Consider the following 144179-nt stretch of genomic DNA (forward strand, 5'->3'; position numbering starts at 1 on the left):
TTTTTAGAAATTGGTAGTAAAAACATGATTCTGATATTGGCTTTTGGGGCTTTGCATGCATAGGGGCTTTAAGGTTTGGCTTTTGAATGGGTATGGTCCCAATCTCTACTTTCCTAAGGCATTTGAGCAAAGTGCCAAATTTCTACGACGAAAATCTAGCCACAAGTCACCTTACTTTTGGGGTGGAAATTAGGCATCTCTTACCTTAGGTGACACGGATTGTGACAATCACATTGGAAAGGGGTAAACAAGTATATATATATACATACATCATGCACAATACGAGCACACAAAGCAGCAAAGTAAATGTCTGCATCCCTAGAGCATGGCCCAAAATATAGGTGCAGGAAAGTAAACATGGGTCGCCATACTCTAGAGATGAGGACAAATGGTACATAACATGATATACCTAATACAAACCATCTAGGGGAGAAAGGGAGGAGGAAGGAAGGGGTTTAGAAGAGTACATAACCAAAGGGAAAAGCTAAACCCTAAGCCTACTGACTGTAGCTGCTTGGCTCAAATCCACATGCCTGCATCCTTGCCCCTTTTGCTTGCGCCTGAGAAACCATGCCCTAGCTCCATGTGTGTACATGTAAAGGCAAAGACAATAAACCAGCTGACAAGCAATGGAAAGAAAAAGGTGCAAAGAGCATATGGAAAAGGCATAAAGTAGACAAATGTGACAGACATGGCAAGCATAGGAACAAGGATGCAAGAAAACAAGCGAGAAGGCAAACAAGCTAGAAAACAAACAAGCGAGAAGGCAAACAAGCTAGAAAACAAACAAGCGAAAGGGCAAACAAGAAAGAAAGCAAACAAAAGGTGGTGTCCACAAGGGACAAATGTAGGTTTGGATCGGGTGTCCATAACTTCATTGTGTTGATATATGAATGACACACTAGCAAGCAAGACTCATGTATGGACATATAAGTAAATGTGTAAAGATGCACATAAAGCCAACGAATGGCACAAACAAGCATATCATTGCACGGAGCGAAAAATGAAAGGGCACGCAAGGAGCAACCCTACATCCGGAGATGCCTCCTAAATGGTTACATCCGAACAAGGCCTCATGGGCGTCGGGTGTAGCCAAACAAGATCAAGCCCGCGGAGGGCGTCAAGCACGACAAAGCCTAGAATTAGAGAGGCTAACACAAACATAAAGCATAGAAGCAAGCAAGCAAGCATAGACATGCAAATAGGGGTGATCCAAACCCTTTGATATGGGCCAAGGTGTATAGACGATGACAAAGACCTTAGGGTCTAGATCAGGTCCAAATCGATAGGCCAAAACACAAGAAGATGTGACAAAAGGAACAAAAGAGCTACAATAGCACATGGCATGACAAACATAACCTAGGTCTAGGCACACGAACATGGCATGGAGCACACAAGCACATGGAAAATCGCATAAAACATGTAAAGAATATAGAAGCTAGGAAACAAGCATGTAGGTCTAAGTATGTGGATGTAAGCATAAAAGCATGGAAGATCACAAATCCAAGCATACAAGCATATGAAGGCATAGACATAGACATAGGCATAGGAGCATAGAACATGCATACAAACATGTAGATCTAAGTAAGGCATAACCATAGACATGATATCAAGTATGTGATCATGTAGATCTAAGCATAGATGAGGTAAGAAGCATGGAAGCAAGCATGTGAGTATGTAAACCTAGACATGACATGCAAACATCACACAAGGTGCAAATCAATTATTCTAAATGAAGGTAAGCAAAAAGTGTGGATTTAAAGATAATTAAAAGACCTTGGAAGTTGTTTGAATGCCTTCAAACAACTTCCAAAGGGTTCAGGAGCCTCTTTGTGATTTTTGAAATGATTGAGGGTTTTATTGCAATTTTGAAAAGACTTGGGGTCAAGATGTAATTTTATGGAAAAACCGGGGTCAAAATATGAATATTGAAAAGTTCCGGGTCAAAAAGCAATTTTTGAGGAAGACTGGGGTCAAAACATGATTTTTGGGAATTTTGGTATTAAAATATGATTTTGGGAATTTATGAATTAATATGCAAATATGGGAAAAAACAAATTAGATGCAAACAAGATGAAATGAATTAAAATGCAAACATAGCGAAAATATGTGAATATGTAAATATGGGAAAAGGGATTAAAAAGAATGTAACAAAAATACATAATAGCAAATAAAGAAAAGATGGCATTTTATTTAAAAGGTGGGCTGAATATGTTTAAAACAAGATATTGGTTTAAAACCAAAGTGGGCTGAAAGTTTGATGTGCATGTGGGTTCAAAATTAAAGTGTGGAGGCCTGGGTCGAATTGGGGTTTAACTTTAGTGAAAGAGCTATGAACCCAATTAGAATAAAAGGGCTGAAGCCTTAAACCTGGTCCAAGAGACCAAACCCGTGGTTAAGCTTGAAGCTTCCCCACGGCAGCGAGCTCCTCCTCACCAAACCCGAGCCCTCTCTATCTTCGATCTCTGCTCTCCCTAATCACTGAAACCCTTAGGCCGAGCCTCCATCGGACCTTCATGGCCGACCCTTCAAGCTCCCACTTTGAACATCAATGCCACCGCAATAAATCTCACCGAGCCCTCTCTCTCACTCTAAACACGAGCTCTGTCTTTAACCTCTGAAGCTCCCATGGCTGAAGCCCAAGCTTCCACTATCTCTGATCCTCATCACCACCACAGACGGTGGTTCCACATCTCGATCCCTTTAAATCCGAGCCAAAACAACACCTATCTCTAATTTTCTACTCTCTTACTCTCAACCTCAAAACCCACTTCTGAATTACCACCTATGATGGCACTAGACGGCGCGTGACTTAGCAAAACAAGAGTGTAGAGGCTAAGGTAGTCTTGGGTCAACCAAACACTGAGGCAATGGTGGCGCGTGGGCTCTGTGGCCTGTGATGTCTCTAGATTCTGCTAAAAACTTATATACTGTCGGATGAAAAAATACCGGTTTCAGTTGCTTTGATATCTGATCATCAAAAACAACTCTGACTTCTTTAATTGCACACATTGGCTCACTTCCACTGTTATAGATGCAAATATAACAATTAGCAAATTAACAAAATAGAAAAAATGCTACTCTTGCTACACTATTCTTGAGTTTTTACTTCATCACATTGCTGCTGAGTTTATTTTCATGTCCATCATGTGGACCACTCACACCGGGTACACTTCATGTGTCTAATACTGATTGCAAAGCAGTTGTTCATCAATCTTCTTTTCTTTATCTGGAGACATGGTTTCATTTATATTTTATTTTATTTTTTAACATTTGTAATAACACCTTGGCTTTTTTACCCTGTAGACATACTAAACGCACCATACCATCTGGCACATGTATGCAGTTACCATAATAAAATTAGGCTTATCTGTGGAAAAAAAAAAAAAAAAAACCAATCAAGGAACTTTTAGTCTATACGACAATATGCAATACTAAAACTTTCCCCCAGATAATCCAAACATTTATTGTAACTTCATTACCTTAAATCCAAGGTATACAAGCCCCAAAGTCACCCTTCCTCTGTTCTTGTGTTGGGCAAGGCAGAAGGGCTAGTAGGAGAACCTGGAGGAAGGGGCTGACAATAACAGTGACTCTTTCCATCTTCTAGCTTTCCAATTGGAGACTTCAGGCTCAAGCCATAATGTGGGAGAAGAGCTGATGTGGGACTTGTGGGCCACCTCAACCCTGGACCAGAGCGTCTTGATCACATGTTGAACATGGTATCACCATGTCCTCTGCCAACACCAGTTACTATTCACAGAAGCATTAAAGAAGCATAATTAGAATTATCCATTAACGTCTTTTTTTGGCTTTTTAGATAGACAATAGAATAATTGATCTTACGGTATCTATTAAACAATTCCATTTCATTGGTTGAAGTTGAAATACTTTTGAATCTCAGTTCCTGGTATTTTAATTGAACAATTCCAATATCCTCCTAGTTCTCAATACTGCTTGCATTTAGCAAATACAAGAAATTTAAGTAACATGAATTTGGGGAAAGTAACAAATATTGTTTCTTTATAACTTAAATGAGAGAGAGAGATCACCTGATTCAATAATGTGCTTGTTGTTTTTGGATCCAACCCTACGCAATTCCTTGCATCCACCATTCCCATTAATTGTGGAAGCCTTGGAATTTCTCGATGCTGCTTGCAGTTGTCAATGTCAAGAAGTTCTAATCTAGGGGAGCTACTAATGCTTTCTGGGAGAGTAACAATATTGGAGTTAACTAGAAACGGAAATTCCAATACAGGGAAGTTATCGGGCTTCATGAATGCAATTATATTATTATCACAGCCAACGAGTTCCAGACTAATCACACTGAGAAACCCATATCCCTAAAACTAACTAAAGGAACTGTGTGCTAATAGGGTCCAGTACTCATTAGCATCTTGTGACTTCGCTTGCTTCACCCATTGTTCCACTGTTGTTCCACTTGCTTCCAGTTTACACTTATCCCTGCAAATAAAAGTATGGAAGCGAAATCAGTCATGTCTCACAATTACAAAGCACGAATAATGATACAAAGGAAGGATGTTACCACCACGGGCTTTTAAAAGCTGTTGAATTGGGAACCACTAGCATTGTTGCATAAACTCTATCAATCGAAGTGATTTTTTTTTCTACTTGAATTTTGGATGGAGTTCCAAAAATGGGATTAGCTTAAGTGCCATTTTCACTGACTAATAAAAATTAACTGTGGATATAGATTTAAATCCCTCATATCTTATAGAAAAGAAAGTGAAACTAGATATTCAACCTTTGATATCATTAGTTTTCTAAAATGTCATCTGAATAGATGATTTTAATTCTTTTGCTGACAATTATCTAAGGTTTAAGACATTCTTTTTCATCTATATAATTGTAAGGACACGATTCGTAACGACCCGTAATAATGTTGGGTTCGCACGTAAAAAGGTCCAAACAATATCATTTATAGAGCGTGGGTTTGAAATGCTAGGCCTTGGTCACAAGACAGTGGGTTTTTGGTGGTGTTCATACATAATTAAATCGTGTTCGCCCTAGGAATCTTTCTCTTGGAGGCGAGCTGGGAGGCTCTGGATTTTGGCCATTTTTCCCAGCCTCTTCCTTTGGATCCTTACTTTTCCTTTTATACGGGCCTGTATCCTTTATCCAACGTCCACGTGTAGGATCAACCTTTCCAAAACTGATACTTGTCCCATTAACCCATACCTAGAGTGGTTGGGGGTGGTTGTAAAAGTTGAAGGGTATGGTTCTGTTAGGTGCAGAGTATTGAATGGCAGTAAGGGCAGCTTTCCCTTTGTCCTTGGTCGTTAAACTATCCAGCGTATCCTTCCCTATTGACATAGATATTTTTAGATTTTTTCCAAACTATTCCTATACCGTTTTTGTCCTTCCTTCCAGGGGGACCTCGGACATGCCGAGGACTGAATCGTCTTCGGCTGTCCCAAGACTATTTTGTACTTGTATTACCTATCCTGGGCTATAACCTTCCTCGGCTCGGGCCTTGGGTCCCAATGAATAAATGGGCTAGGGCCACAAATTATTGGGCCCTACAATAATAATAATAATAATAACAACAACAATAATAATAATAATAATTTTTATTATATATTTTTTTTTTTTTTAAAAAGGTGAACAGTAATAGGAAACTTGAAAGATGCGAAGGGGGAAAATGAGGAGAATACGCTTATTGCATGTCAATGAGAAGCAGAGAGGGAGTTGATGATTAACAGGGAGCATATACCTCAGGTGCCATTCTGTAAGGACTTCCCTTGAAAGAAAGCATGGAGGAAGAAACTCTTATCTGCTTCAGAATAACAAAAAATCAGAAATGCTTTTGATGATTAACAGGAATGTATATAAAAATAAATACAAAGAATACAAATACATACTATTCTCAATTTTCATAGGTCAAGTATTTTTATGGGCTCCCCAATATGTCAGGCACTCAAGCTAGCTTCATACTAGTAAATCATATGATATGCCCTTCATTCTAGTTGGCTTATAGAAAAATATGAGAGAGAGAGAGAGAGAGATAAAATCTTATGACTATTTGGGGTTCAAGTATATGGTAAAAGACAAAAATTAATTTCCATCACCAGTATTACGTAAACAGCATTTAATTCACTTTGTATTCTTGAGCACATTATTGTTCTAGAAAGTTGTATTCTTTTGAAATAAAAGTAAACTTCTATTTATGGGGTTAGATAAATGTACATGTTTAGCCATGTCGATGTCCCTGCTAGGAAAGCCACATTATTTAATAACCATAAAGAAATTAACAAAGTTGCAATTCCTGGAACAAACAACTAAGGAACCACAATTGATACCCAAATACCTGTGCACTGTATTCCTTTCATGTAACTATGACGGATCCAATATTTACATATTACATAGATTTGAACATGAGAAGTCCTTTGTTATCCCTCCCTTTGTCCCAATTATCTATATTACTATGTGTGTGCAGTTGTATGTGCATGTGCATATCCACTGGCCTTTATGAGATCAACTTTTACCAATTCATTTTCGTAGTGTCAAACAATATTTGCATGTGAAAGCTGACTAAGAAAATTTATTTCCTGTTAACAAGAAAAGATTCAGCTAAAAACTTATATACTGCTAGATGATGCAATGCAATTTGACAGTGATAATTCAACTATTCAAGTAACAAAAATATAAAAATTGAAGAGAATCTTATAAATAAAAATTACAAAGCCCAGCAACTTGATTTCTCTATAACTACTCATCCTATGAATGAGCCTATAAATTCAGAGAAAGAGAGTAACAAAGGCAGCCAAAGATGTTGATAAAGGAGGCATTCCTTGGCATCAAGGTTTTTTTCTTTTTTCTTTTTTCTTTTTTTTTTTCTTCTTTAGATGGAATCATATTTCTTCGAAGTTCAATCTTTTCTTCTTTGATCGTGGATACAGACTGGGGTTGGAATCATCATTGACACACGTCAATGTACCCAAAGTCATTTCCTTTGATAATCCGATATGTTGTGGCGGATGCATAGTTAGCAGACCTGGGTGGTCAACGTACTGCCACATGGATAAATGCATTGTACTCTAAAAAATAAAAATAAAAACCAAATGTTTTTAGTCCTCCCATGAAAAGTCTAATCGGCCTACAAATAGCATCACATTTTTACCTTCTCTCATTTAAATTGTCTAAAACAGACACACACAAAAGTCACACAGTGCAGAGCAAAAGCTAAATAGCTTTTTTTTCAATCATCATCCATGATGGAGAAGGGCTTCTCGATCTTTTTTTTTTTTTGGACAAATTCATATACAATCAGATACTTTTATCCTTGTGATTTTTATAGGTTTTTATTTATTTATTAAGTTATAACCTAGTATTTATTAAACATGCCTCGACCCTTTTGCTAGTAGTAAGTATTTTTCCTCCAAAAAATAACTCGGACGAAAAACAAAAAATCATACATATAATAAAATAACTTGTATAACCAAAAAAGAACCCTAACAAAGACTCAAAAGCAAAATAAAATCAAACATGTATAACAAAAAAATCATGTGTGTAATATGAAATATCCAACAACAAGACAATTTCTACAAAGCCGTGGTTAATTAGACTTACTAGGGCACTGATTGGCATAAAAAACCGTGACAGTGAAAGTGGAAAACAGAGACAAACCTGAGGATAAAACAATCTCAATTCCCACAAATAATGAATCATCAAGCTGCACAAAAAATTGCACAAAACCCACAAAAAATAAATAAAAACAAATTGGTATTTCGGGAAAAATGGAAGAAAGTGAAAACAAAGACAAACCTGGGGGTGGTGAGAGGAAATCCCATAGGAGTGGAGTGGTCTTTGTGGGCATGATGAGTTAAGAAATGATGCCTCTTTCTCTTTGAATTGAAAGAGAAAGGTCACATAGTACTTCTCAAAATAAAAAGGTCACAGTTGTTATTGCACACAATCTATACACACACTTCAAAAGATTTTGAATTGAAAGTTTCTAAAAGTATTTTCGACAAAAAATGCATTCATGTCAAAGACGACGACGATGCATTGAAAACATACTTCCTCCCCTCTAATACTCAAAGACGACGATGCATTCACGTCAAATATATACTAGGAAAAGGTTATCAGAATAACAACTTATCATAACCTAATACATTTGTTGCTCATACTACCCGATTTGATTTTGTACTCGTCAAGGTCAAACATGAACCCATCTTAGCTGACCAACAAGAGCATTAATTACTTGTGGAGCATTAATTTAACTGTTCTTCAACACGATTAGGTGAATCCAAATTTTTTGGTTTCATCTTAACAATGATAGCTTGACTTTTATAATAGAATTAAATCCATGACAGAGTTGACTAGCTAACATGGTCTTGAAATTATGTGCATGGTATCTGCTATGTGCCCTATCTTGTCAAGCATGATCATCAGATTACTTTTGTTATTGAAAATTAGGCAAACATAGCATTGTTATGTAATTTACACTGATATAGCTAAATCAACCATCCCTCTATTTTATGAGCTCAAGCTTTGAAGAAAAATATATTGATGAAGAATGGGAAACAAGTGAAAAATAATTTTATTATTTGTAGAAAATTATATTACATCTACAAATAAAGTTGGTAGTTAATTTTCCAAGCAATATCAATTGATTTATTACACTAATACAAGATTGTAGGAAATTATTTGAGCTACTCAGGCGTATAAAAGAAACATGTAGAAGACAATGTATATGAAACATGCTGAATACTTCTTCTTCAATGAATAACCATAAGCAAGCTTATCTAGAATGCCAGAAAATTCTTTCCATCCAATGTAACACTTTCAAGGAGCACAAGGCTTTTTGTACCTGCAAATAGTTAGTAGAAAACAACATTAAGAGAAAAGATCAAAATAAGTAAAAAACCTAATACCAACATTAAGATGGTGAGAAGTTTGATTTTTAACCTTCCATATAGCCAGGCATGTTGTGCTAAATCCTAGCACCAAGAATAATGTCCCTAACCATATGCAACTCAAAGATGGCCTTACTAATGTCCCACCGTTCTTGTGGCAACTCCATAGAGCATGCCACTCCAACCTTGACTATGGATATCAAACACTCCTTTATATTATTTGCAAGGCTACCATTGTGATTTCCAAGAACTTCATCAACATTATTTAAAAGTTTTGGATCCACAACTTCCATTACATCGTCAGGTAAGGCCATGCTAGCATAGTTGTGAATGTTTAGGCCTCCCTCAAACACACTATTTGTGGGTCTCTTTCTTGTTATCATCTCTAACAATAAGATTCCATAGCTGTACACATCTCCTTTGGTTGACACGTCACTTCCTAGACCGTATTCTGCCATTTGGGAGCTCAAAAATAATTATGGTAAATATGGGAAGCATATACTAACATTTTAAAAGACTAGTAAATTATTGTTACCTAGTGGAGTGTACCCTATTGTTCCCCTTATTCCAATTGAACTACTTTCTTTTGGATTTGTAAGTCTTAAAAGAAACTTCGCAAGCCCAAAATCTCCTACATGAGCAACCATTTCACAATCGAAAAGAATGTTGCTTGGCTTTAGATCACAGTGAATAACTGGCATTTGGAAATGGTGATGTAGGTAATCGAGTGCATAAGCAACATCAATGGCAATGTTTGTTCTTTGAAGAAGGTTCAAGTTTCATATCTCTTCCTACTCGTTATTTATTTCCAAATCCATATGCAACCAATTTTCTAGACTCCCATTTGGCAAGAACTCATAAACTAGAGCCTTAAAATCATTTCCACGAAAATCCACACTTGAGCAACAACTAATGATCTTCAAAAGATTTCGATGATGAATATTTTTCAAGACTTCACACTCAGAGATGAAGCTCCTGGAAGCTCCTTGACGTTGAATATTTAGTACCTTAATTGCAACAATTGATCTGTCTTCACCGAGTATGCCTTTATACACTGAACCAAAACTACAGACACCAACCAAATTTGGTAACAAAAATCCATTAGTTGCTTGAAGTAGCATTTGGTAAGACACTTTCATAAATGATTGCTTCAAGGAAGATTCTAAAGAGAGATTATTTCTTTTTCTTTTTTTACGCCAAACAAATAAGAAAAATGACACTATGGTTATTATCAAAATCACACATGCCATTGAGATTACCACTTTGAGTGCAAAATGCCACTTCATTTTCTTCTCCTCTTTTGTTAAGCACCTCGGGAACTTTAGTTCTGATATATATGCCCCCACACACCCTACAATTTCCAATGAGTGATATTGCGCTAGCATTTGCAAACACTCCTTTTGTTGGAACCTCTCCTTGAAAATCATTGAAGGATAAATTCAAATTCTTAAGGGAAAGTTTTGAGAAAGATTTAATAACAACAAATTTTGGCATTTTTTTATATTTGATGGGATAGTTCCTTGCAATTTGTTATTATCTAAGGACAATTCATTTAAGAATGATAGGTTTCCAAGGGTAATTGGTAACCTTCCCGAGAACCTGTTGTCATGTAAATATAATTGGTGTAATTTTTTAAGACTGCCAATATCATCTGGGATTGTCACTATAAATTTGTTACCATTCATCCATAAGATTGTCAAGTTGACCAAATTACCCATCCCCAAAGGGATCTCTCCAAAAATAAGATTTTCACTAATCGAAAAACCGATAAGATGGGTTGAAAGATTACCCAAAACTTTAGGTAACATACCTTTGAATTGATTCTCTGCAAGATCTATTCTCCGTAAACTGCTACAATTGACTAGAGATTGAAGGAAATTCATTTCATCATCATCTCCACTTCCTAAATTATTGCTACTAATTAATAATTCCTCCAAACGGTGTAAACCTCCAAAGTTGACAGAAAATTTTCCCGAAAAATTGTTCGCGTCAGCTTCAATGTATTGTAGCTTTGAAGCATTAGATAACGAGATTGGAAGAGATCCGGTAAGTTGGTTTTCATACATTACAAACCATTGGAGAAGCGGAAGGGTGAGGAATACATTTGTAGGAAGACTTCCACTGAGCTTATTTTGGGACAGTGAAAAAAAGGTAATAGACGAGAATATAAAGATGGAGGGATCAAACCAGAGAGTTTATTTCTACTAAATTCAAGATCCGTTAAGTTTCTTAATTGACCCAAGGTATCTGGAATATGTCCTCCCAGAACATTGTTGGATGCGAATAAAATTTGTAGAGAGCTAAGGTTCCCAATGAAAGTTGGAATTCCTCCCTTGAGATTGTTCGTGTCAACATAAAGAACCTCCATCTTCAACAAAAATGGAAGCTCCATTGGGATTGATCCTGAAAGGTTATTTCTACCTACATCAAAGAAGTAGAGGTTGAAGCAATGGGAAAGGTTTGCAGGTATTTCCCCATTGAAGGAGTTGTTATATAGCCTCAATACTCGCAACCTGAACAAACGACCGAATTCATAAAGGATTTTGCCTCCAATGGTGTTGTTTGAGAGCACAATTTCCCAAATGAAGCTAAGGTTGCCTATTAATGGAGACAAGGAACCCTCCAAACCTTTGGAATGAAGATCTAATACAGTGACTCTTTTATGCTTGTGGCCACACGTAACACCTTCCCACTCGCAGAAATGGATGGAATCATTCCACGAGCTGAAAATGTTTTGAGGGTCAAATCTTATATGTATCTTGAAGGCCAACAAAGCCTGATGATCTGTTTCATTCCCACCGAAATAACTAGAGGTGCCAGTACTTTTACTACCAGCAAAAACAGCAAGAATTGTTACATGCAGCAGAACAATGAAAAAGAGAAGGATGGCTTCAGTGGCTTGGGAGTGAATTGGGCACAATAGTCTCAGACTCATTGCTGCAAATGAAGATCCTCTTCCTTGCCGTATCATGTCCAATGAGCAAAATCTACGTTGTGCTTTTCTTGACAAAATAAGGCGTTTACACCACTGTTTTGAATACCGAAATTATAACACTCGAGAGAAGAAGAAAAAAAACTTGAAAAAGAGAGAGAAAGCATGAAAGAAAATCGGCAACTGATATGATGTTTGAGGTAAGTGGGGAAGAGGAAAAAGATAGAACTGAGAACCGAGAACCGATGAAGGAAGAAATGGAGTTAAGATGAGGAAAAAAAAAGTAGAGGATAAAATAAAGGGAGATGGTGGACCGGAAATGAGGCGAAACAAATTTTGAGAATTATTGTGATGTGTAATTTATTAGGTCTTTAGCATAATTTTGGCAGGTGAGAGAGAGAATAGAGACCAAAGACAAAAGACACTTCTATTTTCTCTTTTATATTTTGTTACGTAATAATAATATTATACTATCATTTTATATTTATATACCAAAAAAAAAAAGTTAGATAGACAGGTTTCTTTTTTCTTTTCTGAAAAATAAATAAATAAATAAAGATAGACATTTAAAAAAAAAAAAAAAAGGTTAGAAAGACAAACTAAAATTAGGGATTTTATCGAGGTTTATATATATTTGGTGCATAATTTTGAAATGATATACCGTACATACCGATATCGAAATATTTCGTTCCACTAATTAATCTGAAACGGCTTTTGAAATGGAATTCAAAATATTAGTTTACAGTTTACACAATGGAAATACCAATACATCTTTTGTGGTTGTGGTGATGCTGCCACGCAAATTGCTAAAATAGGCCCATGTGCCGTTGATTATTGGCCTTGATAGACTATTGAGGTAGTTGACTATAATCACAATTTTTATTAAAATTAGTCGCAGATTCATGTGATAATTTTTTTAGGGAGGTTCTCATTAAATTTATTTTTTTGCAAGTTAGACTAATATAATAAAAAGTAATATATTTCATAATCATATTTTCATTTATTATATTAACAATCACAAATTAATATATATATATATATATATAATATGTCGTACCAAAATGAAAACAATTCAATTTTTATCAGAAATTCAAAAGGTACGTTAGCGAAAATATTTTTTATTTAGTAAATTTATTTATAACATTTTGTGTATCATTAAAAAGTATATAGAGTTTGCAAATTATTCTTTTAGTTTTAAACAAACTTTTTTGAACCCAATTTTTTATACACTACAATCCAAAACATTGAAAAACGTACTTAAAAAATTAATAAAACTCAACAAAATTAGAATTTCAAAATAAAAAAAGAAAGGAAAAAATAGAACTCACATCAAAGTCAAACTTCTACTCCCAAATATGTAAAACATATCAACAGGCTAGCTCAATGTATTATGAGGCCTAATGTGGAAAATTTTACTGGGCTTTTTTAATTCTATTTTTTTTTTTTTGAATCAATTCTAAATATTAATTAAATACTATTATTTGACTTTTTATGTTATATACATTTTTTTGTATTAAAATTGCTCTTGTTTTCTAAGATGTAAAATTGCTAATTAAGTTTTTGTATTTACAATTTATTTAAATCTCTTTCACAAGTTTTTCGACACACTCATAATAATTTTTTTGGTGAAATAGTTTATAGTTTCAATTGAGTTGGATTTCAATTGGCCTAATATTTTGGGTGCCTTCTTGGAGGTGAGGGGAAAAATTGCAAACCACACCTATATTTTTTCTTTAAAAAAATTATCATTTTACAATATTAAGACATTTTAAGCAATTTTGGGGGCCTTTTTCTTATGCAATATTAAGACTTTTTTTTATTATTATTTTTTTTTTTACAAGTGAAGCCTTAAGCCTAGGCCTTGAGTCGGCCCTATATATGAAATGTGATGTGATCAAGCTAAATATCCATTGCATAATCAAATTCAAATTTTATAATAGGGCTTTGAAGTCATGGAAGAGCAACAGGTGGTTGATCCCAAGCAAAAGTGATGGTTTTAGCTTTATAAATGATGATTATAATCTAATCCAAGAGTATAATTCCAAAGAGGAAAAAAGTAGATGAAATTTTTTGAAAAAACGAAGAAGTATTGTGTAAATATGATGTCGTGAAAGCTACAAGAAAACAAACATGTTACTTTTTGAATGGAAAAAGAAACTAAACACGTTAGCTTCTAAACGAAAAACTTGAATCCACGAGGGGTCCCTTGAATCTACAAGGTAATAGGGTTTTGGAATCCACTAAAGAGAAATAGACAAAGTCTGTATTTTATAAATCTGAAAAACTGAATTGCCCTGACTACTATAATATGTTTAAGTAGTAAAAGAAACCTTAGGGCGGCTATGAAAACGCCAAAAAACCCTAATCCGCACTAATCACGTAATTATGTGGCAAAATAGCGATTTTTGCCAAAAATAGCAAAATTTAGATAATTACAGAAATTGAAAATACTATCTCTAAGAGACATCTCAAAATAGATAGGACCTTATTCTGACTTTTAAATTAAAAATTATTAAGGAAAAACAAATATTACTATAAATAGCAAAAACACTATTTTCGGAGCCTTAACGAAGGAATTTGCCTAAATTTCATGCAATTTCGACATTGTCCAATGCCGTTTTACATGAGTTTGGATCAAAATGTCATTTCCCTTCAACTTGCCAAATTTCATGCAACTCTAACATTGTCGCCCCGATGGCCTCTATTGGCACCCCCTTTTTATTTTGTATTATGACTTCTAGCGTTCCTACTGCTCCAAGAAGGCATGTGTTGTTTGTTCTACATCAAAATATTGTCATAATCTAATTCAAAATGTGAATACTGAATAGATAAATAAATAATTTTAAACACAAAATTGAATCTAATTTCTTAAAAATCTCAAAAAATACACTAATGAGATAAGGAACGTCATATAGCAAGGACATAACAATTTGTTGCTAATTTGTTAAATAAAACATTTACAAATAGTGAAAGGAAACTATACAAAGACAATCTTCTTCAACTGCTCAAGCTGTTCTTCATTATGTTGTTCAGACTATTTTGTTGTTTTCCAAATAAACTAAAGCATGAAAAGAATACAAAATATGACATATTATAATATGATTTTTTCCCTAAATCAGGTCAACAACAAATCTCATTCATTACTATGTTTTAATTTTTCATTGATTTATTATTTAGTTATAGTATCAAAATTATAATGGATGAATATGTAAAGTAAAAATTGCCTAAGATAAATTTGTAAATACAATATATTTATATATTTAATATTTTCAATAAAATTAAAGGTGAAAAATAAATAAGAAAAAGAATAATGACGTGGCGGATGAGTTGGTTCAACAAGAGTGTAGCAACAATAAATACTACGTTTTAGCTTCTAGATATATGTAGCTCATTCTAGTGATGTCACGGAAGCTAAATAAATACAAACACATTTTCAAAATGAAAAGAAACTAAATACGTTAGTTTCTTAATGAAAACCTCAAATCCACTAGGGGTTCCCTAAATTCAAAAGGTGATAGGTTTATGGAATCTGCGAAAGAGAAGCAATAGGCAAAGGTCTAGATTTTGGGCAACTAGAAAAACGTCTAAAAAAACCTAATTCGTGTGTTATCATGTAATTAGGTGGCAAAATAGTAATTTTTATCAAAAATAGAAAATTTGAGATAATTGCGGAAATTGAAACTAGTATCTGTAAGAGATGTCTCAGAATAAACAAGACCTTATTCTGACCATTGTTATGAATACCGTTTCGAAGCCCGTTTCAGTTTGCTCATTGGAATAGAATATTGCGGTACCGGTCAATTTCAGGTACCATTTCGGAAATCGTTTTGGAATTACTGCTAAAATATATATATTTATATATTATTATTACTATTCTATAAAATAATAAATTTAATATAGTTTTCTATTAAAAGAAGTGGGATTATTATTTAAAAAAAACATTTATTATGGTTTTAAAAAAATAAAATAAAACTCATATTTTGTGTAATTGTACACAAGTGAGCTTCCAAGAAGCTTCCTATTGACTATTTTTTCTGTTTCTCCCATTTCCCAACCCACCCACGTGACTAGTGTTGCTTCCTACTGATTTCTTTTTCAGTTTTTCCCATTTCCCAACCCACCCATGTGACTAGTGACAACACTATTAGCTGCTCAAATGCTACTTCTTTCATTATTGCTACTTTTTCTTCATCATTTCACCTTCTAAGCTATTTTCTCCTCTTCTCATCTTCTTCTTCTCCCTTTTTGTTTCGCAAGTCACACTTTTTTTTGCTTTTTCTTGCTCTTCAATTTTCTTTTCAACTTCTCTGTCATGGTTGGGAGGGTCAGATAGTGAGATATGATAGAGAGACAAGGAGCTACAAGTGTGAAAATGAGATATAGATGAGAGAATGAGGAGGATTTTTAGTGATCTAGCAAAAAAGATGCCGATCAAGTTTAAAAAGGGAAAATAAGAAGACAAAATTCATACCGGTCGGAAAATGAATTTCGGCCAAAATTGGCCGGAATTGACCGAAACGCCCGGAACAGGCCGAAATAGGGCGAAATTTAATCCGAGGTGGAAAGGAGGGTATTACCATTCCGTTTTACACACCGGTACGAGAAATTCTGGCCGTTTCGATCGGAACGGAACGGAATCCATAACAATGATTCTGACTTTTAAACTAAAAGTTATTAAGGAAAACAAATACTCCATCTGTCCCAGTTTGTTTGTCTTCTATTCTATTTTGGGATGTCCCAAAATATTGTCCTATTTCTAAAAATAAAAGTTATTAGTTTACTAATGTTCCTATTATACCCCTACTTTATTTTCAAAACTATTTGAAAAGAAAACTAACAAATATTTAAAAAATCAATCTAATTGGGCCACCTTTTTAGTTGCATCATTAAGAATAACTCTTTTTTTAAAAATTTAAAAAAAAAAAAAACTAATAAATTTATTTAAGGGTAGTTTTGTAAACTTATGGCACGTTTGGTAGACTGTAATAGACATTGTAATGTAATAGATATTTCTATGGTATAGCTATTCGGTTGTTTGGTTATGTTTTTATTACAATAAATAGTTATTCCTTACGAATAGCTATTCTTTAAAATGAGGAATAACTATTCATTATCAAAAGTACTGAATATCTATTCCTTCACCTTATGTAATAACTTTTTAAAAAAATTTCCTAAAAAGCCATTAGTTGTCACATCTTCAAAAGGAAAGAAAATAAATTTTCCTTGTTGTTAATTATTAGCTCTATTTTGAACACCCTTAAATAAGTGTATTTTAGGAAATTTGACTTAAAAATTATTTAATTACACATTCTTTTTATACTCTACTAAATTGTTGATACTTATTCGGGATTCTATTCTTAAATGGTCACCAAACTAATGAATAATAATACTTATTACATTCCAACTTAATGTATTCCTTATAATACTTATTCCTATTCCCATGTAGTAATCATTACAGTGTATCAAACGTGCTTTTATACATTTTTATAAGGCAGACAAGACAGTAAATGATGTTCCCTTAAAAAGTTTGACTTTTCAAACAAGACAAACAAATTGGAATGGAGGGAGTATTACTAAAAAAGACAAAATCACTATTTTTGGGCCTTAACAGAGGAATTTGCTAAAATTAGGGCGAATCTAGGGACGAACCTAATTTTTATTTACTTATTATATATATATATATATATATCATTTTTGTAGTTACCCCTTCCAAAACCTTAGGCCCTCCTTCAATTAGCAATTATCCAACCCAAAAACTTAACAAAAACAATAAAAACATTCACAATGGTGATTGTATTTTAGCAAAAAAAAAAAAAAAACTATATTACTACCAAAAAACCATGTGTTATTGGAGAAGTTAAAACTAAATTTTTTGCAACTACAGTAAATTGGTATAAATATTTGTTAACTGTAGCAAGTTGTTAAAAATAAAATACAATATTTTATTAAGATTATCTCTCTACCTTCAATTAAAAAACTTAAATTCTCTCTCCTCCTTTAGTATTTTAATGAGTTGTTTATATTATTTTAAATGAAGTGGTAAAAAAAATAAAACATTAGTTGTTAGGTATATTGTAAAGTGGGATGGTAAAATAGATAAATTAGTTTTTTGAGGTATTAAAAGTTAAAATTTTTAGCATCACTATTGTGAATGTTCTCTAACTTCAAAAAAAAAAAAAAAAAAAAAAAAAAAAAAAAAATCCTAGCTAGCCTAATATTAATTTTTTTTTTTTTTGGTAAATAATTGCATTTTAATGTATTAATAAATAACGATTTTATGTATTTATAATTTATTAATACTATATGAATGCCTATTTAGAATTTTTTTTTTTTTCCTTATATTCCAGGTCCCTTTAGCTTGAAATCCTAGTTCTATCATTGGATATCTAAGTCATAAGTGGAACTAACGTGCTGGGATTTCCAGGGGAATAGAAATGTTTCACTTTTTGTGCTTTCATAACATTTGAATTTGGAAAGTACAATTGCAAGCTACAGATTAAAAACTCATGGTTACAAAAAATATATATATAAAAAAAAAAAAAAAAAAATTTGGTCAGTGTCAAAGTAAGAGAAATAACTAGTTAAGCTTTTTCTTATATGAAAAGCGAAACAACTAATCATGTGAGTAGATAAAGGGTCATGCTAACGAATGTCTTCGATCAGGGAATGGTTAACAATTCATTTTAGAAAAGTTTTCACACCACTTTTATGGAAAACGAAAAAAACTTTCAAAGCATTTTTTTTTTCTTGTTCTATAAAAACTTTTTTTAAATAAATTAAGGGTATCTATTAGCATTTCCCAATGTTAAATACGTAATGTTATTTTCTGAAAATACTTGGTTATGACCTATGAGTGTCAAAAGGTGGCTTGAATTTTCCCACTAACATCAAATGCATGTCTTGATTTTTGGCAAGCATGACTTTGGTGGTTTGATTTTTTGCATGCCGAGCATGACTATTTGCATACAATTCTAAAAAGACATAGGCTTTTTTATTTTGTGTGGGTATGATAAATGCCTTACTTGTAACATGCAAGATAGCTAGTCTTGTTCTTGTGCCATTGATATTGATCGTGAAGTTAACTTTTGAGGCTGAATTGCAATTATTCTTTGTAGATAACCAATTAGTCATTTTTTCCCCTGAAGAGACAAAGACCTAGACTTTTTTCGTGGGTATTTGGCTGATGACTAACTTTGTGACCACATACAAGATAACATTAAATGTATGTCTTGATTTTTTGCATGCCTATCATGACTTATTTGCATACAATTTAATAGAGGTGTTGACTTGTTCTTCACCTCTATTAATGCATGACTCTGTTTCTCTACATGATGTGCACAGTTTCTCGATAGTGCCGACATGAATTACTCTTTCAAGTATCAATGAGAATGACCATTTCTAAAGGTATATATGGTTGCGTTGAAGTTGCCACGCAAATTGGTAAATAGGATACAAGACAAGATACTAGTGTTGCCCATGTGCCGTTGATTATTGACCTTGAAGTTGAAGGTAACTGTCGAGGTTGAACTGCAATGAGTTGAGCAATTACCATTTTTATTAAATTTTTCTACCGTTCTTAATTAGTAGCTAACCAGGTTTGTTGATGATAATTTTCTACCATTCATAAGAGGAATTCTTGGGGGGTGCACTGGGATTCCCATGGAAATATAACTAATTATGATTAGAGAAAACTTTGTCGGTTAAATATTACTGCTCCTTGTCATCAAACTTCTAAAAATGCACTTCCAACACAGTAACTCCGCAAATCTAGCTGCCTCTGGTAATTCTCTTTTTTCCTTTACAATTCTTACAGCGTAGGTACCACGCACACTTTATAAAATTTTCAAATTTTGGAATATTTTTCTACTGTTATTAACAAAAAGGCTAATATATTGATTTCCTCCAAAGTCCAAACTTCAAAGGAACTTTTTGTAATTTACCCTAATAAATTTCTATTATTTCACTTTTTTATTCCCTTCCGAACACGCAAAAGAAAAACAATAATCTTTTCTTTCCTCTTACTTTTTCATTCTTCATAAATTTCCATCCATCAATTTATTGCAAGTTTTACATGAAACAAAAACAGTTTAGAATATAAAGCAAATTTTATTTTAGGGTTGGTTCATAATCATTCTAGACTAATTTTACAATTTTTCGGGTACCCCTAATTAGTTGGACACCCCTTATGATTTCAAACATCTGAACTGTAACAAATTAATTGAATGAGGAGGATAACCTTTTCCTCTATTTAATATTTTTGGAACAAATCATTTTGTGAATTCCGGGTAGTTCAAGAATTAGGGTCCAAACTCCAAAGGTCATATAGAACCAATACACTCCAAAGTACAAGCAATATAGATTGATGGTCACAAAATTGTAATAAAAAAGAAAAAAGAGAGATTGATGTCACAAAATGCAGACTTTGAAAGTATTACATAAAGGACAATATACTTCAACTCATAAATTCTTAACCATACTATAAGGGATTTTTTTTCCCCAATACTCGTATACCAAGTTAGCATTGAAGTGAGACATTTCTATAGGAGTTAGGCATAAAGACTCATAGACACCTTCCAAATATACATGGAATCAGGTGAACTACATTAAACTTACTAATACATATAACACAGGTTTGTACATTTTCACAGGGAATGTACGTGTTTCACCCTCTAAATCACTAGCTTAACCTTGGCAAATGGTGTTTCATGCAAAATGGGAGGGTTATCATACTTAGACGCCAAACCCTGCTCCCCAAGAAAAGCACTGAATGAATCTGCCACTAAGTATGACAGACTCGAGATTGTATCCCCCTTCTAGGAAAAGCACACATCAGCCCCCGCATAGATCTTTGGCAAGTTGTTTAATATTGGACACTAGCGTGTAGTATGTTCTCCTCGTGAACTGTAAACTGGCTAATGGATCCAATACAAGACCATCATACCTAACAAATTCTTGAGAGAGAGAGTAAAAGCACCGGGCGCACTTAAGCACAAGGTCCTCCAAGAGCTTAGGCTCAAAGCACGCACTTGATTGAACTGAGATGCACTTTTTTTTTTTAAATGATTTGATAAATTTGAAAATAATTATCAATGGGCAATACAACAATCAAATGATAAAAAAACATATAAAAATTGAAATAAAATATTTTATAAAAATTCATATAACATTTATATAAGCCCGTCCTTTTGCAATTTTTTGGATCAACTAGATGAGTACTTCCATCAATATCCATTCTTGAATCTCCAGTAGCCATAATGTGCTATGACTAATTACTAATATTAGTTAATAATTATTAACTTAATAAGTATATGAAAATAAGAATTGGACTGTAGAGTGATTACGATCCCAAATAGTTCTTATAGAGGTGTGTAGCATTACACCATAAATTGCATTTTATACACCAAATTAATTTTTTAAATCAATAGTGTTAAGATTCTGTGATTGAAATTAAATTTTGGTTTTTTTTTTTTTTTTTTTTGAAAAATATAAAAATCACTAAAAACCACGTTCGAGCTTTTTGAAAAATCACAATAAAGCACACCTAAAGCACACTTCTTTGAATGCACCTCACTTTAGGCGCCAAAAGCGCCGGAGCTTTTGCACTTCGCACTTAAGCACACTTTTACCAACACACATAGAGAGACAGAGAGAGAGAGGCAAGCGGGCTAATGACCAGATTGACTATGATAATTTGTTATAAGCTACTTAAAGATGATGACAATCTAAACCAGCGGGTAGGGGATGGCGGGCAGAAGAATTGCCTTTAGAACCATAGAGGATGTCTTTATGCCATAATTTCATTTGATAGCAGAGGATGTTGCCCCTTCTGGTTGTTCAAATTTGGAAGCATTACCAAATATCTATCAGACGTTATAGGTTGAAAATCTCTCCAAAAAAAGGTGAAAGACTGAGGCTGAATATTAAAAAGATTCTTTACATTTTACGTGCAATAACTAATTGATTCAAATCCTGTGATAGATAAGTGTGTTTAATTTGATTAGTTGAAATTAAATTTCAATACTGGAGAAACTCTTAAATGTCTATCCATTTTGAATTCATGCCTTCATTTCTGCCACCCAAATAGAGCAAACCTAAAAAGAAAAGAACAGGAAAAAGAAAATTTATATTTTGAAAAATAAGCTAATTAGTGACAGATGCAATATTGTCATTGAAAGAAACACTAACAATTAAATTGCAGATGCAGCACAAGTGCACAACCATACAACTTGAAATTGGATGACCCCAAACAACTTTGTCGAAAGCCTTGTAAAATAACTTCCCAATAATTACATTATATTTCATCCTTTTTCATTAAAGGCCAACTAATATTTAAAAGTTTTATTTATTAAAAAAAATAAAAAATTCCTCTAACCTTGTCATATTTAGCATAGATAGTATTGTTACTATTTTATGTAATGGTAGTATTCCTAATATTTGCATCTATACATTGTTTAAATTAGAAGTTGGGCGATGATCTGTGGCTATTCACTTAAATCCCTCTCCCAACCCCAACCCCAACCCCACCATCCCCCCCTCCTCCCTCTTCCTGTAAAGATTTCTAGCTCCACCCATAGGAGCCTCAGTTTAGGATTTCTCCTAGTCCTATATACACCTAAATGAGTTTATTTTATAATCTATGAAATAATTAGGATATCCATAGACTTGCTTGACCTATATATATACAACTCTTCACCAGAGACACAAATAAATTGCACAGTGAAGCTGCTTAATAGAGCATAGATTGTTTTTCACCGGAAGTATGAATTGCTTTTTATTGAAATGGAATACTCACCCAGCAGAGACAAGAATTATATCTGCCTTAATCTTAAATCTTTGAGCACAGGGTACAATAATTTCATCAAGCACAGTTGTCATGGCAATATCATCTGACCCTCCAAGTATAGGCAAATTTAATTTCTGTTCCGTCACCATCTCCATGACCTTCCTTATCAACTTTACCAGTACCGGGTAGCTTCCATCCTATAACAAACAAGATGAAATAGAATTAGATTGGTTGCCGAGAAATGAACTTCTAAGATGTACATCCATTTAATGGATCAAAATCAATAATATGAAGGCCTTGAATATTAAGCAGGAGAAGCAGTTTGTGATTAAATTGCAGGGGAAAACATATAACACAGGCCTGGACCAAATTAATTCTTACTTGGTGAGTTGAAATGATAAATATATCTGGATCATCATAAAAAGCATCATTTGTCCCATTTCCATGGTGAGCATCAAAATCAATGATAAACACACCCTTAGCCCATGTGAAAGTTGGGCATAACGAGCTACAATGGCCACATTTCCTAAAACACAACCCCGTAGGCCCCTTTGGAATAGGACAATGTCCTGGAGGTATTATCAAAGCAAAGCCCAAAGGTGGATCCAGGCGGTTTCTAGATGCTAAAACCTGAAAGATGACACAGAAAATTTTAGAAAATAGATAGTGCAAACAAGAAGTGAACTCACTTACAGCATAGAATAACTTAAAACTAGAATCTACTTCTGCTAACTTCAGTGAAAATATGAACATTTGGGGGTGTCAAAAGAAAAAGAAAATGAAATCGTTCAAGGACTGCACATAAAATATAACAAATAAGAATTATCTCAAGAGACTGAATCAACTAACAAATATAACTTCAGTGATTCCTGCTCAGGCGCAACTAGTGACTCAAACCTGCATCAATATACCATGATAAGAAAGAGTGGAGTGTACAACATGCAGCTTGCAAATTAAAGCATCAAGATCCAAGTCAAACATCATTCATATCAAAAAATTTAAATTCAATAAACTAAGGACAAAAAAAATGAACGAAATGTCCCAGATATACATTCAGTGCAACTGGAAAACCTTTCTATCCCAGTCAATTCAACTAATATACATGACTTTACTAGATGAGGAAACATTGATGTTAAAGAAGCTCTCAATCAGACTGTAAGAACCAGAAAGAAAAAAAAAATTGTTTTGTGGGTCATATACAAACCCCTTTTTTGCAAATACATCAAGGTTTAACAATTTTTCTTCATATCCAATGTGCCTTTCTTTCCATCTGCTGAATAATTTATCCATCAGAATTAATAAAGTTTTAGCATCATGATATACAAAAAGGATAAAATTCTCAAGCCCACCAACAATAATTGTAGGAAAATATTTCCAAGCAAAAGTTTTATATACAGCACTGGTAATCCAAAGTACCCAATTTTCCGTGAAAGTTTCCATTCTTCCAAAAGAGGAAACATGATACACGACAATCAAATACTTTATAATAATCCCAAGTCCTCCAAGGAAACAAAACTAAAAATAAATAAAGCTGCATAGATCCTCTCATAAAAGATCAACCAACGCTACCATGTAATGGCATGCTAAACATTACACTTCCAAATGAAGGGTCATGGGTTGGCTTATGAAAGAAATCTAAAGCAAATCTTCATATCAGAATTGAGATGAAACTGAAATAATCTACACCGCCATCAAGCTAAAAATCAGCAAAGAAACTTGTTTGAACTGATAAAATCAGTTCTTTTACTTGCATTTTTTTTTCCTTCTCTTGATACCTGAAATATTGAAACATTAAAATGAAACACTCACATAGATCCCATTCAATAAGGCAGGGCCATCGTTGTCTTACTAATAAAAAATTGATCATATTCCTTTAAAATAATAAATGTGCAAAGGATATAGAAAGAGATAAATGGTCCATATAGCATTTGAAAGACAACATAAAAAGATCATCTAAAAGATGATGACAAAATCGGTCATTTATGGGGATCAATTACAATGTCCATAATCCAAACAAACATTAAGAAAAATTTTAGAGCAATTCAAATGCAATGTAAAAACACAATAACCTGAAATCCAAATTATAAAGCATGTGCTACTTACAATTATTGCACAATCAAATGCTAATTCTTGGTGTGTACTTTTGGTTTGCTTTTAAAGCAGTCACATATGCATCTTTATTAGCTAGCCTTAAGCACTGTATCTCAACGTAAGAACACCTGAGCCAGCCAAATTGATTGAACTAGTGGCTAGGAACCAACCCCTCATATGGGCATTCATTGAGTGTTTTATACAGCCAAAGGAATACTAGGATGTACAAAGCATTTAAACTGCAACCCCACCCCTACACCCTATATAATTACAAGAACATAATTATTCAAGAAAAACTTCTCTTTCTCAAAATCAGAAATAGTTTTAAACATATCTTCAAATGAATTGATTTAAAAGCATTCCTATTGAAATAATTTTAAAGAAGATACCCAAGGATCATTTAAGCAAGATAAATGTAATAGATGTGTCTTGACTTTTGAACCCTCTATCTATATATTTATTAAAGTTAAAAGATGGAAGCTTGCAATTAAATGATGCAAATTCTACTTTGACATAATTTTTTTTATTAAAAATCATGCAAAAATAACTACACAGTTCATGACAACAAATTTGATGAGCGCATATGCAAACCCATTCAGTCAAAGCACTTGCATGGTCTCAAAAAACTGCCCATTTTTCCCCAAATCACTAACTGAAGAAACTGCCCCCAACATATGAGTTTCCAATTACGAAATATCTGATGGAGTTAATCCCTTATCTTCTCATATTCATACACCTCATGTAATATATACAATTGAACAAAGCATCCAAAAAATAATTATATTTGCCAAATTCTCTAAAGGTTTTACACCATCATATGGACATATCATGAAAAGATAGAGAGATCCATACCTTCAATATCTGATCATGTGTTACACTGCCAAGAAATATGCTGAAAAGTACATCTGGTGGTTTAACTGGAGTGTCCACTTCCCATGTGTTTGCTGTGTCCCTACAAATACCAGAAAGGAAAGCACTATGACTTTGGACTTCAAAAGCTAGTATTAACGCTTACTGATTGTCTTGTTTTCCAATGGAAACAGCTTGACTTGAAACTACTCAAAAGAATTTAATTTAAAGCTTTAGAGAATGGTCCAACAAATGCAAACAGAGGATCCTATAGAATGGAAGGATCATTTTAAGCACAAAAACATAAAAACTTAAGGGATAAAGGAGTTTTATCATTAGCTAGTAGGTATAGTTGTTATCCCAACAATGATGAATTTGTGGTCTTTCCATCTTTACTAATTCAAATATTCCTAATTAACAAGGAAAGAAACAAGCAAATAAAAACATATGTTTTTATGTTATGATCATAGAAATATATTCTTCCAGAGATCCCAAACAAAGGCATTTAGGCGGCCCAACAACTTAATTTTTGGCCAGCATGTATGAAATTACCAGCTAACAGTAAATTTTCATAGGCTTGAAAGGTAAGATGCTAAAATACCAATCATTCACAAAACCCTGGTATTCAAGAGGTACCATAGTGTTCCAACACCTTTTATGGTGTCTGGTCATGATGGTTCAAACCTCACCAGCCCCACTCCCCCAATTTGCCTAGGGAAAACGGAAAAAGAAAGAAAAAGCCCATCTCAAACAATTTTGTACCTGGCTGTTGCAAGTTAAAAAGCACTGATTTTTCAAAAATTCCCCCCCACCCTCAACTTATTAAAAACACATCTTTGGATCCAGTTTTTAGAAAAAACACTTCTTTAACACCACATAATGCAACAAGAATGGACCATTGGTGCAAAAAAGCTTGCCCTGATCATACACACACACTTGGAAAATGTCGAAATGCATTATACACTGATTATGGAAATCAACATATCTAAATCTAACTGTATATCAACATCAAATAAATATGACCAGGAAACATACTGTAATACATATTAATGAATATCAAATAAACTAAATAAATGAATAAACCAATCTATGACTCCACATTCTAATTGAATAGTTTAAAATACATACAGAACATAAACTTGAATAATAATTTTAATGGTTTAGAACTTGGAACATCCAAATTTTTGAACAGACTCAGTAATCCCAATTATTCTCAACTGCAAATACCCTCCTTGGGAAGCTCCTCCCAAATTTGCAGCAATTTTAGAACCTCCAAAATTTTGTTTTGGTGTTTGAGTATTCTTATGAAAATTTTTATGCCCAACTCTTTTTTAGTGCAAATCACTCAGTATTAAACAAAACCAAAATCTCAGCAAACACCTTTCTGTGTTTTCCCATGAAAACTAACCAAAGATTGTCATTTAGATTAACAATCAATTTATTGTCTTATTTTGTGATCCAAAAACTCTATTAACTTTTTAGAACCTTAAGAGCAAGGTGCACTTTGAAAGATGCCTTTTTAAAAGTTTCTAATTGAATCACCTACCTTTTAGTTGTAGAAAAGTACATCTTGATGACCTTGACATAGGATCTTGTCCTTTAAAGGCTGCTCCACATTCCTAGACAAACAGGCAAACGAAAATTTAAAACAATTAATTTGTATAAAAAATAATTTAATCCCTAAATCATAAGTGATAGAAAGTACCATAGCAAAGGAATTTACTCTTTACCTCTCTTCCAATATGACTCCTTAGCTCTTGAAGTAGAATCTAGGAACCAAAACGGGGAAATAAATTATGTATTGTTAATTGTTATGCAATTGAATGAAAGGGGAAACTGGTATAAGAGATTTTCAAAGAAAAGAAGAGAGTTCAATACCAGTGAATTATTAAGAGAAGATTGCAATTTATCTCATCAACCATGTTTTGATCCTCCCATCCAAGAATATTCACCAAAACATCAATCACTAAAGATGGAGATCCACAAAATAAAAAAATTGGTATTAACTCAGGGGTTTGGAATTCCCGCTAACAATTCAAACCTAAAAGTAAAAAGAAGCAATAAAGCTAAACTTTTAGACTAATAGGACCTTTCAACATTTTACCACACAAAGCATTACGTGATTCAGCTTGCTTGGATAGATCTAAAGCATTTTGGTCTGTGAGAGTTGATCTTGAAACACCATCTGTTCATCATTAAATTTAATATCTTAACAATAAGATACATTAAAAAGAAAAAGAAGAAGAAAAGAAAGGCTACTATAGAAATTGACCCCCCCGCCCAAAAAAAAAAGGATTGCACAACACATATTTCTCAAATGTTGCATGTTCTCAACAACTAAACCAAAAAGAAAAAAGAAAAAAAGACAGTAAATGGAAAAATACAGTAACCATAGGAGCAATGCAATCAATACAAAAAGTTACTTAAAATTGAGGTTTGGCTGCAAGAGAATTCAGGTTTGCATCCACACCTTCTTTGATTTGTTTAGCAACGTAGAAAATATGTAACTGAAAAAGAAAAAGGCCAAGGTCCTCAAGGAAAATCATAGGTAACCATAAGTTTTTTTTTTGATGAAAAATTAAATTTATTAACGAAACAAACTATACAAACAGCAAACACCTAACAACAAAAACAAAGCAAGCAGGAAATTAAATAGAAGCTGCAATTAACGTGCAAAGAATCAAACTAAATCGATCAATTATGCTACCATCAAAATCATAGAAATGGACCTCCCCACTGCCCCCACCCCCTAAAAAACAAATTACAACATGACTCTATACAGTAACAAAAACTTTTCTCTTTACAAACTCATTGGCCTTAATGCTTCCTTAGACTTGACATTGCTGAAGAATACACAAGCATTTATGTTAAGCCAACCATAATAAACCATTGCAAACCTAGCAAGTTTGCTTATGGTGCTTCTAAAACTTCTGCCCTTCAACTTATTTTTACATCAGAGAACTACTTAGTACCAGTTATATACCTTGGATTTTATTACACAATATGACTTAACTTGCTGCAATAGCTTCTTTGAGAAAGGATAACCAAAGAACAAGTGGCCCATTTTGAAGCCATAGTTTAGTGCCAATTTGATTTTCACTTTTCTTGACAACAAGTTCAATGCATTCTTGTCCGGTTGTCATTTACCTTTCAATAAAATAATGAACAATCTAAGTAATATTATTCAGTGAATCAATTAAAGTAAAGAAACATCTATGACAATAAACAATATCAAAATTTAAAACACACAAGAAAAGAAGAAGTAATCAAACAAAATTATCTTTTGTAAAAATTAACAATCAAAACTTAACAATTGGTGCAATGAGTTGCATAGGTTAGAAACATCTTAGCAAGCAAGTTCAATATTCTGAAGAAGCATTTCGTCAAACAACTTGTGTGCTTGACTTAAATTTCAATTTAAAACAATCATCAAACATAGTCGTTATTTGGTAAAACTGTAACACAAATTTATTAGAAAGTTTCAAATTCAGAGTATTCTTACTATGTGAATCTTTCAATACCTTGATAAATGTACATGTTTAGCCTTGTCGATGTCCCTGCCAACAAAGCCACATTATTTAATAACCATAAAGAAATTAACAAAGCTGCAGAGCAATGATGGAGAAGGGCTTCTCGATCATTTTTACCTACAATTTCAATCATCATCAATGATGGAGAATGGCTTCTCATTCATTTTTTTTTTTTTGACAAATTCATATACAATCAGATACTTTTATCCTTGTGATTTTTATAGGTTTTATTTATTTATTATAGTTATAAGCTAGTATTTATTAAACTTGCCTTTGACCCTCTTGCTAATGGTAAGAATTTTTCCTCCAAAAAATAACTTGGACGAAAAACAGAAAATCATACATATAATAAAATCAAACCTGTATAACCAAAGAATCATACGTGTAATATGCAATATCCAACAATAAGACAATTTCTACAAAACCCAGATGAGCAAAATACAACACAAAGCCGTGATTAATTAGACTACCAAGGCACTGATTGACATCAAAAACCGTGACAGTGAAAGTAGAAAACAGAGAAAAACCTGAGGATAAAACAATCTCAATTCCTACAAATAATGAATCATCAAGCTGCACAAAACCCACAAAAATAAATAAATTAATTAAAACAAATGGGCATCTTTGGAAAAATGGAAGAAATGGAAAACAGAGACAAACCAACCTGAGGATAGTGGGAGGAAATCCCATAGGAGTGGAGTGGTGGTCTTTGTGGGCATGATGTGTTAAGGAATGATACCACTTTCTCTTTGAAGAAAGACTCCACTGAGAATCAAAAATCCTTTGAGCACATCTATTGGCTTTTTCTTGTCATTCACGTCAAATACCAGGTAAAGGCTATCAAAATAACAACTTATCTTAATCTAATACACTTGTTGCTCATACCCGATATGATTTTGTACTCATCAAGGTCAAACACGAACCCATCTTAGCTGACCAACAAGAGCATTAATTACTTGTGGAGCTTCTAAAAAAAGTCTTGTATAATTAATAAACTGTCTTTTTAATTTAACTGTTATTCAACACGATTAGGTGACTCCAAATTTTTTAGTTTCATCTTAACAATTATAGCTCGACTTTTATAATAGAATTAAATCCATAATAGAGTTGACTAGCCAAAAAGATCTTGAAATTATGTGTATGGTATCTACTGTGTGCCCTATCTTGTCAAGCATGATCATCAGATTACTTTTGTTATTGAAAATTAGGCAAACATAGCATGTTATGTAATTTACACTGATAAGCCAAATCGACCATCCCTCTATTTTATGAGCTCAAGCTTTGAAGAATGGAAATTAGCAAGGGAAAAATAATTCTTCTTATTTGTAGAAAATTATTTTACATCTACAAATAAAGTTGGTATTTAATTGTCCAAGCATAATATATAACAATAGATTTAATACACTAATACAAGATTGTAGGAAATTATTGGAGCTACTCAGGCGTATAAAAGAAACATATAGAAGACAAGGTATATGAAACATGCAAAATACTTCTTATTCAATGAATAACCATAGGCAAGCCTATCTAGAATGTCAGAAAAGTCTTTCCATCCAATGTAACACTTTGAAGGAGTCGGACCTGCGAATAGTTAGTAGTAAACAACATTAAGAGAAAAGATCAAAATAAGTAAACAACTTAATACCAACATTAAGATGGTGAGAAGCTAAATTTGATTTTTACCTTCCATATAGCCAAGCATGATGTGCTAAATCCTAGCACCAAGAATAATGTCCCTAACCAAATGCAACTCAGAGATGGCCTTGCTAATGTCCCATCGTTCTTGTGGCAACTCCATAGAGCATGCCACTCCGACCTTGACCATGGATATCAAACACTCCTTTATTTTATTTGCAAGACAACCATTGTGACTTCCAAGAACTTCATCAACATTATTTAAAAGTTTTGGATCCACAACTTCCATTACACCGTCTGGTACGGCCATGCTAGCATAGTTGTGAAGGTTAAGGCCTCCCTCAAACACACTATCTGTGGGTCTCTTTCCTGTTATCATCTCCAACAATAAAATTCCATAGCTGTACACATCTCCTTTGGTTGACACCTCACTTCCTAAACCGTACTCTGTCATTAAGAATATTTAATATAGATAATGTATTCACATTATATTTTGGGAGCTCAAAAATAATCATTGTAAATATGGGAAAGCATATGTTAACAATTAAAAAGTACAATAAATCATGTTTACCTGGAGGGGTGTACCCAATTGTTCCTCTTATTCCAATCGAACTACTTTCTTTCAAATCGGTAAGTCTTAAAAGAAACTTCGCAAGCCCAAAATCTCCAACATGAGCAATCATATCACAATCGAAAAGAATGTTGCTTGGCTTTATATCACAATGAACAACTGGCATTGGGCAATGGTGGTGTAGGTAATCAAGTGCACAAGCGACATCAATGGCAATGTTTGTTCTTTGAAGAATGTTCAGATTTCGTATCTCTACCTGCATGATATTTGTTTCTAGATCCATATGCAACCAATTTTCTAGACTTCCATTTGGCATGAACTCGTAAACTAGAGCCCTAAAATCATTGCCATGAAAATCCACACTTGAGCAACAAGTTATGATCTTCACAAGATTTCGGTGACGAATATTTTTCAAGGCTTCACACTCGGAGACGAAACTCCTGGAAGCTCCTTGACGTTGAATATTTAGTACCTTAATTGCAACAATTGATCTATCGTCACCAAGGATGCCTTTATACACTGAGCCAAAACTACCAACACCAATCAAATTTGCTAATGAAAATCCATCAGTTGCTTTAAGGAGCATTTGGTAAGACACTCTCAAAAATGATTGCTTCAAGGAAGATTTTGAAGAATTATCATTTCTTTTATTTTTGCGCCAATAAAATAAGAAAAATGACACTATGGTTATTACCAAAATCACACATGCCATTGAGATTACCACTTTGACTGAAAAAGGCCACTTTATTTTCTTCTCTTCTTTTGCTAAGCACCTCGGCAAGTTTAGTTCCGATATGCCCCCACACAATCTACTATTTCCAATGAGTGATATTGCGCTAGCATTTGCGAAAACCCCTTTTGTTGGAACCTCTCCCTGAAAATCATTGAAGGATAAATTCAAATTCTTGAGGGAGAGTTTCTCCAAGAAATTTGGAATTTGACTAGAGAAGTTGTTCCGAGAAAGATCCATGACTTGAATACCCCTCGAAGAACTCAGGGATGTTGGAATTTCTCCTTGAAATAAATTACCCTCCAAGTAAAGGTACTCAAGGCTTGTGCAAGAGGCTAGGCTGCTTGGAATTTTACCAGACAACTTGTTTTCAGATAAGTCCAGCTCATATAAATGGACAAGATTGCCGACCTCAGAAGGTAGTGATCCTAAGAAAAAGTTTTGAGCTAAACTAAGTCTAATTGACAGCATGGAAACCGCAAAGAGTTGCTTTGGAATGATGCCAGTGAGATTGTTTTGTGAAAGATCTAACAACAACAAATTTTGGCAATTTTCTATACTTGATGGGATAGTTCCTTGCAATTTGTTATTATATAAGTACAGTTCATTTAACAATGTTAGGTTTCCGAGGGTAATTGGTAACATTCCTGAGAGCCTATTGTTATTTAACCATAAACGCTGCAACTTTTTAAGACCAGTAATATCATCTGGGATTGTCCCTGAAAACTTGTTACCACTCATCACTAAGGTTGTCAAGTTGACCAAATTACCCATCCCTATAGGGATCTCTCCGAAAAGAAGATTATCTGCAATTACAAAAAGGGTAAGCTGGGTTGAAAGATTACCCAAAACATTAGGCAACGTTCCTTTGAGTTGATTCCATGAAAGAACTATTATCCGTAAACTGCTAGAATTGAATAGAGATTGAAAGAAATTCATTTCATCATCATCTCCACTTCCAAAATTATTATCTTGAATTAATAATACCTCCAAACGGGGCAGGCCTGCAAAATTGACTGAAATTTTTCCCGTAAAATTGTTCATGTCAACTTGGAAATACTGTAGTTCTGAAGCATTAGATAATGAGACTGGAAGAGATCCGGTAAATTGGTTTTCATTGATAAAAAACCGCTGGAGATGCGGAAGGGTGAGGAATAAGTTTTTAGGAAGACTTCCACTAAGCTTATTTTTACAGAGATAAAATTCAGTAATAGACGAAAGATTATATAAAGATGGAGGGATCAAACCAGAGAGTTTATTCCCATTCAGTCCAAGGTACGTTAAGCTTCTTAATTGACCCAAGGTATCTGGAATATGTCCTGCCAAAACATTGTCGAATACATTTAATAATTGTAGAGAGCTAAGATTCACAATAAAAGCTGGAATTTTTCCCTAGAGGTTATTTCTGTACAAGTATAATTCAGTAATAGACGAAAGATTATATAAAGATAGAGGGATCAAACCAGAGAGTTTATTGCCAGACAGTCCAAGGTACGTTAAGCTTCTTAATTGACCCAAGGCATCTGGAATGTGTCCTGCCAGAACATTGTCGAATACATTTAATAATTGTAGAGAGCTAAGATTCACAATAAAAGCTGGAATTTTTCCCAAGAGGTTATTTCTGTACAAGTATAATTCAATAATAAACGAAAGATTATATAAAGATGGAGGGATCAAACCAGAGAGTTTATCACTATCCAGTGCAAGGACCGTTAAGCTTCTTAATTGAGCCAAGGTATCTGGAATATGTCCTGCCAGAACATTGTCGAATACATTTAATAATTGTAGAGAGCTAAGATTCACAATAAAAGCTGGAATTTTTCCCTAGAGGTTATTTCTGTACAAGTATAATTCAGTAATAGACGAAAGATTATATAAAGATAGAGGGATCAAACCAGAGAGTTTATTGTCAGACAGGTCAAGTATATTCAAGCTTCGTAATTGACCCAAGACATCTGGAATGTGTCCTCCAAAGACATTTTCGGGTGCAGATAAAACTTGGAGAGAGCTAAAGTTCCCAAAGAAAGGTGGGATTCCTCCCCTGAGATTGTTAGTGCTAAGAGCTAGAAACTTCAGCTTCGATAAAGAAGCAAGCTCCTTTGGGATTGACCCCGAAAGGTCATTGGTTCCGACTCTAAGAATCTTAATGTTGGAGCAATGGGAAAGGTTTGCAGGAATTTCCCCTTGGAAGGAGTTATTAGACAACCACAATACTTGCAACCTGAATAGACGGCCAACTTCATCAGGGATTTTGCCTCCAATGGTGTTGTTTGCCAGCACTATTTCCCTAATGAAGCTGAGGTTGCCTATGTATGGAGACAAGGAACCCACCAAACCTTTGGTCCGAAGATCTAATACAGTGACTCTTCTGTGCTTGCGGCTGCAAGTAACACCTTCCCACTCGCAGAAATGGAAGGAATCATTCCACGAGCTGAAAACGTTTTCAGGGTCACGTGTTATCTGTCTCTTGAAGGCCAACAAAGCTTGATGATCAGTCTCATTCCCACCGAAATAAGTTGAGGTGGCAATACTAATACCAGAAACAGAAAGAGTTTTAATATGTAGAAGTACAACCAACAAGAGAAGGATGGTTTGGAATTGAATTGAGCACAATAATCTCAGATTCATTGCTTGCATTTTCATTTCCAATATGCAAAATTTACGTTTGCCTAACAAAATAAGGCGTCTATAAAGTACAAATATGGGTGCACCAGCCTCTTGATGACGACAAAATAGGCGTCAATCCTACAAAGACCTAGACTTTTTTTGTGTGAGTATGGTTGATGCCTTGCTGATAATGACCTTGAAGTCAACTTTTGAGTCTGAACTGCAATTATTCTTTGGGTAACCAATTAATTATACATTTTTTTCCCCTAATGAGACAAAGACCAAGACTTCTTTTGGCAGTATTTGGTTGATGACTAACTTTGTTACCCATGTGCCGTTGATTACCGACCTTGAAGGTAGCTATTGAGGTTGAACTGCGATCGCCCATTTTTATTAAAATTTTCTTCCAATCTTAGTAGGTAACCAGTTTTATTGATGATAATTAACTAATTAATTCATTAGGAATTGGGTGCACTAGGATTCCCATGGAAATAAAACTAATTCATTGTTTGTGCATTTAGAACATTTGGATTTTGGAAGTACATAATTGCATGGTACAGAATTCAAAATTCAGAGTTGCACCAGAAAAATGAATAATTGGTCTGTGTCAAAGTAATAGTATATCAGCTAATCATATGAGTAGGTAATTGTTCAATATATAATGTCATTTTCTGAAATCACTAGTTTATGAGAATATGCATGACTTTTGAATGGATTTTGTGGTATGTATTTTTGTTAGAATTCCTGTCCTTTCTCTTTTGTGTGTGTGAGTTTATTTCTCAGAAAAAAAAAAAAAAAAAATGCAACTCTTTTCAATGCTTTCTACAATAGTGAATTAGTTCTATTTTCAAGGGAGTTCAACGTAGAGTTGATAATAACATAATCTAATCCTCCTCAAATCTTGTATAGAAACCATGATCCTTCTTGTACTAAAGTGGAGGTGTAGGTGACTAGAAAGTAGATAATTGTATGAAAGTTAGTAGATTATATATTATTATTATTATTATTATTATTATTATTATTATTATTATTATTAACCGTCTACTGTTTGATTCAGATTCTACAAAGAATAAAGATGTAATTATATGCGATTTTGTTTTTTTATTCAAGTTTGGACCTATTAAAGCTTCATGGTTTGTTTCATTTTTACCCTATGTTTAGATAGAAAGAGATTATTGAAAAGGAGCAAAGATTGTAGAACTTATCACCCTCAACATACTGATGGAGGAAGTTATTCACAATATGCCTAAACAAGATGAATAAATTTATTAGCATAGGATTGATCACCTTGACAACCAAGATTTGAAATTTTCTTGAAGGATTCTTATTAAGCAGCTCTCTTACATTTCCATTGAAAGATGACATTGCAAATTTTATTCAACAGGTTCCGAATTTTCAAGAAAATTTATTTATTTTAAAAAACTAAAAGACATGGATGTTAATTTTATTCATTGCTTTTAATAAATAAATAAACTGGGGCAATGAAAAAAGGACAGATTGTGAGAATGAAAAGGAAGAAATGACTCAATGGTTTTTTTTTTTTTTTTTTTTTTTTTGACAGTGACTCAATGGTATTAGTGTAAGTATAAGTGGGTTTTTTTCTACTTACCAAAAAAAAAAAAAAAAGGTTTTTCTAAATGGCTAATCCAGCTTTGCCATGGAGTCAATTTAATGCTAGTAAATTGTTCTTGCTTCAAACTTCTTTTATACTTCAGAAGACTTGTTAACAGGTCTTCTAAAAACTTCTTTTATACTTCAGAAGACTTGTTAACAGGTCGTCTGAAGTATAAAAGAAGTTTGTGCCCCATGATAGAGACAGGTCTTCTGAAGTATAAAAGAAGTTTGTGCCCCCTGATAGAGACAGTGGTTGATTAGTAACATCTTGCATGTGGCCATTTGACTTGGAATATTTTTGGTATTCTTGGGAAATTTCTCTCATCATTTCCCACAAACCAGAGAGTTGAACAAGAATAAACTGAACCCAACTATATGAATGTGTCATCGTCTTTCATAAATAAATAAATAAATAAATAAATAATTTTAAAAAAAAAGTGTCATTACCTAGAAAATATTTATATCTTAACTCTTGATTGCATCTCATTTTTTAAGATTAAGTGAGTCATATGCACATAACAAGAACTAATGTCATATTCTTATTAGTGGTTGGAGCCCAAAGCTACAAACATATTTAGAGCCAAACTGTCCTTTTTTCCATTTGAATTAGCTTCGGCATAAGCTGGAAAACTTACTTGGATGTTTGATTCGAATTTTCAGTATATATATGTTGGGCCCTCACCATACTCCAAAGGGACTAAGTTTATGAAGACCATGATGAGGTAGCTTCTTACAAATTCTAGTAGCATTGATAAAGGAAGGTCTAATCATGATTAGTAAAAACTTTTTAGGTTAAGGGTCTGTTTGGATACCACTTATTTTGTTAAAATTGAAAAGTTATTGCAGAAAGTACTATAGATAAAGGAAAAAGTTAGTTAAAATAATACAGTAAGTCCCATGAATAGTGCCAAAAAGTGCAATGAGGTCCAAAAATAGTAACAAAAATAAGCTGAATAGTTAAATAATTTATAATTTTAATCCACATCTAAACGCACACTAAATATTATTGTTCTTTCTCATCAAACTTCTAAAAAAAGAAAAAACACCTCAAACAGCAACTCCATAAATCTAGCTACATCTAGTAATCTCTCTTTCCCTTTACAATTCTTACAATATCACACATACTTTACCAACTTTTCAAAATTTTGAAATACTTTGTTTCTCTTATTAACGAAATGGTTAATATGTTAATTTTCTCCAAATCTCAAGGAAAAGTGTCATTCTCTTGAACTTTTGGGGTGGAGAAACATTCCACAAAAGTTTTTGTAATTGACCCTTTTAAGTTTCTATATTCTTCCATTTTTTCTCTCGCCTTTCCAAACACACAAAAGTAAAACGATTATCTTTTCTTTCCTTTTACTTTGCTATTCTTCATATATTTACCATCCATCGATTACTGCAAATTTTACACAAACCAGAAATGGTTCAAAATTAAAGTAATATTTTAGGGTCATACTAAACTAATTTTACAGTTTTTCATGCACCTCCTAATTAGTTGGACACCCCTTATGGTTTTAAACATCTAAATGACACAAATTAATTCGATGAGAAGGATACTTTTACCACTATTTAATATTTTTGGGACAAATCATTTTGTGAATTCCGAAAGTTCAAGAAGGGTCCAAAGGCCGAAATGACCCAATAAAACTCCAGCTTACAAGCAACACATAGTGATGTCAAAGATGTGAGGAAGAAAGAGACTTTGAAAGTTCTACATATTTGGACAAAGTACTTTAACTCATAAATTCTTAACCATACTATACTTTTTTTTTTTAATTGGAAATCCAATTTTGTGTTGAAGTGGGACATATGACATATCTGTAGGAGTTATGCATATAGAAAACTTCCAAATGTACATGGAATCAAGTGAACTACTTAAAACTTACTGATACATACAACTACAGGTTTAGACATCTTCACAGGGAATGTATGTGCTTCACCCTCTGAATCACTTGCTTAACCTTGGTTGATGGTTCATCATACAAAATGGCAGGGTTGTCAAACTCAGATGCCAAACTCCTCTCCCCAAGAAAAGCACGAAATGAATCTGCCACTGAGTTTGAAAGAGAATCGAGATTGTATCCCCCTTCTAAGAAAAACACACATCGACCCCCACATAGATCTTTGGCAAGTTGTTTAATATTGGACGCTAGCGTGTAGTATGTTCCCGTTGTGAACTGCAGACTGGCTAGTGGATCCAATACATGACCATCATACCTAACACAGTCATTTGCAAGATATGAAAGTATGAGAGAGAGAGAGATATGCAAGTGGGTGAATGACTAGATTGGCAATGATAATTTGTTATAAGCTACCTAAAGATCAAGACAATCTAAACCCAGGGGCAGGGGCAGAATCGCCCTCAGACCCATAGAGGATGTCTTTGTGCCATAGTCATTTGGCAGCAGATGATGTTGCCGCTTCTGGTTGTTAAAATTTGGAAGCATTACCAAATATTGACAGGAGCCTATCTTAAGGTCAAAGACTATGAAAGTTAAATATAAAATGTTTCTTTACGTTTGAATGACTAGATTGACAATGATAATTTTTTTTAAGCTACTTAAAGATGAAGGCAATCTAAATCCAGGGGTGGGAGGCAGAATTGCCCTCGGTCCCATAGAGGATGTCTTTATGCCATAGTTTCATTTGGCAGCAGATGATGTTGTCCCTTCGGGTTAAATATTCAAAATTTTGTTTACATACAAAGTAATATCTAAATTATTGAAATCATGTGATAGATAAGTCTGTTAATTTGATTAATTCAAATTTAAATTTCAATACTGGAGAAACACTAAAATGTCTATCCATGTTGAACCCTTGCATTCATTTCTCCCTCCCAGAAATAGCAAACTCAAAAAGAAAGAACAGGGAAAGAAAATGCTATATTTTGAAAAATAAGCTAATAAATGACAGATGTACTTACTGTTATTGAAAGAAAAATTTGCAGTTAAATTGCAGATGCAACACAACCATACAACTTGGAATTGGATGACCCCATAAAACAACTGAGCTGCAACCCTTATAAAATAACTTTCCAGTTTCATTATTTTCATCCTTCTTCATGACAACTTATATTTAAAAGCTCTATACAGTCATGGTAAAATCATTTTCCTTTAACCTTTTCTTAATTAGTATAGTATTCTCAGTATTTTATGTCATGGTTAGTATTCTTAATATTGCATCCATACATTGTAATTATAAGTTGGGCGATGATCTGTTGCTATTTACATACATCCCCCTCCCCTTTTTTTCTCTCTCTCTCTCTCTTCCAATAAAAATTCTAGCTCCACCCATAGGAGCCTCACTTGGGATTACTCCTAGTCCTATATATACCTACATGTGATTTTATTTTACAATCTATGAAATAATTAAGATATTCACGGACTTACAAATAGAATTCTACAACTCTTCACCAGAGACAGAAATAAATTGCACAGTGAAGCTAATTAATTCAGCAAACATTGTCATGGCAAGAATGTATGCAATGCCATTTATAGAAATGGGATACTCACCCAGCAGAAACAAGAATTATATCCGGCTTAAAACTTTGAGCACAGGGTACAATAACTTCATCAAACACAGTTGTCATGGCAATATCACCTGATCCTCCAGGTAGAGGCAAATTTAATGTTGTTCCTTCGCCATCTCGATGACCTACCTCATCAACTTTACCAGTACCAGGGTAGCTTCCATCCTAATTCAAAAGAAGACTAAATAGCATCAGATTGATTGCTGCAAAATGAACTTCTAAGATGAACATTCATGCAGTGATCAAAAACAATAAACCGGACAAATCAGTTGGACAAATCAGTTATTAGAAAAAAGATACTGGACTATTGATAATAGAACATCTTTACGCATGCTTATTGGCATCTAGATTCTAGACACTACAACAGCTAGAGTACACCATAAGATCACATACAATTGCACATCATCTTGCCTCAACTACATAAAAATATTTAAAAATAATAATTTGAAAAGTGCAGGTATGTTCCTTTTCAATCTAGGTCAAACAAGAACTTGACACTGAATTCCTGATTCTCACCTATACATACATACATACATACATATATATGGGTCATTACTTGGTGACAGCATTTGGTTCCACCTAAATAAGGTCCTAGAAGAGGTGGCTTAGATATGGTCCTTTTCCAACACATTTGCACTTGACAATCCAAGACTTTACCATTGCAATAGAGTACCAGACAATGATCCCTTATACACATAAGTATGTATGTATGTATGTATATTCACACTTTTAAGTCATATCTAACATTCTTTAAATGCGGGAGAAGATAAAATTCATATAATTGATGAGAGAGATTAAGGCCTTGAATATTAAGCAGGATAAAGGGTTTTTGATTAAATCGCAAGGTAAAACATATAAGACAGGACTGGACCAAATTAATACTTGGTGAGTTGAAAGGAAAAATATATCCGGATCATCATAAAAAGCGTCGTTTGTCCCATTTCCATGGTGAACATCAAAATCAATGATAAACACACGCTTCAACCCATGTACACGTTGGGCATAACGAGCTGCAATGGCCACATTTCCAAAAACACAGAACCCCATAGGCCCCTTTGGAATAGCATGATGTCCTGGAGGTCTTATCAAAGCAAAGCCCACAGGTGGATCCAGGCAATTTTTTGATGCTGCAACCTGAAATACAAAATAGAAAATGTTGGATAATATAAACTAGAATCTACTTCTACCAAATTCAGTGCAATTATGAACATTTAGCGGTATCAAAAAAAGAAATGAAATTGTTTCAGCACAGCACAAAATATAACAAATAAGAATAATCATAAGAGACTGACGTGCTAGGTCGAGACATCACCACTGAATCAACTAAGGTGATTCCTGCTCCAGCTGCAACTAGTGACTCATGAAATGTCTGCATCAATATCCCATGATAAGAAAGAGTGGAATGTACAAGATATAGCTTGCAAATTGAAGCATCAAGATCCAACTCAAACATACACTATATGAGTATATGGTAAGATAAAAATCACATAAAACCATTGATATCACATTTCAAATTCAATAAAAGGACAATAAAAATGAGAGACATGCCCCATATTTACATTCAGATCAACTGGAAAACCTTTCTTTACCAGTCAGTTAAACTAATACATACATGACTCAACTAGTTGTAGAAACATTGACATTAAAAATGTCCTCAATTAGAATGTCGGAAGCAAAAAAAAAAAGTTTTCTGGGTCACATGCCCCTTCTATGCAAAGGTTTAACAATATGTGCGTTTCTTTTCATCAGCTGAATATATATCCATTGGAGCACACTAAGACAGTTATCCAAAGTACCCGAATTTCAATGAAAATTTCAAACTGAGAGAATTTCTTTTGATCTGAATAAGTTATCGATGTGAATATACCTAAATTAAGCATACTAATATGAAATTTAAGTGTCATTGAATCCACCCATAAAGCACAGACATATTACAAAATATGAGAGGAGTCTGCAATTGATTTTTTGAAGGCATGGACTTCCAAAAATAGTCATGATATACAATCTCAACACAATCACTTCTGCTAACTCATCTAATGTACACCTTCCCAATGAGAAGACAACTATCACTGATCTTGTTAGGAAACAAGAAACCTAACCCAGATCCATGGAATACAGTACCTGTGAACAGTAACCTTAGAAAGAAAGAAGAGAAAATAAAGAGAAAAGAGGAGGAAAAAAGAACAAAGGCCAATGTGCCTATTGCTCAAAACACTCAATTTTATTAATCAACTTATTCTATTTTGTTTGAATAGATTGAGCACAATATATATATATATATATAAAAACTCTTACTTGTACTAGAAGTATTATGATTCCAACTAACATTGTGACTACTAATAAGGCCTAATAAATACTAACTTGGACCCAAAGTAAATAAACCTAAGATACTTAGAGTACCTTAGAAGATTCTAGACTCAACTAAATTACCAAAATACCCTTAATTCGCAGGAATTGCGGAAATTACAGATTTGCCCCTCAATATAAAAGTAATAAAACTGACCATAACTAATAATTTTTTTTTTTTTTTTAGAAGAGACCATAACCAATAAAATTAAAAACCCAAATTAAAAACTGTATTAACCCTAAAAGACTCATACTTAGACCAATAAAAGGGCATGACTTTCACTTCAATTGGATTTCACACGAGGAACCAATAAAATAATTCTTGAATAGGCGAATTTGCAAAGTAATAGCATATTAATCTTCCATGACCCATCAAGAAAAGATCAACAAACGCACAGATTTACATGGTTCACCCAAAAAGTAAGGCTATGTCCTCAGGGTTGCTGCAATTTTATTATGACTGGGCTATAACAGGAGTTACAAAGATCATTAGAATATACTGCCCTATTATTTAGTCTACACACATGGGAAATTACAATAAAAAGGCCTAGAGCATCTAAAGAGATACCTCCAATAATTATACAGACACCAATGTTCAATTCAAGGTGGGCTGCCAGCCCCTGAACTCCCAGCATAACCAATACAATAAATCAAGCTCCACCTATATAGCATTTGATCTCTCTCTCTCTCTCTCTCTCTCTCTCTCAGAGTATAAAGACAAAGGTAAAAAAACTAAAAACACAGATTCGAATAAAAAAAGGTTCACCAATGTATTATGCAAGCTAACCACTACGCTGGAGATGCCACTTCTCTTTCTCTCTCTCTCTCACACACACACACGGTGACACACACATCTCTCTCTACTGTAATGAGAATGCTCCTCCATATCAGGAGAGCTCAAAGTGGAATCCAGTTGAAAAATAAAAAATTAGGATCAAGTTTCAAATAAACTGATTTCAAGAGATCATCATTTTAATTATTCTAATAGTTATCCCTTTTCTTACCTTATCTTGATAGTTATATTGATTTGCTCATGTAACTATCAATTAATTAATCTGATTTGATGATGCAAAGAAATTATAGGCATCGATTATGACAAGTCCAGTGAAAATTATCTAGAAGCAAATGACTTTTAATACTTTAAACAGAATGAGTGTCTGTAAATATCCACAAGCTCAAGAAAGAAAACAGATTCATCTAAAGTGTTGAACTTACAGTGGAAGTAGCATATGTTGGCCCAGAACCATCAATGAATATAATACCCTCTTGTGAAGCCTGATCCATTGCCTATAAAAATAAATCAAATAAGCCTGATTGGTTCCATGCAAGACTATGAACAATAAAAGTATATAATATTAAAATAAAACACCAGAATAATGTAAAAAAATTAACCATTCAAGGAAAATGGATACTTGAAACCTCAAAAAGTCACCAACACATTGACTGACTAATAAGGATATGCACATACATATCCCTCCAAATGTATTATAGCATCTTGAAGGTATAAACCCTACATGCAACGCATCCTAAACTTGCCATTGCATTGAGGTCAAAACTTATTTCTAAGTCTCTAGCATCAGTCATCACAAACCAGATATAAAAAGAAAGCAAAAAAATTGCAAGCAAAGCCAAAGAGTGGGATCATGTACTAATTTGTGGTACTCTTCATATTTTTTCTCAAAGGACCTGCATATTAAGGTATCAAGTCATATTCAAATCATTCCCTCAATCTAAATTCTTATGCTTCTCACATTAGCTGTATATGTCAAAAAGGGTGGAGAAGGGGGAGGGTGCCACCCATTTGTACCTATATATCAATTTGCCTTACCTATGATTCTCCTTCAAACTGTCATTCTCATTTTTGTTTTCAGTATTATGGATCTTGGTTCGCAATGGTACTTGTGGATAAAGATTTATGCATCAGTGAGGTCAATGTTGTACTTTTACATTTCAACTTTTTTTTTTTTTTGATAAGTTGTAGATTGGTGCTATATGTGTAAAAAGAGTGAGGAATCAGTGAATCATCTTCTTCTTCATTGTCCTATTGCTTCTGAGTTACGGTGTATGGTGTGGGCTCTGTTTGGTCTTCTATGGGTTATGTTGCAGTGTTACTGATTTATTTTCGAGTTCACAAGATTCCTTCAGTATACATCAAAGCATAAATTTGTGGAGGGCTGTACCACATTGTGTCTTATGGTGTATTTGGCAAGAACATAACTCAAGATGTTTTGAGGTGAAGGAGCGGTCTATTTCGGAAATTAAATCTCTCCTTCTCCAACCTTGCTGGATTGGAGTTCAGATTTTAATCTTTTTCCATGTTCTAATTTTTTAGAAATGCTTGATCTTTGTAATTTAAGAGTTTGATGTACTGCTACCCATGTACACCCCCTGGTGTACCTAGTTTTTGATTAATACAACTCCATTATTTATAATATTAAAAAAATAAAATTATAAGTAATAAAGCTTCATTGAAAAGACATCTCAAATACAAAGACCAAAGTACACAGGGAGTGTGTTGAGGAAAAACATAAATAAAGTCTTGCTACCTTCTTCACATGTCTTTTCCTTGAAAAACAGTGCAGAAATCAAAAGTGCAGACAAAGATCAATTTCTTTATATAGATGGCGACGTTGGGTCAGATCTTAACTAATGATAATTAATGGAAGCCTCGGCTCTTTGTTATTGATTGGTGTTGTATGTATAAGAGGGATGGGGAGACTAGTAACCACTTATTGTTACACTGTTCTCTTGCCAGAGACTTATTCTTACACTGTTCTCTTGCCAGAGACTTATGGAGCACGTTGCTTTCACTCTTTGGGGTTGCTTGGGTTATGCCTAGTGGGGTGGTGGAGCTTCTAGCCTGTTGGTCGGACAAGTTTAACTAGCATAGAAATGGGGCAATTTGGAATATGATCCCTCATTGTCTAATGTAGAGCATCTGGCTAGAAAGGAATTCTCAAATCTTTGAAGGAACCGAAAAATCAACTCATGACTTGATCTTATTCTTCTTTCAGACTTTGCTTGGGTGGAAAAATGCTTTGGGTGTTCTCAATTTTACTTCCTTGTATGATGTACTTGATAGTTGTACTTTCTCTACTACTTAGTTTTGCCAAAGATTTGTTTAGTTGGAGAGATGGAAAAGTTGGAGAATAGAAAATTGGCAGAGGGTAAAAAAGTGGAGGGATAGAAGAGATTTTAGTTTTCCCTCATGGTGTTAGGTTTGAGGGGTTGAAAAGTGGAGAGATGGAAAACTCTTTTGTTTGGTTGAGAAGAAAAATGAGAGGATAGAAAATTTTGTTTGCAAGAATTTACTCTCATGCCCCTATTAAATATTTTACAAGGAAAAAAAAGCTGGAGTTGGGGTATAAAAAATGCATGCCAAACATTAACTTAATTGGCGTTAACTTAAAAGTAGGGGAAATAAAAGGAGAAACAATTTGAAAACAGTGGGGAGCAGAATGGTAAATACCATCAATCCCCTCTCTTCTCTCCTATTTTCTCTTCATTTTGGGGGGGGTTGAATTTTGGTGGTCCCGGAGAAAAGAATGCCAGGCCCCATTCTCCCCCCTCCCCTCCCAACCACACTCATTATCCATTTTCTATCCACCCGGTTTTCACACCAACCAAACACATCATGTAGTAATTTTGAACTTCAAAAACCCCCTAGGATGAAGGTTTCCAACACAATTTATCCATGCTATCTCCCCTCCATACTCCAGAATAAAGTGGGTCCATGAAAGAGACAACTGACTCTAGCTCCCAGTCTTGTACTAATGATTTATATAAGTAGTCAACCACTCTCTATAGTAGTCTCTACTTCTAAATGAGATGAAGAATATGCATCTAATGAGTAAATTCCATCCACTTAAAGCATATATGCAACCCAGTTTCTAACCCTTGTCGGCATGCCCAAGGACTGCAGTAAGCCGCTTCCCTGTAGTCCTCACCTCGATCTTGACAGATTTAATCAGGTGTTAATAATATGGAGTAAAAGGATTTGAGGTGACAAGGATTTGCTGGGAATTCCAGATCAAGGAAGAGGCAGATCAAAATATGGTCCAAAAAAACCCAAGTCGATATGAATGAAAGATGCCTCTGAAACTTCTTATTCTCAGACAGTTGAGGTAAAAACCACAATATTACACCCCAAAATAGAACTATAAGGAGCCCCTGTCCCAGTCAGCAAAAGCTAGTTTCCTGATATACGAACTCTCATCTGGCCAATCAATTAGGGGTCCAGAACCTCAAACGGATTTAGCCTGGCCAGGTTGTGTAAAACAGAACCTTCTTAAAAAATGTTTCTAGAGGTGGATTTAGCCTGGCAAGATCTACATTGACTACTGAGACCTCAACAAGGCATGCTTGTGCTTTTTAACTAAGAATATATCCTGTCTCTAAAGCAATGGTATACAAATCCGCTGAAGTAAAACAAACTTCTTTCACAAATTCCAAAACCGCATACCAGTATATACAAGATTCAACATTCTCATGAAAAATGTATGAAAGTAAAAAATAAAATAAAATAAATAAACAAAACATTGGAAACTATACATATACAAACAACAAAAAACAAATGGCACTAGCCACATGCTTCCATTCCTTAAACCCATATAAATTTCAGCTAGTTTTAGCACTTATTATGATCTGACGCAATGAACACCGAACACAATAAGAAAAACAACAATAGTTAATTTTGAGGCTACCTTCTCAAGGCCTGATACATAGGCTCTTGCATGAACACTTGCAATGTCATCTATTGAAGCAGGCTTGAAATTGTGAAGTTCAATGATCTCTGAGCCACGGATCTATATAAAGGAAAACATGATTAAGCAAATTGGAACAACAAATCTCCTTATTCATAATATCAAAATAATTATCAAATCTCAATTAAAAAAAGGACTGGGCATTTTTCTAGTCACATGGGTCACACAATGGAAGTTTGGTGCAGGGAATGCAAGACAATTTTACTTTATGTAATTTAAGAAGTCAATTGTAATTTTTAAGATTTACATTGAATTTTATTATAGGTCTTACACTCTTACTAGTTTTCACAATTAGCAATTATTTAATTTCCTAAATTCAAGGGTACTTTTATAATTCAATAATTGGGCTTTCCTAAGTCGATGAGAATTAGGCTTAAGTCATACTATTTTATATAAGCACACTATTGTACTCCAATGGTGATAGTTAGGTTGAGTAGTAAAATTTATTGTTGCAGTTTTTCCTTCAAAAGCTTGGTGCTGATTCCAGGCAACTCTATGTACTAATTCCTAGATTTTGTTTTCTCTTGCTTGAAGCTGATTCCTAGAGTGTTTTTTTTTTTTTTTTTTTTCATATAATTATTTGGAATTACAAGCAATATTAATGGTTTCCATCTGAACCAATTAAAAAGAATGTTTTTGTTTCTCATTTTCAAGATCAGTTTCCTAAAAATATTTTCTAGAAAATACGTCATTTTCAAGAAAATGTTTACAGTCAAAACAGATGAAGCATTAGTGGCAAACCCTAATACTGCAACTACCAATACTAGTGTAATCAGCATCATCATGTTATAGGTAACTGCTTAAGCTAAAAGTTCTCCAGAAATTTATATGTAATCCTAAACTCTTTCTACATTTTCTTTTCATCTTGGTTGCTAATGATTTGGGGCACCAGTTGTTCAATGCCACCATTTCATTCTGAAAATATAATCTTGCTTGTAGCAGTTCATAATACCAAGAGAGAATTGTTAAAACAAGAAAAATGAAGAAAAAAATTCAAGTATTAGACTCAAATATAAGGATTTGTTTTATAAGTTTTGGCCTCAAGGGGAAAAGGGGGAATGGGAGATTTAAACCAGTGACATCCAATTCATGAGGGGTGGTTCACAGCCATTTGTGCTACCCTTTTTGGGGTTATTAACAAGGAAAATATCAAATTTCGTTCAGAATAAGAGTCTCAACAATATAGAATGAAGCATGTTGTACATTTCATTTAATACCTTTGGAGTCAGTTCCATCTTTTCAAGAGCATTAACAATTGCAGGAACTCTAAAATTAGATTCTGGATGGGACTCCTGTACACGGCAATAAATCCAGAGTTCAATTAATGGCATATACACAACTTCAAACACATTAGTAAGACCATGACTGAAAATAAAAGGGAATACACTTGGTATGCTAAAAAAATCATAGATTAAAAATGTAATTTCTGATTAGTAAATGAAGTGATGGATATCTTGAGAGCCATTGAATCAAAAGATCTCTTCCCTCCTCTGTTCTCTTGCACACTAAAAAGAATAATAAAAATGAAGAACAAAAATCTGGAATTTCTGATTACCAATTGAAGTGATTGACCACTTTAGCTTGAAAGACAAATTTTTTTTTTTTTTTCCTCTATTCCTTTCTGCATCCTAATTTTTCTTTTTTTCTTTTTTTGATAGATAATAAGAGTCTGCATCCTAATTTTTCACCTTTAAAGAAGTACAAATAAGGATATAACACTCTATTCTAATTAAATTCTTTCGATGCTGATACTATTTGAAAGATCTTTCAACATGGAGTGGAGACTGGAGGGTCCATAATCTACACAGCATAGTCCTAATTCAGGTCCTATTCCACACTAAAACTAAAAACTCAAACCTTTACCTTGACCAGTTGGTAGTTAAAAAACTCAATGATTTAATCATTTATAGTCACTCACGGGAAGTTGGGAACCCTGAGTACAGTGTTCCAACCATCCAGTTTTAGCAGGAAAAGGAACTTTATGTGAAATGGTGCTCAGATGAAAAAAGTACTTTTTTCAGCTATTGGATCAGCAAGGGTGTGATGGATGTTGATCAAGAGATGGTCAGGTCTATTGTCGACGAGGAAAGGCATTATGGAACTTCGGAAATGAAGAAAAAAATCATCTAATTTCACAAAGTGATTTATAACAAATATTAGAGGAATGAGGACTTAAAGATAATTCAAATTTGGTAATGTAGAGCGTCAAAAGAAACAATTACTGGAGGAGTTGAAAATATTAGACGCTAAGGAAGGGGATTTTGGTCTCACTAATGGGGAGCCATAGGGCAGATTTGAGGTACCAGGTGGAGCATCTTCTTTCCCTGGAGGAAATTTTCTGGAGACAAAAATCTAGGATGTTATGTATCAAGGAAGGGGATAATAATACCAAGTTCTTCCACAAAATGGCTAACTCCCATAGAAGGTATAATCATTTGAGGACCTTGGAGGTGGATGGGGTGGTTTTTGAGGAGGAATCTGAGGAAACTAATCAAGTAGTCCAGTTTTATAAAAATTTGTACAAGGAGTCTGAGGGGTGGAGGGCTTGGAGTTTGATCGTATTGAGGATATGGAGAGGGTTTGACTTGAAAGGAAGTTTGAGAGAGAGGAGATACTTCAAGTTGTAAATGACTTGGAAGGGGATAAAGCTCCAGGTCTGGATAGGTTTACTATGATGTTTTATCATCATTGTTAGAGAGTAGTGGAGAAAGACGTCTTAGCGGTCTTTGAAGAGTTTTTTCAACATTGCAAGTTTGAAAAATCCCTTAATGCTACCTCATTGCTTTAATTCCTAAAAAGAATGACGCCTCTAATATTAGAGATTTCCAATCTATTAGCTTGGTGGGGAGTGTGTATAAAATCTTGGCTAAGGTCTTGGCAAATCGTTTGAGAGTGGTTTTAGATCAGTTGATCTCTGAGACTCAGAATAGCTTTGTGGGTGGGAGACAAATCCTTGACTCGGTTCTTATTGCAAATGAGTGTGTGGATAGTCGTGGGAAGAGTAGGGTTCCTAGAGTCGTTTGTAAACTTGATATTGAGAAAGTGTACGATCATGTAAATTGGGAGGCTCTGCTGTATTTGTTGAATAGAATGGGCTTTGGAGTGAAGTGGTGTAAGTGGATTCGTACTTGTATTTCCTCAGTTCAATTCTCTGTTTTGATTAATAGGTCTCCAACTGATTTTTTTGGTAGTTCAAGGGGTTTAAGACAAGGGGATCCATTATCTCCTATGTTGTTTTTTATTTTGATGGAGGTGTTCAGTAGGATGTTGAGAAGAATGGAGGGAGCTGGCTTCTTCAGTGGTTTTAAAGTTGCAGGTAGGAGGGGTGGTGGGGAATGTGTGTCACATCTATTGTTTGCAGATGATACTATCCTCTTTTGTGATGCAGATGTGGAGCAAATTCTTCATATTCGGTTGTTGTTACTCAGTTTTCAGGCGGTAACAAGTTTGAAGGTCAATGTGCACAAGAGTGAAATGGTTCCAATAGGGGAGGTTGATGATGTGCATGCCCTGGCTGAAATTTTGGGCTGTAGAGTTGGAACTTTGCCTATGTCTTATCTGGGCATGCCGTTGGGGGCTGCACACAATTCCCCTTCAATTTGGAATCCTATTTTGGAAAAAATTGAGCGGAAATTAGCCGGGTGGAAGAAGTTGTATTTGTCTAAGGGGGTCGATTGATGTTACTCAAGAGTACGTTATCTAGTCTTCCTACCTATTTCCTATCTCTATTCACCATTCCTACTTATGTGGCTAATAAAATTGAAAAGTTGCAAAGAGACTTTCTATGGGGTGATAGCAAGATTCATCTGGTAGGATGGGATAAAATTGTGCGCCTATAGGCAATGGTGACTTGGGGATAAGGAAACTTACTACTTTCAATAAGGCCTTATTGGGGAAATGGCTGTGGCGGTTTGGGAAGGAAGAGGATCGTTTATGGAGGAGAGTGGTAGCGTCAAAATATGGGGAGGAATGGGGGGGATGGACCTCAAAGCTAGGTAGGGGAGTTCATGGGTGTGGTTTGTGGTTTGTGGAGAGGTATTCCTATGGCATGGGAGGATTTTAGCAAGAACTGTCAGTTTGTTGTTGGGCTGGGGAATAGAGTGAGATTTTGGCAGGATGGGTGGTATGGGGATCAATCTTTCCAAGTGGCTTTCCCAAGGCTATATGGTATTGCCATTGATAAGGAGGCATCTATAGAAGCTTCTTTGTCTAGGCAGAGGGTGGAGGATAGAAGAATTTGGGATGTTTGTTTTATTCGAGAATTTAATGATTGGGAGATGGATGAAGGGCTGCATTTTCTTCGTATATTGGGAGCTAATACTCCTCCAATGGATGTTGGAGACCGGTTGGGATGGAAGTTGAAGCCTAATGGGGAGTTTGACATCCGGTCGTATTATAACAAAATGCGGGCTTCTCCCTCAATTGCCTTTCCTTGGAAACGTATATGGAGAGTAAAGGACCCTAGGCGAGTTTCTATTTTTGTTTGGTGAGCTTGGAATAAAATCCTAATAGGTGATAACTTCAGAAGATTGAGGGGATTGGATTTTGTAGATTGGTGCATTATGTGCCGGCATTGTGGAGAGACGATAGATCACTTACTTCTTCATTGTAAGATGGCTTATCGGTTGTGGAGTTTTGTCTTAATTACTTTTGGTTTGTCTTGGGTTATACCTAGATCGATCCCAGATTTGCTTTTTGGTTAGTGGAATTGGTTGGGGAAGCATTCGTCTCAAGTTTGGAACTTAGTTCCGTTGTGCATCCTATGGTGTATTTGGAAGGGGAGGAATCGGCAAACTTTTGAGGATGTGGATAGCTCTGGTGTTCAGATGATTGCTTCTTTCAGTGGGACTCTTTTTAATTGGTTTCGGGCATGGAGACTCATGACTAGTGATTCTCTCCCCTCTTTTCTTAGCTCTCTTTCTCTTTTGTAATTATTATGTTGTTGGTTTTCTTTTTTTGTTTTTTCTCTATTTTCTTCTTCTAGGTTTGCTCCATGTTTTTCATGCATTGAGTAGCCGTTCGTATATATAACATTCTTACTTATCAAAAAAAAAAAAAATTGCATAAGGGGGCCGTTAGAAGGTAGTATATGATGGAGAAAGAGGAGGACTTGTCTACTTAAAAACATTTTACAAATAAACTATAGGATAACTAAAATAACCTCAGAAGCTAAATAGTTTCTTAAAGGAGTATGTAGAATAAGGTACTTTCCAGAAATTCCTGTGACATAATTGCCAATTCAAACTACCCATACGTTATCTTTATTAGTCAGTTAAATTTTTTTTTTTTTTTTTATTTATAAGTATTAGTCAGTTAAAATAACAGCCCAAGTACTTTCATATTTTAATGTTTATAAGCCAAATTCCACACAGAAAGAACTGAAAATCAGATCATATATATTCATGACCCAAGAATTATAATAACAAACAAAAATATAACCATATATATCCACCAGATCTTTTCCTGTTATGATATTATCCAGCATCTTAAGGTATGATACAAATTTGAAGTCATTTTACATTATTCAAAATGATTGCACTACAAAGTTGGGAAACCAGGAATTATGTATGTTATATATCAATTTTTTTTTTTTTTTTTTTTTTTGTTATATATCAAAACTAGACCATCAAAATAATCCCCCCATGTTTGAAAATCGCAACTGAAACAATTAGCACCAGAAATCCATACTAAAAGGACCTCTTAACAAGCTCAAACAAAACTCATGACATTTTAAGAGTATAAAAGTGAACTAGTCAGCTAAATAACCTGGTTGTGACCCATGGCAGGAGCAACGGCATAAATCAGCCTTGCATTAGTGATCTTTTCATTAGAAGGAACATACGGATCCTTCCCCATACTATTTGAACAAGAAATAGAAGCTCCTCCAATACTTCTTGAGAAACATCTCCTTCCTCCTCTCAATTTCTTTGGGGAAAATTGACCCCCCGCAAATTTCCCATCCATGTCAATTCTAATATGACTTTTCCACTTGTATAGATGATGCCGCACAAAAAATAACACATTCCCTAACACAAACACAATTATTTGATCTTAAAAACACCAGAGGCCAGACCATATTTCTAGGATTTTACAAAATTATTATATATATTAATCAAGACAGTTACCATATGGTGAATCTAGCAAGCCAAATATGAGCATAAGTCATATCCATGTTAAAGTACAGAGAAATTGATTCTGGATATCTGTAAATCTCTTCTTTAGGGCAGTTACTCAACAAGCAAACATTAACAGCTCTAACCTGTGATGGAGGCTTGGAGTTGCTTGAGAGCTGGAGCATAACATGAGGGAAATGCAGTACTAAAGTAGTTAGGGAACCAATATATTTATATTTAATGTGGTTCATTTGGGAGGTGGAGCTCCAATTAGATAGTCTAAAGCAAATTTTCTGAGATGATAAAGTTATTGTTCAATGAGACTCAATTCTTCCTTTTTTTTAATTGCAAAGAATTCTAAAATACAAAGAACTGTATAATCCCCTCTTTTGTTATTTCTCACTTCTTAAAGCTCTTTATCAATTTGATTACTAAACCAATGTAACAACTTTAAAAACACATTATAACTGTATTTTACCAAATTCTAATAGCATTTTTATTAAGAAAATTTTTTTGCAAAATATTTATTGCTAAAAGCCTAAAACTATACATCCCACCACAATTCCAAATGGGCGCCAACTAAGCCAGGCTCAAGCTTGACTCTCATGCCAATTGTTTTGCAACCCAACTAGACATAAGAACAATGAGTAAAATACAATGACACATGAGTCCAATTTATCTTTTGGAATCCTTTTCTATTTTGTTCTAGTAGTTTCTACTTGGTTTAGTAAGGGATTTTTTTTTTTTTTTTTTAATCTTAGTCTGTTTAGGAAAAAGATTTTAAACCAATAATCCTATCAGAATTTTTATGCTTTGAGAGCATGATTACCTTCTCCTTTGTAGATATGATTGTGAAGAAACTTAAAAATGATTTTCTGGGTTTCATCATTTTTTTTTCTCCTTTCACTCATGATTTTAAAATTTTAATACCAAACAGACATCAATTTCCTTCAAAATCTTTTGGTAAGTGGTCAACCTTGATTAGTCTGTTGAGGATTCATAACCGAACCCAAAGTTTTACGATTAAGGTTTGGTTGTTGTAGTTGTTGTTGTACTTATCAAATTTCGATCCATTTTATAATATTATCATCCTAAAATTCCTTAAACAAAAAAACCCGTCCAAGAAAACTCAATTAGTGCTAAATTTCTAAAGTTGGTCCATCAAAAGATTCAGCATAATAGCTCAGTCCAGTACTCCTTACTTTCCTACATCACAAAAGCGTATCAAAGTGCAATATCTTTTTATTGGCAAGTTAGCCAAGAACTTTGTAACTCAACTGACTACTCGACTTCTAGACTTCAAATCCCCCATCCCCCATCGTAACTATCAATCATCAAAAAAATATTTATTTGTAAGTTACAATGGTTCTTGAATGAACCCATGACCTCACCCTCCACCTTATGCTTACAAGAGGAATATATGTGACTAGAGCTAGAGCTCACTGACAAAGTCTAAAATTTTTCTCCTCCTAAGATGGTGAATGACCAAAAATAATTTTTGTGTCCACTTTGAAAATAAACTAGAACTACCCAGCAATTCAAGAAAGACTCAATAAGTAACACTACATGTTAAAATGAAAAACCCAACTGAAACACCAAACTATTAAAGAATTTAAAAGACACCCAAATCAAATTTCGTAGCTATCAATTTAACAGGCATATATGAATACATAATATACTACAACCCAGATAAACGATTTTTTATTTATTAAAGAAATAAATAAATTCAAGGAAACAAGGTTTAGTGGTTTATAAGTGCATGTCTGTGCAAGAGAGAGAGAGAGAGGTACCTGCAGAAGATGGAAATGGAGGGAATGCCTGGAGGTACATATTGATGAGAGGGAGAGGGAGAGGGAGAGAGAGAGAGAGAGCAGTTTGGAGTTAGGATGGTGCGTGAGCGCGCTCAGTCAAGCCTTTTTCTCTCAACATTTTGGCAACATTACATTTTAACCACAAATTAATAAATCCTTAAATTTTCAAAAATACTAAATTAAATTTTATTTTGAATAATAATAATAATAACTAGTATACGAGCACGCGCGTGAAACTTTTCTATTTTTTTTATAAAGATTAATAATTTATATTTATTATAATTTAGGATTTTTACTTTTTCCAATCATAAAAAAATTAAAAAAAAAAAATACGTGAGGTGAGTTTTGTAGATTAGAGGAGTTTTAAAACTAACAGAAGAGATATCCTATTTTGTAGGAAGTTAGAGCATTAGCATTGAAAAATGCTAATGCTATATTTCAGTCCTTTTTAACATTTTATGTCTCAAAATGGGCTGCATCAAAGGATGCTAAACACAGAAATTGTAAAAAATTTTACAATAGTGCTACAGTACAATTCTAAAGTAGAATTGTACTGTAGCACAATTGTAAAAAATATATATATATATTTTAATCGGCATTTCTCTCTCCTCCATAATTTCTGTTATCTTCTCTCTCTTCATTCTCTCTTCCTCATCTGCTCTCTCCGCTCTCTTCATTCTCTCTTTCTCACTTTCCTCTTTCAAACCCAAACCCAAACATCTCTTTCTCATCTGCTGCTGCTACTACTTGTGCAAAACGACGGCGTTGAAGAAGAAGAAGAAGAAGTAAACGACATCATCCATCTCTTTCTCATCTTCATTCTCTCTTTCTCACTTTCCTCTTTCAAACCCAAACCCAAACATCTCTTTCTCATCTACTGCTGCTGCTACTTGTGCGAAACGACGGCGTTGAAGAAGAAGAAGAAGAAGTAAACGGCAGTCTCCGCTGGCAACGCATTAATCTATGTGGGATTAGCATCGACCAATACCAACCGCGTTGAAGATCGGAGTGGGTCATGGTGTGGGTCACGGAGATCGGAGATCGGAGTGGGTTTTTGGTTGTGACCGGTGTTTTTGGTTGTTTTTGGTGTGGGTCAGGTGTTTTTGGTTGTGGTTTTTGGTTGTTGTTGTGGTTTTTGTGCTTAAAGGGGTTGTGGGTCGTGGTTGGGTCCGGGGTTTGGGTCTTGGTTGGGTCGTGGGTGGATTGTGGGTCCGGTGTTTGGGTCGTGGGTGACGGCGTGGGTGTGGTGGTTGTGGTTTTTGGCTGTGACCGGTGTTTTTGGGGCTGGTTTTTGGTTGTTTTTGGCTTGGGTCCGGTGTTTTTGGTTGTGGTTTTTTGAATGGGTTTACTCTGGTGGGTTTCAAATCGGCGGTGTGGTTTCTGATCGGTGGCTTGGGTGGTGGGTGTGGTGGCCGTTGTTGGCTCTGGTTTGATGGATTGTGTGTGTGGCTGTGTGTGGCTTTGTTGATGGGTCTGTGTGTGTGGGGTTCTGTGAGATGAACCAATACTAGAGGTTGAGGGAGGCTGAGGAAAAAAAAAAAAAAAACGGTTGGAAAGCCTAGGAAAGTGGAACTGAAAAAAAATATTGGTTAAAAAGAAATAATAAAAAAAGATTAAAAAATAATATTTTAATAAGAATAGAGTTTTTGGATGTGGGAGGTATTGTAAAATGGGATGGTATAAGTAATAAAGTGGCTTTTTGGGATGGTATAATAGTATAGCATAGCATTTCTCAATGCTAGTGCTCTTAGAAGTAGGGATGGCAATGGGGCGGGGCAGGGCTGAATGATGGAGTCTTCGTCCCCGTCCCACATGATTTTGTCTTACCCCATCCCCGCCCCGCCCCGTATGATGGGGAAAATATTTTCTCCCCATCAGGCCCCTTGGGGCCTTGCGAAACCTCGCCCTACCCTGTAAAACTTTACTTTTTGTTAATTTACTCTACAATTAGTACAATTTTTTTAATGAAATCTATTTCATTGATAAAAATATACTTGAAATTACAACTAAATTTATCCTATTAAATCAAATCAATTTTTAGAAAAAATTGAATAACATATCCAAGTGTTTAATAAGACAATCATAAAAAAAAAAATCTCATAGTATAACACATAATAAAATAAAGGTAGAGAACTACATTAGATAGAATAAAATAAGCTAATATTGATATGTCTGTTTAAATAGTAGGGTTTTAGGGTATAAAAAATTTACAATTATAACATTTAGTAACACAGGGTGAGGCGGGGTGGGGACAAGGAGGGGCGGGACAGGGTGGGGTGGGTCTAAAAAGTCTAAACCCATCCCCGCCCCGCCCCATGGTGCGGAGCTAAAATCTTACCTCATCTCCGCCCTCCCACCTTTACGAGGGTAGGGAAAACTCGTGCAAGGTGAAGCGAGAAGGGGCAGGTTAAGCGGGGCAGGGAAAAATTGTCATCCCTAAGTAGAAGTAGGAATTTAAATCAACGTAAAAGTATGAGTTTATTAGAAGCATGAAGGCATTTCAAAGTAGAAGTAGGAATTTATTATTTTTGTCAATTTACTATTTTAACCCAATTTTTAAGTTTTAGGTTGGGGTATTTTTTACAGTAAAAAAAAAACAATAACTAACTTTCTTTTACCAATTTACTATTTTAACCTCATTTTTAAATTGTTGGTTAATTAATTTAGGGATATTTTTGACAGGAAAAAAAGTAATAACTAACTTTTTGAATCCTCTTAATATATACAGATTTCTTTTGCCAATTTACTATTTTAACCTCATTTTTAAGTTGTTAGTTAATTAATTTAGGGGTATTAAATGTAAAGTATTGTGTTTGGAATTTAATATAAACCAAAAGTTTAATTTTTTATTTTACCCATTTTCTCACCAAAAAAGTTTTAATTTTTTTAAACTGTAGAATTTTATTTATTATTTTAAAAAAAGTTTAATTTTATTTACTTGTTAACAATTCAGGTTTAATTTATTGTTTTTTAAAACTACAAAATTTAATGTATCAAACACCCTAAATTCTAAAATGTAAATTGTGAGGGCCGGCCCAAAATAACAGGTTGGGCCTTGGACCCGTCCGAGGACCCTAGCCCATCCGAGGAGTCAACATGACTCAAGCAATCCATGTTCAGGCGTCATAAGAAACAAAGACGACATATCCGAGGAGTAATTTCTCCTCGGATACTGAAACTTCGGAGCAAATGTACATCCCAGCCACTGAGACCCCTATCCTGGATACATGAACAGGAGGGAAAAACGAAATATCTAAGCTAAAGCTACCACCGCCACATTGAATGCACTACAACTACTCTCCTGGCCGCTTTAATGTGGAGAAGACCCCTGAACAGTGCTACCTTGGCTTCCGCAACTCACAAAGAACTGAGAGGGGTGTCTGATGAGACAGGTGCTCAAGTAATGGTTTGGATGATCGACAAGTGTAAAGCCAAGATGATAAGAAGAGGCCTATATAATGTGTTTAAGTCCCCGTAAAAAGGGGCAGAAGAAAAGGGAGAGAAAAAAGAAAAAAGAAAAAGACAGAGAAAAGACTATTGCATGAAAAGAGGTCCTGCTGCATCACTTTGTATCCGAAAATTAGTTTTTATCTTGATCCTTCTAGGAGATTTTGAAACGTAATGACTTTGTTTCTTGTTCATACATTCCCTCAACCCATGCAGTAATCCGTTTAACTTACTTAAACCTAGTTCTTAAACTCATACTCTACAAGAATTCATTGTGTTGGACTTTTTGGACCAAGACTTGAAGGACAAGGACTGGGCCACCGAATTGTTCCCCTACATAAATGTAATTTTCCTTAAAAAAGTTTCTCCAAAATTTTGAATAGACAACATTCCAAGTGGAAAATTATTGAGTACTTCCAAATATATATATCTATATATATAATAATAGGTGAAACTGAGAGAAATTCAAATTAGAATTCCAAATTAGAGTTCTAATTTTGCGTCATATGTCTTAAATTATTTATTCTTAAAAAGTTTTATTTCTTAATTTTAGAATCAAATGTGGGATCACATCATAAATATTCATCAAATTGAGTTATTGAGTACAAAAATCAAAGAGTCTAGAATAAATGAATCGTTAAAAAAAAAAAAAAAAAGTACTTTACAATAATTAAAAAAAATAAAAATGGAAAATTTACATTTTATACCTAATAATATCCTTACAAAATTTTTTAAAAAGTTAACAAAATATAAAAATGACTATTAATAGTATTTAAATATTATATATATGAATTATATTATGCATCGTATTGTATATCTTTAAGTGTATCTATGCATATGTATGGGGTTACAAGCAAGTTATAATAATATCATATTCACTCCTCTCACTATTACCTAATAGGAGAGATTATAACATAATATAATTCCAAATTATTGTACACTTTGAAAACCTCTCTAGTCCATCATATCATACACTTTTTATTTTAACTCATATCTCTGATATGATACCCATATTATTTGATTAAATGATTTAATAGATCATTGTACACTAAGTTATTAACCAACATATTTGATGGTCATATGATTTTATTAAAAATTTTAATAGATCCTTGTACACATAAACAATTATCTTATAGATTTGAAAATCATATGAATTATTTAGAATTATCTAAATAAAATAAAATTAAAGATAGAGTGATTTTAGTCATCCACGTATATTAATTTGTTACATGACATTTAAAATTTATATGATTTGTTTATAACAAATGAAAGAGATGAGTTTTAAACTGAAATTCTTTGCCATGAGAGACTTAAACACAGTCATTGATACAAAATTCTTGACAATTATGTGACTAATTTAGATAACTGTGTGGGTTAAAAATGGAAAATCAACTTAACTTGAGACAACTAATTTGTATTATGGACTAATGATAATCCATAATAAGAGATTTAAACAAGAACAAGAATATACGTAAAAAGTTATATTACTCAAGTATGTGAAAGGTGTTACAATTTTCCTATCAAGAACAAGCTCTTGAAGGTGTTGTAAAGCTCCCTTTTTCTCTTTGTGATTCTCACTCTAAGTTTTTAATTTCTTTTTCTGTGTCCCCCCACTTCTGCCCTTATCCTCCCTTATATTTGCCCTACTTCTACCCCAAGGATGTGTTGTCCCTCTACTACTGGAGATCTTTATATTTGACCAGGCTCTTCCTTCCTTACTTTTATGATGAATAGAGACTTTTGGGGCCCTTTGCATTATTTAGGCCAGTCACTCAGTAATAAATGCGACTATACCAGGTAGGTGAGCCTCATTAATGCAAGCGTGACTGTGGATTTATCGATAAGTTTCAGCAAGCTTCCTCGAACAATCTCGTACATTCCAGAATTTTTCCTTGGAAGCTTGATAGGTACTTCATTTTTGTTGGCTCGATTAGAGTCTTGTCTTCAGATAAGGTTCTCGATGAGTTTCATCTTTGGATCCAAGGTGACATATTGTCTGATCCATGGTCCAAGGTTTGGCTCTTTTAGTGAGGCTTATCCTTAAGGTGGGCTAGCTTGTATAGGGCTTATTTTCACCCATGGCCCAATGTTATTTGGGCCCAAAAAACCATCTCCCTACAATAACTTAATTTGTCATCTAAACGAAAATAGGTAGATGGTCATTTTAGTTCAACCATTGGGTAATGGGTTGAACAAAGATTCTTGGGTTGGAAGATAAACTATATCATTTTATATATATGCTTATATCCAAAGAGTTTGTCACAACGGATTGATCCCAAGATTATTGCTATTTTTCCAATATTTTCCTCTATGCGTATGGAGCAAAGGCAAAACGGCAGGCAGGGAAAATAGGCTCAGGCCAATTAGTATGGATACATACAACTTTTACAAGTTCTTGGCCATTGAACAAGTTGTCCAATTTTCTTTGTATTAACTATCAAGCAATACTAGTCACAGTCATGTACCTGCGAGATGTGCGAAAAAATTTCACGATTTTTTTTTTATTAAGTGAAAAATGAAAATAGATAACTATACTTATAAGTGTTAGTCCCAAATCCTTTTTAAAATGATGTGATTAGTTTCTAACAAAGTATAGTTCATACAATATATTAAAATTTCTAAATTAAGCTATCTATATTTGGTATTTGAAAGTGTTTTAAATTTAATAAAGTCTTTTTTTCAAAGAAATATAATGCATTTTACATTCAATTATTATATAAGGTTGACATATTTTATAAATAATGTAATGTGTGGTTAGAATTTGTTTCTCACGCTCCTTTCAAACGATTCATCCTCTATATATCTTAAATGGTCTAAAAATGAAGCATTTATAATTAAATATCATCACTTATATTACCAAAAAAAAATTACAAGACTTTAATAATATAAGAAAAATGTAATTTTATCAAGAACCTACTAACATTATGCTGAAAATGTGTCATAATTGTCAATGAAACAACTTATCTTTCTATACAAACTTGTCTCCCAAAGCATCATCAAAGTGGTCTAAATTGGACAAATGGAGCGAATTGGTTTGAAATGGACTGATAATGGTCCAAAGTGGACCGAAGTGGACCAAACTAGTCTGAAGTGGACCACAATGGACCAAGGAAACAAGGTCTAGTGGTTTATAAGTGCATGTCTGAGAGAGAGAGAGAGAGAGAGAGGTACTTGCAGAAGATGGAAATGGAGGGAATGCTTGGAGATGCATATTGATGAGAGGGGGAGAGAGAGAGAGAGAGCAGTTTGGAGTTAGGATGGTGCGTGAGCGCACTTAGTCAAGCCTTTTTTTCTCAACATTTTGGCAATAATAAATTATAATATATAATAATACTAAATTTTCAAAAATGCTAAATTAAATTTTTTTTTGAATAATAATAATATATAATAATGAATTCTATAATTTCAAGAGTAAAAAAAATTATATGATTAAATGTGAAAAATAAAAAATTTAACTTCAACGCAATTAAGTGTAAAGTATTGTTTTCTCAAAAAAAAAAAAAAGTGTTAAAGTATTGTGTTTGGAATTTAATATAAACCAAAAGCTTAATTTGTTATATTTTACCTATTTTCTCACCCAATTTTTTTTTGCAAACATGTTTGATTCTGGCGCCATAGATCCAATCGAGATCAGTGTTGGTAATTTTAATTTTAGGATATAGTCCAACCAGGTCAACCACGTTTCAATATATATATATATATATATATATATATAACTGACTTCTCAGGTACATTCTCCAGTCATACCCATCTTTGTAACCAATATTGTCATGGACATGACTAACGCAACTTGATGATTGAAGTCTATGTAAATGGTGTCAATGTCCTTGAAAGATTAAGGACTGCTGTTTTTTCATTGAGGCCCATCTGGATTCCTTTATAAATTATAAGAAGGACAATCCTAACCTAATATAAGGCTATGGTGGTGAAGTAGGACGACCATAGTTTTCTAAAGTTTAATAATTGTTGTCTCACAAAAGATGAGTTGTGGAAGATTCTTTGTTGTGGTGTTTAACTGTAATTTAAGAGGAGGCATTACGTATTGCTGAGAATCAAAGAGTATTAGAAGATTAAATAAAGCTCAATTGCCAACCTTGTTTCAATTAAATAGAATACTAAAATCAAATCTCCTTAAGTGTGTGTGCTTGCTCTCGTGTGAGAGAGAGATGAGTAGGAAAGAGGGAGTCATCAGTTTTGAGTGTCTGATACAATTACAGTGGGCTGGACTAGCAGCAATTCGCATTGTCAATTTGACATTACACAATGTTGAACTTGAACACACTTCAACCAAAATTTTGTTGGTTCATTGAAACTAAAGTTGATACATTTTTGATATTTTCTACAATGAGAAAAATAGAATTTTGGGAAGCTTCACTGTCTTGCATAGCTTGGCGTTTGGCCTAATATTACTGTCTGGATTTAGAAAAAAGAGAGGGATGGGATAAGTAACTCAGTTTTTGGACTAATGGAAAGGTCTAGAAAGCAAAAATGACAAGATATCTTTCATCAAGATCCATTAGGGTCTTATCTCATGAGTGACCTACCACTTGTTTCATTGGTGCATGCCCCCTTTGGAGAGGTTCAGGCCTTGAGCAATGAGTGTTGAACAGCTGTAGGGCCACACACACACAAACAAAGGGGGTGAGGTACTTGTTATACTCTTTCGCTTTCATGCTAAATAGCAAGAGTTTACATGCTGCTTACTTGTTTGATGCTTAATATTACATACTTGTTTTCATGAGAGAGAAAAAAGAGATAGATTGGAGTCTTAGAAAATTTCAAAGTAGAGATAGGCAATAGAACAGAAAAATGTCCTTCCCATTGATTGTAGAAGTGGCACCATGATATACCTTTCAGTGGTCCCATTCTTAAATTGGAATAGGGTGTTAGGATTTGTTAGCAAAATGTAGATACAACTAGAACTATTAAGAGATTGAAGAAGAAAAAAATGAAAAGAATAATCCTTAATTTATTGCATTACATTTTGTCTTCAATTAATATACTGTTCAAGATTATTATTTCTTTGTTGTTGCATCTTGTACTATGCTACATTCATCTGAAGGAGTAAAAAAAAATACACAATTAAAAAGTTTTTTTTATTTTTTATTTTTTTATTTATAATAATTAAGCAGTGTTAGTAATACAGTTGGTGGCCTTAGGACAAGTACTAAAAATATCAAACTACATTAATGAATATAGCAAATGCCTACAGTTTTAGGGGTTAAAGAATAGAGATAATCTCTTTCTTTTTTTTTTTTTTTCTTTTTTTTTTTTTTTTTTTTTTGTGTTAATGTCAGTTTGAATTGCCACCACAACAACCAGAATGGCTTATTTGAATTGGTTGATGCTCAAACAAATCAAGTTCAATTTGTTTAAAACTTGAATTCATTTACATACTATATGATACTTTGACTCACTTTTTTTGTCGTCTCTTTATTCAGATTACAAGAAATTAAGCCTCTCTCTATTCCATTTTTGGAATAAAGAAGAAGGTTAAGCTTAATTAACACAAGTTTACAACTGTACAGAACATGAATTTCAGCACATGATCAGTGAATGAGGACAAACCAGTGTGCTAATTAACCAAAGACAACCCATTCCCAAGGAACAAGGAATGGAATCCAGTGTTAATTATCTGTTAATTAATTCATATTTTAATTGTAAATCATCATGCAACTTGCATAAGTATTTATTTGTAGGGAAATGTATTATTAATTCCTCTCTTAGTCAATCCTAATATATATAAGGCTAATGTGTAGAATGACTAATGATGGCATAAATGTTATGTTTTTATACATGTTACATAACGAGTTTTTATTCTATTTATATTTTAAAAAAAAATTAAAAAAGAAGAAGAAGATGAAGAAGAAGAAGGTAATTTCCGTATAATCTTGTACTCTTCTTCCCAATTTAGATATTCTTGTTGGGTTCCTAAGATATTGTGCATAAACTGTTGGATGAGACTTTGGAAATTTTAAGTTCCAAAAATAATACTTTACAAGATTGATTAAAAATATATTTTTAGGGTCAATTGGATTCTTACAACAAACCAACTATTAACACTAGCCTCATCACACGCGCTTCGTGCATGCGATGAGGCTTTTTTTTAGGGGAAAAAAAAACTGTGTTTTTATTTTATATATATATAATTTTTATTTTTACAATTTAAATTATAAGTGGGTAAAATAATTTGACAATTAACAGGAAACTTGTCCTATTTTTTAGGCCATGTTTTAGGGGAGTTAGAATTGCATTTTTACAGAATTGTCCTTTAGTTTTGTCTCTACTTAAACGTAGGAGTTTTAATTTACATATCTATCCCCAGTAGTTGAAAACTTGTAAGTGGATATGATGAGGGTATTTTAGGCATGAAAAATGTGGAATCCAAACAGGGAAAGCCCCTTAAATAGTAGTATAGATAACACATATTTGGACTTTAGAGATTTAGATAATATCGTATACTGTATTTTATATGAATTCGGAGTTATCATTCAATTTCAAATGGCCAATGCCATGGATCCAAATTTCTCCAAAGAGTAAAAATTTGAAATTCACAAGAACCCATCACATGTTAATGTAAACGTTAAATTCTAATTCAACTATTCTAGATATATAATCACTAAACAATCAGTAAATAATTTATTTTCTCTCTCTTGCTAGGATCCTACATAATATTTTTTTCCCATGTGATTTAGAGAATCCTTAGTGACAAAAGAAGGATTGTGAGGTTCTAGAATCAATCAATTAGGCATCATTATGCTAAGAGTATTGTAGCACATCCTAGTATTTTTAATGTAAATGTTCATATTAAATCCCCTCTTTCAATATATAAAATTATAAAATTAAATACTAAAAAATGCACCATTCTAGTTGTAGGTAAAGCTTCACATCCTTTCCTCATGCAATGTGATGCTCGGTTTTCGATGCCCAAAAAAAAAAAAATATATATATATATATATATATATAAATTTCAAACAAGAAGTCCCTAAAGTCATCTTGAATGTGCGTGAGGTTTATTCATTATTGTTGAATCTTCAATATATTCTAACCTCTATCATTTATATGTTTTAGGGTAATGTTAATGGGTGTCCTTAGAACAATTGTTAATAAATTATATTAAAAAAATTTTAACACCACTTTCATTGGAAATATAACCAGCTTACAAAAAAAATTAATTGCTTTATTATTTACCTATACAAATATTTCTAAAAATAGTTATTAAATCAATACCCTTAGATTATTCATTAACATTTCCCTATGTTTTAATTTAGAGAGAGAATAAAAAAAATTGAAATAAGAAAATTATTAGATACTCATAGTCTTAGTCTTAGAATACAACAACGTGGTTACTCTATTCTTTCAAATGAATAATAAATCTTACCATTCAATTTATTAATACAACTCACTATTATATAAGAAAAATGAGTGCTATACAGTCTATACTACTCTTCTCTAATAATACTAAATAGTTTCTCTTCGAGAGTTATGTCAAGAATTGCCCAAAATACAACTCACTAAATAAATTATCAAGCTATTAGAGCACCAAAACTAGGACAAAAAGATTTTGATTTGTACAACCACCACATTATCAAGATTCAAGGAATCATTTGCAATTCTAGCAAAATGGTAAAGGATCACAGCAAACGCATTCTCATGGGAAATCCACTAATAATGAGCTCTGCAAATCCTTAAAAGTTAAAGATTAAAACTATTACCTACATCCAAATCCCTAGAGAAGGCTACAGCTAAATAAACTATTACAAAGTTCCAAATCATTTCCTTGCTAGAGAAGAAGTATTAAACAAACCCGCAATTTCTTATAAGAACTCTATCCAATTAGAAAACTGAGCCAGACCGAGACTCTGAGACAACAATTAGGAGTTCTAAAACAGATTTCCCATCAAATCAAACCTCAGATTACCTATGGTAAGCATTTGATACTTTTTTTTTTCTTAATTCAAAAATGGAGTTTTCAGTATAGACTCATCAACCTCACACTACATAACAACAATAAGTAATATCTTGTATATTACTAGAACGTTGGCTATTGCTTAAACCATTCAGCAAGTGAAGCAATTCGAGATAAGCATTTGATACCTAAGTTGAATGATTGGTGAGAGAGAAAATTGAAAATGGGTTCACGGGTTACAGATGTGTAGGAAATGAGTTGTTCATTGGTGGGGCAGGTGGTGGCAAATGCCAAGTGGGGTTCACAAAGGGCCTTGATTGACCACACAGAAGATAGTTCACGGGTGCTACATATATCACATAAAATAATAAAAATAACACTTTAGGACAAAAATCAGCACCATTGTAATTTGTAAGAGAAAAATATTTACAAAAAAAAAAAAAAAAAAAAAAAAAATGAAATGCAGTAAAAACAAAATAGAGGACAAATGAGCATTGAAAAGCCACAAGAAATGGATGCCAAATAAGATCTTCTCTCCTCTTCTCATCCACAAAAGAGATTCATTCCATGTCATCATATTCTTGGTAACCATTTGCAACCACAAATAAAGATGTTACTTTACCAGAGAAAATTTGCAACCACAAATTAAGATTTTACATTTTTGGCAATAGTTGGTGTGTGGGGGCACTTGCAATTAGAGGTGGTAATTTCTTTAGCCGGACGATATATATGTGACTTGAAAGGTACATCACGTAAATGCCAAGAGTGAGGTGTAAGGTTGATTGAGGTGGCTTATAATATAAAACGTGATAATTACATATATATATATATATATATAACGTGTGAATGAGATATCCAATATTATGTAAGTTGAAATCTTTTTTTTTTAGATAAAAATATGAAATTATTATTGAAAATGTGACTTTATAATTTTATAATTTCATATTTTGAAAACGCAAAAAAATGCGTAAAAAATGTGTAACAAGAATTAACTTATCATACAACTATATAAATTAAAGATAGCAAAGCTATTGAGTTATTCTCAATGAAATTATCTAGTGATTTTAATTTTTTTTTTGAACACCATAATGCATCGGTAGGTGAGCAAATAGTGACATATGAAACCAAAAGCATTAAAAACATTATATAATCGAGACTATGGACCAAAGGGTGAAATAGAAAAGCATATTAATTGCAAAGTTTTCAAGGTTCAGTTGTTTTGGGGGGCCACAAAAGTGTTAGTGTAATTTCAGCCACAAATTAGAGGACCACTGGGGGCCACTGGCACATTGCCTGTTGTTTTCATCCAATTCCTAGGGTCCTCCTACTCCTACGTATAACTCCAACGTGCTACGAGGGTTTACTAATTGTGTTTCATATAATGACATGATTAACCCTTACAATTGATTGTTTGCATCTTCACGTTATTGGAATGCATGTTCTTTTGGGGGAGTTGGAAGTATAAATCTCTTGTACGTAATTGTACTGAAAAATTAATCAAGAGCAGCTCATTGCTTAGCCAAATGGGGACTTAATAATAGGTGGCAGGAGTTTTCAATGAAATGTCCTTACCTGAATAATTTGTGAATGTGATCAAGATTAATGCTTTGAATTGTATTCTGTAACGTTGTTTTCTAATGAAGCTTGCTTGGATTTAAAAATTAAAAAAAAAAAAAAAAAAATTAAGCCAAAGCATTGCATTTCAAAAGCCAATGTTTTAGACAGAAATGGCATAAATTTTAATTAAAACCCTCTAATGACAGTACATTGGTAATTTCCACTTTCTATGTTTTTTATTTTTATTTATATTTTTATAATATATTAAAATTTCAACATATAACATCCGTTCTATAATGATTACTCTATATTATCAAGCGAAGACACTAATTGATTTTTGGTGTAAACGGGGTTCAAGTCACAAATCTTTTATTTGACAACAAAAATTTTTACAAGTCGAACTAACTAATCTACTTCTACCTTCTATGTTTAAATCGTTGTATCTTAGAAATTCTTGGGTGCACGAGTTCTTATTTATTTTTTTATTTTTTTATTTTTTCCACTAAGCAAAATTTAAATCTACAACTTGACTGGATTTCATTTCGTTCTTTACCTCTTAATCAAAGCTAAAAGTTCAAGAGACAAGAATGACTCTCACAATCATCTATGATCTTATACATTTCCACTTCTTGATATATACTTTGACATTCAAATGTTGGAAGAGAAACCGCTGGCTTACCTATAATATTATTATTGTAATGTCCTAACAAAATGGAAAATCTTATCCAGTTGTTCCAATAATGGTGTTGTGATGATTACTTTTTATATGATTCATTGTTCTGTCATCTGTGCATTTGGAAACGCATAATTCCCTACCCCACATTATATATATATATATATACACACGAAAAACAATTCATGTTTTTATTCTAGAGTGGAAGAATATGGACAAGGTTTTGTCACAAATAATGCTACAAGAATTATGGGCAGGTAGACAAGGTTTATTAATTGACTGGGAACTTAGTTACAAATTTATAGACCTGTAAATTTATTTTGAAATTGTGATATGTTGGTTAACATCAAATGAGATTACGGCTCCGGCTATGACTTCATTAATTTGTAATTGCAGGGGCCCTACTAAGCAAAGTGTGGACCGTCCTACCACGTCACATCTTTCATGAAGCTAACAGCATCGTAGATGGCTTAGCCAAGAGAGAAGTAATGCAAAGAAGCAGCCTAGTGGAATATGCACAATGTCCTACTTTTGTAACTTAACCCTATATATGGGATCTTTTGGAAAATAAGCACTCCTATAGAGTGTTCCTTAACATCCTTGACCTTGAACGCTAGACTTTGTCCAAAAATGACTAATGGACCAACTTTTGTAACTACTACTTAATCAAATAAAACGTCTCCTCTTTCTACCCAAAATAAAAACTAAATATATAACATTTTATGCAAAGCAAGAAAGGGATAAACCGAAGCCAAATTCTTACATGACATACTGATGCAAAGTAGACTAATAGATTTTTTGTCCCAAACCAAGTAATTATGTCAGTCGGTTGGTTGAATTTAGTAATTTACTGCCTATTTTAGTCGTTTAGCTAGCTTAGTTGATTCAGGCCTAAGTTCTTTGTTCTCGTCTTTTGGTGCACCGTGATAATAATTTAGCCATGTTTAAGTGGTCGGCACCTTTTGGTGTTTCTAACAAAAATATTCGGGGTTTGAATTTCCCCACCTCCAATTACCAAATTATCAAAAAGAGTTATCTTTGTAACAACTTTAGGTGGTTGTCTTTGAGTGTATATATATATATATATATATATGTAGCAGGCTCCCCTAATTGTATGAAGGCAGCCTAAAAACTTTGTATTTGCGACATAGCAAGACAGTTTATGGGATGTATTTGAAGTTTGGGTTTCGTAAATAAACATTGACATCGCTCTAAGGCTGGACCACATGCTACCTAGGCATTTAGATTAGTTTTCTTTGGAGATTTTTCCTAATTGGTATGTGAATCCGATATCTGGAAAGAAAGATGGTGAGTCGTCTACAAAAATTTCAGCAATTAGAGCTATGGTCCTTAATTCTAATGCAAAGAAGTCTGATGGAATGAAAAAAATATTTTATTATGGGGTCTCTAAGGTAAAGCATGGAAAAAATTGGAGGCATTATTTTGTCTCTAAAAGCTGGAGCCTGGAAGCCATACAAACTTTACAACGAGAAACCAAGGGCTTTCACGTAACATAGCCACGTGAACTATGCAAATTTCCATGACAAAATATCTGTAGCAAAAGATGCACGTGAACCATCTATAGAAACCCGAGGACCCAAGTGTCTTTGCCTAAACTACTCACTGTTTTCACAGTTCGTAGTTGAAGCCAAAACCAGGGATTAAATAAGAAAATAAACAAGAAAAAAATCAGTTGAGAGTACTTACTAGTACTACACAAATTGATCAGCTAGAGAAACCCAAGTGAGTAAAGAAAAAAGAGAGAGAAAAGAGTGCATCTTCAATGAAGAAACAAGGCTGTGAGATTGAGGCAATAGGCATCAACTATCAGATTCAAACACAAAAAAGAGAGCACCCTTTTAAGATCTTTAGCAGAGAGCCACAAAAGAGTCATCATGAAGTGGTTCAAGAACCTGATGAACCACAAGCCAAGGTTGAAGAACTATGTCCATGCCCCGGAGTCCGCCAAGTGTTAAAGGACGTGAACTGCCAGGCAAAACCATGGGAGATTCTAGCCATTGTCGGTCCAAGTGGAGCTGGAAAGTCTTCCCTACTAGAAATCCTAGCAGGGAAACACACACCACAAAGTGGTTCCATTTTTGTGAACCAAAAGCCTATAGACAAAGCTGGGTTCAAGAAAATATCAGGGTATGTCACTCAAAAGGACACCCTATTTCCTTTACTTACAGTGGAAGAAACCTTAATGTTTAGTGCTAAGCTAAGGTTAAGGCTTCCACCAGCTGAGCTGAGCTCCAGGGTGAAGTCATTGATTCAGGAGCTTGGCTTGAGTCATGTAGCCGGGGTTCGTGTTGGAGATGACAGAGTTCGTGGGATATCTGGTGGAGAAAGGCGTCGTGTTTCAATTGGCGTGGACGTGATACATGACCCCAAAGTGCTGATTCTTGATGAACCAACTTCAGGTCTGGATAGTACATCAGCGCTTCAAATTATTGACATGCTCAAGTCCATGGCTGAAACCCGAGGCAGAACCATAATTCTCAGTATCCACCAACCAGGGTTTCGTATTGTGAAGTTGTTCAATTCAATTCTACTGTTGGCTAATGGATGTGCCTTGCACCAGGGCACAGTGGATCAGCTTGGTGTGAACTTGAGGCTAATGGGGTTAGAGCTTCCTCTTCATGTCAATGTTGTTGAATTTGCCATTGAATCCATTGAAGCCATTCAACAGCAGCAAAAGTCTAAGCCAGTCCACCAACAAATGCTACCACAGTTGCCATCAACAACACAACAGAAGAAAAGAGATGATCCAGGTGAGTGTAGAAGCGGTAAGTGCACGCTACAACAACTCTTTCAACAATCCAAGGTTATTGATGAAGAAATCATCAATGTTAATGGTATCGATTTCCCTCGTGGCTTTGCCAACTCTAGATTGCAAGAAACCATAATTCTCACTCATAGATTCTCGAAAAATATCTTCCGGACCAAGGAGCTCTTCGCATGCCGGACAATTCAAATGCTGATTTCTGGGCTTGTCCTAGGCTCCATCTTTTACAATCTAAAAGATGATTTGGTTGGAGCTCAAGAAAGGGTAGGTCTATTTGCTTTTATATTGACTTTTCTGTTATCATGCACCACAGAAGCTTTGCCAATCTTTTTGCAAGAGAGGGAGATTCTTATGAAGGAGACCTCTAGTGGAAGCTACAGAGTCTCATCCTATGCCATAGCCAATGGACTAGTTTACTTGCCATTTCTGCTAATCCTGGCCATTTTATTCACAATACCCTTATACTGGCTCGTTGGACTCAATCACAATTTCATGGCCTTTTTGCACTTCTTGTTGCTGATTTGGTTAATTCTGTATACGGCAAATTCTGTTGTGGTATGTTTCAGTGCTCTAGTGCCTAATTTCATCGTCGGCAATTCTGTGATTGGGGGTGTCATGGGATCCTTCTTTCTCTTCTCTGGTTATTTCATATCAAAGCATGGAATTCCAGATTATTGGATTTTCATGCATTACGTATCATTGTTCAAGTATCCATTTGAAGGGTTTCTAATAAATGAGTTCTCTAATTCAGACAAGTGCTTGGAGTACATGTTTGGGACATGTATGGTGAGTGGAGAAGATGTGCTTAGAGAAGAAGGCTATGGGGAGGAAAGCAGGTGGAGAAATGTGATGGTTATGGTGTGCTTCATATTGCTTTACAGGTTTATTTCTTATGTCATTCTTAGGTGTAGATGCTCTCAGAGAGGGCTCAAGGATTCCCTTGTCTGAAGAATATAGTGAAATCTCTCTCTCTCTCTCTCTCTCTCTCTCTCTCTCTCTCACGAGTTGTTGAAAACATTGTTCAATGTTCACATGTTTTGGACTTTACTTAAGATAGCATCCAAAGAAGAAAAATCACATATATAATAATAAAAGAAGATATGTAATTTCTGTCACCAGATTGTACTAACATGAAATGTTGGTTTTTTATTTTCTATATTTCTTAATGACATGTGACTCTCTCTCTCTCTCTCTCTCTCTCTAGGCCTATCGATTTTTAAGATGATAAACAAAAGAAAGTTTTCATTGTGAAGGAAAAACCAACACACTGCAGCACTTTGTTCGTGTAACAAGGTTTCTAAAGGCTTGGTCCATCTATCTTCTTAAGTCCCCAAATGCTTAATATTCTGAATAACTGGAGGATCCAGAGTTCCAGACCACATTGAATTCCTAACACTCTGCAACTGTAAACAGTGCAAATTCTAATTGACCACTTATTATCGGGGTACGTACACATCTGATAATACATGTAGCACACTAGAAACAATGCAGAACTTTAAACCATCATTAATATATAAATCTAAGGTGCTCCTCGAATCATAGACATGGCCTATTTACAAGAAAACAATTGAATATAGGGTAAATTACATTGACCTCCCCCTAGGCTCAATGTAATCTTCCAACTAGAAGGGAGGGAGATCAAGTATTTTAAGTATTTTTTGATAATCAAAGTAATTTAAGTTCAAGAGTAGTAGCTGTCTTTCTGAATAATGTGTAATGGTACAACATTTAAAGAATTACAGTTATAAGAACTACTGACTACTATAACTTGCTTATTAGTTCTAAAACTTTTTTTGGTAAGTACTTATTCATTCCTATTAGATTAAATGATTAAATTCACCATTTCCTAATGGCTTAAACTTATGAAAAAAAGGGTAATTTATCCATTCCAAAAGTTGAGAAAAAAATCAATCGGATGTTGGTGAAAGAGGATACCTAGAACAAAGCATCTGAATTCAACCAACAGCAGCATCCACTGCCATTTCCATTTCATAACATAAGGTGAATTCAGATTCACTCTGCTCATCAAAGGCCTCATGATCACCATCATCTGGCACATAACCAGCTCTCCTCATCTGTTCCATGAGCATCTTCAAAAGTAAATAGATCTCCTTCCTCTGAGGATGCCTATTATCTTTCACCATAAAAACATGTGAATTACTCTGGATTTTAATCCAACTGCAACCTGGCTGCTTTTTAACTCCCTGTTGTCTCATCCGTTTTCTAACTTTCATAGCATCCCTCCATTTTCCATGCTCAGCATACATGTTTGAGAGAAGAACATAAGGTCCGGAGTTCAAAGGATCAATCTCTAAGAGATTCTCCGCCACATACTTCCCTAACGTTATGTTCTTATGGACCTTACAAGCAGCAAGTAAAGATCCCCAAACAACAGCATCAGGCTGCATTGGCATTGTGTCTACCAAACTCTTTGCTTCATCAAGGCATCCAGCTCGACCGAGTAAATCAACCATACATGAATAATGGTCCTTCAATGGAGCCAAACCATGCTCTACGCTCATTGAGTGGAAATAGTGACGCCCCTCCTCAACCAGCCCAGCATGACTGCAAGCACATAGAACACCAATCATCGTGACATGGTCTGCTTTCTCTCCAGATGCCACCATTTTCTGGAAAATTTGTAGAGCTTCAGTTCCATAACCATTTTGTGCGTGTCCCACTATCATGGCATTCCAAGAGACATAATCCCTTTCCACCATATTTTCAAATACCCGGCTTCCATCTTCAACTGATCCACATTTCATGTACATATCGATAAGAGAGTTTCCCACAAAAATGTCACTCTCCTCTCCAGATTGAAAGCGAAATCCCTGCTTCAAAACATGACTATGAGCCTGTCTGCCCAGCTGCAGTTCAGCGAGATTGGCACAAGCATTGAGTAGATTCCCAAAGGTGTAATGGGTTGGCAAAATAGATTCCCTCTTTAGGAGGAGGAAGAGTCTAAGCGCCTCTTCATTCTCCCCATTCTGTGTATATCCTGCAATAAGTGCATTCCAAGATACTACATTCCGGTCCATCATCTTCGTAAACATTAACCTTGCAGCTTTCACACTTGCTGCCTTTGCATACCCACTTACCATGGAGGTTTCAGACACCACATTCCTAATTGGCATCCTATCGAAAACCCACCTGGCTTCATTGATTCTGCTACATTTTGCATACATATCAACCAATGCATTTCCCAAAACAAGATCATCCCTAAATTTGTTGCATTTCACAACACGGGCATGAATCTGTATACCTTCTCTAATTGCTGACAAACTCGCACATGCACTGACCACACTAGCTAGAGTGACCTCATCGGGTTCAATCCCACAATCCATCATCCTCACAAAAACCTCCAAAGCTTCACTTGCGGGACCATTTTGCTCATAGCATGTAATCAAGCTGTTCCAAGAAACTCTATTCCGTTCATTCATCCCATCAAAAGCTCTTTGAGCACAAGCCACGCTCCCACACTTAGAATACATGTCAACAAGAGCAGACCCCATATAAACATCCAAAGAGTTCCATGATTTCGAGACCAAAGAATGAATTTGAATACCCATTTTCAAATCCATCAGACCCGAACAAGCACTAAGAGCACTACCAAATGAGTACTCATTAAGCACAAAATTCTCCCTATACATCCTAACAAAATACTCCAAAGCTTCATCAAAACGATCATGCTGTGCAAAACCCGCAACCATCAAGTTCCACGAGCATTGGTCCTGCTCAGGCATCGACCCAAAAACCTGCACAGCCTCATCTAGAAAACCCAATTTCGTTAACGCAGTTATAATGGAATTCCAAGTGAAAGTGTTCTTCTCAGGCATTTGATCGAACACTTTGCGTGCATCTTCCAAACAGCCACATTTTCCATACACATCAATAAGCCTGTTCTGGATAAAAACTTCAGAGGAAAACTGGGTCTTGATGATACGTGCGTGTATGCAGCGCGTGTCGCGTGCCGACTTTGATTTGACGCAAGAGTCCAAGAGCTTTGCGAAAGGCGATGAGTCGAGGAAAGAGAGGTCGCCCACCACGAGTTTTTTGAGCAGGCCATGTCTACTGGTACCCATTCCATTCTCTGTGAAGGAGACAGGTTCATGGGCATGTTTCGTTGAGGTTTGGGAATGCTCTGAAACTGAAAGAATAGGAAAGTGAAAGAAAGGGTGGTTTTTGAGCTTCCATTTCCAATTCCATATATGAAGATTTTTCAAATTCTTGTTGCTTTTTAAGACTATGGTTCCCCGCGTCTTTTTGCTTAGCCGACCGTTGTGTTAATGGGTTTACGCGTGCCACTCATAACAAGTTTGGGCCTCTCTAATTCTATATTTTCTTACGCATTCACTATTTCACATTTTCACCTCCTTTTTCCTAATCAACTTTTTTTTTTTCTCAAAATAATTTTTCCTATAAACTTTTTAAGTTTTAAAATATGAACATTCCAGAATACATAGATGTGAACTAGAGTGAAAATAATTTCCCTTCAAGAAATGGGGCTAAAAGCCCAACTACATATACAATAGTACTGATTACATATAGATAAAAGCAATAAATAAAAATTTACTCCTTGGTGTTTTTTGTGGAAATATTTACTTGTTGCTTTTTGTCACACCTTTTTTAGTATAATAAAAATAGCAAAACTAGTATTTTAAAAAATAAATTAACTTCTATCTTTTTACTTTTTGTTTTTTTTTTAAATTATCTTCTAATCTTGTATTTAACAAATAAAATTATTAAAGATTACGAGATGCCAACCAATTAGGATATATTCTTAAAATATTGACAACGTGACTCTAAAGAGGGTATTATGTATAACAGTTACGAGTGTAACTACATTTTTTTTTTTTTTTGGAGATAACGGCCCTTAAGGCAAGAACTATATTAAGAGTGTAACTACATTAACACTTGTGAAACTCAATCCATGTACTTGGAGTTGTATATGTAACTATTACATAAAAAAAAAAAATTGTGCTCGAGGTTCGGTTCTGGTTCTTGTGGCTTTGAGTATCAAGCCCTCATGGCTTTGGGTCAATGGACGGCCGGGACTCTAAGTTGCAAGTTCTTATGGCTTTGGACCCTGGAGCACAAGCCCAAATTATTTTTTATTTTTTATTTTAAATCACCTAGCCAAACAAGATTTTCAATAAGAACTATCACTTTTTGTTTTCAAAACATGAAACTTCTTTCTAAAACAGGGAACCAAACAGCTTCATACAAAAATATTTTTATTTTCTTAGATAGTGTGCCCAAACGCATGATTGGTAAGTAATTCAAGTACACCAACACCAAATCAAAGTCAAGAGCCTCATAGCTTAGCAATATTGTTTGGTTTCCTTAAGTCCTTAACCAGAAACATGATTAGAATCACCTTTCCCCACAAGTATGTTGTAAGATTGAATTATCCAAAAATAAAAAACAATCTAACCAAAATAAAGTGAAGGTTTTGATACACCTAGCTTCACTTATCACTTATTACTTATCAGTCCCATTAACGTTTCTACTCTCTCGTTGTTATCAAGCCACTGCTCATGCTTCCTTCTGATTTCATCTCAGCCATTGATCAATACGCATCACACATATCAAGATGCATCACAACCAAAAATCTAAAACTAGGCATGGCCTTGCACTCACACCTTATCAAAACAGCTTTCTCATTCAACCCAGTCCTAACCAACGGCCTCATGGATATGTACTCCAAATTCAACGCCATTGAAAGTACCCAAAAGGCCTTTGATGATCTTCCTAATAAAACCGCTCGTTCATGGAACACAATGATTTCTGCGTGCTCTAGAATTGGTCTTTTCGATAAAGCTCATAAACTGTTCGATGAAATGCCAATACCAAATATTGTTAGCTATAATTCGTTGATTTCTGGTTTAACCCATCATGGGTTTCAGAGGGAATCTATTAGTTTGTTTAGACAAATGCAAAAAGACTATAATTGTTTAATCTTGGATGGGTTCACGCTGGTCAGTGTAGTGGGTGCTTGCGCTTGTTTGGGTGCTTTAGCATTGTTGCGTCAAGTTCATGGAGCAGCAATTGTTTTAGGCTTGGAGTTGAATCTGATTATTCATAATGCACTAGTTGATGCTTATGGAAAAACTGGTGAACCCGATACCTCTTATTCTATCTTTAGTCGAATGCCAGTAAGGGATGTTGTGTCTTGGACTACAATGGTTGTTGCTTTTGCAAGGGCATCTAGACTTGATGATGCTTGTCGGGTCTTTAACGAAATGCCCGTTAAGAACACTGTCTCGTGGACTGCTTTGGTTGCCGGCTATACTCAAAATGGGCATGCCACTGAAGCATTGGTTCTTTTTCAGCAAATGATGGAAGAGGGTGTCCAGCCTAGTACTCATACTTTTGTTTGTGTTTTAAGTGCTTGCGCGGATTTAGCACTTGTTGAAAGAGGTAAACAGATTCATGGCCACATGATTCGAAGGAGCACTAGTAGCAACTTGTTTAATATGTATATATTTAATTCTTTAGTTGACATGTATTGCAAATGCGGAGGCATGGAATCAGCTAAAACATTGTTTGAGTTGATGCCTGAAAAGGACATTGTCTCTTGGAACTCATTAATAACTGGGTTTGCTCAAAATGGGCTTGGTGAGAAGTCACTTGTTGTGTTTCAGAGAATGATAGAAGCAAAGATAAAACCAAATCCTGTCACATTTTTAGGGGTGCTATCCGCCTGCAGCCACTCTGGTCTAGTATCTGAAGGGATCCGAATTCTTGACTCGATGCAGGAGTATGATGTAAATCCAAGACCAGATCACTATTCAATTTTAATTGATTTGCTTGGGAGGAAAAACAGACTCAAGGAAGCAGTGGAGTTGATCGGGAAAGCTCCTAATGGTTCAGATCATGTTGGGATGTGGGGTGCACTATTGGGTGCTTGTCGAGTCCATGTGAATTTGGATCTTGCTAAAATGGCTGCAGAAGCTCTGTTTGAGTTGGAACCCAGCAATGCTGCGAGATATGTTATGTTATCAAACATTTATGCTGCGGCTAGTAGATGGGGTGATGTGGATAGAGTGAGAAGGCTTATGGAGGAGAAAGGTTTGAGGAAAGAATCAGCTTATAGTTGGATTGAGGTGAGGAATGCAAGACATGAGTTTGTAGCCAAAGACAGGTTCCATTGTCAGATAGGCGACATATATGAAGTGATTGGAAAGCTGGTAGATCATATGAAGGATGCTGGATATCAGCCCTATATCGGCAGCCTTTTTCTTCCAGATGAGGATGATAGTGTTTCTTCATCTTATTAACTGGATGAGGATTTGCAAATACATGGGTGAAAGCCTGCTCAACAAGCTTTAGAAAAAGACTACGTAGCAGGCTAGGTTAATCGCAGTGTCTCCATTTAGTCCAGCTTATGCATCTTACCAGAAAAAGATTTAGACAATGTCAGCTTTTTTTGGAGTAATGACCCCTTATCAAATAAAGCTCTTGCTGGCCTTGTCTTTGAGGCATATTCCGTATCTTTCAACCTACAGTAGTTGGAAACCAGTTATCTCGGCATTGGCTGTGTTAATCAGGAGTTTTCTTCAACCCATATACAACTAAACTCCCTGTAAAACTATATAAACAGTGTGAAGTCATCTGGTTGCAGCGTCTGATCTACATCCAAATCTCTGCACTGGTAGGACAGAACTTTTGTTTAATATTTACCTTACCAATGGAATGGTAGCAGGGTACAGCAAGAATACAGATTGCTTGGTATTATGGTATACAATAGCCTTCAGCAATTCTAGTGCTATGCACAGATTGTCGGATTATCTCTGAAGTAGCCCAAGTGTGACATTCATTGCGTGGAAGATCCATATTAACTGCTAATTCTGGCGCTGGAATGGGGACAAGCGCATAATCAAACAGTGTCGTTCATTGCCTGTTTTTAATTTATTCAGTTTATTTGGATTATGTACAACTTGTTAAAGACTTACTTTGTCTAGGTACAGCTGTATATTTGTCGAGCTTATTTTTTAAGTCCAATAAATCAATGAAAATATGCTCTCCTAAATGAGCAAAGTTACTAAGTTAGGATAACTTAAAAAAAAAATAAAAAAAAAAAAGGAAGAAAAAGAAAAAGAAAAAAAAGAAGCAATTAGGACTCAGGATAATTTATTTTTTTGACAGATAAGATAGAATTTTAACTTATGGTATTCATTTCATAATGATTGCTCTTTATCATCGGCTAAAACATCAATCAGTTTATGGTGTATGCAAGACTTTACCGATTGAGTTAACAAAATCCCATGACTTAGGATAATTTATTATCGTTGAACTATCACTCTCTATATAGCATTTGAATTTTAAAGATATATGATCCAAATGTTTTTGCTATGTAATAAAATAATTGATATACTAACTGGCAGAGATGGGGGCTATATTAGCAATGGTAGGAAAATTGGGCTTTTCTGAGAGTACAGAAGTACCACTTGAGTTGTAAGAGTACCTCAACTGGGCCGAAGAGTCCAACAAACATTTAAAAAAAAAAAAAAAAAGCCTCAACTGGGCAGCAGTTCAAAGCCCAACCAAAATTATTCGTTCGTGGGCTTGTCGTGGGATCCACAAGAACCTGTCAAGACTCAAGTGTGACTTTCCATGAGAAACTACAGTAAGAGTAGTCATCTTCTAGAAACTAGAAGTGATATTTGTTCTCTTTTGGAATCCAAAAATAGATTTAGAAATGGAATATTCGTTGCATTTATACAAACTTCAAGGAAAAAACTATTATTTATACAATTGTTTAGGAAGAGTGTCATTTTCATAAAATTCAAGGGATAGTGGTGTTGTAATGGTATTATTTAATATTTACTAGTATATCATAATTTATAACGATTTGATTTTTATGCATTTAAAAATTAAAATCCAATCTACAAACATATTACACATGACATTTAAGATTTTTCTAAATAATAAAGAAATTATAATAGATCAAAAAATTCTAAGATTATAAACATAAAAATATTGATGTTTAGTATAAATAATAATATATGTAATAAAAAATATTAATTATGATAATTTTATTATTGTATACATTATACAATAAAAAACATTTTCCTAAATAACAATTATAGCGTGGATAAAAGTATTAAGTTTAGTAAGTTATCTTTTTATATTTATATATATATATATATATAAGTATAATACAGGAAACATTTAATATATATTAAAAAAAAATTAAGTACAGAAAAAGCATATCTTTCAGGATACTTAAAACTAAAACTTGATTTATTGATTTATTATATTATTTACAAATGAAAAAATAGAAAGAAATCGTTCTATAGTTAAGAGTTAGTAGGTAGAGCCAAAGGCTCTTGTAGCGTCCGCGTGGACTTCTCCCTAGCAATTATTTTTGTGTGAGTAGGTGCCCCTGTCACTAACATAGTATTAAGCTCAAATGCTCAATAGTCAATACTATTATGCTCGTTTTTCCTCTATAGAATCTTTAGAATTTATTGGGATGATGTTGAATCAAATAGCTGGTCATGATTTTTTAATGGAAATAATATTAATGAAATTAAAAGTGTGGGATAAAGGTGACCTGAATGCCCATCCACCCAAATTTCACCCTTATCACCTCGTACTCCTATAAATAATATTTATTTTATTTTATTTTATAAAAGCATTAGCATTGATAGAACTACAAAAGAAGAGAAAGAAAGAGGTCTGAAGAAAGAGAAAAGGGAGAGAGAACATGTATAATAATGAAAGAAAGAGAACTCGCCAAATAAAAGAGTTTTTTTTTTTTTTTTTTTTTTTTTTTTTTTTTTAACTACTTTTTTGCTACAGTAGACTGCCAAAGATGGCAGTTTGCTGTAGCAAGATTGTTAAATTATCTAACAATAGCACCATTATGTAGCTTAGTTTTTGTTGTTTGTGGTACTAAAAATAGTAATTTGGCTTTTTAGTACCATCAATGCAAATGCTCTGAGAAAGTATAAATAGGTGAGTTCATTTGTAAAATTGTAATAGAGAGATGAATGAGAAATAGAAGGAAATAATGAAGAATATTACATATAATTTATATCAAATCAATATAAATATAAAAGCAAAGACATCATGCGGAAGAGTATGAATTTATATTATATGGTGCATTCTTTGAGATTTTCTTTTTTAGGCTTCTATCTCAACAAAATTTGCATTTATTTATATTAAAGTATTAGTTAATTGAATTTGTCAATGGAGTAAATGTACATATTAATTATTTTTAGTTGTGCATTAATTAGTTTTATTAGAGGGATTTATATGGTTACTTTTATAAATTTTATATAATAAAAAACTATTTTTATTTTGAATATATATTAATAATAAAAATAGTTGATTTGGAATATGATATTTTTCTTTGTGTTATGTTATATATTAAAAAGATTATTCTATATAATTATTCTTCGTGTTAATAGGATGGCATTCTTCTTTGTATTATATATTAAAAAGATTATTCTATGTTATTATTATTATTTTTTTAAGAGTGTTTCAATTTATAACGTCCGCTTCTGATGATAGATCTTTATCAAACCAAGACACCAATCAGTTTTTGGTATAGGTGGGGATTGAACCCTAGATCTCTTATTTAACCATCATAAACTTTACCAGTTAAGTTAATTGAAACCTACAAACATATTAGCATGTATAAATAATTTTTTGACATGTGACTTTTTTTTAGAGAGTTTCAACTTATGGCATTCACCCTTGATAATAATTCTTTATTATTAGACCAAGACACCAATCGGTTTTTGGTGTGGGTGTAGGTGGGGATCAAATCCTAGATCTCTTATTCAACCATTAGAGACATTTATTTTTTATATTAATTATTTTAAGTGGTGCATTAATTATTTAACAATAATGAAATTTTGATGTCAATTTTTTAAAATTTATATGAGAACCAATGGATTTGAAATATAGTATTCTTGGTCAAATTTAGTTACTTAAACAAAGAACAACAAAAGAATAAGAAAAATTTAGCAACACACAATTTAGAATGTTAAAAAAAAAAAAAAAGTATTGAAAGATATTTGCATTTTTATTTGAGTAATGCTAGGATCATATAAAATTGCACAACTTTTACCATAAATTGTCATGTGGCAAGTTGTGAGCGGTAGAAATGTATCCCCTCATGGATCCACTACCACACCTCTACCATTCATAACTCATCACATGGCGAGTTGTGGTAAAAGTTGTGCAACTATATGTGGTCCTAGCATTTCTCTTTTTATTTATCAAACGATATTTGCATTCTTAAGTAGGTAAGAAACATGTCTATCTACACTAGTCACTATATCATGCAATTTTCAAATTTGTAAATATATATAATATGATCAAAGATCACTATACTATTCTTATTGTCTTTCTATTTTGTCTACAAAAATAAACACTAAATATTATAATAATAAAAAATTATTGAAATATTGGAGAAAACTAATAATAAAATGCACAACACATTTTGTGGGAATTCGGCTAGTGCCAATAAATGCTTGCACTTTGTAAAATATCACACGCTCTCTAAATAGAACCAAAAACTTTATTGCTTCTCGAGTGTAAAAATGTATAGAATAATGATACAATGGGAATAGTTCCCTATATATACAAAGACTATCATAAAAGAAACAAGAAAAATAAAAGGAGGGAAAAACTAAGTAATTGAATTCCAAATTACAATCTAATCCCACCATGATTAGTGGAGGTTGGTTATAAGTGGAATCCACCTAAAGGGCAGTTTACAAATTAGCGTTAGCATTTTGATTAGATTTATGTTTTCCTTTAGTTTTAACACTCCCCCTCAAGGCTTAATATATTCTTTTGAGCCTTGAATTAAAGAGGAAGATGATAATGCAGAAGGAACAAAAATGTTAATTAGTCCCAAACTCTTCACTAACTTTGAAAAAGCAGGCAACTCGAGGGCTCTGGTGAGAATGCCAGCAGTTTGATGATTGTTTGACACATGAAATTTCTTTATCATACCTGCTAAGATTTTCTCTCTTATATGGTGACAGTCCACTTTTATATGTTTAGTACACTCCTAAAAAACAGGATTTGCTACTATATGTAGAGCAGCCTGATTGTCACAAAACATCAAAGCACTCTTTGGATGTGGAATATGCAAGTCCTTAATCAAAGAGAACAACCAAGTTATCTCACAAGCAGTGCTAGCCATGGCTTTGTACTCTGCTTTAGCCAATGATCTAGATATAGTTGATTACTTTTTGGATTTCCATGATATAAGTCTTGAGTTGAAGATCAGAATTACTTGAAAAAAAAAAAATCCTTGTCTTGGTGATCCCTTCAAATATGGCACCACTCGATTAGCTGCTAATAGATGTGGTTCTCTTGGCTTATCAAGGTACTGACTCAATCTATATGCTGCATAAGTAATATCAAGTCTTCTAAAAATCAAATAGAGCAATCTACTAATTAATCTCCTGTACTGTGTTGGTTCAGCAAGCAACCTTCTTTCATACTTACAAAGTTGCAAGTTTTGCTCCATTAGATTCTTCATTGGTTTTGAGCCAAGTAAGCCTATGTTTGCAATTAAATCTAATGCATGCTTTCTTTGACTCAAACTAATGCTTGAATCATTTCTTGCAATCTCAAGACTCAAGAAGTATTTCAATGAGCCCAAGTCTTTCAATTTAAATTTCTGATTAAGTAATTTCTTTAATTGTGTAATACAATTAGGGACTAAATTTCTGATCAAGTACTTTCATTAATTGTGTAATACAATTAGGGTCATTACTTGTGAGTAGGATATCATCTACATACACAAGTGATGTGGTAACAGAAGACCCTATTGAACAAAAGAGAATAATTAGTTCTTGATTGTTTGAAACCAAACTCCAATATGGTAGCACTGAATTTGGCAAACCACTGCCTTGAGGCTTGTTTTAGTCCACACAAGCTTTTATTAAGTTTACAAACCACAAAACAAGAAGTTGTCTCCTGTTGCTGTGAAAACTAGGAGGTAAAGCCACGTAAACCTCCTCATCTAAATCACCATGGAGGAAAGCATTGGTAACATCCATTTGGTGCAAAGACAAACTTTTCACAATAGCCATAGCTAGAACCACCCTAACTGAAACTGACTTGGCCACTGGGAGAAAGTCTTAGAGCAATCAAGACCTGCTTGTTGTGTGTAGCCTTTGGCCACAAGCCTGGCTTTATACCTTTCAATTGAGCCATATGAATTATATTTGATCTTGTAAACCCATTTGCAGTCAATGGGAACTTTGCATGTAGGTAGGAATGTCAAGAACAAGTATTGGTTTGTTCAAGAGCATTATTCTCTTGTCCATAGTAGCTCTCCACTCAGGATGTTTAATAGTTTGATGAAAGAATTATGCTTCTTTGGTGATAGTGATGGTCATTAGGTAAGATGTATAGGAAGGGCTAAGTTTGGAATAGGAAAGACAAACTGAGATGGGATATGGGTTACCAAGTGATGGTTTGTGAATGACAGATTTGCAAAAATAATCTTGCAGATAGGATGGAAAATTATGAGATCTAATAAATTTTCTAAGAGGTTTAGCTGGACTAGATACAGTAATTGGAGTAGGTGTATTGATTGGATTTGTCAATTGAAAACGAAATTGAGTTTTTGAGAAATTTATTGAAATTATAGTTTTCCTAAAATGACTCTTGATTTGTTTATTAGTCATTACTTTATTTTGTTTGAGTTGAATAATTGTTATATATGCTAGACATTATTGTATTTCAAAAGCTTGAAACTTGTTAGTATTGTGAGTGATAAATAAAGTTATATTTTTAAAATATAAATTCAACTGTTTAAGAAGTTAAAAGGTTCAATAATTTAAAAATTATCTTATAAAACATGAATAAGCTAAAAATATATTATAGATATCATATAAATGCTTAATTTACATTTAGTTTTTGAATACATGTTTTGCATCCTAAACTATAATCTTTGTTACACTTTGCACCTTGACGTAAAGTTTGCTATTGACTTGAATGAAAAAATATAGCACCACGTGAAAAGACCTAATTGCCATTCTTCTCAATCCTTTAAAAACAAAAGATAGATTACACTTTACTACCCTAAACTATACTCTTGATTACACTTTACACTCTAAATTTTGAATTTTTGTCCAAATTAACAAAAAACTTAACGTTAGGGTGCAAAGCGTAATAATGGTCATAGTTTAGGGTACAAAATGTGCATTCGAAAAGTTTAGAGTGTGTAGTGGGCCTTTTGTGGTTAAAGTGGGCTGGGCTGCCTCCTACGGTACTAGACCCAAGTATTTTGAGTAAGGAAGTTGAGACCGATCCAACTGCAACTCAATTTGGTCCAGCTTATGCGTAAACTATGCCTCGTCTGCCAGGAGCACGCTTACGGCAGGCAAAACTGTTTCAGATGGATTGCGACAGGCAGATATGATAATAACAAGATAAAATAAAGTACTTTGACATTTTTGTTAAGGTAAGTAGATAATCCCTAATTAAAAAAAAAGATAATCACAGTTTAACAACAATTATTTTATAAGAAAAAGTAAGGGGAACAAGTGGATAGTATATGAGTTGATTGAGAGAGGAAATAAATCAGATCAACTCTAATCCGCAGGACCAAAACCAAAGAGGGAAGAACGCCTCTTCTCAAAGTGAATAATCTCTTAGGGAGATCCTACTGTGGAAATTAATCACTTTGAGCGAAGCGGACCTGAATGGTTGGTACACAAGAACACTCTTTGTTTCTGGCAGAGAGCAAGATTCTGAGAGGGAGAGAGGGAATCAACCTATTGGTGCATGCTTGCCGTTCTAACTCTTTATCTTTTTCTTTCTTTCTTTTCTAATATTCCCCTTTCTTATCTTCTTCTTTCTACTTCTTTTTCTTAATCTTTTTTTTTTTTTTTTTTTTTTTTTTTTTTTTTTTTTTTTTTTTTTCTATTTCCTAGTTTTCAAGTTTCCAATACTGTGGTGCTTTTGTTCCCCCCCCCCCCCCTTTTTTGCACACAACAAGGACCTCTTTATATGCCAACCCTGACCAGATTTTACTATTTTAGCCCTTAACCACCTTTGTCTGGTATGGGTGTACCTGCCGACCACCACTGGTCCGTCTGTGTGACATTCCCCATCGCCAGAAAAGAAAGCTATTTTGTTTGTTTGTCTGCTGTGGCACCATTTCCTGCTACAGTATGAGTGCCTTTTCTCTCCCTATCCCTCATGGCATGCACCTAGTGGTTCCAGCTCAGCTTTGCCCCTTTGGGTGGTATGTCATCCCAGCAGGACACTTCCCCCAAAAGAGCCCTAGCAGGAACCTCAAAATAGGTTTTTCCCTCTCCCCACTACCAAGCCATGCCCTCTTACCTCTGACCCATGACCTCAGCGTGTCCTGTATTGGCTGGGTACAGGCTGGTGAGGTCTGGGTCTTGCGCATACCTCTCTTCCATGTATATCCAAAATCTACTTGCTGCTCATGCGTCTGCCGTGGTTGGCCTGCACAGTCTGCCATTTGTTCTTAACCATTTTTTGGTTTCCCTTTCCTTTTATGGCTTGCCCTATTCGGGACTGGGCCTTGCTTGACGATGGGCTTTGCTTTTTCTTCAGCCCACTCTTTTTCCTGCTACCATCTCCTGCCATACCACTCTATCATTCCTACTGCGAAGTTGTTTTGCCTCAATCTGGCTGGGCCTCTTTGGGCCTGCCGTTTATTCTTCTCCTAATGGCTTAGCAGGCCATTCGTTCTTTTGTTACAATACTGGCGGGCTCCTGTGTCCCATTTGTTTTCCCTTAGGCGTCCTGGCCCGTTTGCTTCCCTTGGGCTTCCTCAACCCTTTTCTTAACTTTGCATTACCAAGGGTTTTTACTGAATTCTTTGGGCTTCCCCAGCCCAATTACATTATTCCTCATCCTTGGGGTTCATGGGCTTGCCATCAACCCCTTACTTTTTTTGCTTTCATTACTTTGGGCCTGTCGTGACCCATTCTCACTTTTCCACATCATATATTGCCCATGGTTTGCTTTTTCTCTCTTTCCGGGCTCCTTTAAGCCCATTTACCTCCTCAAGGCCCATTTGTTTATCTCATGGGCCTGTGACCCATTATTCCTGCCGCTTGAGCTTAATGGATTTTCTATCCGTTTGCCAACTCTTTTCTGTCCGTGTTGTTGGGCTTCTCCCTTCCACATGGGCTTCCGAAATGGCCATCAACAGAGTGCAAAGTGTAATATAAGGTATAATTTAGGGTGGTAAAGTGTAATATTTCATAATTACTCAATAATACATAACTCATTTAATCTTATTTTAAAAACAGTATGTAAACCAAATTTATGTTGTTAAAAATATTTAAGAATTTGCATGTAATTTCAATTTAGTTATCTCTAACAAAATATTTTTAAAAAAAGGCTCATATTTTTAAACAACATAGTACCCTAAAGCATGAATGATGTTTGACTCAATTCTAAGAGATTTCAAGTGAGGCAAAAAAAAAAGAAGAAAAAAAGAAGAAGAAAGAAGGTAAAATACAAACGTACCCTAAAGCATGGGATGATATTTGTAGACCAAAAGATGCTGAAGGCTTAGGTATAAGAAAGATGCAATGTGCCAATGTCGCACTAACTGCCAAAATTGGGTTGGACCTTGCTAATCAAAGAAGGCAAATCGTTATGGTGAGACTGTTATGTTTAAAAATAATGGATGACGGGAATGGAGTTCAATCCTAGAATCTAGGAAAGTTTTGGAAATACTTTTACATTCTAGAAGGTAGGAAATGGAATTGCTCTAGATATCTGGAATTCTACTTGGGTGCCTGGGTTGGAAAAACTTTAAACCTAAACCAAGAGATAATATTCCAAATAATATTCTGACTTGAATCCTGTGAGATGGGATATGTATAGGTCCCTAACTAGTCAGGTAATTTCTCAACAAAGTCAGCATACAAAGAGTCTCATTAGGTTAGAAATATTGAAAATAACCCTATGGAGGGTAAGGTGTGGAAGAAACTTTAGAAAATTGAAATTCCAAGAGAGTCTTAATCAAACTTCTATTGTGGAAAATTAGCATGGTAAGTCATCCCAACAAGATCTGTGATTAGGTAAAGAATTAAGATCACAGAAAAGGACTACATATTATGCGAACATGAGGAAGAAAATCTGGAACACCTTTTCATTGAGTGCTCGGTTGCAAAAATTTTTTGGGCTAATTCCCCTTCCAGATTTTTTGAATTGCTTGAAAGCCGAATGGGTGATGAACTTGACATTACCAAAAGACAACCAACAAATATCAAAGGAGGAAGCAAGCAATTTCATAGTATTTGTAGCAATTTATTGTGACACAATATGGATGACGAAAAACCCCCTCATAAGACAAAACGAAAAGGAATTATTATATTTATGATTTCTGTTTACGGATTCCCTTACGGCATTCATTAATTTTTCCCTATATTTATTACTTTTACCAAGATAAATTAATAAACTAACTTCTATCACTTTATGTCTTGGGAATTTACACCTTTTGTGAAGGTTAATTTTGATACGGCCATTAGTGAAGACAAAGCTTATATAGCAGCAATAGGAAGAAATCATAAAGGGAAGTTGATTTTTGCATTTGACAGAGTTGACATACGACCATGATCACCGTATTGCATAAGCAAAAGCAGCATTTTTAGGCAACAACCAAAGCTACCGAACATGGTTATAATTTTGTAATTGTTTCACATTGGTCTATAGAAAAAATCACTCTTATAATCTTAATTGTTTTTAAATTTCAGAGAAATTACACTTTACCACCCTAAACTATACATCATATTACACTTTGCACCATAACCTTTTTGAATGCACGTTTTGCACCCTAAATTATGACCCTTGTTGCACTTTGTACATTGACATTAAATTTGCAGTTAACTTGGATGAAAATTTAAAATTTAGGGTGAAAAGTATACTTAGGAGCATAGTTTATGGTGGTAAAGTGTAATTTCTCATTTGTTTTTATAGAATTAAGAAGAGGGACAATTAAATCTTTTCACATTGTGTCATATTTTTTCATTCAAGTTAATGACAAACTTGATATTGGGGTGTAAAGTATAAATAAGGACCATAGTTTAGGATGCAAAATGTGCATTCCGAAAAGTTTAAGGTGCAAAGTGTAATTGAGAGTACAATATAGGGTGGTAAAATGTAATTTTCCCTTAAATTCCTTTAACTAATTTTTAGGGTGCAATATTTTTTTACACATTTTACATTTATATTTTTACAACACTTTTATAACAGATCATAGATGGTAAGTTGTTATTGGTTTTAAATTGAATTAACAACTTAAATTACTTTTTTGCCCACCCATAACAACTAATAACAACCTACCACTTAAGATTTGTTGTAAAAATATTGTGAACATACCATTTCTCTAATTGTTTTAAAATTCCTTTTTAACTATTTGGTATGTAATTTCACACTTTTAGGAAAGTTAATTTTGTTACCTATAATGTTGCTAAATGGGTCCTTTCGTGTAAGAGAGTTAAGGAAAATATTCTCATTTCCTCTTTTATTGATATGTTGTCTAGAATATGCTTTGAAGGAAATGGTCTTAGTCCCCCACAATTGTAGTCTATGTTTGTTTCTTTTCTTTTTTTTTGTTAATGAAAATTGTTATCCAACCAATAAAAAAGAGTCACGCCCAAAGAAAAATAGCTCTGCAATGGTCCAAAAATAATATCAAACAAACCACGTGTATTACGAGAAATAGTTCAAAGAAATTGATTTGTTCGTATAAGAAGCTTCTTTTGATGGTAGAGGAAGAGAAAAACTGCCTTAACAAACACGCACCACACGTTGAATCGGTGAAAGCGGAAAGTAGAAAGCGGAAAGCCACTGACTACTACCATTTGCAAATTGAACACGATATCTCTCATGCAAGTCATTCATGCATGTATTTTTCTACAACTTTGAGTCAAATTTCAGAGCCAAGAATTCCAAGTACCATCAATTTCTTTGTCAATGACTATTTTTTTTTCAAGTAAAAGACTCGGGTAAGTTTCCAAGCACCATTTCTGAGAGGAAAAAAAAAAATGTGAATATCATTTTCTGCCACTATTCGGCCGCTTTTTTTTTAATGTGTTCTTACATTTATTAACATGACATTATGACAATCATGAATATAGTGTAGCTATAAGGTGGGTAATATTAAGGTTTATTATTGCTTGGTCTTCTCAGATTTCATCCAAAAAAAAGAAAAAGAAAAAAAAAGATCTTCTCATATTGTCAAGTGTAAAAGTATGGATTCAAGCCAAATAAAATGTTGAAGCTTAAGAACATACACCCCTCTCATGATCTAATTTTAATGATACCGGCATTATTTTTCATATTTTCTTTATAATTGTTGATATAATATATTGTGTTTAAAGCAAATCACTTTCGCCAAATCTATCGTTGATACTATTATATATAAATTAAATCGGCTAATATCAACAATAGTAGAAAATGTTTGTCTCCCGACATATCATTCAAGAAGCAGCGCCTTTTTTGTTTTTTGTCTTGTCCTTTAAGTTTCAAAGAAATGAGAGTTTGAGATTCGGACAAAAGAAATGGACTAAGATTGATGGCAGCTATTCATTACAAATTATGGGTCCATTTTGTAAAGTTCACTTTAAATTATTATTATCTAAAGTTTGAGACTAGTTTACAATTCCTAACTACCATCCAAGTTTGGTGTCAAAATTAACAAATTAATGAACAGTAGGGGATCCTAATGTGTCAAAATCAACATATTAGTTTTATTTGATAGTCACCGAATCCCACCCCAATCAAGTATCAACCCACTTATTTCTTAATTTTGTCTTTGAACCACTTTTTTTTAATAGTGGGGGTGAATAATGCAAATTAATGTTAAATTAGTGTGTTAACTTCACAAATGAACATGTAGAATATATAACATGGCTATAATTAACACAATAGACTAAAATAAAATTAGATTTGAAAGTCATTAGAGAAACTTTGAAGACTATACAGATGGAGAAAAATTGGAGGCTAGACCATGTGGTTGTCCCTCCCGTCCTAGACGGCAATGACTTTTGGGGCTCCTTATTAAACTATGGAGAATATGACAAGTAACATTGACTAATCTGCCTATGAAAACGTTGCTCCCTTAACTATTTCTCTCTCACTCATTATAAGTTTATAACTACAACCTACTTTCTCCTTTCACTAAACGCTCCAAACCATGCTTGATCACAGGCAAGGATTCACTGGGAAACCACTTTATTCTTCAAGTCCAAAATACCAAATACAGAGTAGTCATGACAGTACAGGAGATATAGAATTCGATTTCTGGGGTGTACATGATAGTGATACCAAGTATAATGAGAATTTTAGTGATCAATTTGGCACTGAAATAGAGTTTCAAGTTCAAGCAAGCCTTGTTCAAGAAGGACTTGGAGGGTACTCACTACCCTTATGGAAAAGAAACTCATCAAAAAAGGTTCAATATGAATCTTCTCCTTTGCTCCCACACAACCATCATCCTAGCAATCTTTCCCCCACTTCAAGGAGAAAAATAATTGCAGATGGTAGGAAACAGCTTATGGAGATGGTCAAAGACATGCCCGAGTCATCTTATGAGCTTTCTCTAAAAGATCTTGTCGATGAGCAGCATAGTTTGGAGGAAGTTCAAGGGGGTCCTGTTGAGAGTGGCTCTCATTATGAAACTGAAGCTGAAGATCAAGCCAAGAAGCAAAAGAAGAATACAAAGAAAGGAATTAAGAAGGTAGGTCAGTTGTCAAGGATTGAAAGTATGGAAAGTGAAACTTTCCTACTCAAGATGTTCTTTCCTACTTCTCTATCTTTTAAGAAGAAAACCAAGGGAGGAAAAAGCTCAAAACTTTCTCCAAGTCCATCTTTTGAAGATACCAAGGACCACATTGACAAGGAATGGTGGTTGAAAAGGTTTTTTGTCACAGGAGAGAATAAAAGAAGTCGAGAAAATAGCAGGAATGGAAGCACCAGTAGCAGCAACAGCAGCACAAGCAGGTATTTGTTTAATTTACTAATAAGATCCAATGTTCAAGTGATGGTATAGGGATCCTCCCATGGAAATCAATTCAAATTATGCTTTCCAAAGAATTTGAATGGGCAAATATGTTATTTTAGAATATGAAGTACACTAGTCAAGAATTCACTTAAAAAGAGTTGTAGAAAATTATAAAAGTTAGAATAAAATTCTTAAATCTAACGCCAAAGGTTAATATTTACTATTTTGTGCAGGCACGATGATGCCAATTTCACACCTGGTTGCTGGTACTTCTTCCACACCAACAAAAACAAAACTAAGAGACAGAGAAGATTCGACTTGTGAATGGAAGGCAGTTGAAAACTGAATAGGATTGATGATCGTAGCAGAATTGATGGTATGGTGCTTTTTGTTCCTTGAGATTATCCTCTGGTAAAAAATCTCTAATTTTTGACAAGTCAATCTGCAAGTCTTCTTGCTGCTGGAAATTTTGGGGGGACAGTAGATAAAGCACAAATGACCAGAAGCAGGCTGTGCTAATGAAATTTCTGAGTTTGAAAATAACATTTTATACCGCTGTTGTAGTTGCTCCAAGGCTTTAGCATAGCTGAAATAGAAGTTAATATTCTAGTCTGAATACTGGCTAGCAGAATTTCCTAAACAAATGTGTATAGTTCCATGTACACTAATGCAATATGCAAATTCCCAACCCAAAAGATGGATTATAAATAGATAATTTAGCAAATAGATAATCTTTCTTGATTGGGAGGCATTTATATTTCTAATGAAAAATTGTGTTCGAACTCTTAGGGTCAGAATTTAAAGGTCTTTGTTACCTTGCACTATATGGTGATGCAGAAATGGAATGTGTAATAGGCCAATCTTTTGGTGGTCCTAATCCACAGGTAGAATCCTCAACCAAAATTTACATCATGCATCCTCTGCACTAATCATTCAAGGAGAGCATAGCCTGCCTACTGGAGAAAGCAAGGTCCTCATTCCCAAATGAACCTTTCTATTATTCAATAGCCAACAAGTCAGCTAATCAACTCAAGCTTTTGTAGTAAAATTCTTCAATACTGCATCTGCATGGAAGAAATCAGCAAAGTAGGCATGCCTTAGATGGGTGATTTTGAATGTGGATCATGAAATAAAAGCAGAAGCATAATCAACATGAGCTTCTTACCAATTTTCTAACACAGAAACCTCAGAACCCTGAGTTTGGCCAAAGATGCAACATATTGTATTTTAATATTTGAAAAGATTTTTGTCCATTAGTTTGGTTCAACTAATTTTCATAATAAAATAGAATCTACAGTTTTTCGAAGCATCACCTTTTCAAGATGACTGATGAAAACAAGCTCATCCAAGCCATACCTTTACTCATTGTACGTGCATATCACATCCTCTGTTTTAGGCAAGGATTTTGTTGTATTGTGTAATACTTCCAATCAATATGCTTCCTTTCTTGGGTATTTAAGAAAAGTCAAAAGATTCAAAAAAATCACTTTAAAAACAGATAAGATGCTCCAAATGAATACAATATACAGACATGCAAATTTGAATTTTTTTAAAATAATAAAGGTGAAAGGAAAAATTAACCAATTTTCATTTGCATAAAGAAAAGCGAATCATGATACTAATAGATAGTTGGGACCTATCTGCCACTGAATTCTTTTTCTTGGTAGTAATTGATCAGAACTAGAGTTCTAAACCTCAAAACCTTTTATTTACAGAACAGTGAACAAAATTTTCCAAAATCTTTAGTGTCTAGCTATCTTTGTCATCTTCAGCATCCTGCAGAAAAGCACCTCTTACTTTTGCCCTGCCCAAATAATAAAAGCTGAGTAATTATATGAATATATATATATATATATATATATTTAGAGAGAGAGAGAGAGAGAATGATACTGGAGACGCAGACTTACCTGCGATATGCTGGTACAACACGGTTGACAACTTTTGTTGAGTTTGCATCTTGAGCTTTTAGCTTGTCTGCAGTTCAATCGGAATCCATTATAAAACAAAGGATGCTAATAATAACTTCAAGAAACTTCTTTAGCCAAAAGAAAAACCTCAAGATACTTGCAAGGAAATTAATGCTGTGTTCCACAAAATAAAGAATGCTGGAAGGTGCAGAAAGGACATTTTTTTATGAGTTCTAATCAAAATCAGACCATATTGATCGATAATATTGAGAAATTATTCATTCGAAAAAAATAAAGAAATGAAGACTACTTTGCATAATAAAGGTTTGAAGAACATAAAATTAGGATCAAAGGTAGCTCCTATACATAAGCAGAAAAAACCTTAAGAAAAATATTTTGATCAATTTATTTACACAAATTAGATAAAGATATTTTTTGGTGGGGGGGGGAGGGGAATTAAAGTTTTTTCTTATATACCGTTTTTTTTTTATTAATATAATTACTGTCACGCATCAAGAGAAAATAAATAAGTAAAATTAAATTGGCAGGGGCTCCCAGAGTGCAACCTGATTTGGGCACCTTCATCAGGTTGTAGAAATTTATGATCTAGAATTTATGTATGTGCACAGGTTTTCTTATCACTTGTTAGATTTCAATCATAAATGCACCAAACCATGCAAACTAAAATCTAATTTGTACTCCTGCCTGATAGAAGCAGCAATGAGTCTCCATTTTGAAAATACGTGCATTGTTGAGAACAAATCTATTATGGTCTCTGATAATAGTAAAGAAACAAGATGTAATTTATTAAAAAATGCAGAGGTAGCCACTTATTCAGACAACCAACAACCATTCCTTGCAGGGAAAAAAAAAAAAAAACAGTGCACACCTGGAGAATTTTGCAAACCATTACTCATAGGAGGAGCAGAAACATCTGCTTTGTCTGTGCCATTCTTCTTTTGAAACTTTTGCCTCTTTGAGTAGTAATCCAGTTGGCTCTGTATAGTTTCATTCCTTTCCTGACAGATAAAAAGGACAAGATTTGCTAATAAGGAATGGAGCAGTAATCTGTTCACAAATGACAGACAATACATCATTCAATAAGCTACCGTAAACCATACTTAATTTCCTTATAACTAACTGGGGAACTCAGCATTACAACTATAAAAGGCTTCCCACAAAAAAAAAAAAAAAAAAAAAACCATTACAACTATAAAAACAACAGCAACGAAAAAAGCCTTAGCCCCAAAATTTGGGGGTTGGCTATGGATCCTCAACAGAAACTTGGCATTGCCAATCACAAAATTAAAGACAACCTCCTAAACAATGACTGTCGAAGGTAAAAAGTAAAACAATTTTCTCATTTAATAGAGGAAATTGAACTCCACAATCATCAAAGTAAGCAAAATTTCTTTTCCATCACAAAAATTAAATTAGTTCAAGCTTCAATAATATATAGAGTTGTACAAACACATATCACCAATAATATTAAAGATACAAAATATGGTCCTAATTAGAGAATGATGGCGAAAATGATGCACGCATCTAACCTCAATTGATAAGGTGAGGTTTTATTGAATTCAGATGAGCTGTATTAACCCAGCAGGGGAGAGAGAGAGAGAGAGAGAGAGAGAGCAGAGCAGAGCAGAGCATGCAACTAGGATGCCTTTATATTGCTATCTAGCTAAGGGTACATACATAGTCTGAAGTGATTGACCTATTCTAATATTAATATAATGTGTGGATTCATTAGATTATATGAATAGATCAAATTTTTCCATAGCTAATTTTGCATAAAGATACCCAAAAGTACACCAGCTCAATGCCAAAATCTTGACTCAAAATGGAGAGTTGGAGTAAGAAAGATTTGATCTCAGTGTTGCACTACTTCAACTATGGTTTTAGCTATTTTCATAAATTTTAACTGTTAATCAACAGGCAAGCATACCTTCTCGGCCGATATCACTTTTGTCAACTGAAAAGTTCGCTCTTGCTCTGAAAAATCACAATCAAGGAGCAACAGTTAATACAACCACAAGCCAATTTTGGAACACCTAAAGTCATAATGATTCTTGATAACATGAAACAAAAGGTTTAAGAAAGAAAAAGAGAAAGTGAACTCACCCAAAAGGAAAAAAAAAAAGCACATAACAAATGAACACATGGATGACTTAATTTATTGGTTTAAAATATAAGCTGGGTAAAAACTATAAGTTGTAACTAAAAAAAGTGAAAATTTAAAAAGTTGTACCTAGCTGAATAAGCTGGAAACTAAGCAATGCTAAACACACAGGCATAATGTAGAGAGAAGAATAAAAATAATGCAGGGGAAGTATAGAAGGAAAAAGGCAAGCACATACATTTTTTTTTTTAAATTTTATTATGGGGGTGGGAGGGATAAGTAATGAATACAATTATTCATCATGTAAAAAGAAGTACAGCTCATGAAAGGCCACGAACTAATTATCCATTCAAATTCCAAAATGCTCATTTTGTGTAAAAACATCACAGCATGCAAATCTCAACAGAATCCTGCAACAACCAGACTCTTCAAAGCCATTAAAAATATGATGGAATCTTCTAAGCAGCCACAAATTCCTTTTTCTTCTTCTTTTGACAACCCCCCCCCCCCCCCCCCCCCCCCCCCCCCAACACCACACACACACAAAGATCACATCTCAGAAGAATGTATTTCGCATCAAATGGAACAAAGCCAGATGAAAAAGATAGATTGTATGATTCTTGAGCACAAATACTTCTAGAGGTAGGAGTCAAAACAGTGCCACAAATACAGCTCTTCCATATCAGCATACCCCTCTTTATAGCCATGGCAGAATTTAGGTCCATCATAGAGCATATTACCATACTGTGACTCTAAATGGAAAACCTATTTAAAATTCATCCATGCATCTAATATGCTTCAAAAAATGCAGCCACCGAATCAGCTGACAACACAATAGGCCTAATGCCCTTGTCTAGACCTATATTTAAATGCAATCACAATTCTGCAAAAACCTCTAAGAAGGACCCAAGTTTCTGTCAGCCATGTTTCAAGTACCACATAGATTGAAAGGTGTTTTGTGTGTCCAATGTTCTTTAACTACAACAACATCAAAAATCAGATATGTCTCTTCAAATCATCCTTTCTCAAGTGTGTTAGAACAACCATCAAATGTTGTTAGTAGCTGATAAAACTATCACTAAAAAAGAAATAATTAAACAGAATATTACCAGTGAATATAAAAATGTGAAGAACCACAAAAAGACAAAAGCTTAGATAAAAGATAATTATGGGGTAACAGTTCTACACATGAATAGAGAACACAACCTTCTACTAATGAATGCCGCATGTTTTTGAAAGCTTTGAAGAGCTCCAGAGACAGATTTGCCATAGCCTCACTAGCAGCAGTGTCCACAAGTTTTGTGAGAGGAATGGAAATTAGTGGCATTCCTTTCAATTTCTGACCAACTAATTTTGCATACGCAGCACCTAAAATACAAGAAGCAGACATTTACATGCATTCGATATACTTCTTCACTCAAATTAAAGAATGTACATATATATATATATATATATATATATATACTGTTTTACAGAATAACATGGTCCAAAGTACAATAAGATACTATCATCATTCACACATAAAAATGATACACAGCCATCACAACCAAGTACCAACTGCAGCCAAAGAGAACCACCAACTTATGAGCATGTCTGGTTCATGGGCACAGCCTCCTTGAGGAATAAAATCGTAGAACCACTACCTGCAACAAGAGATGGCTCACAGCCAATAGTGTTAAGAACAATACTAAACTAATATCCATTTCTAATACTGAACCGGACACCTCCTCACCTGTCACCACTATCAAAAGAAGCAAATTTACCATTAATTTATCACTTTTAAAATAAACATCACCACTGCAGCAGAGCAAGTCACTGCCATTGTCTATCACCTCCGTTTCCACAAGAGCTCTTAGTACTACCACCACAATTATTTAACCATTACTAGTACAATAGTACCAAACTCCAAACAACACCTGCCCCCTCCCCCCCCTTCCTTTCCCCAGCAGGGGGGACTCCAATTCAAAAAAAGTGATCGCCTTCTTAAATTTAAATCCCCACCACTCAAAGCATTATGCAATTTGATTTGGGGCTGTGTTGTGTGAAAACAACTATGAGCCTCTCTAATATCCATCACCAAAGATATCACTATCACAATGGCATCAGCAAGAAAAATTATCACTAGCAATGACAAACTTGACATGCCATTATGTTATCTTTAACATCCCAACACCCCCCCACCCCGCCTTTCCTGCACAGATACCAACCTACCACCACTTAGTCAAAACCTTAAACATGATAAATGACTACCATTTTCATCATTGATATTCTGAACTGCATCAAGAATACTGCCCAAGTGTCACCTCCATATCACAAGGCACCTACAACCATAACCAATTAAACAACATTCCAGTCCTAAATTACCATCATGGTTGCCGACAACTTATGAAATCAAAACCTCAACAAATTTTCACCACTGCTCTTATAAAATTCCTAACACCTGGTGATGCAGTCATGGAAGATTAATATTTTACTACTCGCAAATTCATCTATAAAAGATTTATTTTATGGGGTTCACTTGTGAGTTATGAAGTCCAATTTTAGTAAGAGTCGTATGGTTTCAAAGGTCTAAATATATGCGTCCTAGGGTTAAACCAATTTTCAATTTAGGCTTTTATTTAACAAGTAATGGTTAATATCATATCTGGAGGCAAAATCATAATTTGTACAATCCTTGACAATTGAGGGTATTTTGGTAATTTACTTGAGTCTAGAACTTTCAGTTAAATCTTAAGGTCCTATTTGGTGAGCAAGTTCTAACACACATTTTCACATTTTATACAATCTTACACACATTTCAACACACTTTTTCACCCATACGTATATCAAAAATACCCAAACAACATTACTCAAACTCCTCTACCAAACGGGCCCTAAGTATCTTAGGTTTTGTTTTATTTGAGTCCAAGGTTGTGTGTTTGGTTTACTAGTCCAACTAGGAGTCTTGATACTACTAGTACAAGTAAGAGTCCTTATATATATTTATGTTTAATGTACTCAAAGAATAGATGGAGATGATTAAGAATATATTGGGCATTTTGAGCACTAAGGCATGTTGGCTTCATATCTCCCTTTCTCTTCTCCCTTTGCTTCTTTTTCTTGAGCTATTGTTCACAAGTACTATTCATAAATCCCTTAAGCAGTATAAAATCTATTTTTTTGTTCTTCCTTACAATCCCAATTCAAGTCATTCCTCTTCCTATCAAAACCATAATACCTCATATACTTTCTCTATCAAATAGTCATTTAAGAAAAAAACAAAAAACAACAAACCTAGCCAATTTTGAGCCCTAATTCTTTCTTCCACAACTCTAAATCCTAGATCCACAAAAACTCCTGAACCTTAACCCACTACAAGCAGATGTTAGACAAATTCACCAATTTTTCCTACATCGCATGGTCTAATGACAAGCACACTAAATGTATAAATCCATTCAACTGGAACTTTATTAATGAGTTGAATTCTCCAAAGTCAACAGAACCTCAAGTTTTATAGAGTTACAAAACAAAGTTACAAAATAAAAGTTCAGAATTTGCTCAAGTGGAATGAATTCAGGAAAGCTAGGGAAAGTCTAAATCCATGACCAGGCAAACAAATTAACATTTTGAGCTTGTAAAAAAAATGCAAAATACAGAACATATCTAGGTCATCCATACAGCAAATTCAGTATCAAGAAATAAATAAGCTAAATGCCAAGGCATTCAATATAACAAGTCATGACTCACTCTGATCCAAGAGAAAGAATAAACCCAGTTGCACAATTTGTTATTGGAAAGAAAGCAGCCACTCTTGTCAAGAAGAAATGACCATAGATATTGAATTTATAATAAATCACACACAGAGTCCCTCAAGTGATTATAAAGGAGTGCTTCAAAATATGAATTTTCTGATAAACCATCAATATAAAGAAAAGAAGGGAGATAGATGCAACGAAATATAGTTACCACCAGAGCTAGAATGTCCCTCCATAACAAGCTTTAAATCTTCAGATTTTATGGAAGCTATAACATAGTCAACAAACTCAGACCAAGAGCCCCCTATTCCAATGTTATCCCTCTGCACATTACGTTACTAAAATTAAAAAATAAAAACAACAAACCAATAATTGTATTCACTCCAGCACATAGAAATTTTCTCACAATTACTAAATTTAACTTGGACCGGCAAAAGACACAAGTAAATCTAACAAAAGGACAAATCCAAAAGGATGTCTAGAATAAAGGGGTCTTAGCAATTTTGAATAGTATTTACTCAAGACAGACAAAACCTGTTTAAATAGATCTAATAACTAGTACGTTTCTAGCTATTGTATGAAATGGGGAAACAATATACAAGAAATGACATTCTAAAGTGAGACAAGCATTTATAAAGCATAAAAAATAAACCGTCAGTCATAAATTGGGGCTCTTTATGCAGGCTTACAAAAACTGTATAAACGGAAAAGAAATCAAAATATTATAAACCCTACAAACTTGTCATCTTTTATAACGACTGAAATACAAAAAACCAAAACCAAACCAGTCCTTATGCAACCAGTAAGGCAAAGCTTGAGTAGTGACGACCAATATGCAGAAGACTCTCCTTATAAACATAACAAAAAACCAAAACCAAACCAGTCCTTATGCAACCAGTAAGGCAAAGCTTGAGTAGTGACGACCAATATGCAGAAGACTCTCCTTATAAACATTTCCAGGTGGGTTCAATCATAGCTTAACCTTGGTTAAGACCCAATAGCATTAATCTGTGGATGTCCTGAGTTCTTCATTGTTTAAAAATCCAAATCAATAAATGTTTAACACCCCCCCTCTCCCCCACCCCCACCCCCCACAAAAAAAAAAAGAATAAAAAAAGAGCTCTTCTAGTTACCACCCTATGGTTTTAGAATTGTACACTAATACCCAGTTGGTGTTGACTTGTGAAAACTCCCCCTATTTCCCTTATTGACAATTTCTTCTTTTAATAATTCAATTGTTACAGCAAGTAAGGGATATCCTGCTTCTTGTTATAAAGGAAACCAGACAATGCCACCGAGACTAGCGACCTAGGTACTCGGAACTAACTAGCTACCCTGTATTAAAGTTTCGATTTGATAATAACATGGTAATTGCAGCTCTTGACAACAAATTTAACTAAGCCTTTTGATTGCTTTCCTTTTTCCTAACTCTTTCTTGGCAACCAAACAAAGGGTATGACAACATAGACAATTAAACATACACATAAGTTAAACTAAGGCAAACCCAGAAGCAGAAACAGAAAGCTCACCATGTCTTCAAGCTGCACAACCGACTTAACGGCCTCCCACGTACTGGAGTGGAAATCAGTGACATGGATTCTAAGGTGTGAAGGATCAGAAGCAGAAACGTGGAACAAAAACGGACGCAGCTTAACCGAGTCTTGGCCCTGGTCCCATTCCACCTTCGGCTCGCCGAATATGGGCTCCAAGTCTTCAAACCCCATGCTTGCAAATACACAGATAGAGAGAGAGAATCAAGCTCTGTTTGGTTACTGAGAAAATGAAGGAAAAGAAAAGAGAGATAACAACATTTTAGGCGTTTTCATTAATTTATAATAATCTGAGATGAAAAAGAAAATTTTTTTTTTCTTTTTTCCTGTTTCTGATTCCAAAATTTATGGAATTTCAGGTATCCAAACAGAACCAAATGGAATAGGGAATTTCGCATATCTAGGGATTCATCCTTTTTGGTTGCCGAGAAAATATCGAAGAAAATTAGAAACTTCTTCTACAACAATTGTTTTTTGGTGTAGTTGACTTGGCCGTACTTCTCTGAAGCCAAAACCACAAACATTTATAAAATGCATTATAAAGTTTCAATCTCTTTTTTTTTTTTTTTTTGGGTCGAATTTTCCTGCCTTTTCTCGGCAACCAAACAAGCAAACACCAATATGAAAAATGGCGGGAAAAATGGAAAAAGAAAAGAGAGTAAGGCATTATTAATATGGAGTGGAAGGTGTAAGAGTAGAGAGTAGAGTATTGGAGATAGCATACCCAGCAAAAGAGATGAGAATCCACAGATAACAACAGAAGATTGAAGAATAAAGGGAAAAAGAGGAATGAGGTGAAGAAGTCCCAATTTATAATGGTGTCATGTCACTGTGTGAGTTTAGACTTTTGAGAGAGAGAGAGAGTCTGGCAGTTGGGAGTGGGAATATTGTAGAGGAAGTTTTGTGGGGAAGTGATATTTTTGAAAATCTAATTTAAATGGTAAAAACTCTCACAATAGTAACCCCTAACCTAATTTGATATTTAATTTAATTTAATTTAATATGATAATAATTCTTTTCTCAAAAAAATAAATGATAATAATTCAAAAAAAAAAAAAAAAAAAAAACCAAAGTTTGTAGCTAAAAAGTAAATCATGACTTTTTATTTCTTTTCATAAAAACTTTTTTTTTAACTACTCAACCCCAAGGTGCCATCAAACCAATTGGCTCATAATAAGCCTTAAACTTTATTAATCATAACAATCAAAATACTTTATCTATATTTGTTGTGAAAAAAATCAATTAAATAACTTAATTTGTGTTTAGCAACACTTATTTTTGTCAATTTATTTTACTATTCAGTTTATTTTTGTTATTATTCATAGACCTCACTACACTTTTTGGTACTATTTATGAGTTTCAGTATACTATTTTAGCTAATTTTTATCTTTATTTTTATTTGCAGTACTTTCAGCAAAAAAATTTCTATTTCAACAAAATAACCAGATTTTAAACCTGTCTTTATTTGATGAGAATAATTTTTTGTTTGCAAGAGTTTTGCCGTGGCGGATGTTTTCTTCTCCATATGAAGGAGGGAGATAAAATAATACAACAAAGAGAGGGTAGTACCAATAAAGAGAAAAGCTTTTAAAACATAAAAATCAATGAAAATTATATTTAAGAAAGGTGCATTCCAAAATGGAACCTTTTAAGTCTGATGCTTAATGGGTTTTAAGCTTTTTTTTTTCTAAATTTTTTTTTTATGAGAGTTTCAGAGTCAAGCTGGTTGCTTTACATTTATATGTTTTGTGGGTTCTTTTTTATTTTGCTATTCCTAGAGAGGGAAAAGAGTTTGTCATTACAGGTTATCTGATTTTATTGTGCTCTGTTTGGTATTGGGTATTGGAATTTTGCTGGTGGGTTTTTGTGGAGGTTTGTTTTTAATGGATGTTTTAGATTTTTTTATCCGCAAAAATGGTAAATGCATGAGATTGGAAATAGGTTTTGTTTTGTGTTTCTTTGAAATCTCAACCGCAAATGTATTTCTTCATTGTGCATTGTTCTGGCAGCTTATTGGTAATATCTTTTATCATTCCCATTTTATGGTCTATTGGGTTGTTTTCACGTTCCGTGTTGAATTTTGTGACTTTCAGTTTACATTACTTTGGAATCCTTTTTGGAACATGTAGGAACTGACGATTTGATCTCCATGATTATTATAGACCGAGTGGACCAGGGAAGAGGATGAGAAACTGCTCAATCTTGCTAAACTCATGCCCACCCAATGGAGGACAATTGCACCAATTGTTGGGTGTACTCCATCCCAATGCCTTGAGCAGTATGAGAAGCTACATGATGCAGCCTGTGCTAAGGATGAGAACTATGAACCTGGTGATGACCCTTGAAAATTGCGTCCTGGAGAGATTGACCCGAATCTTGAGTCAAAGCCTGCACGTCCTGATCCCTTTGATATGGATAAGGATGAGAAGGAAATGCTTTCCGATGCACGAGCTCGGTTAGCCAATACTAAGGGTAAGAAGGCAAAGAGGAAAGCCAGGGAGAAACAGCTTGAGGAGGCCAAGAGACTTGCTTCTCTACAGAAAAGGAGAGAACTGAAGGCTGCTGGAATTGATAACAGGCACGGGGAATAGATTATAATGCTGAGATTCCCTTTGAGAAGAAGCCTCCTCCAGGCTTTTTTGATGTTACTAATGAAGATAGAACAGTGGAACCGCCCAAGTTCCCTGCCACAATTGAAGAACTTTTGAAGGGAAAAGAAGAATGGACGTGGAAGCACAGTTAAGAAAACAAAATATTGCGAAGAATAAAATTTCACAAAGGCGACATAAACTTACGCTTCCTGCACCCCATATTTCGGACCAAGAGTTGGAGGAGATTGCAAAGATTGGTTATGCTAGTGATCTTGGGGGACTGAGAAACTTATTGAAGGGAGTGGTGCGACGCGTGCTCTTCTAGCAAATTATACCCAGACACCACAGCAGGGAATGACCCCTTTACGAACTCCACAAGAAAACCTGCTGGTAAGGGCGATGCAATTATGATGGAAGCAGAAAACCTGGCAAGGTTGTGGGAGTGAGTCTCAGACACCATTATTAGAAGGAGAGAATCCAAAGTTGCACTCTTCAGATTTTTTAGGGGTCACTCCTAAGAAGAGAGAGATCCTAACACCAAATCCTATACTGACTCCTTAGGCAACTCCTGGAGGTGCTGGTCTTGTTCCTAGAATTGTCATGACACCATCAAGGGACGTTTATTCTTTTAATATGACCCCAAAGGGAACTCCCATCAGTGATGAGCTCCATATTAATGAAGATATGGATATTCATCATAGTACAAGACTTGATCAAAGAAGACAAGCTGGTCTTAGAAGGAACTTGCGTTCAGGTTTAAGCACTCTTCCACGGCCAAAGAATGATTGCCAGATAGTTAAGCAACTGGTCCCAGAAGATAATGAAGAACCGGAGGAAAAGATTGAAGAAGATATGTCTGATAGGATGGCTAGAGAAAACACTGAGGAAGAGGCACGACAGCAGGCTTTGCTTAGGAAGATATTGAAAGTACTGCAGTGGGAGCTCCCTAGGCCTCCTACTTCTTCGTTGGATCTAATTAGAAATTCTCTTATTAGAGCAGATGGAGATAAGAGCTCCTTTGTTCCTCCTACTTCTATTGAGCAGGCTGATGAAATGATAAGGAAGGAGCTCTTGACCTTACTAGAACATGATAACGCAAAGTATCCTCTTGAAAAAAAATGAACACAGAGAAAAAGAGAGGGGTCAAGCGCTCTGTGAATGGATCTGCTGTTCCTGAGATAGATGATTTTGAAGAAGAAGAGCTGAAAGAGGTATGAATTTAATTGTGCTGTATCTTCAAGGTTCTCGTTTTCATAACTGCTTCTCTAGTTGTCACTTTTGTCTCCTTGTTTTTGTGTATTTGACTTTAAATGAAGCACCTTTATTGAGTCAGTGGTACTATCCTCCATCTTTGAAGTTTTCATTGATGCAGAAATGAAACCATTGTCTTTTTATGTTTGTACCAGTAGAAGTGTTTAGCATATACACTTGTAAGAAGAATCTTTTAGATATGTGTTCCATGTATCTTTTTGGCATCTCTTAAACATGTATTAATCATCCTTTGGAAGTTTGAGTTGAGAAAAGAAAATAATAGTTAGGAAGAACATAAGATAGATTTATAGTTTGGATGCCAAAACCTGTATGTCTTGGTATATAAATTATGTGTGCTTGTGAATTATTTCTATGCAGATGGGCAAGTTCATTCCTATGGCATCAGTATACTGTAATATTTCTTTTTTGGATTCATCATGGTGACCCATTATCTAGGAAAAGCATCTATAACAATGCTTCTTAGAGCGCTCGATTATACTAAAGAATTGAGTTTATGAACTGTTTGTGTGATGATTGTTTATAGTTTGTATTCCTTATAGCTTCCTCCTTTTTGATATATTTGTTTTTACTCTAGACACTTGTATCATCAGAGAGAATCAAGTTGCAAACTTTTAATTATATTGTTGTTGGCAGGCTGATTCTTTGATAGAGGAAGAGGCCCAATAAGTTCATGTGGCAATGGGGCATGAGGATCAATCCCTTGACGAATTTGTTGAAGCACACAAAACTTATTTAAATGATCTCATGTACTCCCCTACCCATAATGCTTATGGTCTCTCAAGTGTGGCTGGAGAGTGAGAAAGAAGATGGCTGGTGATAAAGCTAAGGCAGAGAGCCTTGAGAATAAGGTTAAAGTTCTCACACATGATTAGGAGGTGTGCTAGTGCCATTTCTTAAGGACAGTTCTACCTGCCGAATCTTTGTTCTGGCCCTTCTGGGCAATATTTTTAATTTTATATTAGTGCCACTTCTTGAGGATTATGTCTTCTTCCTAGAACTTGTTGCTACTTTCATAAGTTTTTATTCTATGGCAAACTTACTTTTATCATGAGAGAAAAAAAAAATCATGTCGCAGTTTTTCGCATCAAATGTGAAATATGGTTTAAATTATAGCTGTTGCATGACATGTCTTTAATAGCAAAATTTTGGCAGAAATATGTTTTGAGTTGTTTCCTGAATATATTGGAACCTTAACTGTAAATTAACATAAATGCAGATGTATGGGTTTACACTTGCATTGGCATTGCAGACCTCTGTTTCAACAAGCTCTTTTTTGTTTTTTAATCATTATCTGGGGTAGAAATTTCTCTCAAAATGTGTCTGTTATTTTTTCAACAATGATAGGGCAATGGGGAAAAAAGAGAATGTAATTTATTACAATGCTGTGCTAAAACCCATATAAATAATCTTTTAATCAAGATCACGGAAATTTCACCCATTAATTAAATGTAAAATTTGCTCGCAGATCCATTGCTTTTCAGCCATGTTACTTAAAATCAAACTCCATAGGTTACTAAAATATTGGATATTATGATTTTTCAGACATCGAGCTAAAACAGTTCTCTGGCTAAAGATTGGGGAAACCTTCAAGAAGATGGACACTGCCACATTGGAGCTCGAGTTGTTTTAAAGCTTTACAAAAGCAAGAACAATTAGCAGCTTCACACCGTATAGATAGTATCTGGAAGGAAGTTCAGAAGTAAAAGGAGCTTGAACAAACCTTACAGAGGCGGTATGGGGATCTTGTGCCAGAGCTAGAGAAAATGCAACAAGCACAAAAGCAAGAAGAGATTGCAGCCAAGAATCATGCTCTGGAGTTGTCTAAGGCTGCAGAAGGTCAGACTGTTGTGCAGAGCGTAGTGACTGATGAGCCTATTCCCTCTTCAGAAGAGCAGCTTGGAAGCTCTATTCCTTGTAGATAATCTAATGATGAAAATGCAGGCCAGCAAATGGATGTTGAAAAAGAGCATCCTTCTGTGAACCTAAAACCTGATATGGATGCTGATGGCCAGAAAGTGCACCCTCAACCGTGCATGGATGTAAACTTGCAAAGTAACATGCCTTATGCAGAGGGAAAGAGCACCACAACACTACAAGGTGCTAGTTTTGAAGGTAATGATATTCAGCTCTCGCATTCGGATAGAGAGCTCTAACGGAGCTCCAGACATGATGCATGTGGAGGAAAATAAGATTGTTATCGACTCTGTTGATGGGGCCTCTGGTGACATATGACTGTCGAGTTTACCAAAGAGAATCCACATATTGAGGATCACTGGCATGTATTGGAAGCCAGGAATCTAGATGGAGTTTTTAACAAGCAAGAAGATTAGTACCAGAAACGGTTGGCAATGATGGTTGCGCTTATGGGGGTGCCATGTGTGGCCTCTAGTGGGAAAGGGAAGGTCATAATTCAGCTGGGAATAGCATTAACAAAACGCCAAATGTGTTGATGCCGGAGGAGAATCCGCCTTTCCTGTGTTGTCGATCCTAATCTGTGTTGAGAAACAATCTGGATATGGCAGATATGAATGCCCACTTCCAAGCAGATTATTGCAGGGTTAGACAGTTGCTGAATTTTGCGTTTCCTATGAATTGATGAAATCTTCAATTGGAGTTTGTGTTGTAGCTGAGTGGGAACCTGACCTTTGGTGATGTTCGTTGATTGTCACAATTTTGCAATTCAGGTTCATACCAGAACTGGAAATCAATTCTGTTCTGTTTTGTTCTGTTTAAACACAAACCAAAAATAAGAAAAAAGGACGTGGTTAAAGATCGTTTTTTGGTGAATGAGAAGAGCTTAATTTGGTCTTGCATATGGTGCAATTATTATTCAATTGTGAAATATAAGTTGTTGCAATTTTTCTTTTTGCTATGATAATGTAGTGTCCGCTTAAGATTTAAATGACTGTATCACAGTTTCCCTTATCAATATTCAGGATTTTGCATTTTATTTGATCCGGTAGCCCACTTTTTAGCAAAGGCAGAGGTTGTAGTTATGAAGAATGTTATCTGTCTCTTTGTGATGTCACAGCCCTCATGCTACCATTACAGCCATTAATTTAACAGAAAATTATTCAAAAATTAAAACCTGGTTAATAAAAAAACTAATCACAATTGTTATTTGGTTTCAAACCATGTGCAAGTTGAAAATATTCATGTTAAAGTAGCTTGTGATTGTGAAGACTGTTTTAAAAAATAAGAAGAGCATAAAGAAGATATATTTCTTAAAAGGAGTGAAGATTAACTTTTTACTTACTAATTCAAATTGGGAATTCTCTTCTTGTAGATTGTTTCTACTGGAGCTTAGCATGAAAGTGCATATGTTCGATACATAAGCTCAAATCAAGAATCCTAGTGTCTTAATTCTATCAATTTCCATGCAAGCAAGACCTGGTACCATCGCAGGTCAGATTCAGCTCTAGATTTTTAGGTGTTGAAAGTTGAAACTCATCTGATGCAGATAAGCTAGAACCATTTAACACACAAAATTAAAAAATATGAAAAATAAATATAGAAATAGAACACAGGAGTCAACACCTAGACTTGTTTAGAATCAGAAAAATCCTTGGAGTAAGCACTAGGATATGCAGGAAGCGCATAGAAAATTTTATTATAATTTAGGGTTTGTTTGTAGCAAAATAATTTTTAAAAGGCAAAATACTATTCACTTGTTTTTCACAAGTTGGCTGGTCCATGAACAGTGCTGTGGGACCAACAAAAAAAAAAAAAAAAACCGCAAAATACGCAAAACTCCTTAGACAAACGCATGCTTAATTTTATTAGATTTTGGAGTCACTTGTAATTTTTATTTGTAAATTATATATAGTTTTTATTTTAGGTCCTAGTATTTAATTAGGTATATAGTATTTTTATTTAAAGTCTAGGGCATTTTTGTGATATGCCATTTGGATTTCTAGTGATAGTTAGAATTAGGGTTTAGTGTTCCTACTTAAGCTTTTAGTTGTGTACCCCTGTCAAAGGAGAGATTCTTTTGATGAATAAAAGTTTATATTGAAATTATCTCTAGGGTCTAATATATATTAGAAATATGTGATTAAATGATTAAATTTATTATATCTCAATAGTTTAAATTTTGGGGACAATTAATAATTTAACATGATATTAGAGAAAGATGTCATAAATTCGATCATTGTATCATTTGCTCTACCCACCATTTAAAATCCCACGAAGTATGTGGTTAAATGATTAAATTTATCATACCAATAGTTTAAACTCTCCTAGTGGTTTTTCCTTATTGGATGCTAACTCTAAACAAGCCTATAAGTGCTAACTGTTGGTTCTATCTTTACTTTTCCTATTTTTAATTTTAATTTTGAATTATTCTTGTTTTTCTTGTATCAAATTTAGTATTAGAGAAAAAAATTTGATTTGTATGAAGATCATTGTTAGTCAATAGAGACTAGGTAAAAAAAACCCTCATGGATTCTCCAATACTAAAAATTTTGATTCCCCACTAGCCACCATTAATCATTGTCACATTTATTTAGGGTCTGTTTGGTTGGGTAGATTTTAGGGTGATGGAAAAGGGGGGAGAGAAAAGTGGAGAGAATGATTTTTTTGGGTGTTTAGTTGAAGAGAAGAGAAGAGTGAAAATTGGTGGGGCTCAAATGTTTTCTTCTCAGGCCTGCTAAAATGTTTTCTCCCCAAATCAAGGAGAAAACTAGAAAGAAGAATTGCAGATGAAAAAACCCATGTGCTCATTGCACATGGGTTTGTCATTTTCTTCTTTGGTCTTATTTATTTATTTATATATTTATTTTTCTTTGGTTTTATTCTTTGGTTTTTGTCTTTTATGTACCCTTCATTTGATTTTTTTTTTTCCTCATTTGTTTTTTTTTTTTTGAGAGAGTTTCAACCTATGGTGTCCGCTCCTGATGATAGCTCTTTATCATCGAACCAAGACACCAATCAATTTTTGGTGTAGGTGGGGATTGAACTCCAAATCTCTTATACAACCATCAGAGACTTTACCAATTAAACTAACTGGAACCCACTTTGCTCATTTGTTTTGGATCCCTTGGCTTGTGTTCTTTAAAAAAATAAAAATTTGAAGTGTCCATACACAATTTTTTAATAATAAAATGTGTTACTTTTTGTTTTCTTTAATAAGGACATAATTGTAAATTTATTCCAACTTCATTTTTTATCATTTCTATCATCTTATTATTTCTTCTCAACCAAATAAATGAGTTTTTCATCTTTCCACTTTTCCACCATCCCAACCAAATACATATTAGAAAAAAATTAAATCTCTTATATCCTCCCATTTTTCCACCCTTCCAACCAAACAAACGCTTAAGTTAGTTTGAGAAAAAAAAAGTCAAAAATCTCTAATCTCTCCACTTTTCCGCTTGTGATGTCTTCTCAAACCATAGTTTGAGCAAAAAGTCAAAAATCAATTTTTAATTAAGTTTGGTTCCTTATTAGCGTCTGCAGATTACTCAAAGTGAAATTTGGGATGAAAACCAAATTCGATGTAGATTTTGACTTCATGGGCTAGGGTTCGAGCTTAGAAAATGCCCCACTTAATAAGAAGATTTTTTGCAATGCAAGTGACAATGAAATATAAGAAACTAAACGTGACTACAATTTTTAAGAGACAAAGTGATTGTTTGGATAACACGTTTATTGTGTCTGCGTTTTCAATTTTGCGTTTTTCTCTTTTATTTTTTATTTTTTTTTCACACATTTCAGAGTGACAAATTTCACTGTTCACACTTGTTCACGGGACCCACAGTCACTTTATTCAGAAAAAATATATTAAAAATGGGTCTAATGGTACTATTTATACATTTAAAAATTATTTTGTTACAGTGTTTTCAGTTTTCAACAAAATAAGTTGTATCCAAACGGACCCTAAGTTCCAATACCTATCTCTAAGTTATTTCCAATGCCATTGATTTGAAGTAAACTCACTTGAAGTAAATTAAATCAAATCTAACTAATTTGAAGTAAACAAATTCAAAGTGGAATGAGAGGAGAGCAAGAGTCATGAGTGTTAATATGATTTCAATTGCCAATGACTTATAGATCAAATGATATTCCTTTTGTTATAATAAAGAATGAAGGGTAAAGTTGTGTGTTCAAAATTCACTGGATGTATCAATAAACTTATCACTGGAAATAAAAATAAAATGAAAAAAAGAAGAAGGTTTCAACTAACAAATTTATGAAGCTGGTAAGGGATGTGTTTGACGATTCACGTAATGGGAAGCACTAGGAAGTTGCATGGAAGCAAGGAAGGTTGTAATCTGCTGCAGTACTTTAAGAGTTCAAAAGTCATAAAAGTTGATTAATCTATATATATATATATAACCGAAGCCTCTGGAATTCCCACAATTTTTCACGTCACCACTATTTTCTTTTTTCTTTTTATTTTAGGTTTCCACGTCACCACTATTTTCTTTTTTCTTTTTATTTTAGATTATTTTTATTTTAGGTTTTATATAAGACGTGTACCCTCACAATTTTACAAGATTTTGTCTTTGGAAACCCTGAAACCCCACACGCAGAACCAAACTATTATAGAGTCACTCTCAAAATCTTCAACACGTCCACTTTCAGTATCCTTGAATTTAAGGCTAGCAACAAGCACCACATTGAGAGCATGAACGTGAGAAATAAGGGGCTGGAGCAATTGCAAAGGGTTGACATTGCTTGGAATTAAATTACGTTGGATTTCAAGCGGAGTATTATCAGAGTTAAGAGGGTTTTTTGCGCTTTTATATAGAAGAGTCACCGACTTTCAAATTACTTCAACAATTGCTTCCTACAACTTACACCATTGGTCTTCTTTGTCTCTAAAACCCCCCACACGCAGGTAACTTTTCTTGACCTCTGTCTAACCCAATTAGAGCAAAAATTAGGTCACCTTGATTTCACTTTTTAATTCAATGCTTGGCTATTTTGTCTTTTTTGAAGCTTTGATTTATTTGTCTCTCTCTGCCAATCACCCCTCTAAAAAAAATTTCTTTATTATTTTGGTGTGGACTTAATTAATGAGACTATGTTTCATGCACTAAAATTGGTTGACAAAATACCTGATTTTTTTGTTCCTAATTTGGAAATTGTACCATGTTCATTTTTGTAGGTCTCATTAGCTTGAATTCGAGTTTGACTCACATTACTAATCAATTATAGAATACATAACAGAGCATGCTCAATGTCTAACAAGCACACACAACAATACATGCTCCATGTCTTACAGATAATCAATATGTAAACAACTAAACCGTAAACCCAACTATGTTACCGTCATATTAGGTGAAAGCTATGTTATTTTGTGGAGATCAAGTTTTTGGTCTCAGGTTCTTAAAAGCTTTCTTTGAATTGTCTATATAATTTTTTTTCTTTAATTTTTATTTTGCTCTCTCTTTCTCTTTTTGGTGAAAATTTCTTATTAATCTAGTCATTTAAATTAGCTCTATATACAAAAATCTACTATAGTCATTTAACCTCTATTATAGGCAATCAAAAGGAATAATCTTTGTGCCTTTGTGGTTATTGCTATCCACTAATAGGATTCATCATTCCAAATTTTAAGTTGGGTTATTCTAAGGTATTTTTGTTGGATATTATAGAAGAGATTGTCTATTTGTTAAATAATATTAAATATTCAATATGAAGCAGATTTTGTTAAATGGGTATAGAATTTGATATGCTTGATTTTTTATTTTTATTTTATTGTTTGTGTTTATTTATTTAAATTGGGAATCTATGAGTTATGGTTATGAATTTTGGAGTTTAACAAATTTCTCAAATCAAATGATAGTGTGGGATTAAGGGGTTTTTGGTTTTATCGACAAGTATTGCAACCGGTTACTATAGTAGACACTCATTAAACAATAAATTTAGGGATAAAAAACTTTTTTAATGTGTTAAATTCTTAATTTGTAGATTTTACTTTATCAAGATTCAAGAGTTGCACTTATCAATTTAAAAAAATTAATTAAAAAAGATCAAGAGCTCTATATTACGGAACATATTCAGTTTAAGGTGTGTTAACAAATTCTGTTAGTTTATAATCAGTTATATATATATATATATATATAATGTTCCATAGCATTTTTATAATCAATATAGGGGGTAAATTGTAAACTGCACTCCTAAAGTTTGGAGGTGATTGGATTTTACACCTTGATGTTTCAAAATTTGGATTTTACCATTTATATTTTAGAGGTGTTTTGATTTTACTCCCTAAAGTTTGAGGGTGTTTGGATTTTAAACCCTAAAGTTTTAGAATTTGGAGGTATAAAATCCCAACGTCCCAAAACTTTAAGGAGTAAAATCCAATTCTGAAACGTTAGGATGTAAAATTTAAACACTCCAAACTTAAGAGAGTAAAATCCAAATTCTGAAATTTTAGTTTGTAAAATCCAAACACCCCCAAACTTTAGGGGTGTAATTTGCAATTTACCCTAATAACAATAACTATACAAGACATTTTTTTTTCTTTATTTCATAACATATAACTGTTTAATATATATTTTAGCTATATCGTGTTATAAATAAATTCAATATCTATAATTGTAGTAAAATAAACCAAGATTATATCATATATCATACTCGATAAATTTCCTATGCATCGCACGGGTTAGCGATTAGTTATTATAAGTAGGGAAGAAAGATAAGACGATGGGTTTGGATTTTCTTTAATTGAAAAAAAGTAAAAGGAAGAAGAATGACACGCATGTACGTAATTGACATGCAAAGTCCTTTTGGTTTTTTTTTGGTAAACAACAGGAGGAAAATAACATTACACAATCAGTCTATTCCAAAATAGTTCAGCTTTGTCAAAAGCTAGCGCATTATCCACCACAGGCGTTAGTTCATACAAAATTTGGAAGTCAGAAACTAAATCAACTCCCATTTTAGCCATAATATCTGCACATCTATTAGCTTCTCGAAAAATATGGGTCACAGAGCAGTTAGGCAGCAAGTTGATCAGGGTCCTGCAGTCATTTAGGAGAGGTTCTAGCATCAGATTCACAATGTTTGGGTTAGAAAGTAAATGAACAATAAATTCAGCATCCAACTCAATGTTAATATTCCCTAGATTAAGTTGTTTAGCTAGTAAAAGTCCATCCTCAAGTGCCCAGAGCTCCGCCATAGTGCTAGACACCGCACCAAGATTTCTAGAAAAACCAGCAATCCAATTCCCTCTACTACAACGTAGCACCCCACCCCCACCAGCCTTACTGAAAGTCCTTTTGTTTGACTCTCGTTACATCATTTTCAACCCATCACAACAGTGATTCCAATGTTCCGCAAATATATGATGAATGTTTTCGAAATCCAGACCACTAATAAGAGAATAATAATTAATAAAGAAAAACGAGGTATTTTAAGGTTCTTAAAGGTCTCACTTGTTGGGTCCCAAGCACCCAACGTAACTATCAGTTGAAAATAAATAACTTCACTAATAATTGATGCAATTATAAAATAAATATAACTCAACTATAAAAGTATAATTTTTTTGTTGATGAAAAGTGAACCAAGAAAAATTTATCGATTTTCCAATAAATTTTCACTAAATATATAAACTAAGAAGAAGATAAAAGGTAATCTAACAACTTTTTATTTTATATATATATATATAACAACTGTTTATTAAAGGTTCCCATAATAATCTTACTTATGGGAAGGGGCGAGTTTTATTTAGAAAAATAAAATAAAATAAAATAAAGTACCAAATACTAATAGTCTTTATAAACTTGAGAAGTTATGACTTATGGCATACATAAATTATATCATGCTATCGTACACCTGAGCATACAAAATGTCAAATATATATATATATATATATATATATATTTATATTGAGAAACTGACAGCTAACAATTAAGAAACTGACTTTGCTTTTTTTTTTTTTTTTTTTTTTTTTTTTTTTTTTTTTTTTCAAAGCCAATGTTTCACCACTTTAAAGCCCCCATACATAGGTTACAAGTTTGCGTTACTATTCCCTCAAAAAAAAAAAAAAAAAAGTTTGCGTTACTAAACCCGGCCACAAATGTCAAATATTTAAATCTTAATTAGTTTACAACAATGTAGAGATATACACTCATTTGCAGGGATGTTCCTCTCTTTAATTTTATCACTTGGAGGGGGCATGAACCATTTAATTAATTAATTTATTTTTAAGATGGAGTCGTTTTAATAATAAGCAGTATTATTCTCCAACAACGAAGTACCAAGAGTGAAAAGTAAGTGAACACATACAATTTATTACTATTCTATTTTAATAAGAGTCTTGTAATTTAATTTGCTGATATCTTTTAGGTATTTTTAAGATATTTAGAATTCAATTATCTCCTATATTATTGGTATATTAATCAGTAATTTTTTGATAAAATGATATTTCTTAGTGTTTTCAACAAAAATAACTGCATTTTACTCATTTTACATGAATTCAATGTCATAGATTTACTGAATGATTGGACAGTATGATTGTTCAGCCAAGGCCCACGGGCTAAAAGCAGTTTTGTAAATAAAAATGTGTCGGCAACACGTGATGGATGAACAAAGAGTACAAGAGGTCTTAAAAAAAAAAAAAAAAAAAAAAAAATTGTACAAGAGGAGACTTTGATAAGGTCTTAGTTTGATGATAAGGGTGTAAATTAAAGTCAGTAAATTGAGAAACTGTGGCAGATATTCTGTCTTTATATTGCTTTGATTTTCCTCCAATATTCTTTGACAACAAGCACAATATATCTCTTAAAATTTCCCGTATTGGTATTGTACATACTACATAGAAGGCCGTGTCCATCAGTTTTTTTAATAACAAAATTAGTTTTTTCTTTTAAATAAACTAATTTTTATTTATTTTATCACATATTTAACATAAAATTATCAACAATTCTCTTGTTTAGTAAATAAGCTAAAAAAAAAAGGGGTTAGGAGATACCCAGCACATTAGTTTGTTTAGAAAGGTTTTCAGACCCGGATAATTCATTGAACCATAAAAGGGAGAAGTTCAAGATTTTTAAGGTCGAACCGAGGTTGAACTGGGGTCAAACCGTGATGACACCATAATTAATTTAATAATTAATTAAATCCTAAATGTAGATATTAAATTTATAAAACTAACAAAATTGACAATATATCTATATATGTGAGAGAAATTTAATGATTTTCAAGCATATATTTAATAATTAAATAAGAAAGTTAATAAAATAAAATAATAACCATGAAAACATTAAAATTTATGATTAATTTTTGAAGTAAAGTTGAATATCTTTAAAGGATTTTAATTATAATTTTTTTTATTCCTTGTAAGAGATGGATAATTTAATTAAGAAGAATAAAATTGTGTTAAGCTGTTTTTATTAAAAAAAAAAAAAAAAATTGCTAAGGGGTTCACGATTCTTGCCACCGGTTCGTGCGGCCCAACCCTGGTTTTAGGGGTTCATAGAATTAACAAAAAATCCGATTTTTTGTGCTTAAAAAATCGGTTTTCATCCCGATTTCAGGTTTTTACGGTCGACCTCCCGGTCCGGTCTGGGTCTGAAAACCTTGCTGTTTAGGATTTGATTAATTGTACCAATTCATATTCTATAAGCAATGGCCAATAGGCACCGAGTGAAACATGGACCGTGGGATAAAAAGTTTAAAAACAACAAGGGGGAAGACTGAAGAGTCATTAGTGGGCTCCTTCATTTACGGATTTACCCATTTCTGTAGTTTTTTTTTTTTAATATTTAGAAAAACACACATAAAAGAGAAGAAAAAGAATTTTAAATTCTAACATAAAGACATACTACAAATTTTACTCAAAAACCATAGTATATAATAACCTATCAAAAAAATAAAAACTATTGTACTTAATATTTGAAGATATTTATTACACTATCATGTTTAGGGCAAAAAAAGTCATAATTTATGACTATTGTGCAAAAATTCATACAAATAATCATATATTTAGACAAAATATTTTCTTACACTAGTTTATATATAAAATTTTATAAAAATATCCATAATAATTTAAGACTAACAAGTAACATATTATTGAGAGAAAATGAACAAAGTCAATAACAAACTATTTGTTATAGGATTATAACTTAGTTTTTAGCCATGATTGTCACAATTCTGACATGCATATCATTTTTACACAAATCCATCATTTTTTCTTTGCCACTTGCCATTTTATCACATTAAAATTGTGAAAAAAAAAAAGTTGTGATCTTAAATTTTATTATGACAAATATAATTGAAGTTTGTCCAAACACAGAGTCATATTTTGTCAATGGCGTGATTGGCGCTTTCTCTTTGAGTTGGGCATTGGGGAAAGTTCCGAATTGTTAAGCATAGGGAGAAAGGTCATGTATAAGTGAATTACCATGGCAAGTTAAAGTTAAGTTAAAAAATGCATGCGGCTTCTCTTCACCAGTAGTACCATAAGGTCAAGGCCTTACGCATTATATATAGATATATATATATATATATTTGATAAGCACACATTCTATATGTTTGTTTCTTAATTCAGCATAACTTTTATTTTTGGTATATTAGTAAGATATAGCAAATACTAATGACATGTTTGGTCTAACTTATTTTTAATCTTTTTTTTTTTTCAAAAAAGTGTTATTTCAAATAATTGCACTCACAAAAAAATAAATTTGCCCAGAGTTTTGTAATTCAAATAATATCACTTAGTGTTTTTGACAAAAACATATTGGGTTCAAATCTCATCACATATTCTAACTATCGAATTATAAAAAAGAAAGAATGTAGAATTATTATTTAAAAAAAAAAAAAATTTAAAGCGATGTTTCAAATCGTGGGGCATTGGCATTTTACTATCATTTGCCTGCTTTTTATTTTTTAATATATAAGTATTATTGATGTTGATTTTTTTCTTTGGGGGTAAAAATTGATGTTGATTATGCTCTTTGGCTGCTGTTGACTTCTAATTCTTCTAGTAAAAATGGTTCGATATATAGTAGCAACTTTGTGATGGTTGAGAAAAAGTCAAATAATTCCATTAAATAAAATCACATGAAGGTATAGAACAATCGTGGGTAGTGACAACAACAAACAAGAACGAAAACAGTAACATTAAAGCAAATAAAAAAAATTTACATCTCAAGATTCTCAACTGACATTTTCTTGATCATGGGTAGTGACAACAAGAAACAAGAACAAAAACAGTAACATTACACTATAAGAACAACTATTATAACCTGAAGATCATGATGAATTAAACGCTTCCACATTTCATGATCTTCATGAAATAGTGTACAAGGATTGAGAAAATTTGAAGCTTGATACATCCTCTCTTGGGAGGCAGCTGGACTTGCCCTCTATTGCACCTTTTTGCCTTCACTCTTAACTCTTGTGGTCGGAACTTGATATTGGCCACTCTCCTTTGATCCATATTGAAAAACCAAGCTATGCCAAATGTGAGTATTTGAGAAAGGGAGATTGAGAGATATAAAAGAAGTTGGTTTTCTCAAAATTTGCTTCCAAATATCTATGCATATATAGGGGAAAGAATCATGAATATCTTTCTTTTCCTTTTTTTGATTGCCGAAGGAATCATGAATATTATAATTATATGATTTGGACAACAAAATGTGTCAACTTGGCATGGACGTGTTTGACAAAAAATGAAGACATTCACATTAGAGAATCACAAAGGAAGTTACATCGAACCCACAAAGGTCAGTATATTGGGTCCGGGACTATTTTCTGATTCAGTTTTGGTGTTCGAAAGTCATAATTGAGATGGTTAAAACTGTTACATAGGGAAGACTACTTAGGAAAAGGAAGACCTCGCCCCATGGCCACTGTATATGTAATTATGTGATGTCCTAGTGTGACACACGTGAAATCACTTCACTTATTCAGCAGAGAAAAAAATCACTCCACTTTAATCAATTTCAATGGAGAACATTCCAACTTTATGTCTCGGTGGTGGGCCCAAAGGGCCCCCTGACCTTAAGAAAAACAAGTTGGTATATTTTCTACAAACTTTCTTCCAAAAATCATAGGCCCCTCTCTACAATTTTATGATGATTTTATTATAAGAGCATTTGCATAAGTTGTTGTAAAATAACATAAGATCTCACATTTTTCCAACCAATCCTAAAATGTACCTATATTAATCTATGTAGCATTCTGAAAAAATATATTTGTGCAAGATAATTGTGAAAATTTAAATAATTATTGTAGCTATACTATACGGATAATGTTGCAAATATGAATACTCACTGATGAAAAAGGCATAGAGTGACATACCAAACAAACTTGTCAATCTTACTTGTGGCCATTAACAGGTGATGATAGTAGGGAGTTTACAGCTCAAAGCTGACGAGGTCAACTTGGGAGGAGATGGAAAGCTGACGACACTAAGTTGAAGGGTATGCACGAGACTGACGGTTCTGACATAATCTTACTTGGCCTCCATGCATGCGTATACAAGGAAATATCTTGTGCCCCATGCTTAGAAAGACTCCTACAAGGAAAAGGTTCCGCAAAATATGCTTATAAGGACTCCTATAAGGAAACGACTTCTAAACCAAGGAAAAGACTTTTAAACCAAGGAAAAGATGTTAACTCTCTAGCTACTACTATAAAAGCCCCAATACCCTCACTAACCAAGGCACGCATAATTTACCCTAGCTCTTGCATTTCAAAGTGGTGAAAAGTTCTAACTTAACCGTCAAAGGGTATTTGGCCGATACCACACCGGTGCTTTCTGTTAGGTCTTCTCTTTTTGTGTTGTGCAGATATTGCTTTGAGCACGTAAGGACCATGTGACTTACTGTTGATTTTTTGGCATCATCAGTTGGCGCTGTCTGTGAGAACTTTAACGACTTGTAAGCTATACTATCACTTCCCGGATAAAGAGTTGCATGGTATTTACTCGCTCGATGGCGACTACCAACAACGTTCAGGGAGACGAGCTGCGACCCACTGCCCTGGAGGGGCAGGTCCAAACCCTTACAACAACAGTGGAACGTCTCACCAAACAGAATCAAGACCTAGAGGAATAGCTACGGCAGAAGAACGCAGTGATGGGTACCCAAGAGGAAGGCCAAGAAGGTACCAACGCTGAGAGAAGGAACCAAGAAGGGCCAAAAGGTAGCAATGCCCCAAGTAGACCGAAGCGACAGGACATGAGCCGACCATCCATCATAGATACGGCTCCACCTCACATGGTTACAGAGATGCAAATGATGAAGGAATGAATGGACTTTATGATGAACGCCCTTAGAGGATGAGTATCTAGTGACCTTGACGACTTGGTCCACCAAACCGATTCACCATTCACTATGTCTGTTAATTCATACCCCCTTTAGCCGAAGTTTCGTATGCTACAGGTAGAAAGCTATGACAAAGCTAAAGACCCTCTAGATCACTTAGAATCCTTCAAGACCCTAATGCACCTTCAAGGGGTCGTAGACGAAATCATGTGTAGGGCTTTCCCTACTACGTTGAAGGAGTCGACAAGGATATGGTTTAGCAGACTGACGCCTAACTCCATCAGCACTTTCAAAGAGCTAAGCGCCTAGTTTGCCTCACACTTTATTGGGGGGCATAGGTATAAGAAATCCACTGCATGTTTGATGAGCATCAAGCAATGAGAGGATGAGAGGTTGAGGTCTTACATAGCTCGCTTTAACAAAGAAGTACTTTCAATCGATGAGGCCGACGATAAGATAATTGTAGCTGCATTCACAAATGGGTTACGAAAGGGTAAGTTTCTATTTTCATTATGTAAGAGCGACCCAAAGACTATGTCGGATGTACTTTACAGGCGACCAAATACATGAATGCTAAAGACGTGCTTTTGGCCCGAGAAGAGAGGCCCAAGAAGAGAGAAAGATAGAAGGAAACACGGTTGGACAAAGGGCGGAAGACGATAAGAACAGGAGAACGAAGGGATGATAGGCGCTTCAAGCCCCCTGCAAGGAAGTTCATGAGCTTCACCCCACTGACTCCCCCGATCGGCCAAGTCCTTATGCAAATCAAGGACGAGGGAGCCCTAACCTTCCTCGGCAAGCTGAAGGGAGATCCCAACAAGTGGTCTAGAGACAAATACTATCGTTTCTACCAAGACCACGGTCATGACACAGCTGATTACTACGACTTGAAACAGCAGATTGAAGCCCTTATCAGGCAAGGAAAACTATAAAAGTTCGTCAATAGAGAAAGAGTGGATCCGCCCCAAGAGCAGGGTCCCCGACGAGACAACAAGCGCCCAAGGCCACCCCTGGGTGACATAAGGATGATTGTGGGAGGCATGGCAACTACCGGTTCATCCAAAAATGCTCGAAAGACTTATCTCAGAATGGTCTAGAACGTCCAGCTAACAGGCATCATCCCGAAGATGACGCGGATCGATAACCCCATTATTGGCTTCTCAGAAGACGATGCCCGATGTCCTCACCACCCGCATGATGATGCATTCGTCATTAGCATCCAGATAGGGGACTATAACATACACTGGGTCTTGGTCAACAACGGAAGCTCTGTGGACATTCTCTACTACCCGACATTCCAACAAATGTGGATTAATAGAGAACATCTAGTCCCAACCAATGCTCCACTTGTTGGATTTGGAGGAACAAAAGTATACCCCCTCGGCGCAGTCACATTGCCTGTAACAGTTGGAGATTATCCTTAGCAAATCATTAAGGATGTGACATTCCTCATTGTCGATTACTCCTTCACCTATAACACCATCATTTGACTACCATCTATAGACCATGAGTATAGAAAAACAACGAATGGGGGCTGAACTCGTAGAAAGGCTCAAGGAGATACCCTTCGACAGCTCTAAACTGGATAGAACCATAAGGATCGGCACTCTCGTCAGCCCAACAATTTTTCGAGCACTCGTAGCTTTCCTCAAGGAGAACCAAGACATGTTTGCCTAGGGTCATGAAGACATGCCAGGAATCGACCCTTCAATCATGGTGTATAGGCTGAATGTGTCGCCCTCTTGTCTGCCTGTCCATCAGAAGAAGCGAGTGTTCACCCAAGAACGAGAATGAGCAATAGTGGAAGAAGTTGGCAAGCTACAGGAGGTAGGCTTCATCAGGGAAGTATACTATCCTGATTGGCTCATGAACATGGTGATGGTCAAGAAAAGCCAATAGGAAATGGAGAATGTGCGTAGATTTCACAGACTTGAACAAAGCATGCCCCAAGGATAGCTGCCTTCTCCCTCGAGTCGACGTACTGGTAGACTCTATGGCTTAGCACCAACTACTAAGCTTCATGGATGCCTTTTTAGGTTATAATCAAATACGGATGGATAAGGTAGACCAGGAGAAGACTTCATTTGTTACTAGTCAAGGTCACTTCTGTTATAAAGTAATGCCGTTTGGCCTTAAGAATGTGGGCGCGACATATCAAAGACTCATGAACAAGATGTTTGCGAACCAAATCGGCTGGAATGTTTAGGTCTATGTCGACAACATTTTAGTAAAAAGCCAAAGGGAGGATGACCATTTGCAAGATCTCAAGGAAACATTTGGCACCCTTCACTCCTACAACATGAAGCTCAATTCGAGTAAGTGCGCATTTGGGGTGACAGCGGGAAAATTCTTAGGGTTTATGGTATCTCAAAGAGGTATCGAGGCCAACTCGAACAAGATCAGGGCCATAGTAGAAATGCAGCCCCCAAAGAACGTGAGAGAAGTACAGAGTTTAAATGGCAAAGTAGTCGCCCTAAACAAGTTCGTGTTAAGGGCGATGGATAATTGTTTACCCTTCTTTCGTATGCTGAAGAAGTCTTTCGAGTGGACTGCCGAGTGTCAACAAGCGTTCGAAGATCTAAAGGCTTACCTTTCTTCCCCACTGTTGCTAAGTCCTTTGCGACCTGGAGAAGGGTCTTCCTCTATCTGGTCGTCTCCCCAGCAGCCGTCAGTGCGGCCTTGGTCAGAGAAGAAGACAAGGTCCAAAAGCCCATGTACTACGCTAGCCGAGCACTTCATGGTGCAGAGGAAAGGTATCGGAAAAGCTCACCTTTTCTTTAGTTATGATAGCCCAAAAACTCAAACCATACTTTCAAGCCCACACGGTGATCATCCTAACCGATAAGCCCTTACGACGAGCAATAAGCAACCCGGAAGCTGCTGGTCGATTGACACTATGGGTAATAAAGTTGAGTGAGTTTGACATTCAGTACTCGCGCACCGCAATCAAGGGATACGTTGCTAACTTCATAGTAGAGTTCACTAATGGGGAAGACAAAAGGGCAGATGAATGCCTTCAATGGAGCATACATACAGACGGGTCGTCCAACAAGTAGGCCAGCGGAGTAGGTATCGTGCTTCTTTCTACTGAAGGAGACAGGATTGAATGTATGGTCCGCCTTGACTTCCTTACCACCAACAATGAAGTAGAGTACGAAGCTCTAGTGGCGGGACTCGATCTCACCAAGCGGTAGGGGCCACAAGCGTGGTTCTTTATTGCGACTCTCAGGTCGTCACCAACCAAGTGAACAGGGCCTACGAATGCAAGGGCGAAAGGATGAAGAAGTACTTGGAACAAGTAAGGAGAAGGGTGGACGACCTATAAGCCAAGATCGTCCAAATTCCCAAAGGAGAGAATGAGCAAGTCGATCGCCTTGCCAAAGCCACCTCAGCAAAACACATGATCGCCCTTGATAATGTACTCTCTTTTGTTCAGCTCACTCCACTAATAGATTCCATCAATGTGTAGGGGGTAGGTTTTGAAAACAACTAGACCACACCATTAGTCTCCTATTTAAAAAATGGCGTCTTACCAGACGGGAAGGAAGCCTCAAGAAAGCATAATGTCCAAGCAGCGCGATTCATTTTAATAAAGGACATCTTGTACAAAAGAGGTTTCTCCTGCCCATACCTAAGGTGTTTGGCTCCTGAAGAAGCAGACTATGTTATGAAAGATGTCCACGAAGGGATTTGCAGAAATCACTTAGGGTCACGGTCATTGGTACATAAACTAATTCGAGCGGGGTACTACTGGCCTGCCATGCAAAAGGATGCTTAGACTTATGTCAAAGCCTACGATAGGTGTTAAAGGTTCAGCAATATCATTAGACTACCATACGAAGAGTTGACCCTAATGACAGCCCTATGGCCGTTCGCTTAGTAGGGATTAGACATCATAGGGCCATTCCCAATAGCGGTACGGCAGCTGAAGTTCCTTATAGTGGGCATGGACTACTTTACAAAATGGGTGGAAGTTGAAGCCTTGGCCACCATTACGGAGAAGAACAGATGAAGTTTTGTCTGGAAATACATCATATATAGATTTGGGATCCCTAGAGTCTTAGTCTTAGACAACAGGAAACAATTCGACAACGACTCCTTCCGGGATTTTTGCTCGCAGTTGGAGATCAGAAATCACTACTCCTCCCCCACCCACCCTCAAGCTAACTGACAAGTTGAGGTCACGAATAGATCCTTACTCAAAATTATCAAGACTTAGCTCGAGGGGGCAAAGGGTATATGGCCCGAAGAGCTACTAAGCATACTAGGGGCATACAGGACAACAGTAAGGACACTTGGAGAGACACCATTTCGGCTAACATACGGGAGTGAAGCAATCATTTTAGCCAAGGTCGGACTCGCAAACTACAGGGTAGACAATCATGATGAAAGCAAGAATGACGAGGCTATGCGTCTATAGCTCGATCTAGTTGACGAAGTTAGGACGACAGCCGAACAAAGACTCGCACGGTACTAGGACTGCATGGCCAAACACTACAATTCCCGAGTCTAACACAAAGACTTTCAAGTTGGAGATGTTGTTCTATTAAAGGTCATAGGCGTTGCTAGAGACCCTACCCATGGGAAGCTCGACCCCAACTGGGAAGGACCCTATCGAATCACGTTATGGCAGAGGAAAGGCACCTACCACCTGGAGGCGTTGGACAGATGAAAGTTGCACCATCTGTGGAATGCCGAGCACTTACGGAAGTACTACCAGTAGAGTTGACAGCAGGGAAAGCAACACCTTTTGTTTTTAGTTTACTTTAGTTAATTTTAGCTACACTCCTCAGTTTTCTAGCTTACCTAGTAAATTTTTACTACAAATACTTTTTAAACCCAAAGGGCGGGTTTTTTTTTAGAGAACTACTTTTCTTCGAATGCATGGTTTATCATAACAAGAGGAGTTTTATTCATATATGACTAATGTGTTTTTTTACAAAATATTATAAAGTGGACGAGCTTATTACTAAGTCCATAAAGTGGACAAGTTCGTCAGTCCATAAAAGTGGACGAGTTTATGCTAAGTCCATAGAGTGGACGAGCTCATTAGTCCATAAATTGGACAAATTTGTGCTCGTTTGTTTCAACATTTTGGACCCAAAAAGCTTGTTTTGAAGAAAGCTGGAGTGGAAAGCTCGTTTGGTTCAGCATAAAATGCAACTTTTTGGAAAAAGTTGCGTTTAGGGCAAGGCTGAGAACACGCAAGCCATTATGGAGCTCTGGAGGTCCATTTTAGAAGAAGTTCATGTGCGTTCTAAGCTATCCGTTGGACTCTTCGAGCAATTACCAAATTACCCTTCAATTCCTCTCATCTCATCTCTCTGATCTGCCCTCTTCATGTTGCTACAAACACAGCACCACCCAATTATCACCGGTCTACCAACACTATCAACAAAATCAACAAAACCCATTTTAACATTTGATAATCCAAACACAAAATCAAACAAAAAATAACTCAAAATCAACACAAAACAACTTAAAATCAACTCAAACCCCATTGGAAAACCCATCCCAAACCCCACTCAAAATCAACCCAAAACAAAATCAACTCAAAATCAAACCCAAAATTCACAGAAAATCAACTCAAAATTAAACCATTAACTGAAAACCCATAACCCAAACCCAAAATCAAAATCAAATACAAACCCATAACTCAATCATCTTCATCTTCTTATTCATCATCATCATCATCTTCTCTCTTCCTTGTAGCTTTCGAACTGTCAAAAAAAAAAAAAAGATGCAAAGACTTTGAGGGATGAGAGGGGCGGAGACTTTGTGGAACATTGGAACATTCTGGAGTGTGGAACCTAGGGAAAAAGACGAAAGAAGTAAAGACAAAAAAAAGTAAGGGCACGTGTGTGGAGGAAGTGGAAGGGAAAAAGAGGAAAGAAGGAAATAAATAAAGAAAAAAAGTAAGGGTACGTGTGTGGAGGAGAAAAAAAAGGGAAAAAAAAGAAGGAAAAAAGAAGAATGAAATATGGATAAAAAAATAAAATAAAATAAAATAGGGGAAACATAAAATAAATAATAAGGAATTAAAATTAAGAAATGCTGTCACAATATTTTCGCAATACTTTCACAATAAATCTTAAGTAGTAGGTTATTATTAGTTAATATTGGTGAGAAAAAAATAATTTGTTTAGAAAGAGAAAAAAATAATTGTAATAGTACATTCAAATTAAAATTAGTATAAATTATCACAATCTTTTCACAATACTTTCAGAATAAATCTTAAGTGATAGGTTAATATTAGTTAATATTTGTGAGAAAAAAATAATTTGTTTAGAAAGAGAAAAAAATAATTGTAATAGTACATTCAAATTAAAATTAGTATAAATTATCACAATATTTTCACAATACTTTCACAATAAATCTTAAGTGGTAGGTTATTATTAGCTAATATTGGTGAGAAAAAAATAATTTCACAATATTGATTTAAGTATGAAATAAACTCCTTTATATATATATATTGTCCTTTTTGGCAATTTACCCCTTAAACTGTCACTTTTATAAGTGCTAGCCAAACACTCAGTTTTTTTTTAAATACAATTTTTAACAGTTTTTACCAAACACTCAACTTTTTGAAAAAACACTTTTTTATTATGCACTTTTTGAAAAATCAACTTTTTCAAAAAGCCCAACTTCAAAAAGCTGAACCAAACTCACCCTTTATTACTAAGTCCATAAAGTGGACGAGTTCATCAGTCCATAAAAGTGGATGAGTTTATGTTAAGTCCATAGAGTGGATGAGCTCATCAGTCCATAAATTAGACAAATTTATTACTAAGTCCATAAAGTGGATGAGTTCATTAGTCCATAAAGTGGACGAGTTTATTAGTAAGCTCATAAAATAAACGAGTTCATTCCAAAAGGATAAATTAATAATTGTCCATAAAAGTGGACGAGTTCACAAGTGGACAGATTTATCATTAAGGTCCATAGAACGAACGAGTTCATCATGTAGGAATGAGTTAATGTTATGAAGTCCACAAATAGACAAGTTCATAAAATCCAGAAAGAGGACGAGTTCATCGCCAAAGTGGACAGCTTCATTATGCAAGGATGACTTAATATCTACAAGAATGGCTTAACATGACTTAATATGACCCATAATTAAGGTGGATGAATCCACAAGTAGACAGGTTCATAACTTAGTCAATAAAGATGACGGGTTCATCTCGTAAGGATAAGTTAAATACTACAAAGTCCATAAATGGACAAGATACATTGCATGAAGAAATTAAAATCCACAAAGGAACAAGTTTCTTAGCCCACAAAGTGGAGGAGTCTATTGTAAAATTTATTGGCCCATAAATGGGCGAGTTTGGAGCAGATGAAACAAAATTCTCAAGTCAAAAAATAGACGGATTCACAAGGGCAAGAGAGGAACATACACACATATTGAAAGCAACGAAAATAACATACCATAAATTAAACAGTGTTTTACAAACAGAGCCCAAAAAACAAAAGGGCATTGAAACATTGTTCGAAAATTAGATTGAATTTACAACAAGGAAACAAAAAACAAGGTTCAAGAGGTCGGGGGTCTTGTGGGACCTTGTCACCCTTGGAAGGAAGGTCTTGGGCTTCTTGAGTTGGAGTATTGGCCGATGGGGTCAGAATAATGATGGGTTTATCCACAGCGGCAAGCTGAGCAAGAACGATGCCATCATCCTCTGTATTCCCCTCGGACTCAGTGAAGTCGTCGTTCTCTTCAAGAGTAGCGTCGCCTATAGGTGTCGATGGCAAAGCGTCATCCATTGAAACCTTAGAAAAATCCAGGTGAGGGTAGTGGGATTTGACTTATTTAAGGCAATCCTCAAACCCGTCACCATAGTAGTCGGCACAGGAATCAACGAATGTTTGTGATGCCCTAAATTCCTTCACGGCGTCAGCCTTGGCCGTCTCCACCTGACTTAAAAGGGCTGCCAACTCTTTCTCCATTGTTTCCTTAGCCTTTTGCTCTTTCTTCTTCTGATGACCCTCCTCCTCTAGCTTTTCCCTCAACTCTTTCACCTCCTGGTTAAGGGTTCGGAGGGCCTTCTTATACTATTTTTGCTCGTCGGTCATGTTCTTGATGCGCTTATGCAAGCAGGTGATCACCTCTTCTTTGGTGACGTCCCTATCTTGCAATGCCTTCATACAGACCAACGCCTATAAAACAGGACTTTTGTCAGCTTTTAAGCAAAAGAGAGAAATAAACAAAGAAACACAAGAAGAAGCATACCCGAGCAAGGTTAAAAAGACACGACACCCCCAGCTCATCTGTCCCTTGCTCAACACAAGGGTCAACAGCCTTGGCCCTGATGATGGATTTTACCATCTCCAAGACATAATCCTTATGAGTGAGAAGACGACAGTCATGATCTTGAATGACGGGGCCTGACGTCGTCATTAGCCCTTTGCCAACCCCATGCTTAGGTTGGGGAGGCGACGGCTTCGTGGGAAGCTTCTCCCCAGGAGCGATGGACACCTTTTTGGGCAGGCAGTCATCCTTCCCGTCACCTTTCCTCTTAGCCGCTCCCTTAGTAATGGCTTTGGGAGCTGACGACGATGTCCCTTCTTTTTCCTTACCTTTCCCCTCTTCTTTCTTGTGCATGGTAGTAGCTCTTACCTGCGCTCTTAGTCTAGCTGCCTTCATTTCTACAACAAGACAAATAAAGGATTATTAAGACAAGTGACGGCCTTAGACTAGCCGACAGAAAGAAAGAAATTGTTAAAGTGGGTGACTTACACCGACAAGAGTAAGCGTTAAGTTGACGGGCTTCTTGTATTGGCTCGAGTCCCTCGTAATAGGCATGCAAAGTGTCGAGTGTAATAAGATCTTGACACTTCCGCTCATCCAACGGGATCTCTGTTACCCTACGAATAAAATCCTCCTGCTTACTTGTGATATGTGGACAAACACTAGCTGAAAGAAAGGAAAGACAAACGATGTTAGAAATTCAAAATAAGTAGATTGAAAAAAAAGAAAAAGCAGACGAGGTTAACCTGAATCCTTGACAAAAGCCCTAGTGTTGTCAAAACCATGGGGCATCATCTCCCACTCTTCTTGACGACATATCCAGTTCGTCCCCTTAAAAAAAAAGTACCCGCCCTTCCAATTCCTATTGGAATCGGGCATATCAGATACTAGCCTTAACTCCTTCTTCCTTGTAGAGAAATGATAAATTCCTTAGGACGAGATAATGTGTTGAGGATGATAACACTAGAAGAACTCATCAAGAGTTAGTTGACAATTCCCTCCACTTAAACGACCCCACAAAATCAGCCCCAATGAATATCCTCCAAGTGTTGAGGGTGATCTGGCTGATGGATAAACCCAAAAAATTGGCCAATTGACGACGAAGTGCCGTTAGAGGCAGTCTCAATCTTGCCACGAACATGGCATCATACATGCCGATGTCCGCGGTCTTCCCTGTATAACACTTTTCAAACTTTCTAGGGAGATGGATTAGGATGTTGTCCGAAATTTGGAAATAGGCACGTAAAGTTTTGAAAATCTTTTCCGACATCGTCGGCAAAAAGTCATTAACTGTCCATTTTTCAGGAAGAATGAAGGGATAGTAATCTCTTGGGCCTCCTAAGGTACTCTCTATGACCTCCTCGTCACTGTCAGTTTCATCCCCGTCACTCTCTCTCCCTTCCTCCTCATCATCCTTTTTTTCACCCTCGCTTACTACCTCATCTTTTTCCCCATAACTTTCCATTTCCTCGTCAGAAGGTTGGGCTGACGTTTCCTTCTTTGAAGACTAGGAGAAGCCCTCCTCGGGCTTATGACCTGATGGGAAGACCTCGTTGTAGCCCGCTCCTTCGCGGACTGACGATTGTTCACTCGTTGCTTCTCTGGACATCTGACTACTTACAAGCAAAGGAGGTATTCTAAGAACCTAAGTTGATGGCCTTAAAAAGTTTCACATTCAACTAAGATAAAAGTAAAAAAATGAGAGGAAGTAAGAGTAAAAGTGACTTACAAAGTAATGCAGATTTTTTCGTGAAAAGAGACGGTCCCAGCAAAAGCAATGAAAGCATGATGGCCTGAGTGAAGTCCTTGAAGTGATGGGTTCTCTCTGATGATCAGTAAAAATGAAATGGGAGAAAATGAGATATACATACATACATATATATATATATATATGCACAGAAGACGAAGCGACGCTTTTGTCCAGAAGTGGAGCCAATGGGGTTGCGCCATGTGTCCATGCATTAAATAAAGGCCACTCAAGGCAATCGCCCATACATGATTTTTTTCTCTCTCCTAAGAAAAAGAAAATTAAATAATAAATTTCAAACTCCATAACCTGTCAGCTTAAGGTGACGAAGCTATGGAGTAGGGGGCAATTGATACGGATAATATTGCAAATATGAATACTCACTAACGACAAAGACATAGAGCGACGTACCATACAAACCCATCGGTCTTACTTGTGGCCATTAACAGGTGACGACAGTAGGGAGTCTAAAGCTTGAAGTTGATGAGGTCAACTTGGGAGGCGATGGAAAGCTGACGACACTAAGCTAAAGGGTATGCACGAGACTGATGGTTCTAACATAACCTTACTTGGCCTCCACGCATGCGTATACAAGGAAATATCTTGTGCCCTACGCTTAGAAAGACTCCTACAGGGAAAGGGTTCCGCAAAATATGTTTATAATGACTCCTATAAGGAAAATACTTCTAAACCAAAGAAAAGATGTCAACCCTTTATTACTATAAAAGCTCCAATACCCTCACTAACCAAGGTACGCATAATTTACCCCAGCTCTGGCATTCTAGAGTGGTGAAAAGTTCTAACTTAACCGTCGGAGGGTATTTGCCCGGCACCACATCGGTGCTCTTTGTTGGGTCTTCTCTTTTTGTGTTGTGCAAGTATTGCTTTGAGCACATAAAAACCGTGTGATTTACTGTTGATTTTTCGGTATCATCACTATACAAATCCATTTGGGCCTTGAATTCAGGCCCAGCAGCGTGGCCCACATCCCCAATCTCTTTCTACCCAACCCATACAAACTGTAGTCCAAAGTTTCATCACCTGACCCTTGCTCGACAAACCATTCCTGAATAATAATGAAAAACTAACGTTCGAACACACTATTGCATGCCCGACAACGCTCAGGGAACATCACTACCGAGCATTCCCACTTGAGTTGGAACCAAGTTCCAAGGCCACATTCCCCACATTCCACTGCCACCTAACCATTCACTTATAACTGATGATATTGGACCCCCAATTGCACTTACTATGGCAGTAATCATGATCTCTCCACTAATCTAGAACTATAAATACGAAAAGATGAAGAGGGAAATGGTTGTTGAAAAGTTCTCAAGAAAATAGAGAGTAGAGAAAAAGAGTGATTCTGGAAGAGAGAGAGAGAGAGAGAGAGAGAGAGAGAGAGGAGTAACTGTGTTGAGTCTCTGTACCGAGAACGACCTGAAGTAGGAAATCCTAAACCCACATTACAAGTAAGTTGTGAGCCCAAGTGAGGTTAGGCCCAATAGTCTCACTTCTGGCACGTACAATTGGCGCCCACCGTAGGGCTATCCTATGAAACTGTGGTTTGATTGAGACTCACGCACGGGAAAATGTCTGGAGAATGTTCGGGAGGCCATGCTAAGAGCGGATCTGTGGGGTCTTCTCGGGAATCCGTATGGCAGGAGAAACGACAAAAAAGGCGTGAGAATAAGGAGCATGAGCGAAGAGAGGAAGAATTTGGCCTTAGGAAGGGGTCAAACTAGACTCACCGAACAATGTCAGGTACCTTAGGGCACGGGCAATTTGACAAGAAAGACCAGGAGTTGGAGTAGTTGCGCAGACTGGTAAAGGATTTGGAGTTGGAGGCTAGAGATTGGCGCCAGGGAAGGGATCGAGATAACTAAGAAAGGAAGGATGGTAGCATGGGAAATCGAGGAGAGGATGAATCCAACCAGTCTGATTCCCGTTGCCGCCGGGATCATTCCCATTCCTGAGAATCACGTCGATGCAGGAATCGCTCCCATTCTTGAGAGTCATGTCAACGTCGGGACCATTCATAATCAAGAGGATATGCCGACCGTGGTTTGGATTCCCTGGAGGAATGGCAACCCTACAATGCTGCTATGGATGCTATGAGCCAAGCCTTACAAAGAGCCACTCGGTCGCCGTTCTCAAACGTAATTGAACGGGCCTCTATGCCGAGCAGATTTACACAACTGCCATTTAACTTCTACAATAGGAAAACAAACCCGGTAGAGCACGTTAGTCATTATATCCATATGATATCTTTGCACACACACAACAATGCACTGATGTGTAAGGTGTTTCCCTCCTGTCTCGGCCCCACGATGTTAAGATGGTTTAATGGGTTGCAAAAAGGTTCCATTCACAGTTTTACCGAGCTGATCCAGGAATTCGGTGCTTGGTTTGTGACATGCAGCTGGGTGCCTCAGCCGGTGGACACGTTACTATCCATAAAGATGAAGGTCAGCGAAACCCTTTGGAGTTACGCCAGCTGGTATTAGGAGTTATACAATGAAATTGGTGGGGGTAATGAGAAGATTGCAGCAATCACTTTCAGAATGAGGCTACCCGAGGACTCTAAACTACAGGAGTCGTTAATGAGAAAACCTCCTGAGGATATGAGATAGCTTATGAGGCATATTGAGGAGTAAAAACGCCTCAAGGATGATCGGCTGCAAAATAAGGGTGAGGCCTCATTGCTGAATCATTCCCAGCAAGGCGTTTTTACCCCGAGACTAAGGAAGGATTTCAGGACGCAGGAACTGGAAGTGCAAATGGGGGGGGGGGGGTGAATGTGGCATTCAAGGAACCGGTACAAAAAATTGTGGACCGGATTAAGAACGAACCATTCTTTAGGTGGCCGAACAAGATGGGGGGAAAGTCGTCTCGGAGGAATCAAAATCTGTATTGCACTTACCACAGGGATAAGGGGCATACCATCGAACAGTGCTGGGTATTAAAAGATCACTTAGAGTAACTGGTGAAGGTAGGATATTTAAAAGAGTTCGTAGTGAACTCCGGAAATTGGAATGCTGGTCATGGCGCTCAACAAAAAGGGAACCCTCTCCCATCGCCGTTAGGGGTGATTAAGGTCATCTATGCCGCCTTGAGGGGTGTGATTATAACCAGAAAAGGGGTGTTGATAGTGGCACCCAAAGAAAATTGCTCGGAAAAGCGACCTCCCGAAAAGAGGATAAAAGTTGACCGGCTGCCTATCTCTTTTGATGAGGAAGATCTCAAGGGGACTATTCAACCACTGTTGGTAGTAACGATGCGAATAAGTGACTTCTTAGTGAAAAGGGTGATGATAGACCAACGAAGTGGGGACGACGAAATGTACCCGAACTTGTTCGAGGGGCTTGGATTAAAAAATCAGGACTTGATGAGGTTTGATATGCCACTGGTCTTATTTGATGGAAGGGTGGTAATTCCCAAGGGCCAAATTTCCCTTCCTGTAAATATGGAAGGTAAGGAAGTGATGGTGACCTTCATAGTAGTCAGGTCGTTCTCCCCATACACATCAATCTTAGGAAGGCCATGGATTCATGCAATGAGAGCTGTTCCGTCCACCTTGCACGTGAAGGTTAAATTTCCTATCGAGCAGGGCATTGCGGTAGTACGAGGAAACCAGCAAGTGGCTAGGCAATGCCTAGTTGCCGTAGTTAGTTGGAAGGGCAAGCAGGCTGAACAGAAGGAAACCACCGAGGAGGCATCTTCGTAGCAATTATAGTAGTCCCAAGAAGAAATGGGGGCCAGTGGTGCAGAGAAGCTAATGAAGATTAAAATATTACCAGATACTGATAGGTATTTTCAAATAGGGACAGGCATGAAGAGCCAGGATAAAGTAGAAATGTTGTTATTCCTTGTACAGAAAGTGGATGTTTTTGCATGGAGTCCATATGACGTGCCTAGGGTGGACCTTGAGTTCATTGTCCATAAGCTCAATGTGGACCTATCATTCCCCCCGAAGAAATAGAAGCTAAGGAGAGTGGCCAAGGAGTATGTTGATGCGGTAAAGTTGGAAGTCTAGAGGTTGAAGGAAGCTAGGGTGATAAGGGAGATCTTCTTCCTGGAATGGTTAGCAAATACCGTGGTAGTGAAGGAGAAGAACAGCAAGTGGAGGGTTTGTGTGGACTTCACGGACTTAAATATGGCATGCCCGAAAGATCCGTTCCCTACGCCCAAGATCGACCAATTGGTAGATGCCACATACGAACACCCAAGGATGAGCTTCTTGGACGCCTTTCAAGGGTATCATTAGATTGCCCTGGCACCTAAGGACCGAGAAAAGACAACATTCATCTCCCCGGATGCAAACTATCACTACAATATGACGCCATTTGGTTTGAAGAATGCCGGAGCCATGTACCAACGGATGATGACGAGGATGTTCCAGGATAAAATTGGGCGTACGATAGAAGTATACATCGACGATATGGTAGTAAAGAGTCAGTAGGAAGTTCGGCATGTAGAAGATCTTCAGGAGGTGTTTGATGTGCTTCAGCAACATAAGTTGCGCCTAAATGTTGAGAAGTGCACTTTTGGTATGGGGGTCGGTAAGTTCTTGGGATATCTGATCACCAATCGGGGAATAGAGGCCAACCCCGATCAGATTAAAGCCGTTAATCACCTCAATCTGTCAAGCAATCCAAAAGAAGTACAGGTATTGACTAGGATGTTAGCTGCACTTAACTAGTTCATTTCCAAATTTGCTGATCGCTGTAGACCGTTTTATCAGCTTCTGAAGAGGTGGAAGGGAATTCAGTGGAATGAGGAGTGTGACAGAGCCTTTCGAGATTTGAAGGATTATCTGATGCAAATACCCATGTTAATGGCCACAGATTTCGGGGAAGATTTATTCATGTACCTCTTAGTGTCCAATCATGCCATGAGCACGGTGTTGTTGAGAGACCAAGGAATACAGCAACCAGTGTACAGAGTTATTGCCATTGCAGGCATGAGAGCATACTATTTAGAAGACCTTAACGAGAAGCCACTTCCTCGGCCATGGAATGTCCACAATCTTAAGAAGTTTTACCACTGACTATCTATGCGTAGAAGTGTAAGTCTGAATTTGTACATTGCATTAGCCAATATGATGATGAGGTTCCTCGTTACAGTTCTATTCAATTTCATTATTAGTTATTTAGTATTACCAAATAACGTTTTTTTAAAAAAAAATCCTAAGGATAGAAGCCTCATTCTTGGTTCAATCACTATCACCGAGTAGGTGGAAACCTTATACTAAAAGAAAAAAAAAATCCTACGGACAGAAGCCTCATTCTCGGTTTGATCACTATTATCGAGTAGAAGGAAACCTCATACTAAAAAAAAAAAAAAAAAAATTCCTAAGGATGGAAGCCTCATTCTTGGTTTAATCACTATCACCGAGTAGGTGGAAACCTTATACTAAAAAAAAAAATTCTAAGGACAGAAGCTTCATTCTCGGTTCGATCACTATCACTGAGTAGGTGAAAACCTTATACTAAAAAAAAAAAAAAAATCCTAAGGACAGAAACCTCATTCTCGATTTGATCAATATCATCGAGTTGGTGGAAACCTTATACTAAAAAAAAAAAAAAAATCCAAGGACAGAGGCCTCATTCTCGGTTCGATCACTATCACCAAGCAGGTGAAAACCTTATACTAAAAAAATCCTAAGGACAGAAGCCTCATTCTCGGTTCGATCACTATCACCAAGCTGGTGGAAACTTTATACTAAAAAAAAAAAATCCCGAGGACAGAAGCCTGGTTCTCGGTTCAATTACTATCACCGAGAAGATGAAAACCTTATACTGAAAAAATAATATCCTAAGGACAGAAACTTACTTCCCGTGGAAGTGGAAGCCTACTGTACATCTTCTTAAGAAGGCAAATATGTGTTGAGTAAAACTTCCAATAACTAGGGTTTGAATTATTCTACCTTACAAATCATCCCTGGCCATACATGTAAAAAGAAAAGGGGTAACAATAAAATAAAATAAAAAAATGAGGCAACAACACAGAACAAAGCAGTAGCTAAGCATTCATGAATATGATCAAAGAAAATATTTGGCAAACAAATCATCATTCAAATAAAGTCAACAGAGAAATAAAATCAATGTTTCGTCACCAAACCCGGTGACCGCACAAGAGATATGCCAGGGAAATAAAGCAATTGTTTAGTCACAACCACTCGGTGACATAGGCAAATTAACTAGAAAGGATAGAATATTAAAAGATAATAAAAATAAATACAAGCAGTAAGGAGTCGATTCGGCAATCAAGTCCTTAGATCGGTAGGTTCTGTCTGGGTGGCTGTCTCGGTCTGCTGCTGGTCGGCTATGGGAGAAAGCAAGTCCCCTCCGGGCTGATCACCAACACGGGGAATACTGGTGGCTTCCATGTCATCTAACTCTACGTGAGCGTTAATCTGTTCCACCAGTTCCCTCATGCTCGCCATTTCCTCCTCGTCAACAGGCATCGGGGGGTTTTGCACAACTGGGGTTAAGCTCGGGAAGGGTATTTGGTCGGGATCTCTCAGAGGAGGATCTTCAAGGACCCCTAAGGCTTGCAAAGCAACAAACCAACCGACCTCAAAACCCAACCTCCTAGCCTGATTCACAACCGGCTCCGCGGAATTCTCGGTGTCTGCGAATCCTTCATTGTACCATTTTTCCTTACAAGCCTCTAAAGCTGCTATTAGGTCGGCGAGTTCCTTGGCTTGAGCAGTACTCAGACTTATTGCCTCAACTAACTTAAGATCCGTCTCATTTTGTTTTGCCAAGAATTCCGTAGACCTCTTCTCTGCCAGCGCCCTAGCCTTCTCCGCGACAGCAGCTTTTTTTGACAATATCAGTTGCCTTTATTTTCTCCTTAGCTGTTTTAACAGCTGTCTCCCTAGCAACCTTCTCTCGGTCAGCATCCTCGGCAAGTTATTTTACATGACCATCAAGGATGTGGGCCAGTTGAGCAGCCTAACAAAACAACAAGAATTAGTACGACAATGAAAGGAAGGGTAAATGAAAAATAGTAAATACGCATAGGGGTTACTACAATAGTGTGCCACTGCAGCTTTCGCCCCATAGACTCCCCCGTCACTTCTTTGAAGGCGTGCACATCCTCAGGCAGAAGGAGGCCCTACGCCAGACTCTGAGCAACACGACCCCCTTCACCTTTTTCCCAAACTCGCACACAAGCACTCGCAGGAAGTAGCTTGCTGTCTAACAGAAACTTGGGCTGCCACGCCTGCGCGGCTTGGGAAGAGGATGCCACACTTGTCTCGACTTGGATCTACGGCTCTTGAATGACAATGCCGTCGGATAGTTGGGGGGAGTCCGGGTTACTGTATCTCCCGGACCGGTAGATGTATGCTCGACAACGCATTGCCTCTTTCGGGCTCTTCCTGTTTGGGGAGGAGGTGGGGGGGGGGGGGGAGGGAGGCGTTTGACCTTGGCTTTGAGGCGATTGCTGTTGCGTGGCTTGAGCACGAAACGGTCTATGGTCATGGCCCTCTGGGTCACCATATCTTCGCTAAGATAAGGTTTGGTATCTGAAAGGTCGGTTATATCAACGACAAATTGCTCGGCTTCCTCCGCAGGAGCCTCGAGTTCAGCAGGTTCTTCGGGCTGTGCAAGTTCCTATTGGATGGGAGCTTCTTCTTGGATAGGTGCGTAAGCAAGCTCTCGGAGATGCTGGGACACGCACTCCACCGACTCGTCCCGCAATGGTACAAGTTCATCCGAGCAAGTATATTGCCTACCCAGTTCTCGAGCTTCTCCCACTGTAAATTTCGGCGGAAGAAAATTCATGTGCTGAACGTCAATGTATGACAAGAGGGGGCTGTCAACCAAAAGGGCTTGCTTGAAGGACTGCTCGGTGGAATAGACTGGTTTAACTCCAAGAATTAGATGGGATGCTGGAAGCTGCCCGTCCCAATGAATGTATATCTCAGATCGGAGTACAAAATTCAGGTCCTTAACACGGGCTGCCTTGATATCCGGGACGAACACTTTACCATCTATAAAAAAAAAAAAATATATATATATATATATATATGCATATAAGGAGGTGAGATACAGTGTTAATGTCCAAATAAATAAAACTACCACAAGTAGAAAGGTAGTTAAGTTAGAGATTGGTATGAACCCACTTCACGCCGTGAGAGGGGGCAGGGAATTTCTCTGGCAAACCAATTGCCGCGCACCCGGACGAACTCCCTGGCTGAGTTCCTATTTGAGTCAGGTAGGCATGATATCAGCCGTACATGTGTATTTCTATTTTTTATGTAATAATTGGTATTCTTATTCCCACAAAAGACTGTACATGTGGTTTATATCATGGTGGTCCAATTGTAAATTGAAAGTATGGTTCAACCTACCGACACAACTAACTACCCGGTAAAAATTGGGGGGGAGTTGGTCGGGGTACAGCCCATAATACCTAAGTGTGTTGACTAAGAGAGGGTCCACGGGAAACCTAACCCTGCCCTCTAGAATTGCCATTAAAGGAAAGAAAGCAGTACCTCGCCCTTTGTGGAGAGCAATTTCGCTCTCGTGGCAGTATGACACTTCCACATCATCGGGAATGTCAAACTTTTGCCTAAATGTGGTTAAAGATGCTGTAGTGTCTAGAAGGAAGGCATAACCCATTTTAAAGTCTAATATTGAAGGAAGAAACTCAAAGAAAGAAGATGAAGTAAAAGAAGGAGGTAGAAAACTTACTTTGGGCTCTAGGAAAGAAAGGGTCTCTGGACTGGTGAATAAGCACACAAATGAATGCTCGGCAGAGAAAAAACTCAGGAAGTGGGGAGTGAAAAAGTGAAAAAATTGTTTTGTGATGAATTATTTATAGAGGCCAAAGAGGACAGATAGACGTTCAATCAGCAATAATGAGGCACGATTAGCGAAAAAACTCTACAGATGCCATTGACAACTGACATGTGCACCGCCTCGGTTCACGAACCATCAGGTAATAATGACAACTGAACCTAGCACCCCGGAACAACGTGTCTTTTGAGAGTGCATTAATGGGTTTCCGTAACCGCCCAAATCTCTACTAGTTAATTTCCCCAAACATGAATGCCCTTTGGGTTCCTTGATTCTTCCCAGTAGCCGAGCAAGAATCAAGGGGGGGGGGGGGGAGGGGGGGCTAATGTATGGCACCGTGGTACCCAGATCCATTTGGGCCTTAAATTCAGGCCCAGCAGCATGGCCTACATCCCCAATCTCTTTCTACCCAACCCGCACAAATTGTAGTCCCAAGTTTCATCACCTGACCCTTGCTCGGCAAACCATTCTTGAATAATAAAGAAGGACTGACATCCGAACACACCATTACATGCCCGGCAGCGCTCAGGGAACATGACTGCCGAGCATTCCCACTTGAGTTGGAACCAAGTTCCAAGGCCACATTCACCACATTCCACTGCCACCTAACCATCCACTTACAACTGATGATATTGGACCCCTAATTGCACTAACTATGGCAGTAATCATGATCTCTCCATTAATCTAGAGTTATAAATATGAGAAGATGGAGAGAGAAATGGTTTTTGAAAAGTTCTCAAGAAAATAGAGAGTAGAGAAAAAAGTGATCCTGGAAGAGAGAGAAAGAGAGAGAGAGGAGTAACTACGTTGAGTCTCTGTGCTGAGAACAACCCGAAGTAGGAAATCCTAAGCCCACATTACAAGTAAGTTGTGAGCCCAAGTGAGGTCAGGCCCAATAGTCTCACTTCCGGCGCACACAGATAATTTGATGTGAGGTATTTTGAAAAGTAAGTATATAAAATAGAAAAAAAAAAAGTAAGTTTTTATGCTAAAATAAATATAAATTTTTGTATAAACTGATGCAAATGCTGTAATGTAGTAAGAAATAATGGTATTTTGTGACTTTGTCTTTGTTGATAGTTTATTAATACTAATTGGATTTTTATTTGGAATTTTACTTTCATTTTATATATATATATTTTTTATATTTTTTATATTTAACTTATACTCTGGTTTTCTTAACTTGAAATCCAAGCCCATCTCTGGTTTTAAAAGCCAAAATATTGAGAGAATCAAGAAAAGCAATAATTTAAGGATTAAAAATATATTCATTTGTTCTCATATAAAAAAATATTAAAGAAAAATCTATTCACTTTGGCGAAGGAAGGAAATTATGCTTCTGATTTTGTTATGTTATATTCTAATCCTCCTCGTATTTTTTTCTCAGCTGTTAGGTGATGCTTGAGGAGTTATGTAACTTCAACTTTGTACTACTTGATTCTTCTCAAAAAAAAAAAAAAAAAAAAAAAAAAAAAAAAAAAAAAACTTTGTACTACTTAATTTTGCTTAATCTAATTATCCACTTTGAAAAAAAAAAAAAGGCTTGATAATTAGGATTCCCAGAGAGTGTTTGACTTTGACTTTGACCTACTTAAGCAATGTACTAGTTAATAACTTAATATGGACTCAGTTCGACCGAACTCCCGAAGATTGCTATGGAGTCGGGCAAAAATGGCCCATTACCATCAATTTTGGAAATAATTTGCCCAGAAACACTGTTTCTGAACTATATAGCAATGTACCACTTTTTCGGGTACTCGAGCTTGGTGAGCTCGAGTACCATGTTTTTTTAATCCACTGTCGCCCCATATTAAGGAGCCCTATAGTGGCGTTTTTAAGCCCTATAGTGACGTTTTCGGGCCCAAAAACTCCACTATAGGGCCCCTTGAACCTGTTATGGGGACTTATAAAAAAAATTTGCAGGAAAACGCCGCTATAGGACCCAAAAACGTCACTATAGGGCTTAAAAACGCCACTATAGGGCCCCTTGAACCTGTTATGGGGACTTATAAAAATTTTTTGCAGGAAAACGCCGCTATAGGGCCCGAAAACGTCACTATAGGGCCCCTTAACCTGGTATGGGGCTTAAAAACACCGCTATAGGGTCCGAAAACGTCACTATAGGGCTTAAAAACGCCACTATAGGGCTCCTTGAATATGGGGCGACAGTGGATTAAAAAAACATGGTACTCGAGCTCACCAAGCTCGAGTACCTGAAAATGTGGTACATTACTATATATTTCAGAAACAGTGTTTCTGGGCAAATTATTTCCAAAATTGATGGTAATGGGCCATTTTTGCCTATGGAGTCGCGACGTAAAACTAGGTCCTACAAAATTGGGCCTACTTGGGTTAGGCCTAATGGTACTGGAATGACGAGGGTTCCTCCAATAAAGAAAGAAATAAGTATAATTCAAAGTGTAAAAATTTATAAATTTAAAAAAAAAAGAAAACGAAATCCAATAAAACTTCAATAATTTTGTAGGAGAATTTTACAGCGCGCGCACACACACACACACATATATATATATATATATATATAAGGAAAATGTAGCCTAGCAGTTAACAGTTTTTTTTTTTTTTTAAAACCTTTGTGATCCCCTGCTCTAACTGTATGTAAATAGCTAATAGATTATGTTATTTTAGGCATTATGACTTAAGCAATTACCAACATTACTCGCTCTCTGTTGCACCATTTTGCCTTCACTCTTAACTTTTGTGGTTGGAACTTGACATTGACCACTCACCTTCGATCCATCCTGAATATATATATATATATACACACACACACAGGAAATAAAAATGAATATGATAATATATGATTTGGATAACAAAAGTGTCATTTTATTTAATTTTTTTGGGATAAAAACTAAAGTTTCAACATGTAGGAATGGAGACAAGGCTTTGAGTTAGGAGGGGCCGGAATATGAAAAAAAAAAAATTATGAAATTTCAAATAAGAATTTATTTAATATTTATAAACTCTCAACAAAGACCAAGATATAAAATCATTGTTCCTTAATATGTTACAGTGCAATCATTTATGAAAAGAAAACTTGACTTTTTTAAGTCTTGGAAATTATCTGTGATAGAATTCGTACTAAATGTTATAGCTTTGTCCCTTTCAATGTAAAACATCAAAGCGTTTGTCAAAATATCTTCTTTCATTTTGTTGTGAAGGCTAATTTTGATAACATTCATAGCTAGAATTTGATGGGGTGACCAAATAGTTTAGCTCATAGATTAGTTTTGATTCAAATTCTTTTAAGGGTTGGGCTTTTTTTTGGGGTAAAATTGATTGATTGGGTTAAATTTTCTTTAATTTTGCTATTAGTGAATTTGTTTTTTGGGCAGCACAGTAGAGACTATTTTCAAACAATTTGTTTTTTTCTTTCTTTTTTATCATCTTGTTAACTATGTTAGCTTTTTTCATTCACCTCTTAATAGAAAGAATTATTTTAACGTAATACCAAAAGGTTAGAAACTAAATTGTCACATTTGATATGTTAGGGACCATTTCAACAAATAGGAATTGTAGGTGTGTTTAGTGCTTCTTAATCCAATTATAGTTTTTTTAATAAAAAAAATAACATTTTATCAATTAAAATCTTTTTAAGAATATTTTTACTTAGAAATAAGTTTTCTAAAATTTTAAATAGGCTTGCCGTCTATAAAATAAAAATAAAAGTCTAGTATTACTTTAATTTTAGTAAATTTATTGGTAGATTCTGGATTTAAAAAAAAAAAAAAATTGTTGAGAAAGGTATATTCTAGAGTTTGTCTTGGTGGATTCAAGGAACTTTAATTTAAATAAATTGAAGAGTTTATGTTCTACATTTTTTATTCCCTTTTTATAAAGATTGCAATTCTACATTCTTAATAAGTGTTAAAGATTTATAAGAGTAACTGGACAGCATGTAAGCTAGATGAGACGCATAAAGTTCAATGACAAATAATTGGCAATTACAATGGAAGTCTTTGATTTCCAAAGGAATCATATTTGGTCTTTCACCAATTTTTTTAAATGAATAAAAAAATTCATATTTTGTCAATGGCATCCTACACACGTGTTTCTCTATGAGATGGGCATTAGTAATTGACAAATTGAGCACTGTATGCCTGGTTTATCCATTGGAGTAACATTGTTCATAGCTACAGAAGAACTGGATGCACCACCAGCAATAGTAGAAACTTGATTAGCAGAAATGGTAGACATGCCCTTGTCTTTACAATTATTGCCTCTATTTGCAGAATTGAACCTAGAACCACCATTGGAATTAGAATTGAAGTAACTCCCATTACAACCAAAAGTTAAGTATAGTGCAGTAGCCTCAATCTAAACATTGTTAGAACCAGAACTAGCACCAGCATTGTTGATACTCTTTTGTCATTGTTCTTGAATCACAAGTGAATTGATCTAGTTGATGTCAGGGATGGGATCACTCATCAAAATCAGACTACGGATTGTACTGTAATTCTCATTCAGTCCCATGAGGAACCTCATCACATAATCACAATCATTTTTCTCGTCAAGGATCTTCATTGCTCCACATGAATATTCAGGATATGGATCATAATTCACCAATTCATTCCAGACACATTTGAAATCAATGAAGTAATCAGTGATTGAAAGATGATTTTGAGAAACATGTGAAATTTCAAATTTGATTCTGCAACTCATATTGTACACTCTTTCTGCATAAATGGGTGGCGCCCTTCTTGCCTTTTTTTTTAATGAATTTTTACTTATAAAAGAAGAAGCTTCAATGGAAAAATAGAAGTTGAAGTATAACTGAGTCTCACACCTTAGAATCTCAACTGCAATGTTCGTTGAATTA

At 35.3% G+C, this 144179-nt stretch overlaps 9 protein-coding genes, 1 long non-coding RNA gene and 1 pseudogene across 24 annotated transcripts; 4 read left to right on the plus strand and 7 right to left on the minus strand.

Moving 5' to 3' along the window:
- Positions 1–246: 246 nt before the first annotated feature.
- On the minus strand, positions 247–4673 carry LOC126702558 (uncharacterized). The gene is made up of 3 exons (XR_007647784.1): positions 4547–4673; positions 4053–4464; positions 247–3753 (listed from the first exon to the last, which is right to left on the minus strand). It is a non-coding gene; the product is annotated as an uncharacterized LOC126702558 (long non-coding RNA).
- Positions 4674–9670: 4997 nt separating this feature from the next.
- On the minus strand, positions 9671–10945 carry LOC126703900 (probable LRR receptor-like serine/threonine-protein kinase At3g47570). The gene is made up of 2 exons (XM_050402955.1): positions 10690–10945; positions 9671–9933 (listed from the first exon to the last, which is right to left on the minus strand). Exons 1-2 carry the CDS (start codon positions 10943–10945, stop codon positions 9671–9673), a joined length of 519 nt encoding a protein of 172 aa, XP_050258912.1.
- Positions 10946–20217: 9272 nt separating this feature from the next.
- LOC126702552 (histone deacetylase 14, chloroplastic-like) lies at positions 20218–61480 on the minus strand. 9 transcript variants are annotated; one of them, XM_050401293.1, is made up of 10 exons: positions 54763–54898; positions 53119–53148; positions 52626–52885; positions 48077–48151; positions 46800–46901; positions 43312–43383; positions 41063–41119; positions 40633–40884; positions 39734–39915; positions 20218–20752 (listed from the first exon to the last, which is right to left on the minus strand). In XM_050401293.1, the coding sequence occupies exons 1-10, from the start codon at positions 54800–54802 to the stop codon at positions 20641–20643; spliced, it is 1182 nt and encodes a 393-aa protein (XP_050257250.1). In that variant the 5' UTR covers positions 54803–54898; the 3' UTR covers positions 20218–20640. The 9 variants fall into 9 exon arrangements, with proteins under 9 accessions (XP_050257250.1, XP_050257243.1, XP_050257242.1 ...); XM_050401286.1 differs by lacking the exons at positions 20218–20752; positions 54763–54898 and adding exons at positions 37954–38438; positions 61402–61456; XM_050401285.1 differs by lacking the exon at positions 20218–20752 and adding an exon at positions 37954–38438 and having other exon boundaries at positions 54763–54891.
- LOC126702555 (histone deacetylase 14, chloroplastic-like) lies at positions 21481–30641 on the minus strand. 4 transcript variants are annotated; one of them, XM_050401300.1, is made up of 12 exons: positions 29729–30641; positions 29592–29637; positions 29037–29091; positions 28518–28681; positions 27654–27719; positions 27413–27500; positions 27265–27303; positions 27081–27153; positions 25538–25637; positions 22976–23224; positions 22604–22791; positions 21481–21902 (listed from the first exon to the last, which is right to left on the minus strand). In XM_050401300.1, exons 8-12 carry the CDS (start codon positions 27101–27103, stop codon positions 21875–21877), a joined length of 588 nt encoding a protein of 195 aa, XP_050257257.1. In that variant the 5' UTR covers positions 27104–27153; positions 27265–27303; positions 27413–27500; positions 27654–27719; positions 28518–28681; positions 29037–29091; positions 29592–29637; positions 29729–30641; the 3' UTR covers positions 21481–21874. The 4 variants fall into 4 exon arrangements, with proteins under 4 accessions (XP_050257257.1, XP_050257255.1, XP_050257258.1 ...); XM_050401298.1 differs by having other exon boundaries at positions 25538–25646; XM_050401301.1 differs by having other exon boundaries at positions 27240–27303.
- LOC126702551 (putative receptor-like protein kinase At3g47110) lies at positions 32045–34749 on the minus strand. Of its 2 annotated transcripts, XM_050401283.1 has the most exons (5): positions 33896–34749; positions 33680–33751; positions 33464–33535; positions 32846–33319; positions 32045–32144 (listed from the first exon to the last, which is right to left on the minus strand). In XM_050401283.1, the coding sequence occupies exons 1-5, from the start codon at positions 34641–34643 to the stop codon at positions 32107–32109; spliced, it is 1404 nt and encodes a 467-aa protein (XP_050257240.1). In that variant the 5' UTR covers positions 34644–34749; the 3' UTR covers positions 32045–32106. The 2 variants fall into 2 exon arrangements, with proteins under 2 accessions (XP_050257240.1, XP_050257241.1); XM_050401284.1 differs by lacking the exons at positions 33464–33535; positions 33680–33751.
- An 8479-nt stretch (positions 61481–69959) lies between the features above and the next one.
- Positions 69960–72269, plus strand: LOC126701738 (ABC transporter G family member 5). The gene has a single exon (XM_050400079.1). The coding sequence runs from the start codon at positions 70153–70155 to the stop codon at positions 72100–72102; it is 1950 nt and encodes a 649-aa protein (XP_050256036.1). The 5' UTR covers positions 69960–70152; the 3' UTR covers positions 72103–72269.
- Positions 72270–72726: 457 nt separating this feature from the next.
- LOC126701736 (pentatricopeptide repeat-containing protein At2g13600) lies at positions 72727–75486 on the minus strand. The gene has a single exon (XM_050400078.1). The coding sequence runs from the start codon at positions 75234–75236 to the stop codon at positions 73110–73112; it is 2127 nt and encodes a 708-aa protein (XP_050256035.1). The 5' UTR covers positions 75237–75486; the 3' UTR covers positions 72727–73109.
- Positions 75487–76336: 850 nt separating this feature from the next.
- On the plus strand, positions 76337–79180 carry LOC126701405 (pentatricopeptide repeat-containing protein At2g21090-like). Its single transcript, XM_050399484.1, has one exon. The coding sequence runs from the start codon at positions 76692–76694 to the stop codon at positions 78432–78434; it is 1743 nt and encodes a 580-aa protein (XP_050255441.1). The 5' UTR covers positions 76337–76691; the 3' UTR covers positions 78435–79180.
- Positions 79181–91256: 12076 nt separating this feature from the next.
- Positions 91257–92922, plus strand: LOC126701406 (uncharacterized). Its single transcript, XM_050399485.1, has 2 exons — positions 91257–92133; positions 92368–92922. Exons 1-2 carry the CDS (start codon positions 91328–91330, stop codon positions 92456–92458), a joined length of 897 nt encoding a protein of 298 aa, XP_050255442.1. The 5' UTR covers positions 91257–91327; the 3' UTR covers positions 92459–92922.
- A 776-nt stretch (positions 92923–93698) lies between these two features.
- Positions 93699–102338, minus strand: LOC126701407 (uncharacterized). 3 transcript variants are annotated; one of them, XM_050399488.1, is made up of 8 exons: positions 102172–102338; positions 101427–101622; positions 100112–100220; positions 97370–97531; positions 95990–96036; positions 94931–95060; positions 94042–94108; positions 93699–93938 (listed from the first exon to the last, which is right to left on the minus strand). In XM_050399488.1, the coding sequence occupies exons 2-8, from the start codon at positions 101619–101621 to the stop codon at positions 93884–93886; spliced, it is 765 nt and encodes a 254-aa protein (XP_050255445.1). In that variant the 5' UTR covers position 101622; positions 102172–102338; the 3' UTR covers positions 93699–93883. The 3 variants fall into 3 exon arrangements, with proteins under 3 accessions (XP_050255445.1, XP_050255443.1, XP_050255444.1); XM_050399486.1 differs by having other exon boundaries at positions 100109–100220; positions 102172–102337; XM_050399487.1 differs by having other exon boundaries at positions 100109–100220; positions 101427–101669; positions 102172–102326.
- A 1086-nt stretch (positions 102339–103424) lies between these two features.
- LOC126703902 (cell division cycle 5-like protein) lies at positions 103425–107699 on the plus strand (annotated as a pseudogene).
- The last annotated feature ends 36480 nt before the right edge of the window (positions 107700–144179 follow it).

The sequence above is a fragment of the Quercus robur genome, chromosome 10, assembly GCF_932294415.1.
Source record: "Quercus robur chromosome 10, dhQueRobu3.1, whole genome shotgun sequence".
NCBI lineage: Eukaryota > Viridiplantae > Streptophyta > Magnoliopsida > Fagales > Fagaceae > Quercus > Quercus robur.

Excerpts from the sequence above, each read along its gene's own strand:
- LOC126701738 (XM_050400079.1), top strand. The coding sequence starts at position 70,153 with ATGAAGAAACAAGGCTGTGAGATTGAGGCAATAGGCATCAACTATCAG.
- LOC126701405 (XM_050399484.1), top strand. The coding sequence starts at position 76,692 with ATGCTTCCTTCTGATTTCATCTCAGCCATTGATCAATACGCATCACAC.
- LOC126702552 (XM_050401286.1), bottom strand. The coding sequence starts at position 61,441 with ATGCATCTCCAAGCATTCCCTCCATTTCCATCTTCTGCAA. Across the intron at positions 53,149-61,401 it reads TCCATTTCCATCTTCTGCAA|CTCTCAAGCAACTCCAAGCC; the intron begins GTACCTCTCTCT and ends GTTATGCTCCAG. Across the intron at positions 39,916-40,632 it reads TTTTCCTTTCAACTCACCAA|GATGGAAGCTACCCTGGTAC; the intron begins GTATTAATTTGG and ends CTTTTGAATTAG.
- LOC126702555 (XM_050401298.1), bottom strand. The coding sequence starts at position 27,103 with ATGTACTTTTCTACAACTAAAAG. Across the intron at positions 23,225-25,537 it reads CACATGATCAGATATTGAAG|GTTTTAGCATCTAGAAACCG; the intron begins GTATGGATCTCT and ends GTCATCTTTCAG. Across the intron at positions 22,792-22,975 it reads TTATCATTTCAACTCACCAA|GATGGAAGCTACCCGGTACT; the intron begins GTAAGAATTAAT and ends TGTTTGTTATAG.
- LOC126702551 (XM_050401283.1), bottom strand. The coding sequence starts at position 34,643 with ATGAAAATGCAAGCAATGAATCTGAGATTATTGTGCTCAATTCAATTC. Across the intron at positions 33,752-33,895 it reads GTCTGACAATAAACTCTCTG|GACATATTCCAGATACCTTG; the intron begins GTTTGATCCCTC and ends ATGTTCTGGCAG. Across the intron at positions 33,320-33,463 it reads GTCTGGCAATAAACTCTCTG|GACATATTCCAGATACCTTG; the intron begins GTTTGATCCCTC and ends ATGTTTTGGCAG.
- LOC126701406 (XM_050399485.1), top strand. The coding sequence starts at position 91,328 with ATGCTTGATCACAGGCAAGGATTCACTGGGAAACCACTTTATTCTTCA. Across the intron at positions 92,134-92,367 it reads AGCAACAGCAGCACAAGCAG|GCACGATGATGCCAATTTCA; the intron begins GTATTTGTTTAA and ends TATTTTGTGCAG.
- LOC126701407 (XM_050399486.1), bottom strand. The coding sequence starts at position 101,621 with ATGGGGTTTGAAGACTTGGAGCCCATATTCGGCGAGCCGAAGGTGGAA. Across the intron at positions 100,221-101,426 it reads TTGTGCAGCTTGAAGACATG|AGGGATAACATTGGAATAGG; the intron begins GTGAGCTTTCTG and ends CGTAATGTGCAG. Across the intron at positions 94,109-94,930 it reads TGGTTTGCAAAATTCTCCAG|ACAAGCTAAAAGCTCAAGAT; the intron begins GTGTGCACTGTT and ends ATTGAACTGCAG.
- LOC126703900 (XM_050402955.1), bottom strand. The coding sequence starts at position 10,945 with ATGTATGAAAACCAACTTACCGGATCTCTTCCAATCTCGTTATCTAAT. Across the intron at positions 9,934-10,689 it reads TGCAGAGAATCAATTCAAAG|TGTATAAAGGCATACTCGGT; the intron begins GTATGTTACCTA and ends GTTTTGGTTCAG.
- LOC126701736 (XM_050400078.1), bottom strand. The coding sequence starts at position 75,236 with ATGGGTACCAGTAGACATGGCCTGCTCAAAAAACTCGTGGTGGGCGAC.